The following is a 144,179-nucleotide window of genomic DNA, read 5'->3' as shown; positions in this document are numbered from 1 at the left end:
AGGGAGTCCGGGAAAAGTTCCGGAGCTGCCGAAGAGGCAAGAGACATTTTCTTCCCTCTTTATTTACTGGTGCACAAGGAGAGGGGAATAGGAGTGCTGCTTAAAGGAGCTCCAGAGACGGGCGCGAGCCACGGCTAAAAGCGCGGACCCCAGAGACAGACATGAGATGCTAAGGCTGCTGCTGCCACCACCAAGAAGCCTGTGTGCAAGCACAGGTCACTATCCACACCCCCTTCCGGGGAGCCTGTGCAGCCTGCCACTGCCAGGGTCCCGGGATCCAGGGTCAAATCCTCTGGGAGAACGCACGGTGTGCCTCAGGCTGGTGCAACGTCATGCTGGCCTCTGCCGCCACAGGCTCGCCCCGCACTCCATGCCCCTCCCTCCCCCCAACCTCAGTGAGCCAGAGCCCCCGAAGCAGTGGCTCCTTTAACCCCGTCCTGTCTGAGCGAAGAACAGATGCCCTCCAGTGACATACACGCAGAGGTGGGGCCAAATCCAAAGCTGAGCCCCTGTGAGCTGTGAGAACAAAGAAGAGAAAGAGGTGTCTCTCCCAGCAGCCTCAGAAGCAGTGGATTAAAGCTCCACAATCAACTTGATGTACCCTGCATCTGTGGAATACATGAATAGACAACGAATCATCCCAAAATGAGGAGGTGGACTTCGAGAACAAGGTCTATGATTTTTTCCTCTTTTCCTCTTTTTGTGAGTGTGTATGTGTATACTTCTCTGTGAGACTTTGTCTGTAAAGCTTTGCTTCCACCATTTGTCCTAGAGTTCTATCTGTCCGTTTTTTTAAAAAAATATTTTTCTTAATAATAATTTTTTTTCTTAATAATAATTTTAATTTTAATAACTTTATTATACTTTACCTTCTTTCTTTCTTTCTTTCTTTCTTTCTTTCTTTCTTTCTTTCTTTCTTTCTTTCCTTCCTTCCTTCCTTCCTTCCTAAGCTCCTTTAGACAACGAATCATCCCAAATTGAGGAGGTGGACTTTGAGAACAAGATTTATTCCCCTTTACCTCTTTTTGTGAGAGTTTATGTGTATGCTTCTGTGTAAGATTTTGTCTGTATAGCTTTGCTTCCACCATTTGTCCTAAGGTTCTATCCGTCCCATTTTTTTCCCTAAATAATTACTTTTAATTTAATAACTTTATTATACTTTATTTTATTTTACTCTATCTTCTTTCTTTCTTTCTATTTTCCTTCCTTCCCTCGTTCCTGCCTTCCTTCCTCCCTCCCTCCCTCCCTCCTTTTTTTGCTTCTTTCCTTCTTTTCTTCTTTCTTGCTTTCTTCCTTCCTTCCTTACCTTCTTTCTTCCTACTTCTACTACTTCTATCTCTCTACTTTTTCTCCCTTTTATTCTGAGCCATATGGATGAAAGGCTCTTGGTGCTGCAGCCAGGAGTCAGTGCTGTGCCTCTGAGGTGGGAGAGCCAAATTCAGGACACTAGTCAACAGGAGACCTCCCAGCTCCACATAATATCAAATGACAAAAAACTCCCAGAGATCTCCATCTCAACACCAGAACCCAGCTTCACTCAACGACCAGCAAGCTACAGTGCAGGACAACGAACAACTAGCAAAACAGGAACACAACCCCACCCATTAGCAGAGAGGCTGCCTAAATCATAATAAGTCCACAGACACCCCAAAACACACTGCCAGACGTGGACCTGCCCACTAGAGAGACAATATCCAGCCTAATCCAGCAGAACACAGGCACTAGTCCCCTCCACCAGGAAGCCTACACAACCCACTGAACCAACCTTAGCCACTGGGGACAGACAACAAAAACAACTGGAACTACGGACCTGCAGCCTGCAAAAAGGAGACCCCAAACACAGTAAGATAAGTAAAATGAGAAGACAGAAAAACACACAGCAGATGAAGGAGCAAGATAAAAATGCACCAGACCTAAAAAATGAAGAGGAAATAGGCAGTCTACCTGAAAAAGAATTCAGAATAGTGATAGTAAAGATGATACAAAATCTTGGAAATAGAATGGATAAAATGCAAGAAATATTTAACAAGGACATAGAAGAACTAAAGATGAAACAAACAATGATGAACAACAAAATAAACGAAATGAAAAATACTCTAGATGGGATCAATAGCAGAACAACTGAGGCAGAAGAACGGATAAGTGACCTGGAAGATAAAATAGTGGAAATAAATACTACAGAGCAGAATAAAGAAAAAAGAATGAAAAGAACTGAGGACAGTCTCAGAGATCTCTGGGACAACATTAAACGCACCAACATTCGAATTATAGGGGTTCCAGAAGAAGAAGAGAAAAAGAAAGGGACTGAGAAAATATTTGAAGAGAATATAGTTGAAAACTTCACTAATATGAGAAAGGAAATAGTTAATCAAGTACAGAAAGCACAGAGAGTCCCATATAGGATAAATCCATGGAGAAATACCCCAAGACACATTTTAGTCAAACTGTCAAAAATTAAATACAAAGAAAGCATATTAAAAGCAGCAAGGGAAACACAACAAATAACACACAAGTGAATCCCCATAAGGTTAACAGCTGATATCTCAGCAGAAACTCTGCAAGCCAGAAGGGAGTGGCAGGACATACTGAAAGTGATGAAGAAGAAAAACCTGCAACCAAGATTACTCTACCCAGCAAGGATCTCATTCAGATTTGATGGAGAAATTAAAAACTTTACAGACAAGCAAAAGCTGAGAGAGTTCAGCACCACCAAACTAGCTTTACAACAAATGCTAAAGGAACTTCTCTAGGCAAGAAACACAAGAGAAGGAAAAGATCTATAATAACGAACCCAAAATAATTTAGAAAATGGGAATAGGAACATACATATCGATAATTACCTTAAATGTAAATGGACTAAATGCTCCCACCAAAAGACACAGATTGGCTGAATGGATACAAAAACAAGACCCATATATATGCTGTCTATAAGAGACCCACTTCAGACCTAGAGACACATACAGACAGAAGGTAAGGGGATGGAAAAAGATATTCCATGCAAATGGAAACCAAAAGAAAGCTGGAGTAGCAATTCTCATATCAGAAAAAATAGACTTTAAAATAAAGACTGTTACAAGAGACAAAGAAGGACACTACATAATGATCAAGGGATCAATCCAAGAAGAAGATATAACAATTGTAAATATTTATGCACCCACCATAGGAGCACCTCAGTACATATGGCAAAAACTATCAGCCATAAAAGGGGAAATCAACAGTAACACATTCACAGTAGGGGACTTTAACACCCCACTTTCACCAATGGACAGATCATCCAAAATGAAAATAAATAAGGAAACACAAGCTTTTATTGATACATTAAACAAGATGGACTTAATTGATTTTTATAGGACACTCCATCCAATAACAACAGAATACACATTTTTCTCAAGTGCTCATGGAACATTCTCCAGGATAGATCATATCTTGGGTGACAAATCAAGCCTTGGTAAATATAAGAAAATTGAAATTGTATCAAGTATCTTTTCCGACCACAACGCCATGAGACTAGATATCAATTACAGGAAATGATCTGTAAAAAATACAAACACATGGAGGCTACAAAATACACTACTCAATAACAAAGTTTTCACTGAAGAAATCAAAGAGGAAATTAAAAAATACCTAGAAACAAATGACAATAGAGACACAATGACCCAAAACCTAGGGGATGCAGCAAAATCAGTTCCAAGAGGGAAGTTTATAGCAATACAACCCCACCTTAAGAAGTAGGAAACATCTCGAAATAAACAACCTAAGCTTGCACCTAAAGCAATTAGAGAAAAAAGAACAAAAAAACCCCAAAGTTAGCAGAAGGAAAGAAATCATAAAAATAAGATCAGAAATAAAAGAAAGAAGGAAAGAATAGCAAAGATTAATAACACTAAATGCTGGTTCTTTGAGAAGATAAACAAAATAGATAAACCATTAGCCAGACTCATCAAGAAACAAAGGGAGAAGACTCAAATCAATAGAATTAGAAATGAAAAAAAAGTAACAATTGACACTGCAGAAATAAAAATGATCATGAGATATTACTACAAGCAACTGTATGCCAATAAACTGGACAAACTGGAAGAAATGGACAAATTCTTAGAAATGCACAACTGCCAGGACTGAATCAGGAAGAAATGGAAAATATGAACACACCAATCACAAGCACTGAAATTGAAACTGTGTTTAAAAATCTTCCAACAAACAAAAGCCCAGGACCAGATGGCTTCACAGGCGAATTCTTTCAAATATTGAGAGAAGAGCTAATACCTATCCTTCTCAAACTCTTCCAAAATATAGCAGAGGGAGAAACACTCCCAAATTCCTTCTACGAAGCACCCGTCACCTTGATACCAAAACCAGACAAGGATGTCACAAAGAAAGAAAACTACAGGCCAATATCACTGATGAACATAGATTCAAAAATCTTTAACAAAATACTAGCAAACAGAATCCAACAGCACATTAAAAGAATCATACACCATGAACAAGTGGGGTTTATTCCAGGAATGCAAGGATTCTTCAATATACGCAAATCTATCAATGTGATACACCATATTAACAAATTGAAGGAGAAAAACCATATGATCATCTCAATAGATGCAGAGAAAGCTTTTGACAAAATTCAACACCCATTTATGATAAAAAACCATGCAGAAAGTAAGCATAGAGGGAACTTTCCTCAATATAATAAAGACCATATATGACAAGCCCACAGCCAACATCATACTCAATGGTGAAAAACTGAAAGCAGTTCCACTAAGATCAGGAACAAGACAAGGTTGCCCACTCTAACCACTCTTATTCAACATAGTTTTGGAAGTTTTAGCCACAGCAATCTGAGAAGAAAAGGAAATAAAAGGAATCCAAATCAGAAACGAAGAAGTAAAACTGTCACTGTTTGCAGATGACATGATACTATACACAGAGAATCCTAAAGATGCTACCAGAAAACTACTAGAGCTAATCAACGAATTTGGTAAAGTAGCAGGATACCAAATTAATGCACAGAAATCTCTGGCATTTCTATACAATAATGCTGAAAAATCTGAAAGTGAAATCAGGAAAACACTCCCATTAACCATTGCAACCAAAAGAATAAAATATCTAGGAATAAGCCTACCTAAGGTGACAAAAGAGCTGTATGCAGAAAATTATAAGACACTGATGAAAGAAATTAAAGATGATACAAATAGATAGAGAGGTATAGAATGTTCTTGTATTGGAACAATCAACATGTGAAGATGACTGTACTACCCAAAGCAATAAATAGATTCAATGCAATCCCTATCAAACTACCACTGGCATTTTTCACAGAACTAGGACAAAAAATTTCACAATTTGTATGGAAACACAAAAGACCCCGAATAGCCAGAGCAATCTTGAGAACGAAAAACAGAGCTGGAGGAATCAGGCTCCCTGTGTTCAGACTATACTACAAAGCTACAGTAATTAAGGCAGTATGGTACTGGCACATAAACAGAAAGATAGATGAATGGAACAGGATAGAAAGCCCAGAGATAAACCCACGAACGTATGGACACCTTATCTTTGATAAAGGTGGCAGGAATGTACAGTGGAGAAAGGACAGCCTCTTCAATAAGTGGTGCTAGGAAAACTCGACAGATACATGTAAAAGTATGAGATTAGATCAGTCCCTAACACCATACACAAAAATAAGCTCAAAATGGATTAAAGTCCTAAATGTAAGGCTAGAAACTATCAAACTCTTAGAGGAAAACATAGCCAGAACACACTATGACATAAATCACAGCAAGATCCTTTTTGACCCACCTCCTAGAGAAATGGAAATTAAAACAAAAATAAACAAATGGGTCCTAATGAAACTTCAAAGCTTTTGCACAGCAAAGGAAACCATAAACAAGACCAAAAGACAACCCTCAGAATGGGAGAAAATATTTGCAAATGAAGCAACTGACAAAGGATTAATTTCCAAAATTTTTCAAGCAGCTCATGCAGCTCAATAACAAAAAACAAACAACTCTATCCAAAAATGGGCAGAAGACCTAAATAGACTTTCCTCCAAAGAAGATATGCAGACTGCCAACAAACACATGAAAGAATGCTCGACATCATTAATCAGTAGAGAAATTCAAATCAAAACTACAATGAGATATCATCTCACACCAGTCAGAATGGCCGTCATCAGAAAATCTAGAAACAATAAATGCTGGAGAGGGTGTGGAGAAAATGGAACCCTCTTGCACTGCTTGTGGGAATGTGAAATGGTTCAGCCACTGTGGCGAACAGTATGGAGGTTCCTTAAAGAACTACAAATAGAACTACCATATGACCCAGCAATCCCACTACTGGGCATATACCCTGAGAAAACCAAAATTCAAAAAGAGTCATGTACTAAGATGTTCATTGCAGCTCTATTTACAATAGCCTGGAGATGGAAACAACCTAACTGCCCATCATCGTATGAATGGATAAAGAAGATGTGGCACATATATACAATGGAATATTACTCAGCCATATAAAATAATGACATTGAGCTATTTGTAATGAGGTGGATAGACCTAGAGTCTGTCATACAGAGTGAAGTAAGTCAGAAAGAGAAAGACAAATACCGTATACTAACACATATATATGGAATTTAAGAAAAAAATTTCATGAAGAACCTAGAGGTAAGACAGGAATAGACACAGACCTACTGGAGAACGGACTTGAGGGTATGGGGAGGGGAAATGGTGACCTTTGACAGGGTGAGAGAGAGGCATGGACATATATTCACTAACAAACATAAGGTAGATAGCTAGTGGGAAGCAGCCCCATGGAACAGGGATATCGGCTCAGTGCTTTGTGACTGCCTGGAGAGGTGGGATATGGAGGGTGGGAGGGAGGGAGATGCAAGAGGGAAGAGATATGGGAACATATGTATATGTATAACTGATTCACTTTGTTATAAATCAGAAACGAACACACCATTGTAAAGCAATTATACCCCAATAAAGATGTTAAAAAAAATAAATAAAGACTGTTACAAGACAGGTAGGACACTACATAATGATCCAGGGATCATTTCACGAAGATATGACACTTGTAAATATTTATGCACCCAACATAGGAGTACCTGAATATATGAGGAAACTTCTGACACCCATAAAAAAATGGAAATTGACAATAACACAATAATAGTGGGGAACTTTAGCACCCCATTTACAACAATGGACAGATCATCCAGACAGAAAATTATCAAGGAAACACAAGACTTTAGTGGAACATTAGACCAGATAGATTTAATTGATATTTATAGGACATTCCATCCGAAAACAGCATAATAAATTTTCTTTTCTAATGCACACAGAACATTCTCCTGGATATATCATATAGTGGGTCACAAATCAAGCTTCCGTAAATTGAAGAAAATTGAAAGAGTACCAAGCATCTTTTCTGACCACAATGCAATCAGATTAGAAATTAGTTACAAGAAAAAAGCTAAAAAAACAAAAGCACATGGAGGCTAAACAATATGATACTTAACAACCAACAGATCACTGAAAAAATCAAAGAGGAAATCAAAAAATACCTAGAAACAAATGTCAATGATAACACGACCACCCAAAATCTATTGGATGCAGCAAAAGCAATTCTAAGAGGGAAGTTTACAGCAATATAATCCTACCTCAAGAAACAAAAGAAGTCTCAAATAAACAACCTAACTTTACCACTAAAGCAAATAGAGAAAGAACAACAAAAAGAACAAAAAAAAGTTAGTAAAAGGAGAGAAATCATAAAGATCAGAGCAGAAATAAATAAAATAATAATTCATTTATATTTCAAATAAATTATATATACATAAACAAACAAAAAGATCAATTCAGCAAAGATCAAAAAAACTGAAAGCTAGTTCTTTGAGAAGATAAACAAAACTGATAAATCTTTAGCCAGACTCATCAAGATAAAAGAGAGGATTCAAATCAATAAAATTAGAAATGAAAAAGGAGATATTAAAACTGACATTGCAGAAATACAATAGATTATAATAGACTACTACAAGCAACTCTATACCAATAAAATGGACAAACTGGAGGAAATGGGCAAATTCTTAGAAAAGTACAACCTGCCAAGACTGAGCCAGGAAGAAGTAGAAAATATAAATAGACAATCACAAGTAATGAAATTCAAACTATGATTAAAAATCTTCCAAAAAAATAAAAAGTAGAGGAACAGATGGCTTTACAGGTGAATTCTATCAAACATTAGAGAAGAGCTAACACCTATCCTTCTCAAACTCTTCCAAAAAACTGCAGAGGAAGGAACACTTCCAAACTCGTTCTATGAGTCCATCATCAGCCTGATACCGAAACCAGACAAAAATATCACAAAAAAAGAAAATTGCAGGCCAATATCGCTGATGAACAGACACAAAAATCCTCAACAAGACACTAGCAATCCAAATCCAACAACACATTAAAAGCATCATACACCATGATCAAGTGGGATTTATCCCAGGCATGAAAGCATCCTTCAATAAATGCAAATCAATCATTGTGATACACCATATTAATAAATTGAAGAAAAAAACACATGATCATCTCAATAGATGCAGAAGAAGGTTTTGACAAAATTCAAAACCCATTTATGATAAAAACTCTCCAGATAGTGAGCATAGAGGGAACCTAACTCATCATAATAAAGGTAATATAAAACAAACCCACAACAAACATTCTCAGTGGTGAAAAAATGAAAGCATTTCCTCTAAGATCAGAAAGAAGCAACGGTGTTCACTCTCTCCAATATTATTCAACATAGTCTCGTAAGTCCTACCCACAGAAATCAGAGAATAAAAAGAAATAAAAGGAATACAAATTGGAAAAGAAAATTACAACTGTCACTGTTTGCAGATGACATGATACTATACATAGCAAATCCTAAAGTTGCCACCAGAAAACTACTAGAGCTAATCAATGAATTTGGTAAAGTCACAGGATACAAAATTAATACACAGAAATCACTTACATTCCTATACACTAACAACGAAAGATCAGAAAGAGAAAATAAGGAAACAATCCCATTCACCATTGCAACAAAAAAATAAAATACTTAGGAATAAAACTACCTGAGGCAAAAGACCTGTATGCAGAAAACTATAAGAGGCTGATGAAATAAATCAAAGATGATACAATCAGATGGAGAGATATACCATGTTCTTGGATTGGAAGAATCAACATTGTGAAAATGACTATACTACCCAAAGCAATCTACAGATTCAATGAAATCCCTATCAAAATATCAATGGCATTTTTCACAGAACTAGAAAAGGAAATTTTACAATTTGTATGGAAACACTAAAGACTACAAAGAGACAAAGCAAATTTGAGAAAGAAAAATGGAGCTGATGGAATCAAGCTCTCTGATTTAAGATTATACTATAAAGCTACTGTAATCAAGACAGTACAGTACTGGCACAAAGAAACAGAAATATAGACCAATGGATCAGGATAAAAACCCCAGAGATAAACCCACGCTCATATGGTCACCTAATCTATGGCAAAGGAGGAAGGAGCATACAATGGAGAAAAGACAGTAACTTCAATTAATGGTGCTGAGAAAACTGGACTGCTACATGTAAAAGAATGAAATTAGAACACTTGCTAACACCATACACAAAACTAAACTCAAAATGGATTAAGGACCTTGATGTACAGCCAGACTGTACATTTAGAGAAAAACATAGGCAGAACACTCTTTGTCATAAATTGCAGCAGGATCCTTTTTGACTTACCTCCTAGAGTAATGAAAATAAAAACAAAAATAAACAACTGGAAACTAAGTAAACTTAAATGTTTTTCACAGCAAGGAAAAGCATAAACAAGTGGAAAAGACAACCCTCAGACAGAATGGGAGAAAATATTTACAAAGGATTAATCTCCAATTATAGAAACAGCTCATGCAACTCAATATCAAAAAAACAGACAACCCAATCCAAAAATGGACAGAAGACCTAAATACACATTTCTCCAAAGAAGATATACAGATGGCCAAGAAACACATGAAAGGATGCTCAACATCACTAACCATTAGAGAAATGCAAATCAAAACTACAATGAGGTACCACCTCACACCTGTCAGAATGGCCATCATTAAAATCTACAACTGTTAATGTGCTGTTGGATTCTGTTTGCTATTATTTTGTTGGGGATTTTTGCATCTATGTTCATCAGTGATATTGGCCAGAAGTTTTCTTTCCTTGTGACATCTTTGTCTGGTTTTGGTATCAGGGTGATGGTGGCCTCGTTGAATGAGTTTGGGAGTGTTCCTCCCTCTGCTATATTTTGGAAGAGTTTGAGAAGGATAGGTGTTAGCTCCTCTCTAAATGTTTGATAGAATTACCTGTGAAGCCATCTGGTCCTAGGCTTTTTTTTTCTTTAGGAAGATTTTTAATCACAGTTTCAATTTCAGTGCTGGTGACTGGCTTCTTTAGGCTTCCTGTTGGAGGGAACTGGTGCCTGTGTTTTGGTGGATGGGGCTGTATCTTGTCTTTCTGATGGGCAGGGCCATATCCAGTTGTGTGTTTTTGGGTGTCTATGAACTTAGTATGATTTTTTTTAATTTATTTTTCAGGTTGTAAATTTATTTCTTTTTTTAAACATCTTTATTGGGGTGTAATTGCTTTACAATGGTGTGTTAGTTTCTGCTTTATAGCAAAGTGAATCAGTTATACATATACATATGTTCCCATATCTCTTCCCTCTTGCGTCTCCCTCCCTAACACCCTCCCTATCCCACCACTCCAGGTGGTCACAAAGCACTGAGCCGATATCCCTCTGCCATGCAGCTGCTTCCCACTAGCTATCTACCTTACATTTGGTAGTGTATATATGTCCATGCCTCTCTCTCACTTTGTCACAGCTTACCCTTCCCCCTCCCCATATCCTCAAGTCCATTCTCAAGTAGGTCTGTGTCTTTATTCCTGTCTTATCCCTAGGTTCTTCATGACATGTTCTTCCTTAAATTCCATATATATGTGTTAGTATACGGCATTTGTCTTTCTCTTTCTGACTTCATTCTGTATGACAGACTCTAGGTCTATCCACCTCATTACAAATAGCTCAATTTCATTTCCTTTTATGGCTGAGTAATATTCCATTGTATATATGTGCCACATCTTTATCCATTCATCCGATGATGGGCACTTAGGTTGTTTCCATCTCCGGGCTCTTGTAAATAGAGCTACAATGAACATTTTGATACATGACTCTCTTTGAATTTTGGTTTTCTCAGGGTATATGCCCAGTACTGGAATTGCTGGGTCATATGGTACTTCTATTTGTAGTATTTTAAGGAACCTCCATACTGTTCTCCATAGTGGCTAAACCAATTCACATTCCCACAAGCAGTGCAAGAGTGTTCCCTTTTCTCCACACGCTCTCCACCATTTATTGTTTCTAGATTTTTTGATGATGGCCATTCTGACTTGTGTGAGATGATATCTCATTGTAGTTTTGATTTGCATTTCTCTAATGATTAATGATGTTGAGCATTCTTTCATGTGCTTGTTGCCAGTCTGTATATCTTCTTTGGAGAAAGGTCTACTTAGGTCTTCTGCCCATTTTTGGATTGGGTTGTTTGTTTCTTTGTTATTGAGCTGCTTGTAAATTTTGGAAATTAATCCTTTGTCAGTTGCTTCATTTGCAAATATTTTCTCCCATTCTGAGGGTTGTCTTTTGGTCTTGTTTATGGTTTCCTTTTCTGTGCAAAAGCTTTGAAGTTTCATTAGGTCCCATTAGTTTATTTTTGTTTTTATTTCCATTTCTCTGGGAGGTGGGTCAAAAAGGATCTTGCTGTGATTTATGTCATAGCGTGTTCTGCCTATACTTTCCTCTAAGAGTTTGATCGTTTCTAGCCTTACATTTAGGTCATTAATCCATTTTGAGCTTATTTTTGTGTATGGTGTTAGGGACTGATCTAATCTCATACTTTTACATGTATCTGTCCAGTTTTCCCAGCACCAATTATTGAAGAGGCTGTCCTTTCTCCACTGTACATTCCTGCCACCTTTATCAAAAATAAGGTGTCCACATGTGCGTGGGTTTATCTCTGGGCTTTCTATCCTGTTCCATTGATCTATCTTTCTGTTTTTGTGCCAGTGCCATACTGTCTTGATTACTGTAGCTTTGTAGTATAGTCTGAAGTCAGGGAGCCTGATTCCTCCAGCTCCATTTTTCGTTCTCAAGATTGCATTGACTATTCGGGGTCTTTTGTGTTTCCATACAAATTGTGAAAATTTTTGTTCTAGTTCTGTGAAAAATGCCAGTGGTAGTTTGATAGGGATTGCATTGAATCTATAGATTGCTTTGGGTAGTAGAGTCATTTTCAGAATGTTGATTCTTCCAATCCAAGAACATGGTATATCTCTCCATCTATCATCTTTAATTTCTTTCATCAGTGTCTTATAGTTTACTGCATACAGGTCTTTTGTCTCCTTAGGTAGGTTTATTCCTAGATATTTTATTCTTTTGGTTGCAATGGTAAACGGGAGTGTTTTCTTGATTTCACTTTCAGATTTTTCATCATTAGTATATAGGAATGCCAGAGATTTCTGTGCATTAATTTTGTATCCTGTTACTTTACCAAATTCATTGATTAGCTCTAGTAGTTTTCTGGTAGTATCTTTAGGATTCTCTATGTATAGTATCATGTGATCTGCAAACAGTGACAGCTTTACTTCTTTTCCGATTTGGATTCTTTTATTTCCTTTTCTTCTCAGATTGCTGTGGCTAAAACTTCCAAAACTATGTTGAATAAGAGTGGTGAGAGTGGGCAACCTTGTCTTGTTCCTGATCTTAGTGGAAATGCTTTCAGTTTTTCTCCATTGAGGATGATGTTGGCTGACGGCTTGTCATATATGGACTTTATTATGTTGAGGAAAGTTCCCTCTATGACTACTTTCTGCAGGGTATTTATCATAAATGGGTGTTGAATTTTGTCAAAAGCTTTCTCTGCATCTATTGAGATGATCATATGGTTTTTCTCCTTCAATTTGTTAATATGGTTTATCACATTGATAGATTTGCGTATATTGAAGAATCCTTGCATTCCTGGAATAAACCCCACTTGATAATGTTGTATGGTCCTTTTAACGTGCTGTTGGATTCTGTTTGCTAGTATTTTGTTGAGGATATTTGCATCTATGTTCATCAGTGATATTGACCTGTAGTTTTCTTTCTTTGTGATATCCTTGTCTGGTTTTGGTATCAAGGTGATGGTGGCCTCGTAGAAGGAATTTGGGAGTGTTCCTCCCTCTGCTATATTTTGGAAGAGTTTGAGAGGGATAGGTGTTTACTCTTCTCTAAATGTTTGAAAGAATTTGCCTGTGAAGCCATCTGGTCCTGGGCTTTTGTTTGTTGGAAGATTTTTAATCACAGTTTCAATTTCAGTGCTTGTGATTGGTCTGTTCATATTTTCTATTTCTTCCTGATTCAGTCTTGGCAGGTTGTGCATTTCTAAGAATTTGTCCATTTCTTCCAGATTGTCCATTTTTTTGGCATAGAGTTGCTTGTAGTAATCTCTCATGATCTTTTTTACTTCTGCAGTGTCAGTTGTTACTTCTCCTTTTTCATGTCTAATTCTATTGATTTGAGTCGTCTCACTTTTTTTCTTGATGAGTCTGGCTAATGGTTTATCTATTTTGTTTATCTTCTCAAAGAAACAGCTTTTAGTATTATTGATCTTTGCTATTGTTTCCTTCATTTCTTTTTCATTTATTTCTGATCTTATTTTTATGATTTCTTTCCTTCTGCTAACCTTGGGGGGTTTTTTTGTTCTTCTTTTTCTAATTGCTTAAGTTGCAAGGTTAGGTTGTTTATTCGAGATGTTTCCTTCTTCTTAAGGTGGGCCTTTATTGCTATAAACTTTCCCTTTAGAACTTCTTTTGCTGCATCCCATAGGTTTTGGGTCATTGTGTCTCCATTGTCATTTGTTTCTAGGTATTTTTTTATTTCCTCTTTGATGTCTTCAGTGATCACTTTGTTATTAAGTAGTGTATTTTGTAGCCTCCATGTGTTTGTATTTTTTACAGATCTTTTCCTGTAATTGATATCTATTCTCATGGCGTTGTGGTCAGAAAAGATACTTGATAAAATTTCAATTTTCTTATATTTACCAAAGCTTGATTTGTCACCCAAGATATGATCTATCCTGGAGAATGTTCCATGAGCACTTGAGAAAAATGTGTATTCTGTTGTTATTGGATGGAGTGTCCTATAAAAATCAATTAAGTCCATCTTGTTTAATGTATCAATAAAAGCTTGTGTTTCCTTATTTATTTTCATTTTGGATGATCTGTCCATTGGTGAAAGTAGGGTGTTAAAGTCCCCTACTATGAATGTGTTACTGTCGATTTCCCCTTTTATGGCTGATAGTTTTTCCCATATGTATTGAGGTGCTCCTATGTTGGGTGCATAAATATTTACAATTGTTATATCTTCTTCTTGGATCGGTCCCTTGATCATTATGTAGTGTCCTTCTTTGTCTCTTTTAATAGTCCTTATTTTAAAGTCTATTTTGTCTGATATGAGAATTGCTACTCCAGCTTTCTTTTGGTTTCCATTTGCATGGAATATCTTTTTCCATCCCCTTACCTTCTGTCTGTATGTGTCTCTAGGTCTGAAGTTGGTCTCTTGTAGACAGCATATATATGGGTCTTGGTTTTGTATCCATTCAGCCAATCTGTGTCTCTTGGTGGGAGCATGTAGTCCATTTACATTTAAGGTAATTGTCGATATGTATGTTCCTATTCCCATTTTCTAAATTGTTTTGGGTTCGTTATTATAGGTCTTTCCCTTCTCTTGTGTTTCTTGCCTAGAGAAGTTCCTTTAGCATTTGTTGTAAAGCTGGTTTGGTGGTGCTGAACTCTCTCACCTTTTGCTTGCCTATAAAGGTTTTAATTTCTCCATCAAATCTGAATGAGATCCTTGCTGGGTAGAGTAATCTTGGTTGCAGGTTTTTCTCCTTCATCACTTTCAGTATGTCCTGCCACTCCCTTCTGGCTTGTAGAGTTTCTGCTGAGAGATCAGCTGTTAACCTTATGGGGATTCACTTGTGTGTTATTTTTCCCTTGCTGCTTTTAATATGCTTTCTTTGTATTTAATTTTTGACAGTTTGATTAAAATGTGTCTTGGCATATTTCTCATTGGATTTATCCTGTATGGGACTCTGTGCTTGCTGTACTTGATTAACTATTTCCTTTCCCATGTTATGGAAGTTTTCAACTATAATCTCTTCAAATATTTTCTCAGTCCCTTTCTTTTTCTCTTCTTCTTCTGAAACCCCTATAATTTGAATATTGGTGCGTTTAGTGTTGTTCCAGCACTCTCTGAGACTGTCCTCAGTTCCTTTCATTCTTTTTTCTTTATTTTTCTCTGAACTAGTTATTTCCACTATTTTATCTTCCAGGTCACTTATCCGTTCTTCTGCCTCAGTTATTCTTCTATTGATCCATCTAGAGTATTTTTAATTTCATTTATTGTGTTGTTCATCGTTGCTTGTTTCATCTTTATTTCTTCTATGTCCTTGTTAAATGTTTCTTGAATTTTGTCCATTCTATTTCCAAGATTTTGTATCATCTTTACTATCATTATTCTGAATGTTTGTTTCCAGTAGACTGCCTATTTCCTCTTTATTAGTTAGGTCTGGTGCATTTTTATCTTGTTCCTTCATCTGCTGTGTGTTTTTCTCTCTTCTCATTTTGCTTTTCTTACTGTGTTTGGGGTCTCCTTTTTGCAGGCTGCAAGTTCGCAGTTCCCCTTGTTTTTGATGTCTGTCTCTAGTGGCTACGGTTGGTTCAGTGGGTTGTGTAGGCTTCCTGGCTGAGGGGACTAGTGCCTGTGTTCTGGTGGATGAGGCTGGATCTTTTCTTTTTGCTGGGTAGGTCCACGTCTGGTGGTGTGTTTTGGGGTGTCTGTGGACTTGTTATGATTTTAGGCAGGCTCTCTGTTAATGGGTGTGGTTGTGTTCTTGTTTTGCTAGTTGTTTGGAAAATGTTGTCCTGCACTGTAGCTTGCTGGTCGTTGAGTGAAGCTGGGTGCTGGTGTTAAGATGGAGGTCTCTGGGAGATTTTCGCCATTTGATATTATGTGGAGCTGGGAGGTCTCTTGTTGACCAGTGTCCTGAATTTGGCTCTCCCACCTCAGAGGCAGAGCACTGACTCCTGGCTGGAACACCAAGAGCCTTTCATCCTCACAGCTCAGAATAAACGGGAGAAATAGTAGAGAGAATTACTAGAAGTAGGAAGAAAGAAGGAAAGAAAGGAAGGAGGGAAGGAAGGAAGGAAGAGGAAAGAAAGAAAGAAAGAAAGAAGAAAAGAAGGCAAGAAGGAAAGAAAGGAGGGAGGGAGGGAGGGAGGAAGGAAGGAAGGATGGAAGGAGCGAAGGAAGGAAAAAGACAGAAAGAAAGAAGATACAGTAAAATAAAATATAATAAATTTATTGATTTAAAAATAATTATTTAGAAAAAAAAGGGACTTATAGAACCTTAGGACAAATGGTGGAAGCAAAACTATACAGACAAAATCTTACACAGAAGCATACTCATACACCCTCACAAAAAGAGGTAAAGGGGAAAAAATCATAAATCTTGCTCTCAGAGACCACCTCCTCAATTTGGGATGATTCATTGTCTAAAGGAAGGAAGGAAGGAAGGAAAGAAAGAAAGAAAGAAAGAAAGAACAAAAGGAAGAAAGAAAGAAAGAAGGTAAAGTATAATAAAGTTAATAAAATTAAAATTAATTATTAAGAAAAAAATTTAAAAAAAAACAACAGTGGGCAGATAGAACCTTAGGACAAATGGTAGAAGCAAAGCTATACAGACAAGATCGTACACAGAAGCATATACCTTCCCAAAAAGAGGATAAGGGGAAAAAAATCATAAATCTTGCTCTCAAAGTCCACCTCCTCAATTTGGGATGATTCGTTGTCTATTCCTGTATTCCACAGATGCAGGGTACATCAAGTTGATTGTGGAGCTTTAATCCGCTGTTTCTGAGGCTGCTGGGAGAGATTTCCCTTTCTCTTCCTTTTTCTCATAGCTCACAGGGGCTCAGCTTTGGATTTGGCCCTGCCTCTGCATGTAGGTCGCTGGAGGGTGTCTGTTTTTTGCTCAGACAGGACGGGGTTGAAGGAACTGCTGATTTGGGGGCTCTGGCGCACTCAGGCTGGGGGGAGGGAGGGGCATGGCGTGTGGGGCGGGCCTGCGGGGGCAGAGGCTGGCGTGACGTTGCACCAGCCTGAGGCCTGCCGTGCGTTCTCCCGGGGAAGTTGTCCCTGGATCCCGGGAACCTGGCAGTGGCGGGCTGCACAGGCTCCCCAGAAGAGTGGTGTGAATAGTGACCTGTGCTCACACACAGGTCCCTTGGTGGCGGCAGCAGCAGCCTTAGAGTCTCCTGCCCGTCTCTGGGGTCTGTGCTTTTAGCCGCGGCTCGCGCCCATCTCTGGGGTTCGCGCTTTTAGCCACGGCTTGTGCCTGTCTCTGGGGTTCGCGCTTTTAGCCATGGCTCACGCCCGTCTCTGGAGTTCCTTTTAGCACCATTCTTAATCCCCTCTCCTCGTGCACCAGGAAACAAAGAGGGAAGAAAAAGTCTCTTGCCTCTTCGGCAGGTGCAGACTTTTCCCCGGAGTCCCTCCCGTCTAGCCGTGGTGCACTAACCCCTTCAGGCTGTGTTCAAGCTGCCAACCCCAGTCCTCTCCCTGTGCTCCGACCGAAGCCCGAGCCTCAGCTCCCAGCCCTGCCCACCCCGGCGGGTGAGTAGTCAAGCCTCTCTGGCTGGTGAGTGCCTGTCGGCACTGATCCTCTGTGCGGGAATCTCCCCGCTTTGCCCTCTGCACCCCTGTTGCTGTGCTCTCCTCCGCAGCTCCGAAGCTCCCTCCTCCGCCTCCCGCAGTCTCTGCCCGCGAAGGGGCTTCCTAGTGTGTGGAAACCTTTCCTCCTTCACAGCTCCCTCCCACTGGTGCAGGTGCCATCCCTATTCTTTTGTCTCTGTTTTTTTTCTTTTGCCCTACCCAGGTACGTGGGGAGTTTCTTGCCTTTTGGGAGGTCTGAGGTCTTCTGCCAGCGTTCAGTAGGTGTTCTGTAGGAGTTGTTCCACGTGTAGATGTATTTCTGGTGTATCTGTGGGGAGGAAGGTGATCTCTGCCTCTTACTCTTCCGCCATCTTCCCAGCACCCCAGTGAGGGTTTTATTATTATTATTATTTGTAATTTTATTTTTCAGTTCTTTATTTGCCATGTGGACCTTTTTAATAATGATTATTTGTTTGCCATATTTTCTAGTTTGAAAATTTGATTCAGATATTTTGAAGTGGTTTGTTGAAGCATTTTTGTGATGGCTGCTGTAAAATATGTGTCAGACAGTCCCAGTTCTGATTCTTCTCAGTGTTAGCATCTGTTGTCTTTTCTCATTCATGTTGTGATTTTCCTGGTTCCTGGTATGATGAGTGATTTTCTGTTGTATCCTGCATATTTTGGGTATTGTATTATTACACTTAGAAACCTATTTCATTCTGTTTTTTTGTAAGACATCCTTTTTTTGAGGTAGTATGAGATCTGGGTTGGTTTGTATGGTTAGCTTCCTGCTTGACCTTACTGACACCAACCCAGAAAACGTGGGGTGCTGATTTACACTATGTCTTTGCAGATGGGTAGAGTGGATGCTCAGTTACTCCTGTAACCCTGATGACATCTTCTTGCTGAAAGTGGGGCTCCAACTAACAGTTTCTCATTGCCTCCATGTGGAGGTGTAAGATCAACTCCTTGTTAGGCAGCACTGCCAGCAGGGAAAGGGGAAGTTGAGGACTGATTCATACTGCTTTGTTGCTACAGGACAGATGTGGAAACTCAGCTCCTTACTGGACTCTGATGATATAAGAATAGGCAAGAATGCCTCACCATGCACCTCCAGGTTTATTCATATTGCTTCCAGCTGGGCTCCATCCTCAGCTCCCCACTGGGCCCCACTGACATGGAGATGGGCATGAAGTCTAGCGGTAATTTGCTTTGTCTCATATTACCTCATTAATTCATATTACTGTTGGATGGGGATACAGATCCAGCTTTCTGCTGGATCCAACTGACTCTACCTTGGCAAGGGAAACAGAACATCACCTGATTTTTCTGGGTGAGGGTAGATCAGCTCCCCACTCAGCTTCACTGACACGACCCTGGTTCAAGAATTGGAGCACTGTCTAATTCTGGTGGAAGGGAGATATAAAATCAATTGCCTGCTCCATCCCCAAAACCATCCAATGAGGGACTCAGTGTACTACTGACTTCCGCAGGTGAGGGGTTTAGAAGATCAATTTCTCGCCTATCTCTACTGAAACTGTGGAGGTGGTGGGCATGTAATTTTCCATAGGTGTTTGGCTGGAGTAGGATGAGTATTGCTCAAAACAGTTTCTGTTGTTAGGCCACATTTTCCCCTGTCCTTTCTAGGAGAAATAATCTCTTCCTGGAGTTTTCTGTCTGTGACTGTTAGCAGTTCCAGGTTGGATTTTTCTGCAGCACCATGTCTGGTATATATAAGAGACAACAAGGTAACCCAGGGAACTCACTAACATGTTCTTCAAATCTCAAATTCTCTAGGCAGCCAGGCTTTATCTTTCCACCTTTAAGAGATTTTCTATGCTTGATTTTTGGATTATATCCAGGGTATTTTAGTTGTAAGGGGTAAACCTGAGGGGAACGAGGCTCTTGCATCTTGGCAGAACTGTAAATCTCTGCAGTTATTTTTAATTCAGGTATTCATTTACTAATTCAAAAACATTTATTGGGCTTCCCTGGTGGAGCAGTGGTTGAGAGTCCACCTGCCGATGCAGGGGACACAGGTTTGTGCCCCAGTCCGGGAAGATCCCACATGCCACGGAGCGGCTGGGCCCGTGAGCCATGGCCGCTGGGCCTGCGCATCCGGAGGCTGTGCTCCACAACAGGAGAGGCCACAACAGTGAGAGGCCTGCATACTACAAAAAAAAAAATATTATTTACTATCTACCACACAAACTGTTAGATACTAGGGACTGGTATAGTTTCTGTTCTCATGAATAAAACATCTTAATGGGGAAGAGAAAGACAATAAATACATAAACAAATACATTAAAATAGTATTTCAAATAGTTTTATGTGCTATGAATAAATTAAGAGAAGGTATAGGGATAGTAATTTCATTGGGGATGTGTGAATGCATATGTGGCCTTGCTAGACAAGACTTCTATGAGAATATAACATTTTAGTTTGGGTTTGAGTAACAGGAAGCTATGCCAGCTATGCCAATATTTGGAATAATGGTGTTTCAGGCAGAGCAAACATCACCTACAAAGACCTTGAGAAGAAAATAAGCTTACCAAGTGTGAAGAATGGAAAGAAGGTCAGTGAGGTTGTAAGACTGTTGGGAAATAAGTCAATGTGATAGGCAGGAGCCAGTTGATGTACAGTTTTAGAGGGCAGTGTAAGAAGTTTCAATTTTATTGTAACTATGATGAGGAGTTTTAAGAATGGGAGTGATATTACCCAATTTATCTATCTTTCTATTTAACTATCTATCTATCTATCTATCTATCTATCTATCTATCTATCTATCATCTATCTATCTGTATATGTTTTTTAACATCATTATTGGAGTATAATTGCTTTAAAATGGTGTGTTAGTTTCTGCTTTATAACAAAGTGAATCAGTTATACATATACACATGTCCCCATATCTCTTCCCACTTGCGTCTCCCTCCTTCCCACCCTCCCTTTCCCACCCCTCTAGGCAGCCACAAAGCACCGAGCTGATCACCCTGTGCTATGCGGCTGCTCCCCACTAGCTATTTTATGTTTGGTAGTGTATATATGTCCATGCCACTCTCTGACTTTGTCCCAGCTTACCCTTAGCCTTCCCTGTATCCTCAAGTCCATTCTCTAGAAGTTCTGAGTCTTTTTTCCCGTCTTGCCCCTAGGCTCTTCATGACCATATATATATATATATATATATATATATATATATATATATGGTCTACAATCTACAGATTCAGTGCAATCCCTATCAAATTACCACTGGCATTTTTCTCATTGTATTTATCCTCTATGGGACTCTGTACTTTCTGGACTTTATTACCTATTTCCTTTCCCATATTAGGCAAATTTTCACTATAATCTCTTCAAATATTTCTCAGTTCCTTTCTTTTTCTCTTCTTCTTCTGGGAGTCCTATAGTTCAAATGTTGGTGCATTTAATGTTGTCCCTGGAGGTCTCTGAGACTGTCCTCAATTCTGTTCATTCTTTTTTCTTTATTCTGCTCTGCAGTAGTTATTTCCACTATTTTATCTTCCAGGTCACTCATCCGTTCTGCTGCCTTATTTATTCTGCTATTTACCCTTTCTAGAGAATTTTTAATTTCAGTTGTGTTTTTCATCACTGTTTGTTTGCACTTTAGTTCTATGTCCATGTTAAGCATTGCTTGTATTTTCTCTATTCTATTTCCAAGATCTTTGATCATCTTTACTATCATTATTCTGAATTGCTTTTCAGGTAGACTGCCTACTTCCTCTTCATTTGTTAGGTCTGGATGGTTTTTGCCTTGCTCCTTCATCTGTTGGGTGTTTCTCTGTCTTCTCATTTTGCTTAACTTAATGGATTCGGTGTCTCCTTTTCGCAGGCTGCATGTTCGTAGTTCCCATTTTTTTTTGTTGTCTGTCCCCAGTGCCTAAGGTTGGTTCAGTGGGTTCTGTAGGATCCCTGGTGGAGGAGACTAGTGCCTGTTTTCTGGTGGTTGAGGCTGGATCTTATCTTTCTTGTGGGCAGGTCCACTTCTGGTGTTGTGTTTTGTGGTGTCTGTTGCCTTATTATAATTTTAGGCAACCTCACTTCTAATGGATGGTGTTGTGTTCCTGTCTTGGTAGTTGTTTGGCCTAGGGTGTCCAGCACTGTAGCTTGCTGGTCGTTGAGTGGAACTGGGTCTTGATGTTGAGATTGAGATCTCTGGGAGATTTTTGCCATTTGAAAATCCATGCAGCTGGGATGTCTCTTGTGGACCAGTGTTCTGAACTTAGCTCTCCCACCTCAGAGGCACAGCCCTGACGCCTGGTTGGAGCATCAAGAGCCTGTCATCCACACAGCTCACAATAAAAGGGACAAGAAGAATAAAGAAAGGAATAAGACAATAAAATAAAATAAAAGAATGCTATTAAAATAAAAATTAATTATTAAAAAATGTTTAAGTAATAAAAAAAAGAAAGAAAGAAGAGAGCAACGAAACCAAAAGACAAATTCACCGATGATAACAAGTGCAAAAGGCTATACTAAAAAAAAAAAATGGAGAGACAGAACCCTATGACAAATGGTAAAAGCAAAGCTATACAGACAAATTCACACGCAGAAGTGTACACATACACACTCACAAAAAGAGAGAAAAGGAAAAAAAATATATATATATATATATCATTGCTCCCAAAGTCCACCTCCTCAATTTGGGATGATTCATTGTCTATTCAGGTATTCCAGATTCAGGGTACATCAAGTTGATCGTGGCGATTTAATCTGCTGCTCCTGTGGTTGCTGGGTGGCATTTCCCTTTCTCTCCTTTGTTTGCATAGCTCCTGGGGTTCAGCATTGGATTTGGCTCCTCCTCTGCATGTATATCCCCTGAGGGCGTCTTTTCTTTGCTCAGACAGGTTGGGGTTAAACGATCAGCTGATTCAGGGGCTCTGGCTCACTCAGGCTGGGGGTGAGGGAGTTGCACACAATGCAGGGCGAGCCTGCGGTGGCAGAGGCCAGTGTGAAATTGCACCAGCCTGAAGCACACCGTGTGTTCTCCCTGGGAAGTTGTCCCTGTTTAATGGGACCTTGGCTCTGGCGGGCTACACAGGCTCTTGGGAGCAGAGGTGTGGAGAGTGACCTGTGCTTGCAGACAGGCTTCTTGGTGGCTGCAGCAGCAGCCTTAGCATCTCATTCCCGTCTCTGGGGTCCGCACTGATAGCCGCGGCTCGCACCCGTCCCTGGACCTCCTTTAAGCGGCACTCTTAATCCCCTCCCGTCATGCACCAGGAAACAAAGAGGAAATAAAAAGTCTCTTGCCACTGTGGCAGCTCCAGACATTTCCCCAGACTCCCTCCCAGCTAGCCGTGGCACACTAACCTCCTTCAGGCTGTGTTCAGGCAACCAACCCCAGTCCTCTCCCTGGGATCCAACTTCCGAAGCCTGAGCCTCAGCTCCCAGCCCCCGCCTGCCCCGACGGGTGATCAGAGAAGCCTCTCTGGCTGGTGAGTGCTGGTCGGCACTGATCCTCTGTGCAGGAATCTCTCCGCTTTGCCCTCCACAACCCTGTTGCTGCACTCTCCTCCATGGCTCTGAAGCTTCCCCCCTCTGCCACCCACAGTCTGCACCCACAAAGGGGCTTCTCGTGTGTGGAAACCTTTCCTCCTTCACAGCTCTCTCCCGCTGGTGCAGGTCCTATCCCTATTCCTTTGTCTCTGTTTTTTCTTTTTTCTCTTTGCCCTACCCAGGTTCAGGGGAGTTTCTTGCCTTTTGGGAGGTCTGAGGTCTTCTGCCAGCGTTCAGTATGTATTCTATAAGAGTTGTTCCACATGTAGATGTATTTCTGATGTATTTTTGGGGAGGAAGGTGATCTCCACGTCTTACTATTCTGCCATCTTGAAGCTCCTCTCCCAATCTATGTTTTTAAAAGTTCTCACAATTTGCAGTGGAAAGGATGTGTAGTGGGAAGGCAAGGGTAAAAGTATGAACAGGGAGGAGGTTATTGCTTTTGTTGAGTTGAAAGTTGATAGTGGCCTGTACTTGGCTGGGGGTGTACAAATGTTAAAAATAGATTGATTTTGGATACATTTTGAATATACTACTGGTAGAAATTATGGTTGTATTGGAAGTTAGGGATGAGGGAAAGGGAGGGCTGAAGGATGACTCTTACGTTTCCATCTTGAATAGCTTAACAGATGGTTATACCATTTGCTGAAATGGGCTAGAATGGAGGAGGAGCACATTTAGTGGGAAAAAGCAATATTTCTCCATTATACATATTAATATATGAATTTCCTTTTCTACATCCTAAAGACACAATACATTCTCAAGCTCCCTGCTGTCATATATGCTGTTAGTCTGGCATAGAATGTTTTTTCACCTATCTACCAAGTTTCTCCTCATCCTTCAAGGTTCAGCTGAAGTATACTCTCTTTGTTATTCCTCCTGATCTCTCCCAGTTATCTGGTTCTTCCATCTGCTTTCAGAGCACTTTACTTATAACTGTCTTCTGTACTGGAAAATGAGCTTGAACAGTTTATCCCTGTATCCTTAGTGTTTAACATAATGTCTGAATTTTATTTTTTAATTGTAACATGAGACTGGATGTAGGTATGGACAAGACGGCTGACTAGGTAGACCCTGAACTCACCTCCTCCCATGGGCACAATGAAACTACAACTATTCAAAGAGCAACTATCCATGAGAGCAACCTGAAGACTAGCAGAAATGACATGCTACAGCTAAAGATATAAATAAGGAATCACAAGATGAGTAGGAGAGACAGAGCTTCCGTATAGTTGAGACTCATATTCCCTGGTATATGACCACAAAAGGAGAATAATCCCAATTGCACTGGTTCTTCCCACATTGGGCTCTCCAGCCATGTGGTCCTGCACCAGTAAGATGAGCCTCCAGAACATTTGACATTGAAGGCCAGTGGGGCTTTTTGGAGAGACAGAAGACTGTGGGAAACAGAGACTCCACCCTTAAAAGGCACACACAAAATTTAACATGCTCTGAGACTCAGAGCAGAATCAGTAATTTAAAAGAAACCTGGGTCAGACCTGCTTACTGATTTTGGAGAACCTCCTGGAGAGGCAGGAGGCAATTGAAACTCACCCTGGGGACACAGACACTGGTAGTAGCCATTTGTGGGAGCTCATCCCACCAAGAGTACACTGGTGCTGGTAAGCACCATTGTTGCTTATTAGTGCTGGAACCTGGCCCCACCCATCAGCCATTTGGCACCAGTTCTGGGATGCTCCATGTCAGTCAGCTAGCAGAGCAGGGACACAGCCCTACTCACCAGCAGGCCAGCTTCTGTAGGACCTCCCCACCCCGAGACCCAAGCCCTCCCGGGATTGGACCCACCCATCAGAAGACCTAGGAACCAACCCTACCCACTAGTGGATCGTTATTAACCCTGGAACCCAGCATCACCCACCAGGGCATGGGCAAGAGCCCCAGGATCCCCTGAGCCTTGTTCCTACCCACCCTTGTACTGACAACATCTCTGGGACCACCAAGGTCATGCAGCCAAAGATGCTGGGACCCAGCTCCACCCACCAGTGGGCTCTCATTAGCCCCAGGACTTCCTGGGCCCTGGCACCACCCACCAGTAAGACAACTTCAGATCCAGAAACTCTGGGTCCCATAGCCAGAGACCCTAGGACCTGACTTTGACATCCTGTGGGCTGGCACTAGCTCTGGCACCAGGCCTCACCCACCAGCAGGCAGACTCCAGCCCCAGGATCATCAAGGCGCTGTAGGCAGCTGTCAACACACAGTGCAAACACCAGCAGCCTGGCACCAGCCCCAGGATTCCCTTGTCCCTTGCCCTATCCACCTACCTATACCAACTCTAGGGTACCTAGGGTCCTGCAGAGACCCACCAGTGTGTTGGCATTAGCCCTGGGTCATCCTTGGCCCTGGAGCTGGACACCAGTGGGCCAACACCAGCTCTGGGAACCTGTGCCCCACAGCCAGGTACCCCAGGACCTAACTCTTCAAGTCAGTTGACACCCAGGACCGAGCTTCAGCTGCTTCTGTGTGAGCACCAGCCCTGGAACCACGGCAGCCTTGCATCCAGCTGTGGCAAGAACCAGCCTGTCCTCTAGCAGGCCAACACCACCCCAGGATGTCCTGGGGCCCCACCCAACAGCAGGTCGACACTTGCTCTGAGATCCCTGGCACCAGAGCCAGCCACCATGGGACCTGGCTATACGCACTGGTGGACCAGCACTAGCCCTGAGATCCCTCTGGGCTCAGTAGCCAGTCAACCAATGACATGGCCACAACCATCTGTAGCTTGGCACCAGGACCTGGAATCCCCTGACTGTGAAAACAGCCATACCAGGACATGGTCTTGATCACCTGTGGCTCACAGCCTCTGCACAAGGCAGTGTCTGGCAACCAACTGGACAGGGGTACAGTCCCACCTACCAGTGTCCTCACAGTAATCAGCCCACCACAACAGAAGGACCCACACAGCCCACATAGAGGGAACCCAGAAAGTATACTGTCTTTTCTCATTCAAGTTGTGATTTTACTGATTCTTGGTATGATGGAACTCTGAATCATATTAAAACAATCTATTTTAGGAGGCAGTAACCCTGTTTATGTTTAGCATAAGTCCTGGCATAATTTTGTGTTCCAATGGCAATGTAAGTTTCAGAAACTTTGCTGTGCTCTTCAGTTTTGCTTGGTTTCTCTGGTGTCACTGAGGTTCCTGTTGACCTCTGCCAGAACCATTATTGTCTCTGGGTAGGAAAAGGGATTCTCCAGCTTACAGGCACAAAGAGTGCTTCCTGGGCTGCAGCTTACTATGTTGGGATTCTCCTTGCAGTTGCTTCCTAATGTCTAACTGGGGGAGGAGAGTCTCTGGTCAACAGAGATGAAGAGCAGCTTCCATGGTTACTTGATGTAAGCAAGGCTCCTCCCCAGTCCCTTGTTTCAGAGTCCCAGGCCCACCTGGGGTTGTCCCTAGGACTCCTTTTTGACTTTAGGCTGCATTCTTCTAGGTTAGGTGTTAAGAAGATGCTTTGTTGCTATGTTTCTCTGTTCTTCTTCAGGCTGCCTTCCTCTTCTCTATCTTTTTGAGCCCTTCTATTGTTGTCTTTTTTTTATTATTTCCAAGGCTTATTTATCTCCAGAGAGAGGTGAACCTATGGCAGCTCATCTAAACTGGAAGTCCAATTTATGTTTTTCAAACATCACTTTTCTGCATGGAGAATCAATTGTAGGAGGCTGGAGTGAATGTAAGGTTATAAGCAGGAGGCTACCACACAAATCCTGGTAACAGATGGTTGTGCTTTAGTTTGGGGTGGTAGCAATGAAGATAGAAACAGATGAATAAATTAAAGATATTTTGGAGGAAAAAGAAACAAGGTTTACTTTGCGATTTCTGACTTGAGCAATTGAATGGATGGAAGTGCCACTTAATTGTCAAAAACATCTCCTACATCCCCACAGGGAGAACACCCACTACAAAAATGCATACTTTTCTGTAATACGTGGGCTTGAACTTACATTCCCCAATCAGGAGCAGGGTTACACATTCAGAAAAAACGTATCCCCATCCCACCTACTTCTCCTTGTCTCAGATTCGTGACTGAGACCACCTTCCATTTGCATACAGATTACAATAATTGAGTAGAGTCCCCAGAGTGCACTGAGTTTTCAATAACCTTCACGTTAACAATACACCAACAGAGTTCTGCTGTTAAGTGCATTGATTATGCAATGGTTTAAGTACTCTCATTTGATTTTATCACTAATAATCCAAATCTTCTCCCTACTCCACACCCTGATATGTTTCTGAGACTTCCAGTAAAGCTCTCCACAGAGCCATTGACCACAGTAAACCAAAATGAATGATGGGCTCTGGCCTGTGTTTTACCCTCCAATTTTCAACATTATTTAGCACCTGAACACCAGCTTTGTGGGTTTCTACAGTTAATCTGTAAAGTGTTGCTAACTAGGCAGACAGTTTTGCTGGAAAGACAGGAAAAGGAAAGTTGGATTCAATATGGGTAACAAATGATGGAGATTAGTGGAGTTTCCATGATATAGAAGGATGAAGCAGGTATTTGGAGTTGAATAGATGAAGGCTTGAATCCCCACTCAATTTTTAGCTGAATGACCTGGGGTAAAATCACTTACTCTCTATAATCATTTGTTTACTAAAAGGTAAAACAAAGTATCACCCTGATAAAACTAAGGGAAGTAAAATGCAATCAGGTATTAGATGCTTTGTAAAGTGTAAAGCACTATGCATTTCAGTTATTATTTTAACTGTCCCTGATGCCTCTTCCATTTTCCACTTGCCATGTAAAATGGTATTATGGATACTATAGTAAGAATGGGCCATCTTATCCCATCCCTAATCTGTGTCTTGTCTGTGCTCTCTGACCAAGGTTTTAGAGAGGCTTGAACTTGTAAGTGACAAAGGAATATTGCTTTAAATTACCAGACGAAGGACTCTACCCTATAAAGAGGCCCCCAAAATTGCAAGTAGACCTCTCATACCCCCAACTACCAAAAGAGCCCATTAGATCTGTGCCCACCTCTCCTTGCCCAGTGTAAAGGTTTGAGCTTAGTTTCAGCCCTCTATTTCCCTCTGGCAACTTTTCTTTGCATTCAGAATACTTTTGGCACTTATGGGTCAAACGATGGTACCTACCACTGATTCTGAGGCTTCCTCTTGGGCAGCTTCTTCACTTCCAAAACACAAACTGCAGGGTCCACAAAGGATAGGCAGACCCATTCTATGCCCAACACTAGTCACCCCCACCAGTCTCGCTGAGTGCTCTCTTTTTCAATAACAGTCACAACCTCCCAGAGGCCACAGAGACAATCAAATTCACCAAATTCACTCTTATGGTGTTCTAACAAGAACTTTAATGTGTAGGATTTTCTGACTAAAACATGGAGATGACACTCAACATTCCCTTCAGTGCAAATGCGCCAAGAACTTGGAGTACTGCCTTCCTGAGGAGCTTTTGCCTCCAAAGGTTGTAGTTGCTCATGACAACAATATTCCATCTACCCACTTAACCAAAATAGTCCACTGCCAAGAAGAATCAAAATACAATTTGGATCTTAAAATCCCACCCCACCCATTCCCCATCAAGACTATGTTCCTAGTCCTAGTTTAGATTTGGATTATCATCATAGCTCACTTAGCCTCAGTTCAAACTGAACTTGCCTAAGTCCTGGAAAGCAGGAGAAACCTAATCAGTGAACCTTACTCTTGGTATCTACTTTGTGAGAGGAGTCAGTTTTTAGAAATTTCCAGACCTTCCAAGTGTCAGTGGGTGATATAATATAGCTGTTGAAATTTCTGACATTAGATACTAGGGGACTCAGCCCCAGGTGCCCAAGTGGAGTAAAGAAACTAAAGAAAAAGAAAGCATATCATTTCCATGTAAATAAATTAGTGAAGAAATACTCTTTTGAGTTTGATTCCCTCCTCTGCCTCTCTAAAACCCATTCCCCTTTGACAGTGACAGTGAGGTCAGCTGCTAGTCCATGGCCTTCTGGGAGTGTGTCCCAGATGTGCAGTTCCAGGATCCAGCTGTTATTGCTTGAGAGACAGAAGCTTGAAGCTGTCATCCAGGATGGACCTCCTGTTGCGCCGTAGCTTTCTCTGCCGATGCTGGTACCACACCACACCACCAAGAGCCAGAGCAATGAGCAGGAGAGTGACACCCATGGCAATCAAGACAGAAGTCAGTATCTCGATATCCTTTACAGGGATCTGCATGCCCAGCATCCTCACATTGCTTTCTCCAATGTCTCTGGGAATTGCTACTGAAATGGAACAAGAGGCAAGTGGGAACCCTGGGATGGAGAATACTCTAAAATGTCTTATTTTATAGTCAACTCTGGGAGAGGAGAAATAAGGTCATCCAAATAGGACAGAGAAACTATCCTTAGCCCTCAAAAGATCAGCCAATGATGACAGATACGGAGGTTACAGAGAACTAGCGTAAAAAATGTCATAGCTGAGAAAATTATTAGGAAGCATTGAGGCACCAGTCCCCCCATGGAAAGAGCTAACACTCAGAGTGAGAAGGGCCTTGACATATTTCTTTAAATATATAAAAACCTGTGATGTAGAAAAAAAAAAAGAATTGAATTTGGTTTGCGTGGTTCCAGAGGGTAGAACTGGGAGCAGTAAGTAGAAACTCCTGAGAAGTAGTTTGACTCAATTATCTAGCTTATCAATACTCACTTTGACCATTGGACCATGACAAGAGCCTGTCTCTGTGCTGTCTGGTCTCTCACATCTTTGGGTCATTATAACACTGATGTCACATTGATCTTTCTAGGTGAAATATCTAATTTTCTTAGTTCCTGGCATACAAACTTTTGATGATCTCCAATCAGCCTATGGAATAAAGCTCATACTCAAGTCAGACATTGCAACTCTCACGATCAGGTTCTAACTTAGCCTACTCTTATTTACTATCTTCAGGGATAGCAACTCATTATTTGTTCTACAGAATGGGTGAGCCTCTTCAGGCTTCCAAGACTTTCTCATGCTGCTCCCATTGCCTGAACACCCTTTCTTCTTCCTCACCATTCTATCCCTAGCTTAAACATTATACGTCTCAGCAAAGCTTTCTTCAATTCAGCTGTATAACTAACAATGGTCTTTCTTTTGTGTGCCCAAAGTACCTGTACTGTTTGTACTCCCACAATTTACTTGCTTGGGCCAAGTGACCTAATCCACCCTCACTTCTGGATTTCAGTCCCCTCTTTTATAAAATGGGGATAATAACCATACTTAATTCAGTGGTTTATTGTGAGGCTTGAGTGAGTTGATATTTATAAAATATTTAACATAGCTCCTGGAAGACATCAAATGCACAATAATTGATCCGTTGTTATTATTGTTTCCCCACTTAAAAAAAATAACATAGTATCCAGCACTGCAATTATTGTCTCTGTGTCTCATTCCACTTTTAGGCATGATTCTCTTGGAAAATAGTGACAATGTCTTACTTTTGTGGTGTCTCTGGCAGTTAGTATGTGTTTGATGAATGTATAACTGGATGAATCAATATTCTTTCAAAACTGAGAGAAGATGAAATATAATGAGTTCAAATGGAAGCTGGGAAACATTCTGGTTTTGAGTTTACATTCTACTACTTACTTCTCTTGTGACCTTGGAAAAATCACTTTCCATCTCTCAGTTTCTCATGCAGAAAATATTGGGCTTTAGTAGACCACCAGTTTTGAGGGGTTTTCCTCACTGTTTAACCTCTTTAACAAACAAGAGCTTATGAGGATGTATGTATGTATGTACACACTGATATGTACAAATGCATATACAAATGTATGCACAAAATATGTATATATAAATATATATATACTATATATATATATATATATACATATACAAATACATATACATATATGTATGTCACTCTGCTCTCTCTGCTTCACCTTACCTCTCCCTAACCCTCCAGGACATACCCTAGTCCCCTGGTTGACTATTTATAAGATACTTAGATCATTAGGACCTTTCCAAACAGAGCTGAAATACCTCCAGACTAAACTGAAAATCTCTAACATCTATTCTAGCCTCTCACAACTTTATGAATATTTCTCAGTTCAGGTACAAATGAGGTAGAGAGTGAAAGCATTATTTGAACGCAGCCTGGATAGAACAAGAAGCTCTATTTTCTGGAAGTACAGAGATGGATGGCTCTAAAGCATCAACTATTTAGTATTCTATAGATGAAAGATTAATTACCTGGTGCAGACTGAATGGCATTTGTCCTAGTTTCACACTGTCCTTGTGGGGAATTCATATCTGTACTATAGCACCTTCATTCACAACTCAGCAAGACCTTGAATTTTATTTCCCCTCATACATTAGTAAGAGGATAAGATAGCAGCCTTCAACTGAGGATGAGGCAATTTTCCTCAACTCAGGAGGTTGGGCATGGAGGTCAGAGAGAATAAACCTGCTGAGGGAAGCTTAACTGGAAACTTAACCTTAGATTCCTGTTTTCTGAAATCTTAAATAAATCTCAGGATGTTTTCTGCTAGTATTGAGGTCCACATTTCAGCCATATGAAACTCATCTTCTAGAGGCACTGAACTTTTCCCCAAATGCACAACATATATAACTACCCAATCCGTGTATCCTTCTCCCTACCTTTTCCAGTCTCTTCAGAGATGATGGTGGTAGTGCTTAAGTGTTCTGGAGGAAAAAGAGAAAAGAGGTTAGTCTTATTATTCTTCCTACCTATCCACAGGCTTGTTGTAGGAGGTTAGCAATGGTTGGAGGACTCTCTGTGATATAGTAAGCAAAATGGAGGTGACTGGAATTAACTATCTTGTGATCAAGATCAGTATTGGTATGTGGATTTGATTTTGAGCAGTGACACAAAATATAAGCAAGAGCATAGTCTTAGGAGTCCAAAAGGTAAGTCATCCCTCTGCCAAAATTTACATATTTATTGACACTTTATCCTCATTATTGCTCTTTTTGCCACCTTTTCCCAGCCTTCCTTCAGGAAGCCCCTGTTCTTTGTCAAACCTGCATCCCTACATATTCAACCATTTTAGAATACTTCTTCCTCTTCTTGCTTTAATGAGGCTGAGCTCTTTTCTGAGAACTATACTTCCTTTATATCTTCTCAATACTGCTTTGAGATTATTTATTATTCCTCCCCTTTTTGCAAAGATCCATCTCTTTTGAGGCTTATATTACTTGGCTAAAAAATCACAACCACTTCTTGTCACTGTTACCTAGCAGTTTTCATTCATGGAAGTCTTTGGTACGTGGCTCAGTCTTTCTTGTCTTCAATTCCCATCATAAGTGTTGACCTATCCAACACTTAAGCCTCACAGTTTTTAGACCTCTTAACTCTAACAAATTTCAAATATACTCCAACTCTATCAACCACTCTTATGGTCACATTGGGCTAATTATGCAGACTTGCTCCATCTCATAAGTCTAAAATCTAACAACAGCCTCCTATTCTCTCCATGTTCTAATGCTATTTATTCTATTTCACCTGTTATTTTCTCCTCTCATGAAGACCTCTAGCTCCTGGACACTTCCATTTTTCTTACCTCACCAGTTTCATCCTGTTTTTTTCTTCCATTCCTGGCCAGGCTGGACTCCATTGTCTATCACTTCAACTACTAACTTACCAGGAATGTTATAATCATTTGCTGAAACCCCAGTAACTATACTTTCATTGTATTTTTTTCTGGTATTATGATGAATGCTGATGGAGAAACATCACACAATTGTAAAGATCAGTATTCTTTGGGTCCAACTTCAACTAAGTCCTCAGTGCTGCTTGGCAATAATTAATTTATTTTCCATCACTCAGAGTAACTTTTTCCCCACCACCCAGAGTGGTTATTTCATAACCACTTTGCCCACTCTTCTAAAGCCCCTTACACTACCATCTATCTTTCATTCTCAGTAGATGACTCTGTCTCCTCCATCACAGATGAAACACAGACCATCAGACAGAAATATCTAATTTGTCAAGCCTCTCACCCAAACCTACACATTGGTCTTTTCTGTTTTCTCTCTTCTTTTAGTAGAAAAAAAATGACCTTACCCCACTCTAATATTTTTTCGTAGCTCTGACTTTCATCCCCTGCTTCTTTCCTGGGAAGCCCTTTCCAACAATTAGTCTTTTATTCCCTATCTGTCTTCAACTCTTCCCTCTGGTTGGCCTGTTAGCTTATATGTGATTTGAACAATATCAAATTAGACCATAGTCTGTCAAACAAACAAAAGGTAAATAGGTAAAATTTATGGACTTGCTCATTATTATAGAGAGAGGTAAGTTATTCTTATTCATGGAAGTTCCTTGATGATATGTATTGATGCAGTCTCTTATCTATTAGATGGTCCATATTTGACATGACCCGTTACTACACATGGAGACAATCTATTGCTTTGAATCTATAGCATCTTGATGATATATCAATTCACCACTAGAGTTTGATTCTAAGGACTGACAGGATACAACAAAGAATTATGTGTGCCTGTCTGGGTGGTAGGGAATAGTACTACAGTAGTAACTGGAAGACACATTCTAGCAGTATGTGTTACCAGAGAACAAACTTTTCCAAAGATATAGGAAATCATAATGTACAATTATTCGTCTCCCTCCCTGGGGGTAAATAGCAGAGTTGTATTTTCTACCCTGGTTTGCTAGCCCTGTTTAAATGTCTAAAGACATTTTCCCACTTTCTATTCCTGCTGACAGAATGTCAATGGCTGGGAATCCCAGAATACCTACCTCAATATAACCAGTTTTCAAAACAGCATGACTTAAAAAAAAAAAAAAAGAACAGGAGAAAAAATACCTCTCTGGATTCATGTGGGTCCCAAGAGTTTCTATTGAGCCTCTTGCAAGGGGGATAATGATGAGTACTGGATTCAGGTTAAGAGACTTAAGAAGTGAGACTCAATGCTTTGATGGCCCAAGGACACAAAATTCAACACAGCCTACTCTTCTATGTTATTGGTGGTGAACAAAGATTTATTGGTAAAGAAAATACCCTGGCTATTACGTCTCCATATAACAAATACAAGGGAAAAGTTTTTTCCATCCTTGTTAGTGTCTGTCTGGGATTAGTTGTAATTGAAGGCTAATATCTCTTTCCAGCCTTAGACAATTCCCACAAAACAAACTAATTAAGGGGTGACTGTTAGAATTATATTTTTCCTTTTTATAAAAAAAGAACTCATTAATAAGATTCCTTTGAAATAGTTAATACCTCTAATAAACTCTAAAATAATAAATTTACATACAAATTAAATGTATTCAAAGGAAGCAAATCTACACTAAGCATCAATGCATACAGCCCAGCCAGGCTGAGTCAATTCATGTGAGCTCAACAAGTATCAAAGAAATTAGGAGGGGACATGAGCAGGGGAGCAACAGGGAATGAGAAATATTGGTTGGGAGAACACTAGAAGGGGTCTGTTCTGTCTTCTTGGGATCAGAAGATGGATGCAAGTCACTTCTTGGATTATCTGGTTCTTACAGGCTAGATACAGTGCCAGAAGATATCCTAATTAGGCTTTACCTCTTTGGGACAAAACCATAAAGACAGTCTCCATGCCAGCATGGACATGGTCTGTAACATGACAGTGAAGCAGCCATGTCCCAGGGTTGCTGGTCACCATCTCCACAACCTCAAAGGTCCCTGGGAACAGATCCACCACGTCTGCCCGGTAGCTCTCTCCACTCTGCAAGAGAGATTGTGGGTGAGAGAGAGAAAGTGAAGGGTAGAGATAGTCTCAGAACTTATAGGAATTAAAAGGCTTGGGTATCCATACCAGAGACATGGAACTTCAAGATTCACAGATCAGAGAACAGCTTAAAGATTCCATCTTATCCATCTCCTCTGTGAACCCACCCATACAAACTGACTCAACAGAGGAGACTCTCTCTTCCTACTTTTTCTTAAAGTGTCCCAAGGTAAAGTTCATTTAGTCTTTCATTAGGGGGATAAAAACTAGTATATCCATACATTTTAGCAGGCTTAAGCCTTGACCCCTAGGAAGGATCCACATATTTACTTTAGAAATGAAACTCAATTTAGTTTCTCCTCTATGCCACCACCTTTATCAGGACTTCTAAGTCTTTAAGTCCACATTAATGCCTACAGCTCTGACCCCTTTTCCTAAGACAAAATTTCTTCTTCAAAACCCACATGTAGTCCCATGTAGGTCCTGAACTGAAGTTCAGGAATGGATTAAGGACTTTCAGAGATTGTGAGACACTACTCTGAAATTTCTCACTCAGGATGACTGCTTACTGGACCTCAAGTCCCTGACTGAGACCCAATTACATTTATTCCTTCAATCTCCTTATCCCATAAATGAGCCATTCATTTCTTCTATATCATAGGGGAAAGCTAAGACCTGGAGGGCAATGACTGACCTTGGGATACAAAGCCAAACTAGAATTCCCCGATCAATACTCTATGTACAAGACCTTTCTTCTTTTAACTGATTATTATCATGTTTCTTTTTATTCTCTTCTTTCTTAATGGATATCAAAGCACTCTGAGGGACTCAGTCTCTTTTCCAGCTCACCCGATAGAGAAAGCTTTCTGCATGGAAATGGACAGTGTGTAGGTCAATATCTTGTCCCATGGCCAGCATGTACCAAGCCACTCGTTCTCCTTGGTACATGGTAAGGCCCCTGAGGTTGGCATAGAGCTTTCCATTAATGGCTGTAAGAGAAGAAAACTATTTTATATCTCTCATTTTGACTTACCACTGCCACTACCCTAGAGCTAATCCCTATCATCTCTGATGATAGCAATACCCTCCTAAATTCTCTCATTTTTATTCCATTTGTCCCTCTCCAGTCTATCTTCCACATTGGTGTTACAAGAGTGGTCTTTCTAAATAACTAATATGATCATGTTATTCTGCTGCTTAAAATACTTTAATAGCTCCCTCCTGCCAAAAATATCAAGTCCATGCCTCCTTAGCTCAGCCAACAAGGTCCTTCAAAATACAGCCCCAAACTACCTCCCCAAACTCATCTACCATTATCTAACATATTTATTTCAATTAAGGTGATTTTTTCACCATCCCCCCCATATGGTCCCATATTCATGTTCTCTGTGTTCTTGCTCATGTTTCTGATCTTCCCTCACAGAAATTTTCCCTACTTTTATCCATCTTTTCAAAGCCCAGTCATACCTTCACCTCTTCTAATAATACTTCCCTGATCTAGCGCCTCTCAGCACCTCTCATTGCCTGCATTCCTTTCCACATCTGAACTCCTCCAGTACTGTCTGTACCACACTTTGGAACTCACTAGAAACTGCCTTATACATTTACCTATCTTTTAATTTGTGGAATTTTATATACCCAACTAGGTTGTAGGTTTCTATTAGGCAGGACATAAATGTATATACTATATTCCTTGTATTCTTCAGAACACCCAGCAGACACCTGAGCCTACAATAAATGTTTTAAAAAATACCTGTCACATTCTTGGAATTTATAATGATATTAGCACATGGGACTCATCATCTGCCTCTTTCCAGGCCACATCCTATGCTTTAAAAACAACAAACCACTCATCACCATGTTAATTCACACTGTCAAGACTATGCCCAGGATACACACCCCCACTTTTCATGTTCTCACAGAGGGAAGATGATTTATACTCTACATCCCAAGAGAGGAAATAATGGAAGGAACATTTATTGCCTATTTACTCTGGCCAAATTTTGTATTTGAGAGAAGGGACTAAGTATGCTCAACTCAGACTGACCATAGAAAGTGGTGCAGATGGATTTGTTATTCCATCATGGGGAAGATTTTATCCCTGTGAAGGAGGAGGGTATTGTCCCTTTATGTCAATGACAGGATGAAAAATCTATCCATTGTTGTGGTAGTATTAGTAAGCCCATTTTGTTGCAGAACTAAATTCAGTTTGCAAATTAGCTTTCTCAGTAAGTTCGCATTTGATCTTAAGCATCTCTGCCTCTTTCTCAATTGGTTCAGGAATCTGGAAGTGAGAGAAAGGGTATTATTTGTTTGCCCTCAGACACCAACATTATTTTTTTCTCTAGTCTCAGCACTCAGAGAGTTTTCAACAAAGTCTTGATAGGTAGATAGATTGATACCTGAAGAGTTTGGATGAATAAACACATAAACAAAAAGATGGAAATGAGCATTAGCTAAACCCCTTCACTAGCAAGATCTGTGTCCTCTTTCCATTTTGGTTTGGGGCAATTTATTTCTCTGATTTGAAAGGAGCTAAAAAAATTCATTTTGTAAAGTTTGTGAATCACTGGATTCAATGTGAATCACTCATATTTCCATCAAGGGGAAATAGCTAGAATCTGTGTGACAATGAGATACTACTTTTGAGTTCCAGTAGAGTCACTATAAAAGCTGCAACTTATCCTCAAATCAAAGAAATACTACACTAGATGAGATAGTGAGAAATCACTTCATACATTCTGCTGCACTTAAATTCTCCCTCTTCTTTGAGATTTTCTCTATTTTTTTAAAGATACACAAATCTCTAGAACAAAGGAAGGCTTGAGTGCACAATTTACCTCCAAAATCCATTTGAGCATCAAGAAGCTCTTATTTGTATGTAATATAACCCAGTATGCTGCTCTCTGAGGCTCTCTCTCCAATCCTTCCATCTGTAAATTGAACCTTTGTTTTAAAAATAGATTAAAAGATAAGCTGTCCTTCATTTGACTATATTAGAATATATTGAGAAAACAGATCTCAGATCCAGAGTGGTAAGGAAATAAGATAATATTGAGAAACTAAACTCAGAATTTTTAAGTAGAGAGGCCCTAATCAGCCAGTGCACCAGGTACATTGAGGGTCATAAATGTCCATCTTGCCTTCTCTAATATGTTAAAATGTGCTAGTGTCACCACAGCAACTTTACAGAGTCAGCTTCCTGCTTTCTGGGCACTTGAACTAACGTAGACCACATTACCTATTTTATGTATGAAATATATAATACTGTAGTAGGAGACATTTCTTCTAATTTGTCCCCATTCCACTTTCCTATCCTTTCAGAAATTATGCTCCCTTGGGTTGTGATGGGCCTATCAGATACCCCCATGCAGCCAGTAGGGACTTCTTTGGAAGAGTGTTAGGTTCTTTTCTACAGACCATGCATTTTATTGCTCTCCAAGAAAGTCTCATCCTGTAGGTTAACATGGCCTGGATCCTGGGGCCCATAAGTTTCCACATTCTCTTCCAGATACCAAGACTGGTTCTCATCAAAAATCAAGAATAACAAGGCAAATTCTCGGTCCATGTCATGCCGTCCTCCATTGGGCTCTAGGATGCCCTTTCGGCAGATGGCCAAGGGTCCCACCAGGCCACTGTACATGTCCTAAGGATAGGAGGAAGAGGGAGAGAGTGAACTAGATGGAGTTGTTTCTGGGTGGTAGTGCTCTACAGAGAGACAGGCTAACACCCAAGCCCATTGTGCCCTCAGCACTTCATCATAATGTCTTGTATTTATAAGCACCTCATCTATATTATCTGAATTGATCCTCACAACAATCTTGGGACATAGGAAAGATATGCTATCATCTCACTTATGATTTACCTCTGCTGGACTATTCGTTGATCTCCAAACTCACCAATCATTTTCACAACACAATGCCTTTTCTCAGGCTGTTTCTTCTTCCTGTAATGCCCCCCCCCCACCATATCCCTATCCTTTATCATACTGCTATTCAGCTTTCAAGGCTCAATGTATGTCTACCTATCATTATGTTGCCTTCTCCAGTTTCCCCCTCATTCATCCTCTCCTCCAAGCAGAAGTAATCACTCTCTCATGGACCCCCACAGCAATTTCTATTAAATGGTTTTATAGAGCTGCTAATACTATGCTATATTTAAAATTTATTCTGTGTATATAGATATAGTTATATTTTATATATTTAATGTCAAAGTTATGTTTATATTCATCTGTCTCCCACAACTAGATCATACTCTTTGAAAATGGGAACTGTATCTTACATTTGTATCATCCAAAGCACCAGGTAAAATGTAGTAGGCTCTCAATAAATGATAGCTGACATCTGCCTGTGGATGGGTGGCTACATAGATAAGCCCATTTTCCAGGAAACAGAAGCAGAATGACTTGCCTAAAGTCACTTCAAAAGCAAGACAGAACAAAATTTGGGCTAGAAACCCAATCTCTTGACAACAAATTCTAGGTTTCTTGAATGATAACATAATGCCTTATATTATCCAAGAAGAAGAAACAAGGAAGAAAATCCTCAGAACTAACATGTGATGCTACCTATTCCTTTCATCCCTCCTCCTAACTACTAGAATAAGCCCAGCATTTGAGGAATTTCACCTGAACCCTGGACTTTAGTGCTGGGCTTCTTGCTACATCTGTTTAATAACTTCTTTTTACTAGGCAGCCTGCCCAATTCTGAGACAACTCCAGGAAGCCAATATTGTCTTTACCTTGATGGGATCCACTGCAGAATAATAGATCCAGGAAACACAAGTAGAATCATTGGGCCCAGGGCCAGATCTCTCTGGGATGTTCCACTGGTAAGTGAGAACCTCACCTAGAAGTGGTAACAGGAGTCTCCATTTAGACCAGATCAGAAATTTCTCCCAGTTCCTGGGTATCCCTAAGAGGCTGTGGCAGGTGAGTCCCAGGGCCTTTAAGATATTTCTCCATCATTTCCATATCAGTCTTCATTTTATTTTTGTGACTTTATTCTTCTCCCTCCTGGGACACCCTCAACATCTCTTCTACTGTCCCTATCTTTAAATATTCATGTCCAATACTCTAGTAAGGCAGTTCTGCTACTATTCTCCCTGCTTATAATGACCTTCCTTCTTTGGCTCTGTTTTGGTCTCCTTATCCTGCTGCTGCCTCCTAAATGCAGCTGTTTCTTCAAGGCTCTGTCTCTAGTCCTCTTCTCCTCTTTTTCCATACTGTCTCCATGGAAGATTTAAGCCATCTTTCTGATGTCAATTATGATCTGCATGTATTGATGCCTCAAATACTTAGCCAGACTTAACTTGTCATTAAGCTCCAATCCAAAATGGGCATAGAGAGAACGTACCTCAACATAATAAAGGCTATATATGACAAATCCACAGTAGGCATCACAATGGTGAAAAACTAAAGCATTTCCTCTAAGATCAGGAACAAGACAAGGATGTCCACTCTCACCACTATTATTCATCATAGTTTTGGAAGTCCTAGCCATGGCAATCAATCAGAGAATAAAAAGAAATAAAAGTAATACAAATTGGAAAAGAAGAAGTAAAACTGTCACTCTTTGCAGATGACATGATACTATACATAGAGAATCCTAAAAATGCTACCAGAAAACTACTAGATCTAATCAATGAATTTGGGAAAGTTGCAGGTTACAAAATTAATGCACAGAAATCTCTTGCATTCCTATACATTAATGATGAAAAATCTGAAAGAGAAATTAAGGAAACACTGCCATTTACCATTGCAACAAAAAGAATAAAATACCTAGGAATAAACCTACCTAGGGACACAAAAGACTTGTATGCAGAAAACTATGACACTGATGAAAGAAATTTAAGATGATAACAACAGATGGAGAGATATACCATGTTGTTTTTTTGGAAGAGTCAATATTGTGAAAATGACTCTACTACCCAAAGCAATCTACAGGTTCAATGCAATCCCTATCAAATTACCAATGGCAGTTTTTACAGAACTAGAACAAACAATCTTAAAATTTGTATTGAGACAAAAAGACCCCGAATAGCCAAAGCAGTCTTGAGGGAAAAAAACGGAGCTGGAGGAATCAGACTCCCTGACTTCAGACTATTTATTTGTTTGTTTGTTTGTTTGATGGGATTAACAGAAACAAACTACTTTATATAAAAAAGATATGCAAAGAGGATATACTGTATAGTACAGGGAATTATAGCAATTATCTTAAAATATCTTATAATGGAGTATAATCTGCAAAAATATTGAATCATGATGCTGTATAACTAAAATTAACATAATATTGTAAATCAAAGACTGAACACTGGGGACAGAGTCAAGATGGCAGAATAGGAGGATGTGGAGTTTGCATCTCCTCACAAATACATCAAGAATACATTGGAACAATTCTCAGAGAGCACCTACCGAACACTAGTTGAGGACCTCGGACACCTAAGGGGACAAAAAATCCCTGAGCAACCAGGTAGGATGAAGGAAAGGGGGAAGAAAAGTGGAAACAGGATGGGACAAGTGCCCCTGAGGGGTAGCTAAAGGAGAGCAGAGGTTCCTACACTCAGAAAAGCTCACTTACAGCAAGGGGAACAGTGGTGACAGAGAGAGACTTTCAGGGGATTGGGAGATTGGAGGGGAATGCAGCAACCAGTATGTGTAAGAGAGGACAGAGTAATACCTATTCACATAGTCTGTGCCACAGCCCTGAACACCCCAGCCTGAGTTGTGTGTAGGAGGGCTGGGTGCTGGAGAGTGAGGTTTGGAGAGTGGACCCAGGGAGGGGGTAGCTGTTGGTTGTGAGGAGACAGCCTGAGGCAGCAGGAGGGAAGGACTCCACAGCCAGAAATGTTTGCAGAGGAAGCCCAGGCCACCATGGAGGTGAGATGCAATTGTTGAGTGGTGTGCAAAGAGCAGGACTGCCATTGGAATGTCCTTTCCCACCCATTGGACTGGCCTCCTTGGGCAACGTAAGTTGTGCATGCCTGAGCAGGCTCACCCACCCTGAAAACCAGGGTTCCCCTCACCTGCTCAGGCCTTGGCAAGCCTGCTAGGGCCCCAGGCCTGAGCCCTACCCCTGCCAAAGCCTCCTCTGGCCACATGGGTTCAGGTGGACCTGAGCACAACTCCCCCAAAGCATCCATGGGCTGTGTGGGTCTTGGCAGCCTGCCACCACCCCTGACAAATCTTCCTTTGTCCACACAGGTCCTGGCAGGCTGAACGCCACCTTTCTCCAAAGCCTCGTCCATCTGTGCCAGCCCCTGAAGCCATGCCCATGGAAGTCTGCACCCCGGCTGGCCTATGCAAGCATGTGTGCTCCAGGCCAGCTTCAGGAGCAGATGCTGGTGAGAGGAACACAAGCAGAGGTGGGGATGACACAGCTGGTCCAGAGACCTACCAAGAGGTCTTGGAGGAACTCCTGGGGTGGTGGGAGTTGGCTGTAGCTCACCGTGGGTGCAGGGACATTGACAGTGGAGGCATCACAGAAGTTTCCATTTTTAAATATTTTATATTTTTATCTTTAACTTTTTTTTTAACTTTTAAATTTATTTTATTTTATCTTTTTGCTGTTGTTCTATTTTGCTTTGTTATTTCATTTTTATTTTTTCTAAAATTTTTTTTATTTTTCTAATTTTATTTTTCTTTTTATTCTTTGTTACTGTCCTGCTCTTTGTTATTTGTTGTCCCTTTTTTCCTGTTGGTTTGTTATTTTGATATTTTTGTTTAGTTTTGTTTTGCTTTGTTTATTATTTTCTTTTGTTTTTATCCTTTTTTTCTAGTTTTGATTTTTTTTGTGTGTGTCATTTTTGTGTGTTTGTCTTTTGTTCACTCACTTTTCTTTTAGTTTGTTTTTTGATTTTCTTTTGTTTTCAGTTTTCTGTTTGGGTTAGTTTTGTTTTTATTATTGGTTTTGTTTTGGGGGCTCTCTTGTTCATTTTGGTGTCTTGTTTTTTTGCTTTCCTTGGGTTTTTTTCATTGTTGTTGTTTGTTTGTTGTTTTGTCTTTTGTTTATTTGGATTTGTTTTTGTTGTCTTTGGTTTTATTTGTCTGTTTGTTTTCTTTTGTTTGTGTGATTGTTACTTCTTACTTTTGTTGGTTCGGTTTTGTTTTTATTATTTGCCTTGGGCTTTGTTTGTCTGCTTTTTGTTTGCTTGTTTGTTTTTGTCACATTGTGCAACTTGCAAGATCTTGTTTCCCAGGCCAGGGGTTAGGCCTGAGTCCCTGTGGTGGGAGCATCAAATTCAAACTGCTGGACTATCAGAGAACTACAGGTCCCAGGAAATATTCATCACTGTGAGGTCTCGAAGAAGTCCTCATCTCAGCACCAAGATCTGGCTCCACCTAACTGCCTGCAAGCTCCAGTGCTGGACGCCTCAGGCCAAACAACCAGCAAGAGAGGAAAATAGCGCCACACATCAACAAAAATGAGATGACAGAGAAATATGTTACAGATGAAGGAGCAAGGTAAAAACCTACAAGACCAAATAAATGAAGAGGAAATAGGCAACCTACCTGCAAAATAATTCAGAGTAATGATAGTAAAGATGATCCAAAATCTTGGAAATAGAATGGAGACACAGAACAAGACAAGGATACCCACTCTCACCATTTCTGTTCAGCACAGTATTGGAAGTCCTAGCCACAGAAATCAGGTAAGAAAAAGAAACAAAATGTATCCAAGTTAGAAGAGAAGAGGTAAAATTCTCACTATTTCTAGTTGATATAATACTCTATATAGAGAACTCTATAGTCTCCACACAAAAAACTATTAGAACTAATAAAGAAATTCAGCAAGGTTGCATGGTACAAGGTTAATATACAGAAATTTGTTGCATTTCTTTACACTAACAATGAAATATCAGAAAGAGAAAGTAAAAAGTAATCCTGTTTAAAATGGTGTCAAAAAATACCTAGGAATAAACTTAACCAAGGAAGTGAAAGACCTATACACTAAAAGTTATAAAACATTGAAAACAGTAATTGGAGATAATTCAAGGAAATTGAAAGATATCCCATGCTTTTAGATTGGAAGAATTAATATTGTTAGAATGGCCATACTACCCAAAGCAATCTACAGATTTAATGCAATCCCTATCAAAACACCCATGATATTTTTCACAGAACTAGAACAAATAATCTTAAGATTTATATGGAATGAAAAAAGACCCAAAAATTTCAAAACAATCCTAATAAAAAAGAACAAAGCTATACTTCCAGACTTCAGACAACACTACAAAGCTACAGTTATCAAAACAGCATGGTATTGGCACAAAAACAGACATATGGATCGATGGAACAGAATAGAGAGTCAAAAAATAAACCCACACACCTACAGTAAATTAATCTTTAACAAAGGAATCAAGACTGTACAATGGAAAGAAAGAAGTCTCTTCAACTAGTGGTGTTGGGAAAGCCAGATGGCCACATGTAAATCAATGAAAATAGAACACTCGAACACTTCCTCATACCATATTCAAAAATTACTCAAACTGGTTTAAAGACTTAGATCTAAGACATGAAAGCATAAAACTCCTAGAAGAGAACAGAGACAAAACATTCTCTGACATAAATCATAGCAATATTTTCTTAGTTCGGTCTCCCAAGGCAAAAGTAATAAAAGCAAAAATAAACAAATGGTACCTAATAAAATCTAAAAGCTTTTGCACAGCAAAGGAAACCATCAATAAAACAATAAGACAACCTGTGCAATGGGAGGAAATATTTGCAAACAATGGAACAAACAAGAGATTAATATCCAAAATATACAAACAGTTCATACAATGCAATATTGAAAAAAGAAAGAACACAATCAAAAAATGGGCAGAAGACCCAAATAGACATTTCTCCAAAGTAGACATACAGATGGCCAACAGTCACATGAAAAGATGCTCAACATCGTTAATCATTACTGAAGTGCAAATCAAAGTCACAATGAGGTATCACCACACACTGGTCAGAATGGCTACCATCAAAAAGTCTACAAACAACCAATGCTGGAGAGGGTGCAGAGAAAAGGGAACCCTTGTACACTGTTAGTGGCAATGTAAATTGGTTCTGTCTCTATGGAAAACAGTAGTTTCCTTAGAAAACTAAAAGTGGAGCTACAACATGATGCTGGGCATATATTCAGAAAAGGTGAAAATTCTACTTCAAAAGATATGTTCACCCCAATGTTCATAGCAGCATTATTTATAGTAGCCAAGACATAGAAAACACCAAATTGTGCATCACAGATGATTGGTTTAAGACGATGTGGTATAGATATACAATGGAATATTACTCAGCCATAAAAAAGAATGAAATATTGTCATTTGGAAAAACATGGATGGACTAGAGAATATTACACTCAGTGAAGTAAGTCAGACAGAGAAAGACAAATACTATATGATGTCATTTATATGTGGAATCTAAACTATAATACAAATGAATCTATATACAAAACAGAAATAGACTCACAGATATAGAAAACAAACTTATGGTTACCAAAGGGGAAAGGGAGAGGGGAAGTGATAAATTTGGAGTATGGTATTAACAGATGCAAGCTACTGTACATAAAATAGATTATGAACAAGGGTTTACTGTATAGCACAGGGAAATATATCTATAGCTATCTATCTATATATAACTGAATCACTTTGCTGTACAATATTGCAAATCAATTATACTTCAATAAAAAAATCAGAAATAAAAAAACTAAAATCACAAGTGAATGTAGGGATATTTTACCAACCTCACAGAAATAAAAAGGATTATAAGAAAACACCAAAACAATTATATATCCACCAATTATATAACCTAGATGAAATACACAAATTCCTAGAAATATACAAATTACCTTTCAATACTATCAGTTTTTGATTTCATGTATGTTGGAGTTCTGTTGTTCAATGTGTGCATATTTAGGACAGTTTTTATTTTATTTTTGAGAATTGATCTCTTTATTATATTGTAGTATCTTTCTTATCCTTGGTAGATTCCTTAGTCTAAAGTGTACTTTCCCTGACAGTAGTATTAGCCATGTTAGAGTTTACATGGTACATCTTTGTCCATTCTTTCACTTTTATCCTATTTTTGCCTTTACGTTTACAGTGAATTTATTTTATATAACATATAGTTGGGTAATCTTCTAAAATCCAGTATCACAATATACATCTGCTTTATTGGTGTATTTATATTTGTTTAAATTTAAAATTATTATTGCTATTGTTGAAATAAAATCTATCATATTGGTAGATTTTTTTTCTATTTTTCTATTTCTTTTTGTTTTTTCCTTCTTTCTTGCTTTCTTTTGCATTAATTGAGCATTTTATGTGATTCCATTTTTTCTCTATTATTAATTCACTCTACCCCTTTAAAAATGATTTTACTTATTGCTCTAGACTTTACAACATATATTAGAATCTATCTTCAAATAATATTATATTGTTTACTATCTAGAAAGAGATCTTTGCAACTGTATATTCCCAATACATCACTTCAAATCATTGTGGCATTTTTTGTCATATATTTTATATTTGCATATACAAAAATACACTACATTGATAAAGTTTTCTTTTAGACAGTCTTTTGAGCACTAAAAATGAAAAAAATATTATGTTTATTTATTCTATTTCCAGCACTCTTTATTTCATTGTATAGTTACCACTTGCTTTCTGGTGTCATGTCAGTTCTTCCTGAAGTGCTTTCTTTAAAATTTCTTGTAATATAGATATACTAGCAATGAATTCTTACAGCCTTTTTTTATGAGAATGTTTTTATTTTTCCTTATTATTTTCACAGAATATATAATTCTTCATTGACAGTATTTTTATTTCAGCACTTTAAAAATGTTTCATTACTGCTTTCTTGCTTTTATAGTTTCTGATGAGAAATCTGCCATAAGTTTTATCTTTGTTCCTTTGTATGTAATGTGCTTTTGTTCTATTTTTCTGGCTGTTTTCAAGATTTTCTGATTGTCTTTGGTTTTAGTAGACTTTACATGGCATGACTAAGGGTGTTTGCAAGTGTGTGTGTGTGCATGTGTGTGTATGTGTGTGTATTTATTTGTTTGCTTTTGGTAATTATCCCCGTTGGTCTTCTCAGAGCTTCTTGATTCTGTAGTTCTGTGTCTATTGTTGATTTTGGAAAAGTTTCAGCTATTATTTCTTTAAATCTTTTGCTTGTCCTATCTCTCTTTCTTCTCTTATGATTTCAATTTCATTTATGTTAGAGTGTCTGATATTATCACGCAGATCTTACATGCTTCATTCTGTTTCTTTTTCCTCTTTTTTGTCTCCTAGTGTTTCAGTTTTCGTAATTTTTACTGACCTATCTTCAAGGTCAGTAGTCATTTTCTCAGTTGTGTGAAGTCTACTGAAGAGACCATTGAAAAGCCTCTCTCTCTCTCTATTTTTCATTTCTAGCATTTTCATTTGATTCTCTCTTACAGTTTTTAATTTCTCCACTGAAATTATCATCCCATTTTGCATGTTTGTCACCTTTTCCATTAGGGCCTTTAACATATTAATTGTAGATATTTTAAAATTCCTGTCAGGCAGTTCCAACATCTATGTTATATCTGAATTTGGTTTGTTGTTTTCTTTGTTTCTTAGAAGTATGGGCTGTCAAGGAACAGGAAGCTGGTGTTCCCTAATCTTCAAATTTTGCTATCCTCCAAATTCTTTTTTTAAGTGAAAAGAATCTAGAAGTCAAAGGCTAAACTGTATGATTCAATTTTTATGACATTGTACAACCATTGAAAACCATAGGGATGTAGAACATAAGGAAAGTGGTTGACAAAAGTGGTGGGATTGGGGGAAAGGCTTGACTACAAAGAGGCAGCCTGAAGAAGTTGTTTTGGGGTAATGGAACTGTTCTGTATCTCGGTTATGGTGGTGAATACACAACTGTATGCATTTTCAAAATCCATGAAATTCTACAGTATGAGTGAATTTTACTAAATATAAAGTTATTTTTAATTAAAAAATTTCTAAAACAGAAGTATTAGTCCTTCCCTCTGTTAGAACCATGGGTCTTGACTAGGCCATGATCTGTGTGGTCAGGCCTTAAACTCTGATGGGTAACATATTTTTCTTTGGCTGGGAGCCATACAAGTTATCAGATGGTGAAGTACAACACATGTATGGCTGAACAATTAAAATATCTGGGGCCCCTAAAATATTTATATTTGAAATGATTGTCACTTATACACAGAATTCTGCTCCAAGTATGGACAAGATCCTTAGTTATTTAAAAACATGGATTAATGGACCTCATCTACAATCATGATTGCTGAATTCTGAAAGTCAGAATTTTGGTGCATCATGGAAATTTGATAAATGCCTTGATTTCCATTTTAGGCTTTTTAAAAGAGTATGATTTCAATTTAATTTTACTGTAAAATATATTCATTAATGTATAATATATACTTCCTTTAAAAAGGCTAAAAATATTCTTATAGCAGGAACAGAGATCACTTCAGTCACTGTTGAAGAAGCAATTTTTTCCCTGAGCTACTGAAGCTTTTTAATGCTGATGGGAGTGACAGTGAAGGATACAGAAGTAGCCTAAGAGTTGAACATTGGTCAAAAGAAAATGGATTGCCCAAAAAGAATTCTCAACAACTAGATCACTTATATCTGCTGTTGGAAAACTGCTTGCAAACATCTGGCTGTTAAAGCAGACACAAAAAGCAACCCTCTTTACCAGAGGGTAAAGAAGCCTCATCATCACAGGGTTCTCAGGAGGCAGTCTAAGACACAATGTAGGAATATTCTGAACACGGTTTCTTTCAGGAAAACACCAAATCTAAAGCTACTTATGGGAAAATTTCCTCTGAAAAGAGACCTGAAAACTGGCTGAGTGGTTCCTTCATATTGGCCAATGAGAAAAGGATCACATCGAGGCAGTAGGAGAGGCTGAGACATGGTCTTACCATAAATCCCGCCCCAGCTCAACAATCCAGAATTAGGAGGGAACTCACACAACCGAAGCTTCTCCCTGAGGAGCAAAGTGTTCATACCTCATATCAGCACCCTCCTCCTTTAATACCTGAACTTGAAATATGAAGCTGTAAAATATCTGGCTTTTTAAACCAATGGGGCTCATGTTCATGAGATCCAAAGCAATGTAGTGAACTAAGAAATACCTTCTAAATGGCTCATATGCAGACTCACTCGCCCCAGGGCCCAGCACAGAGGTAACCATTCGAAAAGCATTCAGATTAGCAATTCATTGCTAATCTTAAAGCACTGACCTGAGGAGGAGGGGCATGTTTGGATAATCTCCATGGATGAAGATGCTGGTGGACACCATTTTCACACTCTCGCTCTAAACTGCTAAAGCTGACAAGAGCTATTTTTTCTCAATGGGCGCCACCTTTACCCACCAATTGGTGGGCACCATCTCTGTGCTCCCTCTCTCTCTCTCTCTGCCTTGATAAAGCTGGCAGGCACTAAATCTTTTTTCTCTCAGTAAGTGCCACCTTCACTGTTGCCCTCTGCTACTGTCCAGAATGCCAGTGTCTCCCAGAGGGAAGATTTTATACATGTCTGGTGCCCCAGTTTTTATGTCTGGTGCCATGGTTTATGTGGCTGCAGCCCAGGAGATTCCCCTTAATTGCCTGGCTCTGGTGGCCAGGGGGAGCTTGTGTTCCTGGGTCACAAGGGATTGTCACAATTGGAGAGACAGTTTCTGGAAGGCTACCATCCCTGGGGTACTGCACACACAGCAGACTGAAACAAACCCCCAGTCTTTCCTTGAAAGAGGCCTCTTTGTTTGTCCTGGAGTTTTAGCTTTGTGTGTGGAGGGGAGGGCTGTCTTCAGGTAAGATAAAGAGTTTTCCAGACAAGCAAAAATCTTAAGAAGTTCATCAGTACTAAACAAGAAAACTAGTATGGTGGATAAAAGACAAAAGTAGTTAAAATAACAATAACTACAATAATTAGTTAAAGGATATACAAAATAAAAAGATATAAAATGTGACATCAGAAACATACAATTTGGGGGGGAAGAGTAAAAATGTAGAGTTTGAGAATGCATTCAAACATAAATTGTTATCAACTTAAAATAGATGGTTATAAATAGAGGTTGTTATATGTGTCGTAGTAACTACAAAGGAAGACCTATAGTAAACACACAAAAGATAATGAGAAAGGAATCCAAGCATATCACTAAAGAAAGTCACCAAACCACAAAAGTGAGCATGAGAAGAAGAAACAGAGGAACTACAAAACAGCCAGAAAATAATTAACAAGATGGCAATAAGTACATGATAAACATAGGTTTATCATGAACATAGATGCAAAAATCCTCAACAAAATATTAGCAAACCAACATCAACAATACATTAAAAGGATCATACACCATGATAAAGTGAGATTTATTCCAGGGATGCAAGAATGGTTCAGTATCCACAAATCAGTCAACATAATTATACACCACATTAACACAATGAAAGATAAAAATCATATAATCATCTCAATAAATGCAGAAAAAGCATTTGCAAAATTCAACATCCATTCCTGATAAAAAAAGCTCAACAAACTGAGAAGAGACGGAATATAAGTCAACATAATAAAGGCCATATATGACAAGCCCACATATAACATCATATTCAACGATGAAAAGCTGAAAGTTTTTCCTTTATGATCAGGAACAAAACAAGGATGCCCACTCTCACAATTTTTATTCAACATAGCATTGAAGTCCTACTCAGGGCAATTAGGCAAGAAGAAAAAATAAAAGGCACTCAAATTATAAAGGAAAAAGTAAAACGGCCACTATTTGAGGATGACATGATCTTATATACAGAATACTCTAAAGACTCTACCAAAAAACTTTTAGAACTAATAAACAAACTCAGCAAAGTTGCAGGACACAAAATCAACATACAGAAATCTGTTGTGTTTCCATACACTAATAACAAACTGTCAGAAAGAAAAATTAATAAAATAATTCCCAGTTATAATTCCATCAATAAGAATAAAATACTTAGGAATAAAATTAACCAAGGAGATGAATGACCTGAAAAATAAAAACCATAAGACAGTGAGGAAAGAAATTGAAGAATACACAAATAAATGGAAAGATCTTCACAGATTGGGAAGAATTAATATTGTTATAATGCTCATACTACCCAAAGCAATATGCAGATTTAATGCAATTGCAATCAAAATTTCAATGGCATTTTTCACAGAAATAGAACAATTCTAAAATTTGTTCAGAACCACAAAAGAATCTGAATAGCCAAAGCAATCTTAAGAAAGAAAAACAAAGCTGGAGGCATCATGCTCCCTGGTTTCAAATTATATTACACAACTACAGTAATCAAAACATTATGGTACTGGCATAAAAACAGTTACATAGATCAATTAAATAGAATAGACAGCCCAGAAATAAATCCACACTTATATGGGCAATTGATCTACAACAAAGGAGACAAGAATATACAATGGTGAAAAGACAGCCCCTTCAATAAACGGTGTTGGGAGAACTGGACAGCTACATGTAAAAGAATTTAATTAAACTACTTTTCACACCATATACAAAAATAAACTCAAAATGGATATAGACTTAAATGTAAGACCTGAAACCATAAAAATCCTAGAAGAAAACAGGTACTACACTCTTTGATGTTGGTCTTAACAACATTTTTTGGATCTGTTTCGTCACGCAAAAGCAACAACAAAAAAATAAGCAAATGGGACTATATAAAACTAAAAAGCTTTTGAATAAAAAGCCCATTTTTTCAAAGAAACGAAAAGGCCACCTACTGAGTAGGAGACTATATTTGCAAACAGTAGATCCAATAAGGGGTTAATATACAACATATACAAAGAACTCATACAACTCAACATTCAGAAAAATGAACAACCCGACTAAAAAATGGGCAGAGGATCTGAATAGTCATTTTTCCAAAGAAGACATCAAAATGGCCAACAGGTACCTGAAAAGATGCTCAACATCATTAATTATTAGGGAAATGCAAATCAAAACCATGACAGCAACTCATATCCATTAGAATGGCTATTATCAAAAAGGCAAGAAATAAGTGTTGGCAAGGATGTGGGAAAAAGGGAACCCTTGTGCATTGTTGATGGAAATGTAAATTGGTGCAGCCATTATGGAAAATAGTATGGCAGTTCCTCAAAAAATTAAAAATAGAACTACCATATGATCAAGCAATTCCACTTCTGGGTGTTTATCCAGAGAAAACAAAACCCCTAATTCAAAAAGATATATGCACTCCCACGTTTATTTCAGCATTATTTACAATATCCAAGACATGGGAACAACCTGAGTGTCCTTCAGTGGATAAAGTTGATGTGATATATACGTACACACACACACACACACACACACACACACACACACACACAATGGAATTCTATTCAGCCATAAAAAAATAAAATCCTTCCATTTGTGACAAATGAATGGACCTTTAGGGCATTATGCTAAGTGAAATAAGTCAGAAAAAGTTCAATACCATATGTTCTCACTTATATCTTAAATTAGAAAAAAACAAACAAAAAATAAACAACAAAAAACCCAAGGTCATAGATACAGAGAGCAGATTGGTGGTTGCCAGAGGCATGGGTTAGGAGTTGGGCAAAATGGGTAAAGGCAGTCAAAAGGTACAAACTTCCAGTTGTAAAATAAATGTCATGGGGATGCAATGTAAAACATGGTGACTATAGTTTATACTACTGTATTGCATATTTGAAAGTTGTTATGAGAGTAGACGTTCAAAGTTCTCATCACAAGAAAAAAAATTGTAACTATGCATGGTGACAGATATTAACTACACTTATTACGGTGATCATTTCATAATGTATACAATTATTGAATTATTATATTGTACATCTGAAATGAATATAATGTCAAATGGCAATTATACTTCAATAAAAAAGAAGCCTCATCATGCAAATCCAAGATTGCTGTTGTCATTACCGTAGATAAACAGTGTCTCTGGGAAATCTGTTGTCTGGGGCTTCAAAACAGACTTGAGGTTCTGTAATGCAGTGATGGGTACCTTTCAGAAGCCTGGTGAAGCAGACCTGATGGTTGTTTTTTTCTCAAAACCCTAACTTGTGTGCATATTCAATAAGTCTCTATCATATCCAGATATATCCAGTTGACCAATCTGTTACAGAGTTTTACTGAAGACAGTTTTTATGATGTTTTGTGATCAACTTTGTAAAGTGTTCCAGTTTTAACTTGCGATCTTTTTGTAATGAATTGTTTATAATATGTTGTAGCTGTACTTAACTCAGCCCATCTTTCACTTAAGACAGTTGTTTACAGACATAAGTATGTGAGCATTGTTGATTTGGAGTTGACCACTTGTTAATATGCGGAAGAGATAGATGATAGTTCTTGATTCTTGTGATGAATGTCTCTATATGTTAATGATTTGTTGGTGAGCACTTAAGGTAATAGAATTGATATACATGTAATATAGCATGCTTCTGAAATACAATTTATTATTTAATCTAGGTGTTTAACACCATTAGAATATAAGCTTTTCCAAGGGTGTAATTTTTCCATGTATAATTTACAGTCTCTTTAAAAAATATATATGGTGTCTATAGAATGTGCTATGTGTATTTATAACAACTATTTATATATTATGGTGTAAGTATTTTTAAATTACATGTTTTACATAGATATGTGGGAAAACATTTTTAAGGTGGGTGTACAGTTACAACTCTAACTACATGATACTTGTTTTTATAGTAGTAAAATATTATGCTGCATTATTACTTGCATAATCCTCATTTCACCACAAGTTAACCAACACTCTAACTTATAATACAGATGCTAAACTAGGATTTAATAAAGATTTTAGGTTAAAATACAAGTTGTTCATGCCAGTATTCTGAAGTAGTAAGTACAGTTTTTCAACAGTGGTGTGATTGGTCTCATAACTGGGTTAGGTTTTTCCTCTCTACTAAGAAGAAATTTACTGAATACAGGAAAATTTGTACGCCATGTGGGAGTATGTATTATAAAACCTTTAAATTTATTTGGGGAAGAGGGGGAGGTGTACAAATTCCAAGCTTATCAGAACCTATACCATTTAATATGGTTTGGGGATTAGGGCATGTCCGGTATAACCATCTTGGAAAAATCACTTTACAGAGGTAGGCTTCAAAGTGGTTTTAAAATGATCCTTCTATTAAAGGTTTTAGTCATTTACATTGACTAAAATTTAAATAAATTTATCACCTTCCTCAAAAAAAGATCCATAGCAAAGGGTGAGAAAAGTTAGTTGTATCCCCCTTGAGATTAGGAAAAAGCTAAGGGTTACCACCACTATCACTAATACTAGAGATCCTAGCAAACACATATGTCAAAAAGGAAATAATAAGTAGAAGGATAAAATACTTGTTTTTTGCAGAATCAACAAACTACAGAATTAATAAGGAAATTCAGGAAGCCTACCAGATAAAAGATTAAATTATAAAAATCAATAGCATTTAACTACATTAGCAATAATCAATTAGAAATATAATTTAAAATTAGCAACAAAAGCAATAAAACATCCATAGATTAACTTAATTAGGCATATGTAAAACCTTAATGGGGAAATTTTCATAACACTATGAAAAAAGTGTTATGTGTCTTCACAGAGAAGACTATCTGAATAAACGGAAAGTTATTCCAACAAGTGAATAATATAAAAATGCCAATTTTCTCTAAGATAATCTATAAATTCAACACAATACAAATCAAAATCATAGTTGGATTTTGTTGTTGAACTTGATAAACTTACTCTAAAATTTATATGAAAAAATAACACACACTTCAGTCAATCTTGAACAAAGGAGGCCTATCCTCCAAATAGTCAGACAAATTTCAAACTTATAATAATAAAAATAGTATGATATTTTTGCAATAACATAATAACATACAAATACAGCAGAATAAAAACTTGGAGTCAGATCTATTTATTTAAAGAAAGTAAACACTGAATGTCCATCAACAGAGGAATGGATAAAGAAGATGTGGTACCTATATACAATGGAATATTACTCAGCCATAGAAAGGAATGAAATTGGGTCATTTGTAGAGATGTGGATGGACCTAGAGAGTGCCATACAGAGTGAAGTAAGTCAGAAAGAGGAAAGCAAATATCATATAATAATATGTGATATATGCTTGCATATATGTGGAATCTAGAAAAATGGTATAGATGATCTTATTTGCAAAGCAGAAATAGAGACACAGACATAGAGAACAAATGTATGGATACCAAGGGGGAAAGGAGCGGGGTGGGAGGAATTGGGACACTGGGACTGACACATATACGTTATTGATATTATGTATAAAAAAGACAACTGATGGGAACATACAATATAGCACAGGGAACTCTATCTAATGCACTGTAGTAACCTAAATGGGAGGGAAGGCTAAAAGGGAGGGGATATCTGTATGTGTATGGCTGATTCATTTTGTTGTGCAGTGGAGGCTAACACAACGTTGTAAAGCAACCATACTCCAATAAAAATTCATAAAAAAAGAAAGTAAACTATAAAGGTGGCAAAAACAAGTAAAATGGGGAAAAGCTGAATTGTTTAAGACATGGTATTGAGAAAACTTGCTCACTATATGGAGAAAAAAAATTAAATGGATCCCTAGCTAATGGCACATAGAAAGGTAGATTCTGGCATTATTAAAGATCTGAATGTGACAAAATTATAAATAGAAGATAACATAGCCCAATATCCTTGTGACCAGAGGTGGAAAGGACTTTATAAACAAAACTTAAAAAGCACAAACCATGAGGCCAAAATTTGATTACAAATGATGTTCTGTTCAACAAACAACACCATGAACAAAATGAACAGCTGAATGACAAATTGGGAAAAGATACCTGCAATGTATAAAACAGACAACTAATAACTAAAATATAGAAACTCTTGAAAATCAAAAAGAAAAATCTATCTAGAAACCCCAGAATCAGAACAATTCTTACTCCTTTCACTGTATTTGGCTGGCCTGAGGTGCCATCATTTCATACCTGGATTAATCTAATTATCTCAGTCACTCTTTATTGTCTAACTCACTCCCTAAGTGATCTCATGCATATTATATCTTTAAATATCATCTATATGCTGATGACTCTTAAATTTCTATCTCGAGTTCACACCTCTTCTCTAATTTGGCTACACGTGTAGCCAAATACCTACTTGATATTTCCACATCTTAAACTTTATTTCAAACTTCTCCATTTCATTGAATGACAACTATTTCCATTGGTCCAGACCAAAAACCTTGAAATCATCTTTTTCTGCTTTCCTCCTCCCATCTCACATCTAGACCATCAAAATATCTCATTGGATCTACCTTAAAAACCCATCCTAAATATGACCACTGCTCATCACTTCCAAGCTACCATCATCTCATCATCTCTAAACAGAATTACTGCATTGCTTCCTAGATTATCTCCCTAATTCCTCCATTGCCTACTTATAATCTCTCCTCAACACAGCAATCGGATTGATCCTGTTAAAATGTAAGTCAGATCATGTCGCTCCTCTGTTTAAAATCTTCCAATGGCCTCCCAATCCACTCAAAGTTCCTATTATGGCCTGTAAGACCCAACATAATCTGCTTCCTGCTATTCTTCCACTTTTAACTTTCTGACCTTTTCGCCTACCCTTCTCCCTGTGGCCTACTCAATTCCAGAATACTAGCAGTCTTGCTCTTCTTGATCAGAACAAATACACTCTTGCTTCAGGGTCCTCACCCTTGCTGTTCCTTTTTCTTGGAATTTTCTCCCCTTCCTCAAATACTCTTTTCATAGTTGTCTCCCTATCTCCTTATATCCATCAGGTCTCAAATTAAACGTCACGGCCTCAGGAAGATTTATACACTTCTCCCTCCACCCTGTCACATTATCTTCTTCTGCTTCCTTCATAGAACTTACCTAATTTTGTAAATATGTATGTATCTATTGGTTTCTCACTTACTACCTGCTTTCTCCCCTAGACTGTAAAATTTATGAAGGCAGAGGTCACATTGGTTTTACTAACCATTTTGCACTGCAATATTTATTAGTGACCCCCCAATTTTTTTTCATTAGACATTTGTATTTCTTCCTTCATAAATTTCCTGTCTATATACTCATTTTTCTTTTGCTACTCTTTAAAAAAATAAGTTTCCTACCTGTAGTAACAATATCTTATGTGTTAAACATCTTTTTAGGGTCTCAAACTTAGAAAAATCTATCTCCACCCAGAATTCAGACATATTTTCTTTTAATTCTTTTATTTTTAAGCTATTTTACCTTTAATCTGTTTGTAATTTATTTTAGCATATGGTAATAAACAGAGATCTAATTTTGTTTTTGGAAAGAGAGAACTTGTCCTAAGCCATATAGTCCTCTCTTGGTATCCATGGGGGATTGGTTCCAGGAACCACCATAGATACAAAAATCCATGCTTAAGTCTCTTATATAAATGGTACAGTATTTGCATATAATCTACACACATCCTCTCATATACATTAAATCATCTCTAGATTACTTTTAATATCTAATACAATGTAAATGCTATGTAAATAGTTCCTGGCCCATGGCAAATTAAAGTTTTGGTTTTTGAAACTTTCTGGAATTTTTTTCTGAATACAGTTGACCCATGAACAACACAGGGTTAAGGATGCCAACTTTCCACACAACTGAAAATCCACATATAAGGACTTCCCTGGTGGTGCAATGGTTAAGACTCCATGCTCCCAATGCAGGGGGCCCAGGTTTGATCTGTCATCAAGGAACTAGATCCCACATGCATGCTGCAAATAAGAGTATGCATGCCACAACTAAGGAGCCCCAATCCACAACTAAGGAGCCCGCCTGCTGCAACTAAGACCTGGTGCAACCAAATAAATAAATAAATATGTTTTAAAAATAATATAAAAAATGAAAATCCACATATAACTTTATGGTTGGCTCTCCATATTCGTGGTTCCTCATCTGTGGATTCAACCAACCACAGATTGGGTAGTATTTTAGTACATATTTATTGAAAAAATCTGTATATAAGAGGATCTGTGCAGTTCAAATCCATGTTGTTCAAGGATCAACTATATTTTCAGTCTGTAGTTGGTTGAATCCATGGATGTAGTTGGTTGAACCAGTGGTTATGGAGGGCTGACTGTATTGATCAATTTTTCCTTTCTGCCACTGAAATGCTAGATTTTTTAATATTAAACTTTTATATACACTCAGCATTAGAGGCAAGAGGCAAGATTTCTATGCGCTTGTGATAATATTAATACAGGACCACAAGAATGTCTGACTTTTATTAATTACTCCTCTCCTTGAGGCTTTTGAAAAACTTTGACTTAAAGTTCTAAATAAAGCTTCCTCATTCCAGCCCCTTGAAACTAAGATGGCTTGATCTGCAGTGCAGGCATAACACAGAAAACCAGTTATATGAGTCTTAACTCATATAACCAGCTTACCCATTTGCAGGCACAGATCAACTTACCACATGGAAGAGTGAAATAGAGAGTGCTGAGATGAGAGAAAGAGTAACCCTGCCCACTAGTAAGGCATTGTCCAACAAATATCCTGGGTTCTGACTAATCAGGTTAATAACATTTCCTTAGTGAGGAGACCTAAGGAGGGAGGTAGGAAGAAGAAATGTGGGCTAGTATTGGAATAACTGTATTCCCACAGCTGTTGACAAAGATAGAACTTTGAGTCTGTTTCAGGGATTTTTTTGTCCTATTATTTTTTGACAGTACCATGCTGCTTTAATTATTGTACCTTTATAATATGCTGTAATATTGGGTTGTGCTAGTCTTCTCTCATTAATCTTTTTTATTAAAGAGTAGTTGATTTACAATATTGTGTTAGTTTCAGGTGTACAGCATAATGATTCAGGTTTTCTCTGATTATATTCCATTATAGGTTATCACAGATATTGAATATAAATCCCTGTGTTATGCAGTATATCTTTGTTGTTTATCTATTTTATGTATAGTAGTTTGTATCTGTTAATTCCATACTCTTAATTTGTCCCTTCTTCCTTTCCTGTCCCCTTTGGTAACCATAAGTTTGTTTTCTATGTCTGTGAGTCTGATTCTGCTTTGTATACAGACTCATTTTATATTATTGTATTATTTTTTTAATTTCCACGTATAAGTGTTATCATATAGTATTTGTCTTTCTCTGTCTGACTGACTTCACTATGTATTATATTCTCTAGGTCCATTCATCTCATTCATCTTTTAAAATACTTCTTGGATCTTCTTGTCCAGCCATTCCTTATTCTTCCAAATGAACTTTATGTACAATCATTTCATTTAAGTATAAAAATGTCCAATTGTGCTTTTGATTAGAACTGCTTCAAATCTATAAATTATTTAAGGTATATCACCTCCTATTAAATAATGGTATTTGCAAAGTTCCATTCTCAGCTCAATGTTATTGTCACTTTACACACTATCTCACTAGGTGATCTCATATATGACCATGATTTCAACTATCATTTATTGTAGTTACTGGTGACTGTTAAAGCTCCACATTTTTACAGATATTTCTTCCAAATTACAAACCCATACTCAAATTGAGTACAGCCTCCTATTTTTTTTTATTTTTTATTTTTATTTTTTGCGGTATGCAGGCCTCTCACTGTTGTGGCCTCTCCCATTGTGGAGCACAAGCTCCGGACGCACAGGCTCAGTGGCCATGGCTCACGGGCCCAGCTGCTCCGCGGCATGTGGGATCTTCCCGGACCAGGGCACAAACCTGCATCCCCTGCATCGGCAGGTGGACTCTCAACCACTGCACCACTAGGGAAGCCCAAACTCCTATTCTTTTCAGTGCTCTCTTTTCCACCTGGATGTCTTACAGGTACCTTATATTCAAGACAATCAAAAAAAACTTAATGGGCTTCTCTGGTGACACAGTGGTTGAGAGTCCGCCTGCTGATGCAGGGGACACGCGTTCGTGCCCCAGTCCAGGAAGATCCCACATGCTGTTGAGCGGCTGGGCCCGTGAGCCATGGCCACTGAATCTATGCGTCTGGAGCCTGTGCTCCACAACAGGAGAGGCCACAACAGTGAGAGGTCTGCGTACTGCAAAAATAAATAAATAAATAAATAAATAAACTTAATATCTTCCCCCTCTAAATAAACAAACAAACCAACAAACAAAAACACCCCATACTTCATGATTTTTTATCTTCTTTTGTGAGTGGTACCACCATCTAGGTGCTTAATCCAAAAAATCAGTTTGTAATCCTTAACTCTCTCTTATCCCCAACACCTGTACAATCGTCGTGTCCTATTGATTATCCATTAACATCCCTCAAACCCAACTAATTCTCTCAATCCTCATTTCCTACCACTTTTGTTAAAGTCATTATCATCACTTGTATGTACAACAACCTTCTAAATGTTTTCCCTGCTTCCAATGTATCTCCTTTCTCCTTCTACTTATTGATGATTGTAGTACCTGGATCACCATCTTCCTTTCCACCCCAATCTCTACCACTCTTCTGAGTAACTTTGAAGTCTATATGTATGACTCATCCAACACTCTAGCCTTTCAGTCCCTTGATCTCTATTCCAGTAACTTTCACTTCCACTTTACTTTAGCCCCTGGTCAAACCCCAGACCATCTCGTCACCTGAAATTGCTCTTCTTAAGTCTTAAAATCAATCCACACTCACTGTTTCCACTCCCAACTCTCTCAATTACTCTTTATTCCATTATAATCTGGCTTCTTTTCCCACCAATTTATGAAAAGCACCAGCCATTCCTCTGTTGCTATATCCAATGGGAAATTTTATGTTATCTTATTTAATCTCTCTGAGGAAGCTGAAACTGTTGACCTGTTCATTTTTGAAATGATCTTTTAAACATTTTCGATAAAATCTTATCATGGTATTTCTTCTAACATCTTGCTCACTTTTTCTCACGCTTACCTTTCAATTAGTACCTCCCTTAAAAGTTGGTTTTCCTCAGGGTATCATTCTAGGATTCCTACTGTCCCAATGAATATACTCTTCCAGGGTGACTGTGCTTATTTCTTTGCCTTCAATTACTACTTAAATGTTGATGTCTTTCACACCTATTCCTTCAGATCCTACATTTCTTTTGAGCTTTGGACCTTTATGTCTATTAGATATCTCTATTTCATTGTCTTACAGACATCACAAATTCAAGAAATTCCAATGTGAACTCACCATCATCCATTCTTCTCCATCCCAAATCAGTTTCTGCCCATGTTCCCTATAGTGGTGAATGACATTACCATATATCTGGTTGTCCAGGCCAAAAATGTGGGAATCATTCCAGGATTTTCCTCCAAATATCTGGCTGTCATTCAAGAATCCTCCTTCTCACCTTCCATATCCAATTAATCAAATCCTGTTGATTCTACTTACTTGATCTTTTTAGAACCCATTCCTCAACGTCAAATTTCTTCTTTTCTTCCACACTATCAATTTACCAATTTACCTGTATACTTACTTCTCATTTTTTAGATTAGTGGTTCTTAAGGTATGGTTCCTGATCCAGCAACATCAGAATCACCTAGGAAATTGTTTGAATAAGAAAATTATTGAACCCTACCCCAGACCTACTGAATCAGAGGATCTGGGGATATTCCCAGAAATCTATGATTTAACAGACTTTCCAGGTGATTCTGATGCACGCTAAAGTTTGAGAACTACTGATTTAGATCTCAGCTATCACCTACTCTGGGAAACAAGCCTTGACCATCCAAACTTTAGATTAGGTACCCTATTCTACACTTCCATGGCACATTTTTAAAGCCCCGATTTAACAGTTAAAACATGGGATTATAATTACCAGTTTACTTATCTATCCTAATAGCCCAAGTTTTTTTTAGGGTATGAAAAAGTATTATTCCCCACTCTTTCTATAATTTCTAAAATTTCTCCTGCACCCAGTAAGGCTCCAGTAAGTGTTTATTCAATGAATGAATGCATGGAAGATAATGTGGTCAGGATTATGGTAACCCTACATTTAGTATTAAAAGTTTAGTATATGACTGAAGTTAGGATTTAGTCTGTACTAAGAGGACAAGAACTTTATCTATGGCTGGGTTTAAGGATCAGTTTGTGGTCTGGTACAGGCCACTCTCTAGTCATGATTAGGAGCTCAGACTATAGCCAAGTTCAACTTCAGATCTAGAGAGGGTTAGAAGCTCAATCTGTACTCAGGGCTAATGACAGTACAAGGCTCCATGTGTGGCAAGTGTTGAGCATGTCTTTGATTAAACAAAAGACCTAATGTGGTGGAAGATGGCAGAAGAGTAAGATGCGGAGATCACATTCCTCCCCACAGATATATCAGAAAAACATCTACACATGGAACTGCTCCTATAGAACACCCACTGAATGCTATAAAAGACTTCAGACCTCCCAAAAGGCAAGAAACTCCCCACGTACCTGGGTAGGACAAAAGAAAAAACAGAAACAAAAGAATAGGGATGGTACCTGCACCAGTGGGAGGGAGCTGTGAAGGAGGAAAGGTTTCCACACACTAGGAAGCCCCATCGTGGCCAGAGACTGTGGGTGGCGGAGGGGGGAAGCTTCAGATCCATGTAGGAGAGCACAGCACCAGCGGTGCAGAGGGCAAAGCAGAGAGATTCCTGCACAGAGGATTGGTGCCAACCAGCACTCACCAGCCCGAGAGGCTTGTCTGCTCACCCGCCAGGGCAGGTGGGGGCTGGGAGCTGAGGCTCGGGCTTTGGTCGGATCGCAGGGAGAGGATGAGGGTTGGCGGTGTGAACACAGCCTGAAGAGGTTAGTGCGCCACAGCTAGCCAGGAGGGAGTCCAGGAAAATGTCTGGACCTGCCAAAGAGGCAAGAGACTTTTTCTTCCCTCTTTGTTTCCTGGTGCGTGAGGAGAGGGTATTAAGAGCACTGCTTAAAGGAGCTCCAGAGACGGGTGCAATCCGCGGCTAACAGTGCGGACCACAGAGACGGAGATGAGATGCTAAGGCTGCTGCTGTCACCATCAAGAAGCCTGTGAGCGAGCACAGGTCACTATCCACACCACCCCTCCCGGGAGCCTGTGCAGCATGCTACTGCCAGGGTCCCGTGATCCAGGGACAACTTCCCCAGAACACATGGCGCGCCTCAGGCTGTTGCAACGTCATGCCGGCCTCTGCTGCCACAGGCTTGTCCCACATCTGTACCCCTCCCTCCCACCGACCTCAGTGAGCCAGAGCCCAAAAATCAGTTGCTCCTTTAACCCCTTCCAGTCTGAGGGAAGAACAGACGCCCTCAGGTGACCTACATGGAGAGGCAGGGCCAAATCCAAAGCTGAACCCCGAGAGCTGTATGAAAAAAGAAGAGAAAGGGAAATGTATCCCAGCAGCCTCAGGAGCAGCGGATTAAATCTCCACAATCAACTTGATGTACCCTGCAACTGTGGAAAACCTGATTAGACAACGAATCATCCCAAATTGAGGAGATGGAATTTGAGAGCAAGATATATTATTTTTTCCCTTTTTCCACGTTTTGTAAGGGTGTACATGTATGCTTCTCTGTGAGATTTTGTCTGCAAAACTTTGCTTTCACCATTTGTCTGAGGGTTCTGTCCATCCATTTTATTTATTCATTTTTTATTTTTTTAAAAAATTTCTTAATAATTATTTTTTATTTTAATAACATTATTTTATTTTATTCTATTTTATCCTCTTTCTTTCTTTCTTTCTTTCTTCCTTTCTTTCTCTCTTTCTTTCTTTCTTTCTATTTTTTCTCCCTTTTCTTCTGAGCCATGTGGATGAAAGGATCTTGGTGCTCCAGCCAGGAGTCAGTGCTGTGCCTCTGAGGTTGGAGAGCCAACTTTAGGACACTGATCCACAAGAGACCTCCCAGTTCCACATAATATCAAATGGTGAAAATCTCCCAGAGATCTCCATCTCAACACCAAGACGCAGCTTCACTCAACGACCAGCAAGCTACAGTGCTGGACACCCTATGCAAAACAACTAGAAAGAAAGGAACACAACCCCACCCATTAGCAGAGAGGCTGCCTAAAATCATAATAAGGCCACAGACACCACAAAATACACCACCAGACGTGGACCTGCCCATCAGAAAGACAAGATCCTACCTCAGCCAAAGGAACACAGGCACTAGTCCCCTCCAACAGAAAGTCTACACAACACATTGAACAAACCATAGCCACTGGGGACAGACACCAAAAACAATGGGAACTACAAACCTACAGAATGAAAAGAGGAGACCCCAAACACAGTGGGATAAGCACAATGAGAGGACAGAAAAATACACAGCAGATGAAGGAGTAAGGTAAAAACCCACCAGACCTAACAAACGAAGAGGAAATAGGCAGCCTACCTGAAAAAGAATTCAGAATAATGATAGTAAAGATGATCCAAAATCTTGCAAACAGAAGTGAGAAAATGCAAGAAACACTTAACAAGGAACTAAAGAGGAAACAAGCAACAATGAACAACACAATAAATGAAATTAAAAATACTCTAGAAGGGATCAATAGCAGAATAAATGAGGCAAAAGAACAGATAAGTGACCTGGTAGATAAAATAGTAGAAATAATTACTGCAGAGGAGAATAAATGAAAAAGACTGTAAAGAACTGAGGACAGACTCAGAGACCACTAGGACAACATTAAAACGCACCAACATTCAAATTATAGGGTTGCCAGAAAAAGAAGAGAAAAAGAAAGGGACTGAGAAAATATTTGAAGAGATTATAGTTGAAAACTTCCCTAATATGGGAAAGGAAATAGTGAATCAAGTCCAGAAAGCAAAGAGAGACCCATACAGGATAAATCCAAGGAGAAACATGCCAAGACACATACTAAGCAAATTAACAAAAATTAAATACAAAGAAAACATATTAAAAGCAGCAATGGAAAAACAACAAATAACACACAAGGGAATCCCCATAAGGGTAACAGCTGATCTTTCAGCAGAATCTCTGCAAGCCAGAAGGGAGTGGCAGGACATACTTAAAGTGATGAAGGAGAAAAACCTACAACCAAGAATACTCTACCCAGCAAGGATCTCATTCAGATTTGATGGAGAAATTAAAACACTTACAGACAAGCAAAAGCTGAGAGAGTTCAGCACCAACAAATCAGCTTTACAACAAACGGTAAAGGAACTTCTCTGGGCAAGAAACACAAGAGAAGGGAAAGACCTACAATTACAAATCCAAAACAATTATAAAATGGGAATAGGAACATATATATCAATTATTACCTTAAAGGTAAATGGATTAAATACTCACACCAAAAGACACAGACTGGGTGAAAGGACACAAAAACAAGACCCACATATATGCTGTCTACAAGAGACCAACTTCAGACCTAGGGACACAGAGAGACAGAAAGTGAGGGGATGGAAAATGATATTCCATGCAAATGGAAATCAAAAGAAAGCTGGAGTAGCAATTGTCATATCAGACAAAATAGACTTTAAAAAAAGACTACTACAAGAGATAAAGAAGGACACTACATAATGATTACGGGATCGATCCAAGAATAAGATATAACAATTGTAAATATTTATGAACCCAACATAGGAACACCTCAATACAAAAGGCAAATACTAACAGCTATAAAAGACATCAGCGAAATCATAGTAGGGGACATTAACACACCACTTTCACCAATGGACAGATCATCCAAAATGAAAATAAATAAGTAAACAAAAGCTTTAAATGATACATTAAACAAGATGGACTTAATTGATATTTACAGTACATGCCATCCAAAAACAACAGAATACATATTTTTCTCAAGTGCTCATGGAACATTCTCCAGGATAGATCATATGTTGGGTCACAAATCAAGCCTTGGTAAATTTAAGAAAATTGAAATTGTATCAATTATCTTTTCTGACCACAACGCTATGAGATTAGATATCAATTACAGGAAAAGATCTGTAAAAAATACAAACACATGGAGGCTAAAAAATACACTACTTAATAACAAAGTGATCACTGAAGAAATCAAATAGGCAATCAAAAAATACCTAGAAGCAAATGACAATGGAGACACAATGACCCAAAACCTATGGGATGCAGCAAAAGCAGTTCTAAGAGTGAAGATTATAGCAATACAGTCCTACCTTAAGAAACAGGAAACATCTCAAATAAATAACCTAACCTTGCACCTAAAGCAATTAGAGAAAGAAGAACAAAAAAACCTAAAAGTTAGCAGAAGGAAAGAAATCATAAAAATAAGATCAGAAATAAATGAGAAAGAAATGAAGGAAACGATATCAAAAATCAATAAAACTAAAAGCTGGTTCTTTGAGAAGATAAACAAAATTGATAAAACATTAGCCAGACTCATCAAGAAAAACAGGGAGAAGACTCAAATCAATAGAATTAGAAATGAAAAAGGAGAAGGAACAACTGACACTGCAGAAATACAAAGGATCATGAGAGATTACTACTAGCAACTCTATGCCAATAAAATGGACAACCTGGAAGAAATGGACAAATTCTTAGATATGCACAACCTGCTGAGACTGAACCAGGAAGAAATAGAAAATATGAACAGACCAATCACAAGCACTGAAATTGAAACTGTGATTAAAAATCTTCCAACAACCAAAAGCTGAGGACCAGAGGGCTTCACAGGCGAATACTATCAAACATTTAGAAAAGAGCTAACAGCTATCCTTCCCAAACTCTTCCAAAATATAGCAGAGGGAGGAACACTCCCAAACACATTCTACGAGACCACCATCACCCTGATACCAAAACCAGACAAAGATGTCAGAAAGAAAGAAAAGTACAGGCCAATATCACTGATGAACATAGATGCAAAAATCCTCAACAAAATACTAGCAAACAGAATCCAGCAGCACATTAAAACGATCATATAGCATGGTCAAGTGGGGTTTTATTCCAGGAATGCAAGGATTCTTCAATATACGCAAATCAATCAATGTGATACACCATATTAACAAAAAGAGGAGAAAAACCATATGATCATCTCAATAGATGCAGAGAAAGCTTTTGACAAAATTCAACACCCATTTATGATAAAAGCCCTGCTTTCCTCAGGGAAAGCAGGGAAAATTTCCTGAACATAATAAAGGCCATATATGACAAACCCACAGCCAACTTCATCCTCAGTGGTGAAAAACTGAAACCATTTTCACTAAGTTCAGGAACAAGACAAGGTTGCCCACTCTCACCACTATTATTCAACATAGTTTTGGAAGTTTTAGCCACAGCTCTCAGAGGAGAAAAAGAAATAAAAGGAATTCAAACCGGAAAAGAAGAAGTAAAACTGTCACTGTTTTAATATCACATGATGGTATACATAGAGAATCCTAAAGATGCTAGCAGAAAACTAGTAGAGCTAATCAATGAATTTGGTAAAGTAGCAGGATACAAAATTAATGCACAGAAATCTCTTGCATTCATATACACTAATGATGAAAAATATGAAAGTGAAATTAAGAAATCAATCCCATTACCAATGCAACAACAAGAATAAAACATCTAGGAATAAACCTAAGTAAGGAGTCAAAATACCTGTACACAGAAAATTATAACAGACTGAATAAAGAAATTAAAGATGACACAAACAGATGGAGAGATATACAATGTTCTTGGATTAGAAGAATCAATATTGTGGAAATGACTCTACTACCCAAAGCAATCTACAGATTTATGCAATCCCTATCAAACTACCACTGGCATTTTTCACAGAACTAGAACAAAAAATTTCACAATTTACATGGGAACACAAAGAACCTGAATACCAAAGCAATCTTGAGAAAGAAAAAAAAAATGGAGCTGGAGGAACCAGCCTCCCTGTCTTCAGACTATACTACAAAGCTACATTTATCAAGACAGTATGGTACTGGCACAAAAACAGAAATATAGACCAATGGAACAGGATAGAAAGGCCAGAGATAAACCCACGCACATATAGCCTCCTTATCTTTGATAAAGGATGCAAGAATATATAGTGGAGAAAAGACAGCCTCTTCAATAAGTGGTGCTGGGAAAACTGGACAAGTACACGTAAAAGTATGAAATTAGAACACTCCCTAACACCTTACACAAAAATATACTCAAAATGGATTAAAGACCTAAATGTAAGACCAGGCACTATCATAATCTTAGAGGAAAACAGGCAGAATACTCTATGACATAAATCACAGCAAGATCCTTTTGACCCACCTCCTAGAGAAAAGAAAACAAAAACAAATATAAGCAAATGAGACCTAATGCAACTTAAAACTTTTACACAGCAAAGGAAACCATAAACAAGACCAAAAGACAACCCTCAGAATGGGATAAATATTTGCACATGAAGCCCCTGACAAAGGATTCATCTCCAAAATGTACAAGCCGCTCATGCAGCTCAATATCAAAAATACAAACAACCCAATGCACAAATGGGCAAAAGACCTAAATAGACATTTCTCCAAAGAAGATATACAGATTGCCAACAAACACATGAAAGAATCCTCACCATCTTTAATCATTAGAGAAATGCAAATCAAAACTACAATGAGATATCATCTCACACTGGTCAGAATGGCCATCAACAAAAAATCTAGAAACAATTAATTCTGGAGAGGTTGTGGAGAGATGGGAACGCTCTTGCACTGCTGGTGGGAATGTGAATTGGTTCAGCCACTATGGAGAACAGTATGGAGATTCCTTAAAAAACTACAAATAGAACTACCATATGACCCAGCAATCCCACTACTGGGCATATACCCTGAGAAAACCATAATTCTAAAAGAGTTATGTACCAAAATGTTCATTGCAGCTCTATTTACAATAGCCCAGAGATGGAAACAAGCTAAGTGTCCATCATCAGATGAATGGATAAAGAAGATGTGGCACATATATACAATGGAATATTAGTCAGCCATGAAAAGAAATGAAATTGAGCTATTTGTAATGAGGTGGATAGACCTAGAGTCTGTCATACAGAGTAAAGTAAGTCAGAAAGAGAAAGACAAATACTGTATGCTAACATATATATATATATATATATATATATATATATATATATATATGGAATTTAAGAAAAGAAATGTCATGAAGAACCTAGGGGTAAGACAGGAATAAAGATACAGACCTAGTAGAGAATGGACTTGCGGATATAGGGAGGGGGAAATGTAAGCTGTGACAAAGCGAGAGAGAGGCATGGACATATATACACTACCAAACATAAGGTAGATAGCTAGTGGGAAGCAGCCGCATAGCACAGGGAGATCAGGTCGGCGCTTTGTCACTGCATGGAGGGGTGGGATAGGGAGGGTGGGAGCGAGGGAGATGCAAGAGGGAAGAGATATGGGAACATATGTATATGTATAACTGATTCACTTTATTATAAAGCAGAAACTAACACACCATTGTAAAGCAATTATACTCCAATAAAGATGTAAAAAAAAAAAACTAAAAATAGAATTACCATACAACCCAGCAATCCCACTACTGGGCATATACCCTGAGAAAACCATAATTCAAAAAGATTCGTGTACCAAAATGTTCATTGCAGCTCTATTTACAATTGTCAAGACATGGAAGCAACCTGTGTCCATCATCAGATGAATGGATATAGAAGTTGTGGCACATATATACAATGGAATGTTACTCAGCCATAAAAAGAAAAGAAATTAAGCTTTTTGTAGTGAGGTGAATGGACCTCCAATCTGTCATACAGAGTGAAGTACGTTAGAAAGAGAAAAACAAATACTATATACTAACACATATATATACAATCTAAGAAAAAAAATAAATAAAAAGGCCATGAAGTACCTATGGGTAAGACGGGAATAAAGACACAGACCTACTACAGCATGTAGTTGAGGATATGGGGAGGGGGATGTTAAGCTGTGACAAAGTGAGAGAGTGGCATGGACATATATACACTACCAAACGTAAAATAGATAGCTAGTGGGAAGCAGCTGTATAGCCGAGGGAGATCAGCTCAGTGGTTTGTGACCACCTAGAGGGGTGGGATAGGGAGTGTGGGAGGGAGCGAGACACAGAGGAAGAGGTATGGGAACATATGTATATGTATAACTGATTCACTTTGTTTTAAAGCAGAAACGAACACACCATTGTAAAGTAATTATACTCCAATAAAGATGTTAAAAAAAGAATAAAAAAATAAAATAAAATTTACATACCTTAAAAAACAATGTTTTGTGTATATATATATATATATATATATATATACATATATATGTGGGGTGTATATATATATATATGTATATAGTGTAATATTATTCAGCCTTAAAAAGGAAGGAAACCCTGTCACCCAATACAACATGGATGAACCATGAGAACATTATGCCAAGTGAAGCTATCTAGTCAGAAAAGGTCAAGTACTGTATGACTTTGCTTACATGAGCTACCTAGGTCAAATCCATAAAGACAAGAAAGTAGAATGTTGGTTGCCATGAGCTGGGGAAGGGGGAATGGCAAGTTACTATTTAATGGGTATAGAGTTTCAGTTTTGCAAGATGAAAACAGTTCTATGGCTGGATGACAGTGATGGCTGCACAACAATGTGAATGTACTTAATGCCACTGAACTGTACACTTAAAATGGTTATGATAGCAAATTTTATGTTTGTTTTGCCACAAATATTTTAAATGGAAAAAGCAGGCAGAAAATCAGTGTTATAGTGACACAATGTGAAAAAGATTCAACCCACTGCTGCTGGCTTGAAGCTGGGGGAATCGGGTGTGAGCCAAGGAATGTGGGTGGCCTCTAGAAGCTGAAAAGGACAAAGAAATGGATTCTCCCCTAGATCCTCTAGAAAAGAACACCGGCCCTGCCAAAACCTTGATTCTGGTCCAGGAAGACCCATGTCAGACCTCTGACCTACAGAACCAGAAGATAATAAATTTGTATTGTTTTAAGCCACACACACACAAAAGACCTTAGGTGAACAGTCTGTTCTGAGATTGAAAAAATGAGTGTTTCATAGGGACAAATTCAGACTGGGGCTTAGTTCTGGTTAATATTCCTTTTTCTGTTCGCTAAGGACACACACACACACACACACACACACACATATATATATAGTTTTTAAAGGAACAAGCCAGAGGGCTGAAACAGAGATGTTTCACGTGTTCCTTCACTAAGTGTTCCCACTCACCAGGCTCAGCAGCCAGTGGCCAGCCGGTGCTAGATTCTAGCACTCCATGGGCGTGCACAGAGTAGGGCCGGCTGGCATTGTTCTTGAATACCACAGTTAGAATATCACCAACCTCTCCTCTGATAAGTGGACCTAGTATACACAAAAGAAGAAAAAGTCTCATTAGTAGAATAGTGGAACAGGGATATTAAAGACATTTAAAAAGGGATATACATAGGAGCTCCCTAGATTTAGGAGTTTGCCTGGAGAAAGGGTCCCAAACTGAAAGTCATGATTGACTCCATTTTTAAATTCAGAAGTCCTTGAGTTGATACTGCTACCCACAGGGTAAAGGTACTTCAACAAGATTATGCCTCCAATTATCCCTACTTTTCCCACTCCAACTCTGTATAATAGCCCAAGTTTCTAGATATTCAGGGCTCTGTGGAATCATTGTTGGTAAGGAGTGAGAGTTTGACACAGAGTACAGAATTGCTGGGTTCCCTTCAAGGACCAGTGGGTCCCTTCTGTGTGAAGATAAGAATGATGAAACTCATTGGCTCCTATGAAAGTGAAAAAACTACAGCAATAATTGCAAGGGTGTAAGTGTAATACTAGTTCCCTGTACCATTTTTCCTACTCTTCGATGTTCCTAAGTTCCCTTGCTTTTAGCATTGAAAAAAAAAATCATCACCCTTACAGATCCCTAGATATAGAGGCCTGGAAATACCTTGTTTTGGTTGCAGCAGAATTCATGAATTACCCCCATATGATTGCTTATTTTCATGGATGATTTATAAAATATGACCATAGTTCCACTATAAGGAAAACTGATAATGGGGAATGGAGAGGCCTTCCTGATATGACATGACCTCCCTAAGCACATAACAGGTTTCTAGACACTAGGAGGGAAGTGGAATTCCCTTACCTAAGATTCCCAAGTGTTCCTCTGATCCAGTCCTTGGCCGTCGGACCCTGAATGTACCATCAGTGTATTCCCTGAATACAGCTTTCTTGTATCTGGAACCCAGGAGTCCATCTTTGTTGCTCAGGAAGATGTGACCATAACTAGAGGAATCCAAAGAGTGGCATCAGCACCTTGCCCTTAACCCCTCATTTTCAAGTATGGGAAAGCTATGTCAGACCCAACCTCATGTCACAGGTATAAGAAGGTGAGGCCTATTCATTCTAATATCAGATTACACACTTTGGCTGCATATCTGCAGTTAAAGATGGCATATTTCAATATTTATTTATATTTCCTTGTTTGCCATCATCCAGTTATGAATTTATAGTAAAATTAATCTGGTAAGAATCAGAGCCGTGAACTCTAGCTCCAACCTTAATGATGTATTAGATGGAATTAGTCTGACAAAGAACAAGGTACAGGTGGTAGGAGAATAGAGAATACTAACTGCTTCTGTTGCTGGTGGATAAGAGGTAGGGAGAGGTAGGAAGAAAATGAAATCTTACAGATTTCTCATTATGGGATGTTTTCCTGTTTACAGAGAACTTTACTATTCATTTTATCATTTGATCGTCCCAATAGGCTGATGAGGTATGTATGTCCTAGAGGTGGAATCCAGTGATCTAGAGGTGACAGGGCTTATCTTCATTGATACTATCAGCCAGAAAGGGAGCCAGGGCTTGGATTAAAGGCTGCTCAAGTTCTTTCAACTATACCACATCACTTTAAAGATGAGTAAGCCAGAGTCCAGAAAAGAGAATTAATTTTTTCTAGCTTGCAGTACAAGTTAGCAAGAAGGCTTCAACCTTCAGAAACCAACAGAAAGATTGGCAAAGGGTAATGAGAACACCAAAAATAAACTATAGTTGAAATTGCTAAACTGTACCATAATTTCCATTCTCCCCTCCTTCCTTTTTAGTAATAGAATCACCTAGGTTTTAGCTGAGCACATGGCTGCCTAACCAGAGATTACACTTCCTGGACTTTCTTGCAGCTAGGTATGGCCATATGAATAAGTTCAGGATAATGGGGTTTCAGAGAAAGTAATGTATTACAACTTCAGGTCATTGCCTCACAGACAATGCTGCTTGCCATGGATTTAGTTTCCATTTCTTGATAGCTGGGAGTGACTACAACTGGAAGAGATGTCTTAGTTCCAGAGATGTAAGCAAGTGTTATGGGTGACTAGTTAACCTATTGGTCCTGAACTGCTCATATTTGTACTTAAGCAAGAAATAAAATTCTAACATATTTAAGCCACTCTATTTTGGCCTTTTTCTTCTATACAGCTTAGCCTCTATTTTAATGACATTTTGTCTAGGGACATCTGAGCTTGGGGACATTCAGTCCCTTGAGTAAATTCCCTATAAAATTTAAGTCCCAATATCAGTGCTTCTGGCTAACCAGAGGAAAGGATGCCAAGACTGAGAGCATGAGGATGTGGGCAAGGTTTTACTTCAGCTCTACAGTATAACAACATAGACAAAGCACTGAGTACCAGCTTACCTGTGTTCTAGTCCTTCCTCTAGATTTGTTGGTATCTTATTAGTTGACTTTAGATAAGTGCCTCCTCAGCTCAGAATTTCAGTATCCTCCTCCATTTCAGTAAAATGGTCCAGAGTCTTTGAAAGTGTGATCACTTCTTTTCTGAAGCCTTACCTCTCCTTCTCAGACTGGTTGTGCCATTCTAGTTCCCAGCTCCTGTCAGGGCAATAGTCCCACTCCATCTCTTCTGCCATGATGTAGTAGATCCTTGCAGCTTGGTAACGTTGACGAGAGTTGGCTTGGTGGCCAGGACACTGGGAGACATTATAGATTGCCCTCATCCCTGCTTCTCTATGGCTGCCTGCCTGGCAGTAAATTTCAAATGTCCCTGAGGTAGGAACAGAGAGAAAAACCTGAATCAAAACACCCCTGTATAGTGTCTGAGGGAGTTCCTACTTCTCTCTAGGCATATTGCAGAGAGTGGGTAGTTTTAGATAAGGTTTTTCTATGCATTAGATAAAAGATTATTACAAGTTTATTGAGAGCAATGAGCACAGAGTTTAAGAGCTCTGGTGCCAAAGCTACATTGTCTGTGTTTAAAACTAAATCTGCCACTAGGATGACCAGCTCCTCCCTGTTTACCAAGAGCTTCTCTAGTTTTAGCACTGAAAGTCCCATGTCCCTGGAAACTCCTCAGTTCTGAGCAAACCGGGATGGTCAGTCACCCTATCTGACACTTATTATCTATATAACCTTCAGGAAAATTTTAAGCCTCTGTATGTTTCAGTTTCCTCATGGTAAAGTGGGGGGCATTTTACTTAATAGGATTTTTTTAGAATTAAACACAATAATATGTAGATATTGCTTGGCACATTATAGAGTAAATGTTCAATAAGTGAAACTATAAATAAGTAAATAAAGCTGTAATTATTATTTGAAGGAAGAAATTGACCAATTTTCTCCCTTCCTACCAAGTCTCAAAGAAATAAATGTGGGCTTTTATATATATATATATATATATATATATATATATATATATATATATATATATGAATTTCTTGATCATAAGAATTCTTACATCAGAGAGCTTTGGAATGTCTTTCCCTAGGCTTTTTACAATGAAATGTTTGGGTATCAGTCTTAAATGTCTGAATTGTAGAGCTGCCTGGATCTAATCTCAAGATCCAGATTTCTATGTCAAGGACACATAGGCTCATAGACTATTGATCAGGAGAAACTAACTTTTTTACATTTTCCCCAGTATTACTTCCTTTACTGCTGACTGCCTATACCACCACTACAAATTCCTCCTAGCTTTTAAAGGCCTCTATGAGCTAGCTGAAAACTATTGATGCAATCCCACTTACCACTCTGTCCCAAACTCATCAGTGCTTTAACTAAATCTGTCCCTGATTGCCCCCTCACATATCTCATTCTTATCTTGGAATTTTCACTCATGTTATTTTTACTTTTCTGGAATAGACCTGCCCATCCCCTTCCCCATAAATATCTATAAGAGTTCACTCATTCTCCAAGACCCAATTCATACTTCATCTCTTCCAGAAAGTCCTCGCTGACTACTCTGGCCCACATTGGACTTTACGTTCTTGGCCTCTCTACTCTTAAAACACTTTACATCTAAATCACATGGTTAAGGACTAAGTGCTCCTCTCTTTAAAAAACAGTCCTTTCCACTAGTTTATAGACTTCTTGAAAAAATCTAATATTTTCTTTCCATATCTACTTTCTGACTTTTCAATTTCCCTTATACCCCAAATCTATTCCATCAATAAATCCTATCATTTCTTCCCTCACAGTCATCCTTCTGTTTCCACTCTCACTTCCTTAATCAAAGCCACTATCGTCTCTCACCTGGAAAACTTCAATGGTCTCACAACTGTCTTCTCTGTTTCTCCCTCCCACCTCAAACATTCTCCAAATAAGATACAGGGTCCTCTTTAACAAATATGATCCAGAGCACATTGCTCCCTTGTTTAAATGCTCCATTCATACTCAGAATACAATTCAAGTTCCTGACTGTGGTCTATAAGGCCCTATATAATATGACTCTTGCCAACCTCTATGATTTCATACGATGTCAGGCTTCTCCTTGCTCACTACACTCCAACCATACTGGCCTTCTTTCTAACCCTTGAACAAACCACGTTTATTCCCACCTTGAGACATTTACACTTGCTTGTCCCTCTGCTCGGAATATTCTGCTCAGAGATCTTCATATAGCTCCTTCCCCCCCATTACTTAGATCTTAAATGTCACAATCTCAGAGTGGTCTTCCCTAAATAACTTCTCTAAAGCTCCAATCAGTTCATCACACCATTGTATTTTATTTCCTTCATGACATATATCATGATCTGAAATTATCTTATTATTTTATGTGTGTGTGTTTGTTGTAGATCTCCCCTGGGAGTAAGTATCATTTCACCTCTCTATCCCAGTCTTAGCACATGGAATGTGTGCAATAAATATGTGTTGAGTGAATGAATTTCTGTGCAAATGAATGACTGTATACACTGTCCAAACGTCATAGCTTAGGGGTTGGTATGGAGAAGAAAGTCTGAAGATCACTGGAGGGAATGGGAAAAAATAGAAGTCTTTTGGGAGAATCATATGACCTAGGACTATCACATCATCTCATATGGACATTGTTGTCCAAGGTGATTCTTTATTTTAAAAAAAAATTATTTATTAATTTGGCTTCACCAGGTCTTAGTTGTAGCACACGGGATCTTTAGTTCTACCATGTGGGTTCTAGTTCCCTGACCAGGGATTGAACTCGGGCCCCCTGCATTGAGAGTGTTGAGTCTTAGTCACTGGACCGTGAGGGAAGTCCCCAAGTTGCTTCTTTTTCAATGCTTTTCTGCCTTTGGCATATGAGTCTCCTCCTACCTCTGTGACCAATCTTTTTTCTGTCTCCTTAACCTGGTTTGTCTTCTCCCTTCTACCACTTAAATGTTGATTTTTGCTTTAAGTTTTATTTCCTATAACTTTACATGCTAAAGGACTTCAACTATGAAAATACTCAAATCTCTCTCTCTAGCCTGGACTTTTCCTCCAATGTTTATATTTCTACCCACAGCTATCTACTGTAAAGTCCATACCACTTGGACTTCACAAGAAATGTGAAGTAATAATGTGAAGTAATAAACGTTCTCTTTGCTGCTGAGAAATCTAACATGAAATTGGTGGAAAATAGCACATTACAAGCTCTAGCCTCTTTTTCTGCCACTTTCCCTGGATATCAAAGCTCTAGTATCAGTGGTTCTTTCGGAAAATCTGAGGTGTATTATTCGGGACATTTTTAAGTGCAAAATCATCATTTCTATTAAAGGTAATTAATATTTGAAAATTAAAATATTATTAGAATTTAAAGCAAAGCAAAAACAGGATTAAAAATGTCACCGATAAACCCACAACACTCACACTCCTAGCATTTTGCTGCATTTTTTTCTGGGAATTTATTCTTCTGTTTTGTTAAACATAATTGTAAGCCTCCAGCAAACAACATGTTGAATCTCCATGGTAATGCTTTAAGTCATCTGCAAAGCTGCTTAATTGCATATTTATATTTACCAATCTTCATTGCTACCCCTTTTTCTAGAATTCCAAAGCCAGATTCTGGTTCTGGCTTTTCCATTAACTTGGAATTTTTTTTCTGTCTTTGGGGAGCTACTTACAATGGTCTCTCAGTCTTAATCAGAGACTAAACTCTCAAGGTAGAATGAAGGAGACTTCAGATTAAAGAGATTACCTAGGAGTAAAATCAACAGGGGTTGATGGAGAAGGGGCAAGAGGAAAAAATTTAGAGCTGACGTTCCTAACATGAGAAAATCATTTTCCCCCCTCCAGATCTCTGTCTCTTCCACCCATTAGCAAAATAAGTGAAAGATGATCTCGAAGGGGCTGTACCAGTTCAAACATTCTATGACTTGAGGATTGTTCAGAAAGAGGAGAGTTTGAAAGGACTGGAAAATGCAAAGGTAAAAAGAGCTTGGGCTTTTTCTAATAAGAAAACTCAGAAATCTTGACCAAGATTAACCTTTTAAGCCTTTACTGTTATAAACCCATTCACTGTCTCTCCTCCCATGTTTTTAAGCCATCTACAGTCACTCTCCTTGGGCCTTAGTATGGCACAAAAATAATTTCACTCATCCAGAGTAAGAATGAGCCCCACAGAGGCATATAAACCTGGCTGGGTAGCCTGGATAATTTCATAGGAAGGATATTAAACCTAGGATTTGACTTTGGGACCAAGGCTAGAGAGATGGGTCTTTCTTTCTCAGAAGTTCCCCACCCTAGCACTCACTGCAAGCACTTAATTCTATTGTCCCTTTCAGCCCTATTAATGGTTATTTCTAATTTGCTAACAACAACTCTTCTTGACCAAGAAAGTATCCTAGGTAGATGGGGAGAAATGAGGACCCAAGTGATGTTTTTTTGTCAAGTTTTTGTCAAACCCAGTGCCAGGCTGAAATTATTAATTTGTCAAGGAAACTTCCTTTGTTTAAGGATTTTTTTTCTCAAATATGAATGGAATTTACAGAACTAAAATAAAACTTTCGTGGGAACTGCATTTAACTGACAGATTTTTCTTACCAACACCATTGCCACCTACTGCCTGGAAAAAAGGATATACCTCAGGCACTGCAAAGAGAAATTACTATATTTCTGTTTTAGTATAGATCAATGGGACAGGATAGAAACCCCAGAGATAAACCCATGCACATATGGTCACCTTATCTTTGATAAAGGAGGCAAGAATATACAATGGAGAAAAGAGAGCCTCTTCAATAAGTGGTGCTGGGAAAACTGGACAGCTACATGTAAAAGAATGAAATTATAACACTTCCTAACACCATACACAAAAATAAACTTAAAATGGGTTAAAGACCTAAATGTAAGACCAGACACTATAAAACTCTTAGAAGAAAACAGGCAGAACACTCTATGGCATAAACCACAGCAAGATCCTTTTTGACCAACCTCCTAGAGAAATGGAAATAAAAACAAAACAAAATTTAAAAAATGGGACCTAATGAAACTTAAAAGCTTTTTCACAGCAAAGGAAACCATAAACAAGATGAAAAGACAACCCTCAGAATGGAAGAAAATATTTGCAAATGAAGCAACTGACAAGGGTTAATCTCCAAAATATACAAGCAGCTCATGCAGCTCAATAGCAAAAGAACAAAAACCCAATCCAAAAATGGGCAGAAGACCTAAATATACATTTCTCCAAAGATATACAGATTGCCAAGAAACACATGAAAAGATGCTCAACATCACTAATTATTAGAGAAATGCAAATCAAAACTACAATGAGGTATCACCTCACACTGGTCAGAATGGCCATCATCAAAAAATCTAGAAACAATAAATGCTGGAGAGGGTATGGAGTAAAGGGAACACTCTTGAACTGTTGGTGGGAATGTAAATTGATACTACCACTATGGATAACAGTATGGAAGTTCCTTAAAAAACTACAAATAGAACTACCATACGACCCAGCAATCCCACTACTGGGTATATACCGTGTGAAAACCGTAATTCAAAAATAATCATGTACCACAATGTTCACTGCAGCACTACTTACAATAGCCAGGACATGGAAGCAAACTAAGTGTCCATCGACAGATGAATGGATAAAGAAGATGTGGCACATATATACAATGGAATATTACTCAGCCATAAAAGGAAACGAAATTGGGTTATTTGTAGTGAGGTGCATGGACCTAGATTTTGTCATACAGAGTGAAGTAAGTCATAAAGAGAAAAAAAATTACTACATGCTAACGCATATATATGGAATCCAAAAAGAAAAAAAAAAGTTCTGATTATCCTAGGGACAGGACAGGAATAAAGACATAGACGTTGAGAATCGACTTGAGGACACGAGGAGGGGGAAGGTTAAGCTGGGACGAAGTGAGAGAGTAGCATTGACATATCTACACTCCTGAGTGTAAAACAGATAGCTAATGGGAAGCAGCTGCATAGTACAGGGAGATCAGCTCGGTGTTTTGTGACCACGTAGAGGCGTGGGAGAGAGTCTCAAGAGGGAGGGGTTTTGGGGATATGTGTATACATATAGCTGACTCACCTTGTTACACAGAAGAAACTAACAGAGTATTGTAACCCAATTAAACTCCAATAAAGATGCTAAAAACATAATCAAAATATACAAAAAAAGAGAAATGACTGCTACGTTATGAAATATCAGACACAGATGGAATCTGGAGAAACATTCTAGTCCAATTTTATCATGAAAGAAGGATAGGGAGAGGGAAAGGGAGGAGGAGAGGGAAGGAAGGAGGGACAGAGGAAGAAAGAGAAGAAAGGAAGAGAGGGAGAGAAGGGGAAGAATGAACAAAAAATAAAAAGAAGGAAGAAATCTAGCCACAGAGAGGGGAAGTAATTAGACAAAAATTGGACAGCAAGTTAATGAAAGAGCCTGGACTAGAAGTTCCTGTGTTCTGATTCCTAGGCTGCAAATGTTACAGCACACTTCGCCCCCCACTCCCACCAGAAGTTTGCAAAACTCCTCACAGAATATCAGAGTTGGAAGCACTTATAGGTACATCTCATGGACCCCTTTTCCAGTGCAAGGGTTAAATCTATAGAATCTCTACATGGCCAAGGGGCTATGCAACCAAGTCTACCCTCTGCCTATACAAGAATTGCCCTGATACTGGGCAGCATCCCTACTTCTCTCCTGTTGTTTCAGAAAAGAGCTTCCTCAGCTCTTTATTCTGCCTGCAATTGAGAAGAGAATCCAAATAACCAAAACATGGAGTACACATTGAGGAAGGAGAAGACACAACTGTTTTGAAAAGTTCACAAGTACCCTCAACATGACTTTCCTTTTCTCTTCACCAGCCTCCCACCTCACCCAGTCCAATGCCCAATAAAGTTTCTCAGCCGAGGGCCAGCTGCTAAAGCACTTACCAGGGTTGTCAGGCTGCATGATGGCCATAACAAAAGTGTGAGGAAAGAGCATGGCTGCACTCTTTCTCATGCCCTGAAGCTGCACAGTGTTGCCCTGGAACGTGACCCCATGCACATCAGTCTCTGTGCCCAGGCCAACCAGGTGCCAGGCCACTGTGTCACCCTTGCACATGTCCAGCCTGGGCAAGTTAGAGAACAGAAACCCGTTAATGGCTGGAAAACAAAAACACAAGACAGGATGGGGAGGTGAGATCAGACTACTTGGGCACCAGCCAGCAGCATGGCATCAGCTCTGTTTTAAGTTTTCCCACAACTTGAAATTTCTGAGTCATTCTCAACTCCTCTGCCTTCTTCCCTAAGCCACTTTAGTTCTACTTATGAAGATCTGCCTCTTAGGATGAGGGCCCTATTGTCCTTTCTGGCTTTACCTGCTGCCCCTCCTCCACCATACTTCACATCCTGGCACAACTGAACTACTCTCCACTCCCACAACTCTTTCACACACTTACACACACACACACACACACACACACACACACACACACACGTATTAATCTTTCCTATTCCCACTTTCTTGAAACCCTCCTCCCTTGGATTCTATAGCACCATATGTCCCTGGTTCTCTTATAACTTTTCTGAATGTTCCTCCTCCATCTTTTACTCATTCTCCATGCCTCTGTAAAGTGTTGGAGTTCCCCAAGGTTCCTTCCTCAGCTTTCAATCTGTTTCCTCCTTTTCATCTTCACTCCCACTGCCTGATTTCTGGCTCTCAACATCTCTGGCCTGAACTCCCACACGAAAGCCTCCTCCCTGGTACTCCTACCTATATCCTATCCTCTCACTCTCTTTCACACACACATACACACCTTTATCCTGCGAGCTCTATTTGCCTCTGTATTCCCAGGACCTTAAACATGGTAGGCACGTAGAAAATACTTGTTGATTTTTCACAGGCTGTTCCCTTTGCCTGGAATAAACTTTCCCACTGGTTTCTCTCTACAGCAAATTACTACGTATCCATCATGCACTAGCTCAAATATCATCTACCCTGTAAAGCAGTTTTTACACTCTTTCTGGCTTCCTTGAAACTTTTCTCCCCACAAAATTCTGAAATGTCACTTACCACAGAGTCCAGTGATTTACGTACAAGTTTATCTCCCACACTAGATTAACCTAGCATGAAGCACATCATTTTTTCCAAGCACCTCGCATGTTACCTAGTACTTATCAGTTGTCAAATAAATTCATACTGGAATAAACTTGGTTTGTAGACTGTATTACTTTTTCCAACTGATGTAACTGGTAATGAGAAGCAAGAGATAGAGCCAAAAGACAACACACTCGTTCTTGACCCTCTCCCACCCTGCATACTCCTCTCAAAAATACAGGGAGACCTGCTTGAAGCTGATCCCTTTTCAATGTTCCTACATCCACTGGAACCAGCTTTAATGAGTAACTTTATTTGATAATCCCCTGGGATGCTGATGGAACCATCGCTAACTGCTTGATTCTGCTTCCCCTACCTATAATGTTTGATTGCAAAGTTATTCAGACTTCAAGGCTCAGTCAAGCACTTCCTTCTTCCAGGAATCCTTTAACTTGATTGTTCCTCATTAATGTTCTCCTTTTCTGAATGCTATGTCACTTAAAAGCTGTTCCACACAATTTAGCACTTAATTATAGTCTGTCTTGGATATTCTATAATTGTTTCATGGGTGTTAGTTTCATTTCATTGCAGAACGCTGAGAGTTCCTTACAAACTTGGACCATGACTCCTCATTAATTCACTCACCCACCCACCTATTTATTAATTTAGTAGTTCACTAGTTCAATAACTACTTACTATATATTAGACCATGTAAAAGATACACAGATAAACAACAAACAATACTCACCTTTAAGGAGACTACACTCTAGCAGAAGTCAAAAGGCACGTAACAAATAACTACAATATTTTGGAGTGTATGGAACTTGCTATTGAAAGAGTCTGATAAAAATACAATAGTAGTTAGTAAGAGGGTGTCATCATCCTGGGACTTGGTAATAAGAAATGAGGAGGAGGTAGCTTTTGAGTAGGGCTTTAGAAAATGAGAAGAATTTCCACTGGCTAAGAGCAAAAATGTAAGGAGGGGTATTTCAAGTGGAGGACAAATCATTACAAAAGCATGGACTCAGAAGAGTACAAGGTATGTCTATATAGAGAAAATATCTCTATTTGGCTGGAGTATGGGGTTGGGAAGCAAGAATAGCGGGTAATAAGAAAGAAGGAGATAAGACTGGAAAGGCATCATCCCAGCTTACTCTCCTCATTCTCTAGCGGATTCTTTGTGTGCAATCCTCATTTTACAGTATCTTTTTCCAGTGTCTCCCATACTGTGTAACACAGAACAAAGCACAAGAAGGGACTAAGTATAAGATATGTTGTCTTAGGTTTAATACCTTGATGTAGCTTGTCTCTTGGGAAGAGATGACCGATAGGATCAATGTTTTCAGGAATGGATCATGATTAAATCTAGGCTAGATTTTACTTATAATCTCTCAGTTGTAGCTTAGGGTAAAAGCACTCCCCATACCATGCATCCGATTAGAGTCTTGGAAACCCTTGAAATCCTCTGAGATCAGTCGGGAATCCAACATAGCAGCTGCTTGATTGGCATTGCTGTACCAGCTCTTGTTCTCATCCAACACAGTGAAAAGGAGAAAGAATTCTTTATCCACTCCTTTCTGTAGTCCCAGTGGAAGAAAACAGAGTGGGAATAACCACAGTTTCAGCAGTTGTGGACTGTGCAGCTCCAGAACCCAATGATCCCTGATTATTTTCCATTTCCTTTTCCAAACACAGATCCAAGCCCATATCTCCTGCCTAGAGCTGCAGTTGTTGCTGTAAAGTTTTTCCTCAGGTAACTTCAAATTGCAGGTGGGTGAAGGGGGTTAGAATAAAGTGATAAGACTGGAGGGGAGGGATGTATGAAAGAGGGCAGGGAAGAGGCACAAGATTGTGCACAAGATTGATGAGTGTGATAGAAGAGAGCCTGGAATCAATTAAGGGAAGGAGTGGGGGAAGACGGCTGGGAGATCGGGGAGGGAGTGGCAGAGGATTCTATGGGAATAGAGAAGCTAGAAAATAAAAGAAAAAATAATTATACTAATTACTAACTACTATTTTATTATTAATTTTAGTAATATTATTATTATTACTGCTAACATTTACTGAGTCTTTACTAGGTACCAGACACTGTGCCAAGCACTTTATATGGATTATTTTAATTAGTGTTCACAGAAACTCAAGATACCTTCTTCTATTGTTAACCCTTTACTGTAGATGAGGAAACTGAGACAAAGAGAGGTTAAGTAATTTGCTCAAGGTTAAACAGCTAAGATTTATGGGATGGTTATGAAAGAAGGCAAGAAAATATTAGGGCAGAGTTAGGAATTAGGAGCAAGGTTTAAGGGCCACTGAGGTTAAAACAATGAGGAGATGTTGGGAGAATATAAAATAGAAAGGAATAGAGACTAAGGAAGATATGAGTTTGTGAACAAAAGAATAGCATGCAAGATAGCATGAAGTCACCAACTATTAATTTCTGATTCAATAACTTTTGTTTTTATTCCTTCACTACTAGAACCCAGTTCCATGCTTAACTCCTATTCAGCAACCCAACCTCATCATCTTCCCAGCAGGCTTTCCAGCCAGAAACCATGGCAATACCTGCTTGCCATCTGCACCCAAGGCACCGGCCTTGCACACAAGCAGGGGGCCCACCAGACCAGAATTTGTATCTCTTATGGGATCAGCAGCAGAGAAGTACATCCAGGTGAGACAGGCAGGATCCTGAGCAGTGGGGCCAGCATTGGGAGGGACTGTCCAGCGGTATGTTACTTTCTCAAAGGGCTTAGCCACCAAGCCAGGGTGGGATGAGCCTATAGGAAAAGACATAGAATTCATTACTCACATTGGCTAGAGTGAGTATCATCATCTCCAAACAGTGAAGTAAAGATCATAATCTACAAAGGCATTTTGGAGTAGCAGTAGGAGAAGCAGCAACATAAAATATAGAATATTAAAAAAGGTTCTGAGTAGGAGTCAAGAGACTAGAGTTTGGTTTCTGGTTCTGCCACTACTTGTGATATGAACTGGGGAAATTTAAATTTCCCTAGGTTTCAGTTTTCCAAACTCATAGGACCCAAGGATTGAAAGAACTTTTAAAATTTATTTGGAATATCCCTCACTTAAAAACATACATTCATCTCCTCTTGTAGTCCTACCTCTGCTTAAAAGTATCCAGAGATAGAAGACTCACTACTTACCATCATAGCCTGTTTCATCTTTGAATGGTTCTAATTGTTGAACATATTTTCCTCTCTATGTGTATTCATGTATGTATGGATGTGTATATGTTTTGTATGTATGTGTGTGCGTGTGTGTGTATATATGATACTAAGGCTGTAATTCCTTAAATAGACACAAGTCATGGTCAGGCAATGCACAGAAGTTTTATTTTATATGTTCAAACTTATTAGTAATCAAATTAGTACAAGTGAAAATATAATTTTTTTGCCTGTACAAAATATAATTTTTGCCTAAAATTAACAAAATTTTACAAATTATAATAATCAGTTCTGGTGATAAGTGGTTCAAGTGGCACTTACTCCTCTCACTCACCTATAAAAAGGGTAAGTGTAAATAAAAATAACCATTTTAGAAAAAATGCTGACAGAATGTATCAAAAGCCTTAAAAAGTTTATGTCCACAAAAACAGTAAGATACAAAATAAATACTGAAAAGAATGTTCAACCTAATGCAAATAGAAGTAACAGTGAGTTTTGTTGTTTGCTTACAAGACTGACATTTTGACAATGATTAAAATGGCTGCCCTCTGCTGGTGAGGTTGTAAGAAAATGTGTCCTCCCTCTTGGTAACTGTTGATGGAATTCCAAATTGATGTGACTGCAAATTTTTCCAGAGAGCAATTTGGACATAGGTATCAGAAATTTTCATGTGTGCACCCTCTGATATAATTCCACATCTTAAATATATATTCTGATGAAATAATCATAAAAGTAGGCAAAGAAGCATACATAAGGATATTTGTAGTATAATTTATCATATGGTGGTATAATTTAGGATGGCTTTAACTTATTTTTTCTTATTCATTCATTGTTCCTAACTCTTTAAATTTTTAAACATACAAAAAACCTTAAAAGATAGTGCGATAATTACTCTACCACGTGGAGTTGATTGTTAACATTTGGCCACCTTTTTTCTCTTTGTATTTTTAAAAATTTATTTATTTATTTATTTATTTTTACAGTAGGTCCTTGTTGGTTATCTATTTTATCACAGACTTGGCCATCTTTAATTTATCTAAATCTATGTGTATGCTTACTTTTTCTAAATCATTTGGAAGTGAAATGCAAACATAATGACATTTTACTTCTAAATACATCAGTAAGCATCTGCTATATTACCATAATAACATTACCAGGCCTAAGAAAATACCCTAATATCATCTAACATCCAGACAAGGTTTGCACATTGCCCTTGGTGTTGTCTCTTTAATTCTTTTCCCTATGGCATTGATTTCTTGAAGATACTAGACCAGTTGCATTGTAGAATGTTCTTTTATTCCAGATTCGTCTGTAAGTTTGCCCTTTATGCTTTCAGTATTTTTTGGTATTTTTGGCTTGAGGTTAGCAGGTGTTAATATTATTCTCAGGGAAAACAAGAAATTAACTACCCAATAATCCCACTTCTAGGATTTTTTCCTAAGGTAGTAGTCCAAACCAAATATATATATTCATTCATTGCAACATGATTTACAATATTAAAAAATAATGATGGGGCTTCCCTGGTGGCGCAGTGGTTGAGAGTCCGCCTGCCGATGCAGGGGACACGGGTTCGTGCCCCGGTCCGGGAGGATCCCACATGCCGCGGAGCGGCTGGGCCCGTGAGCCATGGCCGCTGGGCCTGCGCGTCCGGAGCCTGTGCTCCGCAACGGGAGAGGCCACAACAGTGAGAGGCCCACGTACCGCAAAAAAAAAAAAAAAAAATAATGAAAGCAACCTACATGTCCAAATAATAGAAGATAAGGTAAAATCTATGTGTTAGAGTATTATATAGTCATTAAAATGTTTGCAAGATTATAATGACATAGAAAATAGACACAATATAATGGTAAGTGAAAATAGTAAGACACCAAACTATACAAAATATATCATCACAAAATTTTAAATATATAAATTTGTTAAACACAGAGAAATGTTAAAAGGTATATAAAATATATTGGCAATTTACTTATGAATGAACTTTATTTATTTTATAATTTTCCATGTTTATCAAAATTCCATAATACATGTACTTTCATAATCAGAATATATTTAAATATATTTAAAAGTAGTTGTCTCTTATTGATCCCAGCTCTGTCTCACTAAAATATCATACATTCATTCAACAACATCCGTCCATGGCAGTTAATTCTGCCTTTTTTTCTCTCTTTCACTCCTTTATTTATTTGTACTCTAGAGGTACCTGTTATTATCTGCAGCCCACATTACTTGAAACCCTGCCTGCTCACCATCATTGTACACAGTTCCCTCGGAGTCTTTCTCATAAAAGACCCCATGAGGCTGTATGCTGAATGGCTGGGAGGCACGGTTGTAGAAGATCACCTGGATGGTGTCACCCACCTCAGCCCGGATCACTGGCCCTGGAAAATGGGAAGGAGAGACAATGGTAATGTAAACAGGATGATCAGGTAGGATGGAAGTAGGAGAGGAAAGAAAAGTAAAAAAGAAGTGAAAAAGATAGAGAAGTTTTTCCTCTGCAATAATAAGAATAATCTTTTTCAAGTATATTGCAATTTACAGTTATAAAAAGCGTTTTAAAGTCCACCACCTCATTTTGATCTTCAATCACCATTCAAAGGTATAAAAGGCAGATGATATCAACATTCTTCAGATGAGGAAACTGCAGCTCAGAGAGTTGGAACTGATCTGCCCAAATTCAAATGATTGATTAGGAAGAGAACCAGGTCCTGAAGTCAGGGTTTTCTCCTACTCCACTGTCAGGTCCAATCCCAGTTCCCACAACTGCATTTCCTGGTAGAACTCAACTAAAAATCTGAGCTTGCCTCAATCCTAAACTGAATTGAAACAGATGAAATTATTATAACTTCTAGTCAGGTCCTGGACTAGGTAGTCTAGCCATCACTTCTACACTTACCTTTCTTCCATTACCTACCACATCTAACCTAGCCTGGAACAACTTTGAGATCAACAAGAAATACCAAGACAACACCTTGAGTACTTCTGGTGGCTCTAACCCTAGTTCAGGGTTTCTGGCTTAGTTTTTACTCAATTGCTACTCCTAATGTTGCACCTCTGTTCAAAGACTAGGAACCTATACCCCACTTACAATAATGGAAAGAACAACTATACAAAAGATAAGCAATGAAATGAAGACAAAATACACGATAGACCAACTAGATATAGTATATACAGAACACTCTACCCAACAAGAACAGAGTACACATTCTTCTCAAGTGCACAGAGGACACATTCCAAGATAAACCATAAGTTAGGCCACAGATTAATCTCAATAGACTTAAAAATATATCATATAAAGTATTATCTCCATCCACAATGGGATAAAGTGAGAAAACAATAACAGAAGGAAAACTGGAAAATTCACAAAGTTGTGGAAATTAAGCAACACACTTTTAAACAACCATAATATCAGAAAAGAGATCATAAGGGAAATTACAAAATATGTAGAGGAAAATGAAAATGACCACACAACATACCAAAAGATGAGAGGTAGTAAAAGCAGTGCTAAGCGGGAAACTTATACCTATAAACACATTTAAGAAACAAGAAAGTTCACAAACCAACAACCCAACTTTACAACTTAAGGAACTAGGAAAATAAAAGCTAACAAAACCCAAAGCTGGCAGAAGAAAGGAAATTATAAAGATTAGAGCAGAAATAAATAAAATAGAGAATAGAAAAACAATTTTAGAAGTCAATGAAAATAAATATCGAGAACCTTCAAGATGGTGAAGGAGTAAGACGTGGAGATCACCTTCCTTCCCACAAAACATCAAAAATACAACTACATGTAGAACAACTCCTACAGAACACCTACTGAATGCTGGCAGAAGACCTCAGACCTCCCAAAAGGCAAGAAACTACCCATGTGCCTGGGTAGGGCAAAAGAGAAAAGTGGAAAAAAAGACAAAAGAATAGGGATGGGACCTGCACCTCTGGGAGGGAGCTGTGAAGGAGGGAAAGCTTCCACACACTAGGAAGCCCCTTCACTGGCAGAGATGGTGGGTGGACAGTGGGGAAGATTTGGATCCATGGAGGAGAGCACAGCAACAGGGGCACAGAGGGCAAAGCAGAGAAATTCCCACACAAGGATCAGTGCTGACCAGCACTCACCAGCCAGAGAAGCTTGTCTGCTCACCCACTGGAGCAGGAGGGGGATGGGAGCTGAGGCTCTGGCTTTGGAGATCAGATCCCAGGGAGAGGACTGGGGTTGGCTGCATGAACACAGCCTGAAGGAGGCTAGAGCACCACAGATAGCCAGAAAGGAGTTGGGAAAAAGTCTGGAACTGCCTAAGAGGCAAGAGACCATTGATTCGGGCTGTGTGAGGAGAGGAGATTCAGAGCACTGTCTAGATGAACTCCAGAGATGGGCGTGAGCTGCAGCTATCAGTGTGGACAGCAGAGGCGGGCATGAAACACTAAGGTTGCTGCTACAGGAGATCAGCTCGGTGCTTTGTGACCACCTGGAGGGGTGGGATAGGGAGGGTGGGAGGGAGGGAGACACAAGAGGGAAGAGATATGGGAGCATATGTATAACTGATTCACTTTGTTATAAAGCAGAAACTAACACACCATTGTAAAGCAATTATACCCCAATAAAAATGTTAAAAAAAAGAGAAGCATGTGTGCAAGCACAGGTCACTATCCACACACACACACCTCTCCCCCCAGGAGCCTGTGCAGCCCGCCACTATCAGGGTCCCGAGATCCAGGGACAACTTCCCTGAGAGAACAAATGGTGTGCCTCAGGCTGTTGCAACATCACACCAACCTCTGCCGCCTCAGGCTCGCCCTGCATTCCGGACCCCTCGCTCCCCCTGGCCTGAGTGAGCCAGAGCCCCCTAATCAGCCACTCCTTTAACCCCATTCTGTCTGGGTGGGGAACAGATGGCCACAGGAGACCTACATACAGAGACGAGGCCAAAACGAAAGCTGGAGCTGTGCGAACAAATAAGAGAAAGGGAAATCTTTCCCAGCAGCTTCATGAGCAGTGGATTAAATCTCCATAATCACCTTAATGTACCCTGCATCTGCAGAATACCTGAATAGACAATTAATCATGCCAAAACTGAGGTAGTGGACTTTGGGTGCAACTGTAGACTTGGAGTTTGCTTTCTGCATCTAATTTGTTTCTGGTTTTATGTTTATTTTAGTTTAGTATTTAGAGCTTATTATCATTGGTAGATTTGTTTATTGATTTGGTTGCTCTCTTCCTTTTTTTAACATATGTATTTTTTCCTTTTTCTCTTTTTGTGAGTGTGTATGTGTATGCTTTTTTGTGTGTTTTTGTCTGTATAGCTTTGCTTTTACCATTTGTCCTAGGGTTCTTCTCTCTGTCCGTTTCTCTTTTTCTTTTTGTATAGTTTTTAGCGGTTGTTATCATTGGTGGATTAGTTTTTGGGTTTGGTTGCTCTCTTCTTTCCCTCTTTTTTAAAAATAGTTTTTACTTTTAATATTTTTTCTTTTAAATATTTTATTTTTCTTTATTTTATTTTTATCTCCCTTTTTTTTGAGCTGACTGGCTGAGAGGGTCTTGGAGCTCCAGCGTGAGCCTCTGAGGTGGAAGAGCTGAGTTCAGGATATGAGTCTACCAGAGACTTCCTGGCCGCACCTAATATCAAAAGGCGAAAGCTCTCACATAGATCTCCACCTCAATGTTAAGACCCAGCTCCACTCAAAAAAACAGCAAGCTGCAGTGCTGGAAACCATAGGCCAAATAATTAACAGGACAGATACACAACCCCACCCATTAGCAGAGAGGTCACCTGAAATCATAATAAGCTCACAGACACCCCAAAACACACCACTGGACGTGGTCTTGCCCAGCAGAAAGACAAGATCCTGTCTCATCCACCAGAACATAAGCACCAGTGCCCTCCACCAGGAATCCTACACAACCCACTGAAACAACCTTACCCACTGAAGGCAGACACCAAAAACAATGGGAACTACGAACATGAAGCCAGTGAAATGGAGACCCCAAACACAGTAAGTTAAGCAAAATGAGAAGACAGAGGAATACACAGCACATGAAAGAGCAAGATAGAAACCAATCAGACCAAACAAATGAAGAGGCAATAAGCACTCAGCCTGAAAAACAACTCACAGTAATGATAGTAGATGATCCAAAACCTTGGAAATACAATGGAGAAAATACAACAAACGTTTAACAAGGACCTAGAATACTAAAGAGCAAACAAACAATGATTAACAGCACAATAAATGAAATTAAAAGTTCTGTAGAAGGAATCAATAGTAGAGTAACTGAGATAGAAGAATAGAAAAGTGGCCTGCAAGATAAAATAGTGGAAATAACTACCATAGAGCAGAATAAAGAAAAAAGAACAAAAAGAATTAAGGACAGTCTCAGAGACTTCTGGGACAATATTAAACACATCAACATTCAAATGATAGGGGTCCCAGAAGAACAAGAGAAAAAAAAAGGCACTGAGAAAATATTTGAAGAATTATAGTTGAAAACTTCCCTAATACAGAAAAGAAAAGAATCAATAAAGTCCAGGAAGTACAGAGAGTCCCATACAGGATAAATCCAGGGAGAAACACGCCAAAACATATACTAATCAAACTATCGAAAATTAAATACACAGAAAAAATATTAAAAGCAGCAAGGTAAAAGCAACAAATAACATACAATAAAATCCCCATAAGGTTAACAACTGATCTTTCAGCAGCAACTCTGCAGGCCTGAAGGGAGTGACAGGACATATTAAAAGTGATGAAAGGGAAAAAACTACAACCAAGATTCCCCTACCCAGAAACGATCTCATTCAGGTTCGATGGAGAAATTAAAAGCTTTACAGACAATAAAAAGTTAAGAGAATTCAGCACAACCTACCAGCTTTACAACAAATGCTAAAGAAACTTCTCTAGGCTGGAAACACAGGAAAAGGAAGAAATTTGCAAAAACAAACCCAACACAATTAAGAAAATCATAATAGGGACATACATATCAATAATTACGTTAAATGTAGATGGATTAAATGCTCCAACCAAAAGACTGGCTACATGAATACAAAAACAAGACTCATATACATGCTGTTTACAAGAAACCCACTTCAGACCTAGGCACACATGCAGACTAAAAGCGAGGGGATGAAAAAATATATTACATGAAAATGGAAATCAAAAGGAAGTTGGAGAGACCTTGAAGATGGCGGAAGAGTAAGACGCAGAGATCGCCTTCCTCCCCACGGATACACCAGAAATACACCTACACGTGGAACAACTCCTACAGAACACCTACTGAAGGCTGGCAGAAGACCTCAGACCTCCCAAAAGGCAAGAAACTCCCCACGTACGTGGGTAGGGCAAAAGAAAAAAAGAAAAAACAGAGACAAAAGAATAAGGATGGCACCTGCACCAGTGGGAGGGAGCTGTGAACGAGGAAAAGTTTCCACACACTAGGAAGCCCCTCCGCGGGCGGAGACTGCGGGAGGCGGAGGGGAGAGCTTCGGGACCGCGGAGTAGTGCACAGCGATGGGTGCGGAGGGCAAAGCGGGGAGATTCCCGCACAGAGGATCAGTGCCGACAGGCACTCACGAGCCCGAGAGGCTTGTCTGCTCACCTGCCGGGGCAGGCGGGGATGTGAGCTGAGGCTCGGGTTTCGGTTTCGGACGGAGCGCAGGAAGAGGACTGGGGTTGGGGGCTTGAACATAGCCTGAAGGGGTTAGTGCACCACAACTAGCCGGGAGGGAGTTCGGGGAAAAGCCTGCACCTGCCGAAGAGGCAAGAGACTTTTTCTTCCCTCTTTGTTTCCTGGTGCGCGAGGAGAGGGGTTTAAGAGCGCTGCTTAAAGGAACTCTAGAGACGGGCGCGAGCTGCGGCTAAAAGCGTGAACCCCAGAGATGGGTGCGAGCCGTGGCTAAAAGTGCAGACCCCAGAGACAGGCGCAAGCTGCGGCTAAAAGCGCAAACCCCAGAGACGGGCGCGAGCCGCGGCTAAAAGCGCGGACCCCAGAGACGGGCGGGAGATGCTAAGGCTGCTGCTGCCACCACCAAGGGGCCTGTGTGCGAGCACAGGTCACTCTCCACACCCCTCTTCCGCGGAGCCTGTGCAGCCCGCCACTGCCAGGTTCCCGGGATCCAGGGACAACTTCCCGGGGAGAACATACGGCGGGCCTCAGGCTGGTGCAACGTCACGCCGGCCTCTGCTGCAATGTCACGCTGCCTCTGACGCCGCAGGCCCGCCCCGCACGCAGTGCCCCTCCTTCCCCCCCCCACCCCCGGCCTGAGTGAGCCAGAGCCCCCGAATCAGCGGCTCCTTTAACCCCGTCCTGTCTGAGCAAAAAACAGACGCCCTCCAGCGACCTACACGCAGAGGCAGGGCCAAATCCAAAGCTGAGCTCCTCTGAGCTGTGAGAACAAAGAAGAGAAAGGGAAATCTCTCCCAGCAGCCTCAGAAGCAGTGGATTAAAGCTCCACAATCAACTTGATATACCCTGCATCTGTGGAATACCTGAATAGACAAGGAATGATCCCAAATTGAAGAGGTGGAATTTAGGAGCGAGATCTATGATTTTTTTCCCTTTTCCTCTTTCTGTGAATGTGTACGTGTATGCTTCTGTGTGAGATCTTGTCTGCATACTCTTGCTTCCACCATTTGTCCTAGGGCTCTATCCGTCCATGGTTTTAAAAAAATTTTTTTTTCTTAATAATTAATTTTAATTGTAATAACTTTATTATACTTTACCTTCGTTCTTTCTTTCTTTCTTTCCTTCCTTCCTTCTCTCCTTTAGACAATGAATCACCCCAAATTGAGGAGGTGGTCTCTGAGGGCAAGATTTATGATTTTTCCCCCTTTACCTCAATTTGTGAAGGTGTATGTGTATGCTTCTGTGTAAGATTTTCTCTGTATAGCTTTGCTTCCAACATTTGTCCTAAGGTTCTATCCATCCCTTTTTTTTTCTAAATATTTTTTAATTCAATAACTATATTATACTTTATTTTATTTTTACTGTATCTTCTTTCTTTCTGTCTTTTTTCCTTCTTTCCCTCCTTCCTTCCTTCTTCCCTCCCTCCCTCCCTCCTTTCTTTCCTTCTTTGCTTCTTTCTTCCTTCCTTCCTTTCCTCCTTTCCTTCTTTCTTTCCTCATACTTCTACTAATTCTCTCTACTTTTTCTCCCTTTTATTCTGAGCCGTGTGGATGAAAGGCTCTTGGTGCTCCACCCAGGAGTCAGGGCTCTGCCTCTGAGGTAAGAGAGCTAACTTCAGGTCACTGGTCAACAAGAGACCTCCCAGCTCCACATAATATTAAACGGCGGAAATCTCCCAGAGACCTCCATCTTAACACCAGCACCCAGCTTCACTCAACGAACAGCAAGCCACAATGCTGGACAACCTATGCCAAACAACTAGCAAAACAGGAACACAACCCCACCCATTAGCAGAGAGGCTGCCTAAAATCATAATAAGGCCACAGACACCCCAAAACACACGACCATATGTGAACCTGCCCACTAGAGAGACAAGATCCAGCCTCATCCACCACAACACAGGCACTAGTCCCCACCACCAGGAAGCCTACACAACCCACTGAAACAACCTTAGCCACTGGAGGCAGACATCAAAAACAATGGGAACTACGAACGTGCAGCCTGCAAAAAGGAGACCCCAAACACAGTAAGATAAGCAAAATGAGAAGACAGAAAAACACACAGCAGATGAAGGAGCAAGATAAAAACCCACCAGACCTAACAAATGAAGAGGAAATAGGCAGTCTACCTGAAAAAGAATTCAGAATAATGATAGTAAGGATGATCCGAAATCTTGGAAGTAGAATGGACAAAATGCAAGAAACAGTTAGCAAGGACCTAGAGGAAATAAAGATGAAACAAGCAAAGATGAACAATGCAATAAATGAAATTAAAAGTACTCTAGATGGGATCAATAGCAGAATAACTGAGGCAGAAGAACGGATAAGTGACCTGGAAGATTAAATAGTGGAAATAACTACTACAGAGCAGAATAAAGAAAAACGAATGAAAAGAACTGAGGACAGTCTCAGAGAGCTCTGGGACAACATTAAACGCACCAACATTCGAATTATAGGGGTTCGAGAGGAAGAAGAGAAAAAGAAAGGGACTGAGAAAATATTTGAAGAGATTATAGATGAAAACTTCCCTAATATGGGAAAGGAAATAGTTAATCACGTAAAGGAAGCACAGAGAATCCCATACAGGATAAATACAAGGAGAAATACGCCAAGACACATATTAATCAAACTGTCAAAAATTAAATACAAAGAAAGCATATTAAAAGCAGCAAGGGAAAAACAACAAATAACGCACAAGGGAATCCCCATAAGGTTAACAGCTGATCTCTCAGCAGAAACCCTACAAGCCAGAAAGGAATGGTAGGACATACTGAAAGTGATGAAGGAGAAAAACCTGCAACCAAGACTACTCTACCCAGCAAGGATCTCATTCAGGTTTGATGGAGAAATTAAAACCTTTACAGACAAGCAAAATCTGAGAGAGTTCAGCACCACCAAACCAGCTTTACAACAAATGCTAAAGGAACTTCTCTAGACAAGAAACACAAGAGAAGGAAAAGACCTATAATAACGAACCCAAAACAATTTAGAAAATGGGAATAGGAACATACATGTCGATAATTACCTTAAATGTAAATGGACTAAATGCTCCCACCAAAAGACACAGATTGGCTGAATGGATACAAAAACAAGACCCTTGTATATGCTGTCTACAAGAGACCCACTTCAGACCTAGAGACACATACAGACAGAAAGTAAGGGGATGGAAAAAGATATTCCATGCAAATGGAAATCAAAAGAAAGCTGGAGTAGCAATTCTCATATCAGACAAAATAGACTTTAAAATAAAGACTATTAGAAGAGACAAAGAAGGACACTACATAATGATCAAGGGATCGATACAAGAAGAAGATATAACAATTGTAAATATTTATGCACCCAACATAGGAGCACCTCAATACATAAGGGAAATACTAACAGCCATAAAAGTGGAAATCGACAGTAACACATTCATACTAGGGGACTTTAACACCCCACTTTCACCAATGGACAGATCATCCAAAATGAAAGTAAATAAGGAAACACATGCCTTAAATGGTACATTAAACAAGAGGGACTTAATTGATATTTATAGGACACTCCATCCAAAAACAACAGAATACACTTTCTTCTCAATTGCTCATGGAACATTCTCCAGGATAGATCATATCTTGGGTCACAAATCAAGCCTTGGTAAATTTAAGAAAACTGAAATTGTATCAAGTATCTTTTCTGACCACAACGCCATGAGACTAGATATCAATTACAGGAAAAGATCTGTAAAAAATACAAACACATGGAGGCTAAACAATACACTACTTAATAATGAAGTGATCACTGAAGAAATCAAAGTGGAAATAAAAAAATACCTAGAAACAAATGACAATGGAGACACAACGACACAAAACCTATGGGATGCAGCAAAAGCAGTTCTAAGGGGGAAGTTTATAGCAATACAAGCCCACCTTAAGCAGGAAACATCTCGAATAAACAACCTAACCTTGCACCTCAAGCAATTAGAGAAAGAAGAACAAAAAAACCCCAAAGTTAGCAGAAGGAAAGAAATCATAAAAATCAGATCAGAAATAAATGAAAAAGAAATGAATGAAATGATAGCAAAGATCAATAAAACTAAAAGCTGGTTCTTTGAGAAGATAAACAAAATAGATAAACCACTAGCCAGACTCATCAAGAAAAAAAGGGAGAAGACTCAAATCAATACAATTGGAAATGAAAAAGGATAAGTAACAACTGACACTGCAGAAATAAAAAAAATATGAGAGATTACTACAAGCAACTCTATGCCAATAAAATGGACAATCTGGAAGAAATGGACAAATTCTTAGAAATGCACAACCTGCCAAGACTGAATCAGGAAGAAATAGAAAATATGAACAGACCAATCACAAGCACTGAAATTGAAATTGTGATTAAAAATCTTCCAACAAACAAAAGCCCAGAGCCAGATGGCTTCACAGGTCAATTCTATCAAACGTTTAGAGAAGAGCTAACACCTATCCTTCTCGAACTCTTCCAAAATATAGCAGAGGGAGGAACACTCCCAAATTCCTTCTATGGGGCCACCATCACCTCGATACCAAAACCAGACAAGGATGTCACAAAGAAAGAAAACTACAGGCCAATATCACTGATGAACATAGATGCAAAAATCCTCAACAAACTACTAGCAAACAGAATCCAACAGTACATTAAAAGGATCATACACCATGATCAAGTGGGGTTTATTCCAGGAATGCAAGGATTCTTCAATATACGCAAATCTATCGATGTGATAAACCATATTAACAAACTGAAGGAGAAAAACCATATGATTATCTCAATAGATGCAGAGAAAGCTATTGACAAAATTCAACACCCATTTATGATAAAAATCCTGCAAAAAGTAGGCATAGAGGGAACTTTCCTCAACATAATAAACGTCATATATAACAAGCCCACAGCAAATATCATCCTCAATGGTGAAAAACTGAAAGCATTTCCACTAAGATCAGGAACAAGACAAGGTTGCCCACTCTCACCACTCGTATTCAACATAGTATTGGAAGTTTTAGCCACAGCAATCAGAGAAGAAAAGGAAATAAATGGAATCCAAATCATAAAAGAAGAAGTAAAGCTGCCACTCTTTGCAGATGACATGATACTATACATAGAAAATCCTAAAGATGCTACCAGAAAACTACTAGAGCTAATCAATGAATTTGGTAAAGTAGCAGGATACAAAATTAATGCACAGAAATCTCTGGCATTCCTATACACTAATGATGAAAAATCTGAAAGTGAAATCAAGAAAACACTCCCATTTACCATTGCAACAAAAAGAATAAAATATCTAGGAATAAAGCTACCTAAGGAGACGAAAGACCTGTATGCAGAAAATTATACGACACTGATGAAAGAAATTAAAGATGATATAAATAGATGGAGAGATATACCATGTTCTTGGATGGGAAGAATCAACATTGTGAAAATGACTCTACTACCCAAAGCAATCTACAGATTCAGTGCAATCCCTATCAAACTACCACTGGCATTTTTCACAGAACTAGAACAAAAAATTTCGCAATTTGTATGGAAACACAAAAGACCCCGAATAGCCAAAGCAATCTTGAGAACAAAAAAAGGAGCTGGAGGAATCAGGCTCTCTGACTTCAGACTATACTACAAAGCTACAGTAATCAAGACAATATGGTACTGGCACAAAAACAGAAAGATAGATCAATGGAACAGGATAGAAAGCCCAGAGATAAACCCACACACATATGGACACCTTATCTTTGATAAAGGTGGCAGGAATGTACAGTGGAGAAAGGACAGCCTCTTCAATAAATGGTGCTGGGAAAACTGGACAGGTACATGTAAAAGCATGAGATTAGATCACTCCCTAACCCCATACACAAAAATAAGCTCAAAATGGATTAAAGACCTAAATGTAAGGCCAGAAACTATGAAACTCTTAGAGGAAAACATAGGCAGAACACTCTATGGCATAAATCACAGCAAGATCCTTTCTGACCCACCTCCTAGGGAAATGGAAATAAAAACAAAAATAAACAAATGGGACCTAATGAAACTTCAAAGCTTTTGCACAACAAAGGAAACCATAATCAAGAACAAAAGACAACCCTAAGAATAGGAGAAAATATTTGCAAATGAAGCAACTGACAAAGGATTAATCTCCAAAATTTACAAGCAGCTCATGCAGCTCAATAACAAAAAAACAAACAACCCCATCCAAAAATGGGCAGAAGACCTAAATAGACATTTCTCCAAAGATATACAGAATGCCAACAAACACATGAAAGAATGCTCAACATCATTAATCATTAGAGAAATGCAAATCAAAACTACAATGAGATATCATCTCACACCAGTCAGAATGGCCATCATCAGAAAATCTAGAAACAATAAATGCTGGAAAGGGTGTGGAGAAAAGGGAACACTCTTCCACTGCTGGTGGGAATGTGAATTGGTTCAGCCACTATGGAGAACAGTATGGAAGTTCCTTAAAAAACTACAAATAGAACTACCGTATGACCCAGCAATCCCACTACTGGGCATATACCCTGAGAAATCCAAAATTCAAAAAGAGTCATGTACAAAAATGTTCATTGCAGCTGTATTTACAATAGCCCGGAGATGGAAACAACCTAAGCACCCATCATCAGATGAATGGATAAAGAAGATGTGGCACATATACACAGTGGAATATTACTCAGCCTTAAAAAGAAATGAAATTGAGCTATTTGTAATGAGATGGATAGACCTAGAGTCTGTCATACAGAGTGAAGTAAGTCAGAAAGAAAAAGACAAATACCATATGCTAACACATATATATGGAATTTTAGGTAAAAAATGTCATGAAGAACCTAGGGGTAAGACAGGAATAAAGACGCAGACCTACTGGAGAATGGACCTGATGATATGAGGAGGGAGAGGGGTGAGCTTTGACAGGGCAAGAGAGAGTCATGGACATATACACACTAATAAACTTAGTAAGGTAGATAGCTAGGGGGAAGCAGCCGCAAGGCACAGGGATATTATCTCGGTGCTTTGTGACAGCCTGGAGGGGTGGGATAGGGAGAGTGGGAGGGAGGGAGACGCAAGAGGGAAGACATATGGGAACATATGTATATGTATAACTGATTCACTTTGTTATAAAGCAGAAACTAACACACCATTGTAAAGCAATTATATCCCAATAAAGATGTTTAAAAAAAAAAAGGAAGTTGGAGTACTGATAGTCATATCAGATAAAATACACTCTAAAATAAAGACTACTACAAGAGACAAGGAAGGACACTATATAATGATCAAGGGATCAATCCAAGAAGAAGATATAACAATTGGAAATATTTATACACCCAACATAGGAACAGCTCAATACATAAGGGAAATGCTAATAACCATAAAAGGGGAAATGGACAGTAACCCAATAATAGTTGGGGACTTCAACACCCCACTTTCACCAATAGACAGATCAACCAAAATGAAAATAAATAAGGAATCACAAGCTTTAAATGATACATTGAACAAGATGGACCTCATTGATATTTATAGGACATTCCATCCAAAAACAACAGAATACACTTTCTTCTCAACTGCTCATTGAACGCTCTCCAGGATGGGTCATATCTTGGGACACAAATCAAGCTTTGTCAAATTTCAGAAAACTGAACACATATTAAGTATCTTTTATGACCACAACTCTATGAGGCTAGATATAAATTACAGGAAAAATGGGTAAAAATTAAAAACACATGGAGGCTAAACAATACACTACTTAATAACAAAGAGATCACTGAAAAAATCAAAGAGGAAATCAAAAAATACCTAGAAGCAAATGACAATGAAAAAAAACCGACCCAAAACCTATGGTATGCAGCACAAGCAGTTCTAAGAGGGAAGTTTATAGCAATACAATGCTACCTTAAGAAACAAGAAAAATAAACAACCTAACCTTACACCTAAAGCAATTAGAGAAAGGAGAACAAAAAAAAAAAAACCCCAAAATTAGCAGAAGGAAAGAAATCATAAAGATCAGATCAGAAATAAATGAAAAATAAATGAAGGAAACGATAGCAAAGATCAATAAAACTAAAAGCTGGTTCTTTGGGAAGATAAACAAAATTGATAAACCATTAGCCAGACTCATCAAGAAAAAAAGGGAGAGGACTCAAATCAATAGAAGTAGAAAAGAAAAAGGACAAGAAACAACTGACACTGCAGAAATACAAAGGATCATGAGAGATTACGAAAAGCAAGTATATGCCAATAAAATGGACAATCTGGAAGAAATGGAGAAATTCTGAGAAAAGCACAACCTTCCGAGACTAAACCAGAAAGAAATAGAAAATATAAACAGACCAATCACAAGTACTGAAATTGAAACCATGATTAAAAATCTTCCAACAAAGCCCAAGACCAGATAGCTTCAAAGGCGGATTCTATCAAATATTTATAGAAGAACTAACCTATCCTTCTTAAATTCTTCCAAGATATAGTAGAGGGAGGAACACTCCCAAACTAATTCTACAAAGCCACCATCACCCTGATACAAAACCTGACAAAGATTCCACACACACATACACACACACACACAAACAAAAACTACAGGCCAATATTGCTGATGAACATAGATGCAAAAATCCTCAACAAAATACTAGCAAACAGGGCTTCCCTGGTGGCGCAGTGGTTGAGAGTCCGCCTGCTGATGCAGGGGACCCGGGTTCGTGCCCCGGTGCGGGAGGATCCCACATGCCGCAGGAGCGGCTGGGCCCGTGAGCCATGGCCGCTGGCGTCCGGAGCCTGTGCTCCGCGGCGGGAGGGACCACGGCGGTGAGGGCCCCGCGTGCCGCAAAAAAAAAAAAAAAAAAAAAATACTAGCAAACAGAATCCAACAGCACATTAAAGGGATCACACACCATGATCAAGTGGGGTTTATCCTGGAAATGCAGGATTCTTCAATATATGCAAATCAATCAATGAGATACACCATATTAACAAACTGAAGGATAAAAATCATATGTTCATCTCCATAGATGCAGAAAAATCTTTGACTAAGATCAACATGCATTTATGATAAAAACCCTCTGGAAAGTAGGCATACAGGGAACTTACCTCACCAAAATAAAGGCCATATATGACATACGCACAGCCAACATCATTCACAATGGTGAAAAACTGAAACAACTTTGACTAAGATCAGGAATGAGACAAGTTTGCCCACTCTCACCACTATTATTTAACATAGTTTTCGAAGTTTTAGCTACAGCAATCAGAGAGGAAAAAGAAATAAAACGAATCCAAATCGGAAAAGAAGAGGTAAAACTGTCACTGTTTGCAGATGACATAATACTGTACATAGAGTATCCTAAAAATGCCGCCAGAAAACTACTAGAGCTGATCAATGATTTGGTAAAGTAGTAGGATGTAAAATGGAGAGATATACCATATTCTTGGATTGGAAGAATCAACACTGTGAAAATGACTCTACTGCCCAAAGCAATCTACACATTCAATGTAATCCCTATCAAACTACCAATGGCATTTTTCACAGAAGTAGAATTTTTTTTTCACAATTTGTATGGAAACACACAAGACCACGAATAGCCAAAGAAATATTGAGAAAGAAAAACCAAGCTGGAGGAATCTGACTCCCTGACTTCAGACTATATTACAAAGCTACAGTAATCAAGACAGTATGGGACGGGCATAAAAGCAGAAATATAGATAAATGGAAGAGGATAGAAAGCCCAGAGATAAACCAATGGACTATGGTCACCTTATCTTTGACAAAGGAGGCAAGAATATACAATGGAGAAAAGACAGCCTCTTCAATAAGTGGTGCTGGGAAAACTGGACAGCTACATGTAAAAGAATCAAATTAGGGCTTCCCTGGTGGTGCAGTGGTTGGGAGTCCGCCTGCCGATGCAGGGGACATGGGTTCGGGCCCCGGTCCAGGAAGATTCCACATGCCATGGAGCGGCTGGGCCCATGAGCCATGGCCGCTGAGCCTGCGCGTCCGGAGCCTGTGCTCCGCAATGAGAGAGGCTACAACAGTGAGAGGCCTGCATACCGCAAAAAAAAAAAAAAAAAAAAAAAAAAAAGAATCAAATTAGAACACTCCTTATCACCATACACAAAAATAAACTCAAAATGGATTAAAGACCTCAATGTAAGGCCAGACACTATAAAAGCCTCAGAGGAAAACACAGGCATAACCTCTGTGACATACATTGCAGCAGATCCTTTTTGATCCACTTCCTACAGGAATGGAAATAAAAATAAATATAAACAAATGAGACCTAGTGAAACTTAAAAGCTTTTGCACAGCAAAGGAAACTATAAACAAGATGAAAAGACAACCCTGAGAATGGGAGAAAATATTTGCAAATGAAGCAACTGACAAAGGATGAATCTCCAAAATATACAAGCAACTCATGCAGCTCAACAGCAAAAAAACAAGCAACCCAATATAAAAATGTGTAGAAGACCTAAATAGACATTTCTCCAAAGAAGATATACAGATTGCCAACAAACACATGAAAGGATGCTCAACATCACTAATCATTAGAGAAATGCAAATCAAAACTACAGTGAGATATCACCTCACAACAGTCAGAAAGGCCATCATCAAAAATCTACAAACAATAAATGCTGAAGAGGGTGTGGAGAAAAGGGAACCCTCTTGCACTGTTGGGGGGAATGTAAGTTGATACAGCCATTATGGTGAACAGTATGGAGGTTCCTTAAAGAAACTAAAACTAGAACTATCATATGACCCAGCCATCCCACTACTGAGCGTATACCCTGAGAAAACCATAATTCATAAATTGTCATATACCACAATGTTCATTGCAGCACTATTTACAAAAGCCAGGACATGGTATCAACCTAAATATCCATTGATAGATAAATAGATAAAGATGATGTGGCACATATATACAATAGAATAATGCTCAGCCATAAAAATAATTGAAATTGAGATATTTGCAGTGAGGTGGATGGACATGGAGACTGTCATACAGTGTGAAATAAGTCAGAAAGAGAAAAACAAATACCGTATGCTAACAAATATATATGTAATTAATGAAAATGGTTCTGAACAACTTAGGGGCAGGAGAGGAATAAAGACACAGACCTAGATAATTGGCTTGAGGACATGGGGAGGTGGATGGGTAAGCTGGATGAAGTGAGAGTAGCATGGACATCTATACACTACCAAATGTAAAATATATAGCTAGTGAGAAGCAGCTGCAGAGCACAGGGATATCAGCTCTGTGCTTTGTGTCACTGTAGAGCGGTTGGATAGGGAGGGTGGGAGGGAGATGAAATAGCGAATGGATATGGGGATATATGTATACATATAGCTGATTCAATTTGTTATACAGCAGCAACTAACACAACGTTGTAAAGCAATTATACTCCAATAAACATATTTAAAAAAATCAATGAAACCACAAGTGGTTCTTCAAAATGGTCAACAAAATCTTTAGTTAGATGGAGTAAGAAAAAAGTATAGGAGATTCAAATTACTAAAATCAGAAATGAAATTGGGGACATTACTACTGATTCTACAGAAGTAAAGAAAAAAATGTTTATAAGCGATTATATAAAAAGATTATAAGAAATATTATTAAAAGATTATAATTTGTTTGTAAACCAACAAATTGGAAAATATAGATAAAATAGACAATTCCTAAAACAGAAAACCAACCAAGACTTAATCATAATGTAATAGAAAATCTGAAAGACCTATAAAGAGATTGAATCTGTCATCAAAAATCTGGGAAGTAAGAAAAGCCCTGGACCTGATGGCTTTACTCGTGAATTCTACTAAACATTTAAAGAAGTAATACCAATTCTCAAATATTCCCAAAAAAATTGTAGAGGAGGGAATACTTCCTAAATCATTCTATGAGGCCAGCATTGTATTACACTGATATCAAAGCCAGGCAAAGATATTATAAGAACACCACACACCAATATTACTTATGACCACTGATGCAAAAATCCTCAATGAAATACTAGCAAAACAAACTCAGCCACATATTAAAAATATTACACTGTAAAGCAATTATACTCCAATAAAGATGTTAAAAAAAATACATTCAATTCTAAAAAAAGCAAAGCAAAAATAAAAACCATTACACACCATGACTAAGTCGGTTTTATTCCTGGAATGCAGGAATGTTTCAATGTACAAAAATTAATCAATGTAATATATTATGTTAACAAAATGAAGGGAAATAATGATCATGTTGATTGATGCAGAAAAAACACTTGACAAAATTCAACACCTTTTAATAATTAAAAAAAAAATCCAGAAACTAGGAATAGAAGGAATCTACTTCTATATAATAAAAGCCATATATGAAAAACCCACAGCAAACATCATACTCAATGTTGAAAGACTGAAAAGTTTTCCTCTGAGATCAGGAAAGAGCAAGGATGCCTGCTTTTACCACTTGTATTCAACATATTACTGGGGCGTCTAGCCAGATCAATTAGTCAAGAAAAAGAAATAAAAGATATCCAAATTGGAAATGAAGAAGTAAAATTATCTGTTTGCAGATGATAAGATCTTTATCATACTTATTTAGAAAATCCTAAAGTGCCCACAAAAAAGTGTTAGAATCAATGAATTAGGCAAAGTAGTGAGATACAAAATCAACACACAAAAGTCAGTTGCACTAACATTGAAAAATCTGAAAAAGAAATTACAAAAGGAATTCCATTTATAATAACATGAAAAGAATAAAATACTTAGAATTTATTTAACCAAAGTTGTGAAAAACTTGTAGAATGAAAACTACAAAACATTGCTGAAATAAAATAGATATAAAAAATGGAAACAGGGCTTCCCTGGTGGCACAGTGGTTGAGAGTCCGCCTGCCGATGCAGGGGACGTGGGTTCGTGCCCTGGTCCGGGAAGATCCCACGTGCCGTGGAGCAGCTAGGCCTGTGAGCCATGGCTGCTAAGCCTGCGCGTCCAGAGCCTGTGCTCCACAACGGGAGAGGCCACAACAGTGAGAGGCCCGCATACCACACACACAAAAAAAGGAAACACATTGCATGTTCATAGATCAAAAGACTTAATATTGTTAAAATGTCAATACTACCTATAGATTCAGTGAAATTTCTATCAAAATCTCAATGATGATTTTGAAGAAGTGGGAAAACCCTTTCTAAAATTCATATGTAATCTCAAGGGACTCCAAATAGAAAAGTAATCTTGGGGCAAAAAGAACAAACTAGAAGACATCACATTTCCTGATTTTAAAACTTACTACAGAGCTATGGTGATCAAAACAGTGTGATATTGGCATAAAGACAGACATAGAGACCAAAGGAATAGTATAGAGAGCCCAGAAATAAACCCTTGCACATATAAGGATAGTCTTTTAAACAAATGGTGCTGGGAAAACTGGATTTCGATATGCAAAAGAATGAAGTTGAACCCTTACCTAACACCATATGCAAAAATTAAATAAAAGTAGATCAAAGATTTAAATGTACCTAAAACAATAAAACTCTTGTCAGTAAACATAGGGCAAAATATTCAGGATACTGGATTGGGCAATGATTTCTTGGCTATGACACCAAAGACACAGGTAACTAAAAAACATAAACATATTGTATTTCATGAAAAAAATTTTAAGTGTGCATCAAAAGACACTACCAGCAGAGTGAAAAGGCAGCCCACAGAATGGGAGAAAATATTTGCAAATCATACATCTGACAGGAGATTAATATCCAGAATATATAGAGAACTCCTAAAACTCAACAACAAAAAAATAATCCAACTAAAGTTGCGCAAAGGACTTGAATAGACATCTTTCCAAAGCAGATATACAAACGGCCAATGGGCACATGGAAAGATGCTCAACGTCACTAATCATCAGGGAAATGCAAGTCAAAACTACAATAAGCCAACTCCTCACACCCATTAGGATGGATACTATGAAAAAAATCAGAAAATAAGTGTTGCCAAGGATGTGTAGAAATTGGAACACTTATGCACTGTTGGTGGGATTGTAAAATGGTGCAGTCACTGTGGAAAACAGCATGGTGGTTCCTCAAAAAATTAAAACTAGAATTACCATAAGACCCAGCAATTCCACTTCTGTGTATATACCCAAAGTAATTGAAAGCATGTCTCAAAGAGACATTTGTACACCCATATTCATAGCAACATTATTCTAAACAGCTAAAACGTGGAAGCAAACCAAGTGTCCATTAATAGATGAGTGGATAAGCAAAACTACAATGGAAATTCTGCAATATACTACAACATGGATGGACCTTGAGGACATTATTCTAAGTGAAATGTTAGTCACAAAAAGACAAATATTGTAAAATTCCACTTATATGAGGTGCTTAAGGCAGTCAAAATCATAGAGACAGAAAGTAGAATGGTGGTTGCCAAGCACTGGGGGGAGGGAAGAATGGGTAGTTATTTTTTAATGAGTATAGTGATTCAGTTTTACAAGATGAAAAGAGTTATGGAGATGGATGGTGGTGATGGCTGTGCAGTGCTATGAATGCATTTAATACCATTGAACAGTGTACTTTAAAATGGTTAAGATGGTAAATTTTATGTTATGCATATTTTACCACAATAAAATATTGAAGAAAAACAAGGACTGGGGACCAATACTGAATACCAGCTAATGATAGCTCCTTACTACTCGTCACCCACCCTCTTTCCCAAACCCAGGTGGGTTTCTTCTCCTTATATCTCCCTATCCAGCTAATGAAACAGCAATTGTCCATGTTGAGGTCTCCTAAAATCAACTGGCACAAACCTATCCCCAGAATATGGTCCATTACTTTATTTCATTTTCAAAGTTTTTTCCCATCTGATCTATCTTATTTCCTGCTCTACCAAGTGACTAAGCCACACCAAACCTTCCTATAGTAATTCAGTGCTATACTGTGCTTTAGGCCTTCTAGATACCTTCTCTAAGGTCAGGCCCTAAGCTTTGTTCCACATCCCTCACCATAGCAAGCATGTCTGTATGTCATGCCAATCTGCTCCCGGTCCCGTATTGCCAAGAATATGAACAGTCTTACTGCCTTATATAGCCCTTCAGAAATACACCTAGAGAATAACGTTTAAAAGTGTGATATGGGGCTTCCCTGGTGGCGCAGTGGTTGAGAGTCTGCCTGCCGATGCAGGGGACATGGGTTCATGCCCCAGTCCAGGAAGATCCCACATGCCGCGGAGTGGCTGGGCCCGTGAGCCATGGCCGCTGAGCCTGCGCGTCCGGAGCCTGTGCTCCGCAACGGGAGGGGCCACAGTAGTGAGAGGCCCGCGTACCGCAAAATAAAAAAAAATTAAAAAGTGTGATATGTACAACACTGCTATCAGAAGATGTTCAATGAAAAAAGGTTTCAGTAGCAAAGTAAATATAAGAAATGCTATATACTCTACTCCCATCTTGGAGATTCATGATGAACAAAAATAAATCCAAGGCTCTGGGAAGCCCTGCATCAAAGAACGCTATTTGACTGTTTAACTTAGTGTTTTGCAGACAAATTCAGACCTATAACCCTTTCTCACAAAACACTCATCTCTTGGGACTCACTTTGGGAAATGTTGGTCTAGAGTGTGTTTCTGAGCTGTCATCAGCCTCCAGTTTCTAAGCCCTTCCCAATTCTCTGGCTCTAGTCAATTAAATTCACAAGTTAAGGATTCCTCACCCAGGATTCCAAGATGCTTATCTTCCTCCAGCTGCACCTTTTCCTGGAATGTCTCATCTTGGAAGGCTTCATATCGAACTTTCCAGTAAGTACCCCCGATTCGGCTGGAGCTCTTCTGGAAGAATTTATCTGAGCCACTGGCATATAAGGAGGCAAATTTCAAATTATTTGGCCATGTGTCAAACAGGTTTCCATCTCACCCTTTTTCTCATCAAGTTATGGATCTTTGTGATTAGGAAGGACCTCAGAGATCATCCAGGTTAACTTCCACCCACTGAAGGTATTTCCTCTGGTGACAACACAAATTAACAATACACAGCTTCTGCTTGAGCCTTTCCAAGATCAGGGAACTTATTTTCAGAGAAAGCAATTCCTTTTACTGTTGTATAGAAATAGGCTGAAATCTTCTTGCTTGTAAGTTCTAGACACTAGGATCAGTTTTGTTCTCCAGAGTTAAGTAGTCTTACATCTGTCCTTAATCATCCTCAGGTGCTCAAGATCCTTTCTTCCCTTAATCAATAATATCTTTCTTTCAAAAATGAAAACCCACTAACTTAACAAGACGAGCTTCAGATTCTTAGAAGCAATGCTGACACCCAAGTGCCTACTTTCCTATGTTTTCTGCAGATTCATTCCATTATGTCCTACTGGAAGAATAAACATGATTGGGTGTCCTAGGATATTTCTCCATAAACTCTCTTAGTCATCTATCAAGTGCCTCTTTTGAAAAACCTTGAATCACTGATAGACCAGTGAGTCAGTATAACTTAAGGCTTAGCAACTGATTAGGGCACTAACCTTCTACTCTATCTTGCCCACATCTGAGTCATGGATGAGGCATGAGAATTTGGAGAAATTCCTCCAAAAGGATGAGCATGGAATGGCCACAGGCATGTTGCTTTCCCTCTTCCTACACTTCTCAGAGTGCATTTTACACTTCAGCTTAAATGTCTCCTTCAGACTATGGTAAAGAAAGGAAGGAGCAAAGAGGTAAATAATTAGTAAATTAGAGTTGGAGAAATGCCATTTTAAATGATCCGGTCCCACGTGGACCTTCTTTTCTGCTTGGACTCTTTGCTGGGAATATGACATAACCATACAAAAAGTTTTATAGCTCCCCAAGAGCAAGCACTTCTGGGGGCTACAAGAATTTGGCTATCAGTTGTGCCATGTAACTTCAGACAAACAATGATTGTGATCCCCAAGTGAAGTGAGAGATTTCTGAGAGGGAATAGTAGGTGTGTGTGGTTGGGCCCAGGAGTAGGGAGAGGGAATACACTACCTCTTACCTGCCTGGCTCCCTCAAATTCTTCCCCGTACTCCCATCATGCCCCATTGGGCCGTAGTCCCATTGAATCTCATGGGCCTCAATGAAGTACTGCCGGACTTTGCCTGTGAGTAGGTTCATGGAAGGTGCCATGGAGCAAGACTTGATCTTGTAGAGTGCTTGCATGCCATCTGCAGGAAGAACATCATGGCTAGCTCCATTCCACCCAAAACATCTTCTACCCAGCTGACTCAGCTTTCTCCTTCTCCTAATGTTTCCCCCTTCCACCTTCCACTAGGCTCTTTACCCCTGCCTCCAAATGGGCTACTTTCTCTCACTCCTAAAGAGCCTAGCTGGGAGAGAGAAAGCCTATGTGGGAATTGAAATATCTCCACCTGCTCACCACCATTGACTCATTTACCAGACCCTTGCTCTTGCCTCTGCAAAATGCTTACATTGTAGCAACATCACAGAGCTTGAAGTCAAAATACCTGAGTTCAAGTCCAAGAGTTATCCTTATCTATAGGACCTTAGGCAAGTCACTTCCTAGACCTGAGCTTAACCCCTGATTTGTAAATGGGGAGAATAGGGAAATCTACCACACTAGGCCCATGGGAGCATCAAATTTTAAAAAGAGGAGTAAGTTATTTGTAAAGTGGGAAGCTCCCAAAGTAATGGAACATCACCTACACATGAAGATGAAGCTTCACACTTGGGATTGTCAAGAAAATTTAGATTCTAAGTAGTGTTTCCAAATGTGGAAGATGTTACATTGAGGCATAATGGTAATGGATGATGCTGTGTTATATTTGCTTGGCTAATTCTAGAGGTCATTCAGGTACATTATCTCATTTGAGTCTCACAACATCCCAAGGAGATTTGAAATTTGAAATCAGAAATCAGAGGTACGAAGAAGGAGGAGGTAAAGATACTCATTTTTGTTGAATGTGTACTATATGCCAGGCCCTGTGTCAGGTGATTTACATATGTTATCTCCTTCAGTCCTCATAACTAGCCTATGAAGCAGACTTTTAATGTCCCCTTTTGAAGATTAAGAAAATTAAGGATCAGAGAGGTTAAGTAAATTGCCCAAGATTACATAGCTAGTCAGAGGTACAGTTGAGATTTAAGTGCCTATATTTTAACTGCAAATTTGAGTACTCATTTTCTTCTCTTGTATCCAGGATCTTGGTCTCATCATTCCCCCGTCTCTAAGATTCAAAATCCCATTATCTCTCTGAAACCTCATTACAACTTTATATGGTAGGAATCATTATTGCAATCCTCATGAGGAAACATAGACTCAAAAAAGTGATATGTCTTATCAAAGGTAACTAACTGGTGGAACCAGGTTTTGAATCCAGGCTTGTCTGGCTCTAAGGCTTATGTTTGTTTCACTATTGCACTGCATCCCTAACCTCCATTCACATTCATACTCTCTTATCCAGGTACATCTGGTACTGAGGGCAGACCCTGGACAATGAAACATGAATACCTGGCTCCTATTGGGTCAAACTTACCATTCCAGAATCAATATCCCACCAGTCTATAATTCCTCATCTACTCAAATCCACTTTCACATACTCACATATCATTTTCATGACTTTCACTTGATTTACCATACTTCAAATAATTCTAGAAAGTGAGAGCTGAAGATCTTAGAAACTATTTAAACCCAATCCCCCATTATATATATATATATATATATATATATATATATATATATATATATATATATATATAGCAAATGAAGCATAGAAGTGGGAAGCGATTTTTCCAAAATCACATAGTGATTTCTTCAGTTTTCCACAGAGCTGAGACAACTTGAACCTTCTAATCACCTACCTAATGCTCTTTCCATTGTCTCATAGGTTCCTCTGCTCCTCTGATGTTTCTCACTGCACAGGGCCATTACCTCAACCATTCTTCTTCTAAAAACCAAACCTTCTAAACCTATTGCTGTTGGATTCTAACTAGAGTGTCACTACTTGCCCACAATACTCCATGATCTCCTGAAAAAGCCTTACTCTTCTTTAACTAATTGCTCCTTCACTCCCTGTTCAATCAGCAGCAAATACTATCAGGTCTTAATTCCTTAGAATTCTGAGCAAAAAAAAGGCAGATTAAAAGTTCACTCATCCATTCCTATACCACCTTATGTTAGAGATGGGAAAGATGAAACTCAGAGAGTAATGCCCCAGGTCAACTTGCAATTTAATGGCTGAGCCAGGAAAGAACCTGGAATCCCAGAATTCTAGTCTAATGTTTCATCATTTATATCCAACTATCTCACCTGGAAGACCAATTTTATGTCTCCAAGTCAGAAACCCAGCCTCCTGATAATCATCACTGCCACCTATGTCCTATATCTGAAAGATCAGAGATATTGGATCTCACCTTGCAAGTGACTATTCACTTGACAGCTAATTAACCAGGTGCCAGGTTCCCGGGGTACCATCTCAGCAGTCACAAAAGTGGCTGGAAAGATATGAGCCACATCAGTACGGTGGCCTCGGATGGTCAGCATCTGTCCATGGAAGAAAGCTGTGTGGACATCTACCTCGTTGCCCATGCCAAACAAGTGCCAGGCCACACGCTTCTGTGCACACATGCTCAGATCTGGTAAGTTTCCAAAGACAAAGCCATTGATTGCTGCAAAAGAAAATATCAGAGTTAGGAAAGGACAGCCCAATGAGAGAGGCCTTACCATCAGACAATAATAATAGATAACATTTAGATGAGGATTCAAAGAGCACACTGTGCTGACCATATGTATTATCTTATATAAATCTCACAAACATCCCTGGGAAAGAGGCAGAATTCACTGTTATTATGTAAAAAAATGTGAAAATCAAAGCTCAGAGAGCTAAAGTTACTTCTCTCCCAAGACCACAAATCTATTATGTGGTAGAGCCAGGATTCCAACCCAGAAATCTGAGGAAGCTTTCTAAGAAATGGAGTTTATTTTACAAACTTTCTTTCCATCTAAGCCAATTTCCTGAAATTTCCACAGGACAGCTGTCAAGTTAGCTAACTAATTATCATAGTTATTACAAGCAATTGGTTTAAAACTAAGGGAAATTTGAGCTGTCCAAGCCATACTTTGCATCTTCCCTCTGAGTTTTCACCTCCCCTCGGGACTCTCTCATTTTGTGCCCACCTCTGTCACCAAGAAAATCACTCCCAAAAATAAATGAAAGCAAAATCACTTACTTTCATTTCTAAACTCAGTTCTCTGTCCATGCCCCAGGCTTTCGTGCCTTTAGTTTGTTTTAAATTTAATTAAGATGGTCAACTTCCTTATGGGAAGTCATTTATTTTCTCTACAAAATGTGTAATTTTAACAGTTTGCATCGTTTTTAGAACAAAGAAATGTTCACTAATTATATCAGTAGACAATCCTCACCAAAGTGACCTGAGCATATAATATATAACTTTGGAGTCCACAACCTGGGCTATTCCACTTTAGAAAGCAGGATACCTAATGGCAAGAGCATAGCCTACGCAGTCAGACATACCAGGGTTGGAATTTTAGCTGTGCCATTTATTTTCTGTGTAATCCTAGAGCCTCGGTTTCCTCATGAGTGAAACGGGAAAACCATCTACTACTCACGGTCTTTGTGAGAATTAAAAGGAACAAGGTATGTGAAAACATCCACCAAATGCTAGGCCCAGTGGAGACCCTCCATCAATGTTTACTGTCATAGTGTGGCCACATACTCCCACCTTACCATGCATCCTATTGCTCTCCTGAAAGGTCTCATCTTCTATGTCAACTGAGGCAGGGTCTGAGCAATAAGTGGCAATGTTCTCATTGATATGCCAGCTAAGGTTCTCATCTATCACACTAAAGAGGAGGAAGAAATCATTGTCCACGTCCTGCCGCTGAGGAGGGAAATTCCCATCCAGGGTTCCTAGGGAAAGTAAGAAAAGAGCCTTTAAGAACCTTCTTTCTTGGAAGCAGAGGAAGATGGCAGAAGAGTAAAATGCGGAGATCACCTTCCTCCCCACAGATAAGTCAGAAATACATCTACACGTGGAACTGCTCCTATAGACCACCCACTGAACGCTGGCAGAAGACCTCAGACCTACTAAATGGCAAGAAAATCCCCATGTATCTAGGTGGGTTTAAAAAAAAGAAAAAACAGAAACAAAAGAATAGGGATGGGACCTGCACCAGTGTGAGGGAGCTGTGAAGGAGGAAAGGTTTCCACACACTAGGAAGCCCCTTCGTGGAGAGACTGTGGGTGGCTGAGGGGGAAAGCTTTGGAGCCACGGAGGAGAGCACAGCAACAGGGGTGTGAAGGGCAAAGCGGAGAGATTCCTGCAGAGAGAATCATTGCCAACTGGCACTCACCAGCCCCAGAGGTTTGTCTGCTCACATGCCGGGGAGGGCGGAGGCTGGGAGCTGAGGATCGGGTTTCGGTCAGATCGCAGGGAAGGACTGGGGTTGGCGGTGTGAACACAGCCTGAAGGGGTTAGTGCACAACGGCTAGCCGCGAGGGAGTCTGGGAAAAAGTCTGGATCTGCCGAAGAGGCAAGAGACTTTCTCTTCCCTCTTTGTTTCCTGGTGTGCGAGGAGAGGGGATTAAGAACGCTGCTTAAAGGAGCTCCAGAGACAGGCGTGAGCCGTGGCTATCAACGCTGACCCCAGAGATGGGCATGAGACGCTAGGGCTGCTGCTGCCACCACTGACAAGCCTGTGTGCAAGCACAGGTCACTAACTACACCTCCCCTCCTGGGAGCCTGTGAAGCCCGTCACTGCCAGGGTCCGGTAATCCAGGGACAAGTTCCCCGGGAGAATGCACGGAGTGCCTCAGGCTGCTGCAACGTCATGCTGGCCTCTGCTGCCACAGGCTCACACCACAGCCGTACCCCTCCCTCGCCCCAGCCTGAGTGAGCCAGAGCCCCCGTATCAGCTGCTCCTTTAACCCCATCCTGTCTAAGCACAGAACAGACGCCCTCAGGCGACCTACACACAGAGGCGGGACCAAATCCAAAGCTGAACCCCGGGAGCTGTGCGAACAAACAAGAGAAAGGGAAATCCCTCCCAGCAGCCTCAGGAGCAGTGGATTAAACCGCCACAATCAACTTCATGTACCCTGCATCTGAGGAATATGTGAATAGACAACGAATCATCCCATATTGAGAAAGTGGACTTTCAGAGCAAGATATATTATGTTTTCCCCTTTTCCTCTTTTTCTGAGTGTGTATGCGTATGCTTCAGTGTGAGATTTTGTCTGTATAGTTTTGCTTTCACCATTTATCCTAGGATTCCGTCCTTCTGTATGATTTTTTTTTTACTTTTTAAAAAAAATTTTCCCTTAATAATTAGTTTTTTAAATAAATTTACTTTATTTTATCTTATTTTATTTTATCCTCTTTCTTTCTTTCTTTCTACTTTTTCTCACTTTTATTCTGAGCCATGCGGATGAAAGGCTCTTGGTGCTCCAGCCAGGAGTCAGTGCTGTGCCTCTGAGATGGGAGAGCCAACTTCAGGACACTGGTCCACAAGACACCTCCCATCTCCATGTAATATCAAATGGCGAAAATCTCCCAGAGATCTCCATCTCAACACCAAGACCAAGCTTCCCTCAAGGACCAGCAAATTACAGAGCTAGACACCCTATGCCAAACAGCTAGCAAGACAGGAATGCTACCCCATCCATTAGTGGAGAGGCTGCCTAAAATCATAATAAGGCCACAGACATCCCCAAACACACTACCAGACACGGACATGCCCAACAGAAAGAAAAGATCCAGCTTCATCCACCACAACACAGGCACTATTCCCCGCCATCAGGAAGCCTACAGAACCCACTGAACCAACCTTAGCCATGGGGGACAGACACCAAAAACAACAGGAACTACAAACCTTCAGCCTGTGAAAAGGAGACCCCAAACATAGTAAGATAAGCAAAATGAGAAGACAGAAAAACACACAGCAGATGAAGGAGCAAGGTAAAAGCCCACCAGACGTAAAAAATGAAGAGGAAATAAGCAGTCTACCTGAAAAAGAATTCAGAATAATGATAGTAATGATGATCCAAAATCTTGGAAATAGAATAGACAAAATGCAAGAAACATTTAACAAGGACCTAGAAGAACTAAAGAGGAAAAAAGCAACGATGAACAACGGAATAAATTAAATTAAAAATACTCTACAAGGGATCAATAGCAGAATAACTGAGGCAGAGGAACGGATAAGTGACCTGGAAGATAAAATTTTGGAAATGACTACTGCAGAGCAGAATAAAGAAAAAAGAATGAAAAGAACTGAGGACAGTCTCAGAGACACCTGGGACAACATGAAAAGCAACAACGTTCGAATTATAGGGGTCCCAGAAGAAGAAGAGAAAAAGAAAGGGACTGAGAAAATATTTGAAGAGATTATAGTCGAAAACTTCCCTAATATGGGAAAGGAAATAGTTAATCAAGTCCAGGAATCACAGAGAGTTCCATGCAGGATAAATCCAAGGAGAAACACACCAAGACACATATTAATCAAACTATCAAAAATTAAATACACAGAAAACATATTAAAATCAGCAAGGGAAAAACAACAAATAACACACAAGGGAATCCCCATATGGTTAACAGCTGATCTTTCAGCAGAAACTCTGCAAGCCAGAAGGGAATGGCAGGACATATTTACAGTGATGAAGGAGAAAACCTGCAACCAAGATTACTCTACCAAGAAAGAATGTCATTCAAATTTGATGGAGAAATTAAAAGCTTTACAAGCAAGCAAAAGCTGAGAGAGTGCAGCACCAACAAACCAGCTTTAGAACAAGTGCTAAAGGAACTTCTCTAGGCAAGAAACACAAGACAAGGAAAAGACCTACAATAACAAACCCAAAACAATTAAGAAAATGGGAATAGGAACATATTGATAATTACCTTAAATGTAAATGGATTAAATGCTCCCACTATAAGACACAGACTGGCTGAATGGATACAGAAACATGACCCATATATATGCTGTCTACAAGAGACCGACGTCAGACCTAGGGACACATACATACTGAAAGTGAGGGGATTGAAAAAGATATTCCATGCAAATGGAAATCAAAAGAATGCTGGAGTAGCAATTCTCATATCAGACAAAATAGAGTTTAAAATAAAGACTATTACAAGAGACAAAGAAAGACAGTACATAACGATCAAGGGATCGATCCAAGAAGAAGATATAACAATTGTAAATATTTATGCACCTAACATAGGTGGACCTCAATACATAATGCAAATACTAACAGCCATAAAAGAGGAAATCAACAGTTACACAATCAGAGTAGGGGACTTCAACACCCCACTGTCACCAATGGATAGATCATCCAAACTGAAAATAAATAAGGAAACAAAAGCTTTAAATGATATATTAAAAAGATGGACTTAAGTGATATTTATAGGACATTCATTCCAAAAGCAACTGAATACACACTTTTCTCAAGTGCTCATGGAACATTCTCCAGGATAGATCATATCTTGGGTCACAAATCAAGCCTTGGTAAATTTAAGAAAATTGAAATCATATGAAGAATCTTTTCCAATCCCAATGCTATAAGACTAGATATCAATTACTGGAAAAGATCTGTAAAAAATACAAATACATGGAGGCTAAATGAAACACTACTTAATAACCAAGAGATCACTGAAGAATTCAAAGAGGAAATCAAAAACAATTGACAATGGAGACACAACGACCCAAAACCTATGTGATGCAGCAAAAGCAGTTCTAAGAGGGAAGTTTATAGCAATACATTCCGACCTTAAGAAACAGGAAACATCTCAAAGAAACAACCTAACCTTACACCTAAAGTAATTAGAGAAAGAAGAAGAACAACAACAAAAACCAAAATTAGCAGAGGGAAAGAAATCATAATGATCAGATCAGAAATAAATGAAAAAGAAATGAAGGAAATGATAGCAAAGATCAATAAAACTAAAAGCTGGGTCTTCGAGAAGATAAACAAAATTGATAAACCATTAGCCAGACTCATCAAGAAAAACAGGGAGAAGACTCAGATAAATAGAAATGAAAAAGGATAAGTAACAACTGACACTGCAGAAATACAAAGGATCATGAGAGATTACTACAAGCAGCTCTATGCCAATAAAATGGACGACCTGGAAGAAATGGACAAATTCTTAGAAACGCACAACCTACTGAGAGTGAACCAGGAAGAAATATACAATATGAACATATCAATCACAAGCACTGAAATTGAAACTGTGGTTAAAAATCTTCCAACAAACAAAAGCCCAGTACCAGATGGCTTCATAGACGAATTCTATCAAACATTTATAGAAGAGCTAACACCTATCCTTCTCAAATTCTTCCAAAATATTGCAGGTGGAGGAACATTCCCAAACCCATTCTATGAGGCCACCATCTCACTGATACCAAGACCAGACAAAGATGTCACAAACAAAAAAAACTACAAGCCAGTATCACTGATGAACATAGATGCAAAAATTCTCAACAAAATACTAGCAAACAGAATCCAACAGCACATTAAAATGATCATACACCATGATCAAGTGGGGTTTATTCCAGGAATACAAGGAGTTTTCAACATACACATAACAATCAACGTGATACACCATATTAACAAAGTGAAGGAGAACAACCATATGTTCATCTCAATAGATGCAGAGAAATCTTTTGACAAAATTCAACACCAATTTATGATAAAAACCCTGTAAAAGTAGGAACAGAGAGAACTTTCCTCAACATAATAAAGGCCAAATATGACAAACCCACAGCCAACTTCGTCCTCAATGTTGAAATAATGAAACCATTTCCACTAAGATCAGGAACAAGACAAGACTGCCCACTCTCACCACTCTTATTCAACATAGTTTTGGAAATTTTAGCCACAACAATCAGAGAAGAAAAAGAAATACAAGGAATCCAAATCAGAAAAGAAGAAGTAAAGCTGTCACTGTTTGCAGGTGACATGATACTATACATAGAGAATCCTAAAGATGCTACCAGAAAACTACTAGATCTAATCAATGAATTTGGTAAGGTAGCAGGATACAAAATTAATGCACAGAAATCTCTTGCATTCCTATACACTAATGATGATATATCTGAAAGTGAAATTAAGAAAACACTCCTATTTGCCACTGCAACAAATAGAATAAAATATCTAGGAATAAACCTACGGAAGGAGACAAAAGACCTTTATGCAGAAAATTATAAGACACTGCTGAAAGAAATTAAAGATGATACAAAGATATGGAGAGATATACCATGTTCTTGGATTGGAAGAATCGACATTGTGAAAATGACTCTACTACCCAAAGCAATCTACAGATTCAATGCAATCTGTATCAAACTACCACTGGCATTTTTCACAGAACTAGAACAAAAAATTTCACAATTTGTATGGAAACAGAAAAGACCCCGTATAGCCAAAGCAATCTTGAGAATGAAAAATGCTGGAATCAGGCTCCCTGACTTCATACTATACTACAAAGCTATAGTTATCAAGACAGTATGGTATTGTCACATAAACAGAAAGATAGATCAATGGAACAGGTTAGAAAACCCAGATATAAACCCACGCACATATGGTCACCTTATCTTTGATAAACGAGGCAAGAATATACAGTGGATAAAAGACAGCCTCTTCAATAAGTGGTGCTGGGAAAACTGGACAGGTACATGTAAAAGTATGAAATTAGAACACTCCCTAACACCATACACAAAAATTAACTCAAACTGGATTCAAGACCTAAATGTAAGGCCAGAAACTATCAAACTCTTAGAGGAAAACATAGGCAGAACACTCTATGACCCACCTCCTTTTTGACCCTTTTTGACCCACCTCCTAGAGAAATGGAAATAAAAATAAAAATAAACAAATGTGACCTAATGCAACTTCAAAACTTTTGCACAGCAAAGGAAACCATAAACAAGACCAAAATACAACCCTCAGAATGGGAGAAAATATTTGCTAATGAAGCAACTGACAAAGGATTAATCTCCACAATTTACAAGCAGCTCATGCAGCTCAATAACAACAACAAAAAAAACTCAATACAAAAATGGGCAGAAGACCTAAATAGACATTTCTTCAAAGAAGATATACAGATTGCCAACAAACACATGAAAGAATGCTCAACATCATTAATCATTAGAGAAATGCAAATCAAAACTACCATGAGATATCGTCTCACACCGGTCATAATGGCTGTCATCAAAAAATCTAGAAGCAATAAATGCTGGAGAGGGTGTGGAGAAAAGGGAACACTCTTGCACTGCTGATGGGAATGTGAATTGGTTCAGCCACTATGGAGAACAGTATGGAGGTTCCTTTGAAAACTACAAATAGCACTACCATATGACCCAGCAATCCCACTACTGGGCATATACCCTGAGAAAACCAAAATTCAAAAAGAGTCCTGTACCAAAATGTTCATTGCAGCTCTATTTGCAGCAGCCCAGAGATGGAAACAATCTAAGTGCTCATCAACAGATGAATGGATAAAGAAGATGTGTCACATATATACAATGGAATATTACTCTGCCATAAAAAGAAACGAAATTGAGTTATTTGTAGTGAGGTGGATGGATCTGGAGTGTCTCATACAGAGTGAAGTCAGTCAGAAAGAGAAAAACAAATATCATATGCTAACACATATATATGGAATCTAAGAAAAAAACAAGTCATGAAGAACCTAGGTGTAAGTTGGGAATAAAGACCTAGACTTACTAGAGAATGGACTTGAGGATATGGCGAAGGGGAAGGGTAAGCTGTGACAAAGTAAGAGAATGGCATGGACATATATACACAACCAGACGTAAAATAGATAGCTCGTGGGAAGCCGCCACATAGCTCAGGGAGATCAGCTCAGTCGTTTGTGACAACCTAGAGGGGTAGGATAGGGAGGATGGGAGGGAGGGAGTTACAAGAGGGAAGAGATATGGGAACATATATATATGTATAACTGATTCACTTTGTTATGAAGCAGAAACTAACACACCACTGTAAAGCAGTTATACTAGAATAGAGATGTTAAAAAAAACCCTTTATTTAGCAAAAGTTAGCTGTAAGGGGTACTGATAAGTAAAGCATAGAAAGAGAGGGGCCTTAAGAGTCTATCAGCAACAGAAAAGTAGGTAGAGCCTTCTGCTGCTAATATGTATTTCTAAATTCTCCACATGAAACCACCAATTCAGTTGAGCCTGTGACTTGAAGATGAGGTACATAGGATCTAGAATAATTCCTTCCCACCATCCCTGCCTATGTTCTCAACTCAGGGCCTTGATCTAAACACACTCCTGTAACACACAGGTCTTCAGGCCTAACTACACCTTAAACATACCATATTTCAAACGAAACCCACAATCCTCCCCAAATTTTGATGACTACACTTTCAATCCTATCCAACAGGCTATTAACACATACCTTAGTCTTATGTAACTTGACATCCCTCATTACTAATTCGAGTTTTTTAAGTAAAATAAGAAAAAAAGAAAGTAGCAAAGTGTTTTTAAGTATTTTGTTTCTGTTTTTTGTTTGTTTTTAGAAAAAACGTAGTGAAATAGAAAAAACAGTGAAAAAGGGAGTTTGGCAGAATTTATTCCTGTTAATAAACTAGGGTGCTAAATTAACACTCCCCAGCCTGCTGCTTAATATGTGGGTGAGTCAACAATATCACTGCTTCCCCTAGATATCCCAAACTGTATCTCACAGCTCACATTTGGGGCTTATACCTCTTTTACAGGTTATAAGGGGTCCAATGAGGCCAGTAGCAATATCTCGTGGAGCATCTACATGAGAATGATAGATCCAGGTGAGGCACGCTGGGTCAGCATCAGTGGGTGCATGGCCTTCTGGAATGGTCCAATTGTAGATGTGGCTGCCTCCCGGGGGAACAGAGTCATCAGCTTTCAGCCAGCCAGAGGAACCATCTGGATATAAGGATCCTAGAAAATGGAATTGCATATGTTTAGTCCCAGGGTGAGTGAGAAGGAGCCTGGCAGATGTAGAAGCCAGGAGAGGGACGTATGGAATACCTAGTTCCAGTCTTGTGGAAGGTAGAGTTCTAAAGTTCAGCACAGTGTTCCTCACAACCTAAGGAAGGCACAGATTCAGGTAATATCTAGCCAAGAAACCTAGACCTCAAATCAACAGTGGGTAGAATGCTAGCAGCCCTTGGGGAAGGAGCTATGACCATAGAAAGTGCTACACAGCCTAACCTAGTAAGGCTCTAGTGCAAAGCCGATAACATGGAGGCAAGAGAGAAGAAAATATTCCCTTCCTTCAAGCACTCACTTTGAAAAACAGAAAGCAGACAATCACAGAATTTCCATTTAAAGGCAACTTAGTGATCAATTGACCTATTCCCATGTTATGAAAGAGAAAACAGAGGAAAAATAACTTGTCCACAGGGAGTTAATGGTCAAGTCAAGACCTTCTGAGTTTGCTCTCTATTCCCCTCACTCACCGTTGTGTCAGTACTATAGGCCATTGGGCCTGGGATAGTAGGAGATACAGATGAGTAAACCGATCTCCCTCTTAAGAAAAACAATGGGCCTTTTGGAAGACTGTGGCACAAGAATAATGCTCCCTTACATTCACAGAACACTCCTCTCTTTTCAAAACACAGTCAAATATTTTACGGAAATGCCATTCAAGTAATTCTTTGTGATAAAAGGTAAATTGAATCTCTACATTCTTAATGAAGAATTTGAGGTTCAGAGAGGGACAGTGACTTGTCCAAAGTGACACAGTGTGTGAATAGCAGAACTGATAACAGTACCCAGCCATATTTTCTCTGAGGAGAGTCCTTGACACTTCAGATCAAAAAGGAACACTGTCTTCATTCCCAGCTCCTCTCCCTCAGATGGCAGTAAAGGAAAAGCGATATTTGTTGCAGGTAGGGGAAAAAGGATGGGCTGATTTACCTTCTGAGTCTTTCTCATAGAAAACACCATGGGGGTGGATTGTGTAGGGACGAGTGGCAAAATTCTTCAGGTGGATAAGAATAATATCTCCCACCTCAGCCTTCAACACTGGCCCCAGGAAGCCCAGCCAGGCTGGCTGAACCATTTCATCCATGTATGAACCATCCCTGTATTCCTTGTAGATGGTCTTCTTGTAGCTGCTCCCTATTCGGTTCTTGTCAGACTTCAGGAAGTTGGAAGCTACTCTGGGAAGGAAGGAAAGAGAAAGCCACAATTTTGCCTTTTTCCAGAGGTGGCTGATCAAAATGTGCCCATCTTTGTTTAGGGCAAAACAAGAGGAAATGGGATTGTACTGATCAAAACATGAAATCTTTACGTTAGAATCTAATTGTTAGACAATGAGAAGTATTAAGTTAAGCCATATGAATTTGCTGATATTTGAGAAATTTTAACCTACAAAATAGACAATTTCACTCAGTAAATCCTAATATATAATAATGTGGAGGCAACCAACTATGGACAGACTCTTTTTAAGTGATCAACTCCTTATCCAGGTGGCCTAACTTAGTGTTGCCCTTCTGTATATGGGAAGTCTTATAGTGGTTAAGTTCACAAACTCTGGAGCCAGAGAGTTTCAATTAAATGCCAATATTGCCATTTCCAAATCTGTAGGACTTTGAGCAGGTTACTTAACTTCTCTATGCATAATTTCTCCATCTGTAAAATGGAGATAACCATGGTATCACTTATTACTGGTGACTAAAATAATTAAAATACATAAAGAACTTAGAAAAGTGCCTGGAAAATAGTAAAATCTTAATAAATATTAACTATTACTTCAAGGTATTGGAGAAGGGGATAACAAAGTTATCCCTCAAAGATACTTTTAATACAGACTCTGTGACTCCAAAACTAGATGAGTAGAAAAATGGTTTGTTAAAAAAGAGAGCTGTTTTTCTTACTCTAATTCTTCCTAGAGAGCTCTGAGATGTTACAGTCAACTTTGGAAAACTTTGAGGCTTTGGAGAGACAAATCAATTCATGATCACAAAAGATTTTTTAATACATAAATTCTATTTTTTTCAGTGGGTATTTGTGGAACACCTGCAAAGCTCTAAGATCAAGAAAGTTTAATCCTGGGCTTCCCTGGTGGCTCAGTGGTTGAGAGTCCGCCTGCCAATGCAGGGGATACGGGTTCGTGCCCCAGTCCGGGAAGGTCCCACATGCTGTGGAGTGGCTGGGCCCGTGAGCCATAGCCGCTGAGCCTGCGCATCCGGAGCCTGTGCTCCGCAACGGGAGAGGCCACAACAGTGAGAGGCCCGCGTACCGCAAAAAAAAAAAAAAAAAAAAAAAGAAAGGCTAATCCTGTAGGATCTGTGAGAGGCAGAATGGTGAGAAGAGTACCAGCTTTGCATCCACATTACCAATGTTCAAATCCTAGCTGTCTGTTTACTAGCTTTTGGACTTGAGCAAGTCATTTGATCTCCCTGAGCCTCAGTTTTTTCATCTATAAGATGAGAATATTCATACTCACCTCCTAAAATTTCTGTAAGAATTAGGTGGGACAAAGTATATAAATTTCTAGTACAGTACCTGTCACAAAGTGTTACATAAGTGATAGCTGTTGCTGTTATTTCCTTGATTGTAAGGCTGATCTTATTTTTTCTCATTTTTACATATCTTAAATCAGTATAGTTCCACTGAACTATGGCAGCATACATATACTACACACATCTTACAAACACTGTATATATATCATGTTTTTTCTTGCTTAAAAGCTAAATACCTATTATTAAAAGAGCATTGTGGATATCACCTTAGAATCAAGGCGATATGGAATGACCTTTAGGACCCTAAAAATACTTAGGCATCTCACTGTGGAAAAGCGAACTCCATATGGGATACTGGCTCCTGAGTCAACTAGTTGTCTTCTCAGGAAATGTATCACTGGGCTTATGGTCCAGAGAGATCAGGAGCTGAGTGCAGCCACACCCTGGGGAAAGGTCTTCAAGAGCTACCTATTGACCTCAAGAGTGCCCCTCCCTAACTCCATCTTTAATTCCACAAGAGATTAAACCTACGTGTCACTGTCCAAAGGCTGGTTCGTGATGACATTCCTTCCCTTAGGAGCATAGTTCCACTGCACGTCCTGGATGCCCAGATAGTAGACTCTAGTGGCCCCATCAGTCAGTCGGGGCCACAAGGGTTGCACGAACAGCAGAGCCCATAGAAGATGGCCTGGCTCCATCGCCCACATTACTCTGGGAAACAGGCAAATGAATAGCTGTCGGTATAGAAGAAAGAGAACAAAGGGACTTTGCATGTGTCTCGAAAAGTAAAGAGGCAAGAGCCAGACTGAGTGACTGAGAAAACAAAAACCGATTAGCCTAGAATCTCTGCCTTACCTGTTTCCTTTCAACAAGTGTTCAAGGATCTCTACACATTGGAATTTGGAGGGCAAAGTTAAAAATCACTTGTACTGACAATTGTGTATCACTTTCTTCAGAAGAGAAATCTGGATCCATTTTCTTCAGCAATGTAGAAAGAAGAATATACTCTGGCCCAAAAATTAGGGAACAGGCATCAGTAGCCCGAATGAGCCACTGACTCACTCGGTACCCAAATCAGGTCACTAATTCTCCCTGTGTCTCTGTTTTCACCATTGTCACTTTCCATCCTCTATGAACTGTGTTTAAAAACAAATGAGAATTCACCAAAATACATTTATTAGAATGTTCATAGACCCAAACTGGAAACAGTCAATATGTCCATGAACACTATAATGGATGGGTAGATGATATTTTATTCATATAATGGAATTCTATATAGCAATGGTAATGAGCAAACTAACACTATACATGAAAATATGGATGCCTCTCACAAATACAATGGTGCAGAAAGAAACGAGACACAAAGGGTACATATTGTATGATTTCATTTATATAAAGTACAAAATCAGGCAAAACTAATCTATGCTGTTAGAAGCCAGGATAATGTTTTCTCTTAAGGTAGGGATCAGTGACTAGTAAGGCAGAGGAGGAAGGCTTCTAGGAAATGTTCTGTTTCTTGATTTACTTACTGGTTACATGGGTACTTTCAGTTTGTGAAAATACACTGAGCTGTGAACTTAGCACATTTATCAGAAGAAATGTTCTCTGCTGGTTCTCTGCCATGCACAAATCCATTTAATGTGTCCAATCTTGAGTCAGAGTTAGAACTAAGCTTCTAACCTTTCATTCTGATACATCAGCCAGGCAGTTAGACTTTTGGGGGCTGATATGAAGCACTCAGTCATACTATACACAGCCACAGTCAATCCCAGAAATACAGGCGACATAACATAAACACAAATATACATACACTTGCATGCATATACATAGACACATGCAGTCTTATCTAAAAGCAGAGATGCAGACACTTTCATCCACACTAGAACCACAGTGTCACATAGAACCTTAGTCACTTTCAAAATAATAATAACCTACAATGGAAAAGAATCTGAAAAAGTATATATATATATATATATATATATATATAACTGAATCTCTTTACTGTACACCAGAAACAAACACAACATTGTAAATCAACTATGCTTCAATTAAAAAATAATAAAAATAAATATTTATAGTGTGTGCATGACATGTCAGACATTGTTCTAAGTGCTTTACAGATTAAATCATTCAATCCTCACAGCAACACAATGAAGCAGATGCCATTATTATCCCCATATTATAGAAGGAGAAACCGCAGAACAGCAGTATAAGATAATTTGTCCAAGTTTACCTAGTTAACAATTAGTAGAGTTGGGTTGTGAGCTCAGGGAAGTATGGGTCCAGTGTCTATGCTTTTTTTTTTAATTGAAGTATAGGTGACTTACTATAGTATGTTAGTTTCAGGTATACATGTTCGTAATTACCATACTATACTACTTTTCACAAAATATACTTGCACACACAGAAAACATGTACAGACATATCTTGCTTTATTGTGCTTCACTTTATTTCACTTCACAGACATTGTGTTTTTTACAAATTGAAGGTTTGTGGCAATTCTGTATTGTCAGATGATGTTTAGCATGTTTTAGCAGTAAAATATTTTTAAATTCAGGTATGTACATTTTTAAAGATGCAATACTATTACACACTTAATAGGCTACATTATAATATAAAGATAACTTTTACATGCACTAGGAAACCAAATAATTGTGTGAAGATTTATTATGATATTAACTTTATTGCTGTAGTTTGGAACCAAACCCACAATATCTCCAAGATATGCTTGTATATGCCTATAGCTATAGTTATATCTGAGAAAACCCCATACACTCTGAAACATGCAATCATATGTAGTTGTGATCACTTCCAGAAACAGACACATATATTCATATGGGCAGAGATACATCTAATCAATATAATTCATGATGATGATAATAATGATGGTAACTATCATTCATGCAGAAATTACTACACACTAAACATGATGCTCACTTTTTTATATATAAATTATTTCACTAAATCCTCAACCTAAGCACATGATATTAGGGACAATTAATCAAAAATAGAAAATCAAAAATATGCACAGACTCACACGTGGATAGGAAATCCCCAGATACTTACCCTGATTGATAAACAGAGCTATAGATTTCCCTACATATTCTCAGACCCCTCCACATAAAGTAGTGGCCCAAGTGTGTAATCCCCAGTCTTCATATGACATTTGGAAGAAAGCCCTTGATATGTGGGAGGACCTGCTCTTGGATTCCTCTTCTTAAAACCTGGCTTTCCTACTGACCAATTGTGTAGCCTTGGATGATATTTAGCCACTCTGGACCTGTTTTCTTATCTATAAAATATATCTAATAATATAAGCCTTGGAGAAGTAAATTAGAAAATTACATGTAAAGTCCCTAGTACAATTAGTGCTTAGAACATAACAGACAGTAAATGTTGGTTTTCTTCCTCTTCCTTCTCCATTCTGGTGACAGTTTGTTAATTTATCCTTACTGTCTCCCACACATCTTACGTTCTATATTTCAACTCTAAGGGCTAACTTAAATCCTAACTGCTCCAGAAGGCCCACTCTAGCCTCTCCATATCATTGTTCTCTGAAGAACTATTTACTCTCTATAACACCCAAATACATGAGTCAAACTTTGTATTATTATTTTCTTTGTCTCATAAGCTGCCTCATGAACTGTCTTTATTTACCAGATTGGACTATAAACTCCTTGAGCGTGGATGTCACATATTAGAGGTCTTTGTGTATCTACTGGCAGATATGGTGATGGGGGCCCTGTAGGTGTACCATAAACAGCTACTGCTAAAGTGACATAAAACAACATAGACATCCATTTTCCCACCAGTTGACTTTAGTCAAGTTCGCCACTGGTTCAAAGAGTAACCTTAGAGAGCCCCAGTTTTCTCATCTATAATATAATAGAGCTGGACTATCACTTACTTTTGGGGGGTCATGGATCTTCGGGAATATAATGAAATGCAAAAACACAGAACTACAAAAAATGTTTTATATAAAGAGCTCTCAAAGAGTCTTTCTAGCTCTCACATTCACTGATGAAATACAGGTGCATTCACATGCACCAACATATAGTACCACATATGGATACACAAATAGCATGTCCTCAGCAAGGAGGGAGTGTCCTTGATTCAATGAGAATCTGAATGCAACATGCACCTCCTTCAAACTTCCTTATCAAAGAGGTGTCAGCAAGGCTGTTGTGCCTTAAACTAACGTAGAGAGAAAACTGTCCCAGGTAAGAGTTCCACAATTGAAGAAGCGCATGGTTAACTTTGAAATATTCCCAGAAAAGACTGGTATAGAACTTCAGCAATAAATGAAAAATCATTCAAAGGGTGACTAATGACCAAAAGGACTAGATAATAGAACCTGGGAAAAAATGCAACTTAGCATTTGCCTAGCACTTTCCACTGTACAGTATGTTTTTCATATCTTCCATATTATTTAATTCTCACATTCTTGTGAGATAAGGATTTTCTTCCCCATTTTGCATTGAGGACACAGGCTTTGGAATCAGATTGCCTAAACAAATCCTGGCTTCGCTTTTCCTAGCTCTGTGACTTGATAAACTGCTTCACTTCTCAAGCCATAGTGTCTTGATCTTTGAAATAGAATTTATATTATTTGCTACATCTCAGAGTAGTTGTGAGGATTAAATGAATTAAGATCTGTAAATGAATAGAACACAAATAAGTACTCAAGTGCAGAAGAGATCAAAAAGTATTCATAGCTATGATTATTACAGACAAGGAAATAGCTTTAGAAATGAAAATTGCCAGATTCACAAAGCTTTAACATTTTATGGATAGCCATAACACACACACACACTCATAAGTTCCTATATACAATAGCACATTGTAAGCATATAGGCACATGTATATGGCTGAGATTAATTTCTTTAGAAGGAAAATGATATATGAAAAGAACCAGAACTTTTGAGTCAGATAAACTTAGGTTTGAGTGCTGTTTTCAGCTGTGTTTGAAAGAAATAGCACCAAGGACTTAGTAGGTAGCTGATAAGTATAAGTTTTCATTTCTTCTAGTCACTAACTTCCCTTTTTATTCCCAAAGCTGCATTTGTTGTTGCTACTTTTATTGTTGTTTTTTTAAACTTGGTTTATCATTATAAAACAGAAGAAAGGGAAAGCCCATAACATTCTTTTAGAATCAATTGGATATTTCATGGTAAAATTGAAAGTCTTTAGACTCTAGGAAAATAGATTCTAGTTATGAATTCATCATTTATTAGGTTGTATGACATGGAAAAAGTCACCTAGTTTCTTGAGCCCTGATTTCCTCATCTCTTAAATGGAGATAATCTCTGCTTCAGACTCCCTATTAGTTTGCTATGAAAATAAAATGAGATGAAGGATTTGAAAGCCCTATATAAACTTTTCACTTGGACAGGGCTATTTTTTTTCAGCTGAGCCCACAGGAGAATGTCTTATAGAAAGGCCAGACTGAGGAGGAAAAATAAAAGGGAAAGGTAAAAGGAGAAATGAAATAAAGTGAGCAAGAATCCTGGAGGAAAGTGAAAAAAGAGGGCAAAAGGAAGAGGTGCTCAAAGGAGTAGAGAGAAAAAGAGAGAGAGAGAGAGAGAGAGAGAGAGAGAGAGAGAGAGAGAGAGAGAGAGGGAGAGAAGGGATTTCTGGGATACTTCTAATTAGACATAATTTAGTCAGTGTACACTGAGACTAGTCAAAACTTCCTTTCCTGGCATCCCAATGTTACCTGGGCCTGGTCTCCATCATCCATGATAGTTTGCATCACTGTTTTCCCTAGAATTTGCAAGTTGATCCTTTAATGAGACAATGCTCTTCACTCTGAGTTTGAATAGACTGGTCTGGACACTCTCATCCTAGACAAAGTATCACTCAGCTGGACACAGAAATGCTGAGCTATCCTTGAGGTTTCATCTCCAATTTCAGAAGTCTTACTAATAGAACCCTCCATCAAGATTGACCTTTTGGTCCTCCACTTTCCTAATGCTGTGTGGTTTTTTATTTACCTTGTGACTCAAAATAGGGGATTTTCTCACCTTCAGAGGGTATGGGACTTTACTGGAAGGGAAAATGGGGAGAGTGTTTAAAGCCTCAAAAGAGTAGTACAAGTACAATTTATATTATTTTTTAATCATTATCACTGTATCTTAGTATGTCAGAGATGGGAAAATGGAGGCCCACAGAGGAAGAGACTCACCTGAAATCCTGAGAGCTAGTACTAGAACCTAAGATCCTCTAGCCTGGCAATCATGTCCAGTATATTATCACCATACTGTTCCTGGGACAATATGATTTCACTACATATTTGCATTTTTATTAAGGAGGTTTCTTTATTTCCTCACACCCCAGTTGTGGTATAATAGAAAGTATACTGATTTGAAACTAGAAAAGCTGGATTCAAATTCTCTTTCTTGCCTGTAATAGCTATGTGACCTTTCAACAAGTCACTTTCACCTATTTGAGCCTCAGTTTTCTCATCCAGTTGGGGGTAATATTTATTTCACAAGATTGTTTTGAGGCTCAAACAAAATAATGGATATATGAGCCCCTAGCAAAGGGCTTAGAATACAGTAGATGCTCAGTAAAAAACTGAATGTATTTTAGATACATACATCCATAAAGACCTTTAGAAACTATATTTTTTCAATCCCTGATGTGACATATAGAAAACTGAGACCAGAGAGATGAAGGGGCTTGCTCAAAGTTAAGCAGCCAGTTACTGGCAAAGCCAGAATTTGAATCCATATTTTCTAAAATATTTCTTCTACTTAGGCACTAAATGTGAGAAATAATTCAGATTTTAAGCTGATAGCTTAGTTCAGCTATAATTTACTGCCTTACTTTGTGCCAATCTGGATCTCAAAGTATGAAACTAAATGATCATTTTTAAGTGCTTGAGCTTCCCATTTATGTAGTCCTCAGATCCATTACTTCAATAAACTCCACAAACTGTGAGACAGAAGATGAGCACACTATTTCAACAGGAAAATTAACTACTCTCTACAACAGGATCGTCTCTGAAACAGCTGAGCCAGTGTGGTCCTGGCCATTTTGGTGAGAGGAACAAAGAGAGCGTATTGTCCACTTTAACTTTCCTGCACACCAAGCCATGCTTCCTCCAACTTCTCAACCACTGACTTTCTCTTCTAGTGGCCCAGGATTCCCCTAAACCAAGCTGAATAGAGGTTTTCTTCAAAGAAAGGGAGGCAAGGTAGGGTTTGGAAAGAGAGGGGGAAAAATCTTACCTTTGCTGCAGAAAACACTTCCATATTCATGTCAGTGGCCTAGTGATGCTAAGCTGCAGACCCCAGCATGAGTCTGCCAGCCCTGCTCAGTCTGTATCCTGGGTTACAGAGCCTTTCTCATAAATAAAGTCCGGGGCTCCAATTTGGCTGGTATTACTGGGGAGTGGTGAATGGAGGCTGGGGCAGTTCTAGGTGACCTCTTTTCCAGAAACTAAACTGCTGGAATGTCTTGTTCTGGGCCTGGTTTGGTACAAAACCCGGGACGGTTCTTTGACCATATCCGGTGTTTTCCAAATCCCGGTTAGGATCTCCAGAGGAATTACAAGAGGGTGGGCTGCACTTCTCTTATCTCAGCTTGCTAGTTGGTATTTGCTGAGAGGGGGAAGGAAATGCACTGTCACTGTAGCCAATCAAAGCTCACAGAAGGATTCCAACAGCCTCATTTAAGGAATAGGGACCTCTGCAAGGGTTACAAGATGTGAAAAGAGCCCCCATCCCCATCAACATTTTCCCTTGTTGTGAAGTACAGTTATCAGCCCTCCTAATATTCTGAGGCCATGGTTGCTTGGTAATAGAGAAAAATAAAACTGGTAATAAAACAAAGAGCTTTCTACATGCCAGTCCCTATGTTAACCACTTTTCATGCATTCTCTCATTTAAGTTTCACAATTATTCTGTGAAATGAATATGCTAATTCTCCTTATTTTACAGTGTAAGAAAAGCAGGCTCCGAGAGAGAAAGTAACAGTTCAAAGTCAAACAATTAAGAAGTAAAAGGCGGGGTGGGGTGGGGTGGGGGATGGGGAGTGGGGGGGTGGAGGGGGTGAATTTTACTGGGTCTGTCTAGACTCTTAGCCACCACACGACCACACTGTGCTACTTCGGGGGGAATCACAGAGAGCCCTTTTGCAAGGAAGGAAGTGACTTCACAGTTATTGAGTGCCTGCAGTCCACCAGTCACTGCTAGATTTTTTAAAATGTACATTAACTCTGCCTCTGCCGTTTTTATCAGCTGCTAGGGTGAAACCCCAGGGCTGTATTACTCACATTTTCCATCGAGGAGACCGGATGTAGCTACAAGATAGCCTGGATTAACATAGGTCAACATCCTAAAAACTAAGAAGACCCAGAAGAATTGGAAATATTAAATTTAATAAAAAAGGAACTAATAAAAATAGCAAAACGGGGCCCAAAATTTCTGGGTGAAGCTGGAGTCTGGATTTGTTTAAAACTAGAGTCCATCTTTGTCCCTGTTAGAAAGAGACAGTAATGAAAAATCACTGGTCTGAGTCAAGTGACCTAGGTTCCAACCCCCGCTTGCTCTTGCAGTAATCAGATATGTGGCATTGGCTCAGGCCCTTCTCTTCTTTGGGCCTCAGTCTTTCCATTTGTACAATGAGGACCTTAAACTAGGTAAGGACCCTCTCAGCTCTATAAATTTACATATCTAGGATATCTAGAAGGCACATTCTTGATATTAAGAGTAGAATAAAAAGAGGTTTTAAAGATGCAAAGTGTAAGAAAAGAATGGGTGCAGAGTAATTCGTGGAGAAAAGGTAGAGAACTCCATGCCTCTTTAGAAAGGACTGCATCTACCCACCAGAACCAGGTATAGGAAGGAGAAAGGTATGATGGCAGTTCCACCACCTAGTATCCTTACTTTGTGATGGGGTAATCTTGGCTAGGAGCAGATGTTGTTCCCCAGGCAGTCTCAACACATTTTTCTCTCCTGGATTTAAAGTGTCTGTAGCAGGGTCCAAGGAGGAGGAGTTTCAAAGACTGAGTCAGTGGGGCAAAGTCTGGGTCATAAACCAATGAAGGTGCTTAAAGGTGCCTAGACATTTAGGAGCTGCCTCCACAGACTGCACCCCAGGCTAACCCAAGTAGAAGCACCAATAGGGAGAAGGCAGGAAGCACATTTCTTCAGCTCCTTCAGAAGTTATCAGTGATCAAGGGAAGCTGGATCAGGCCACAGCAGCCCCTGGGACGATCTGTCTCTCCCCCAACTTAGCACAGATGTAGACCTTGAAGCTAGAGTGGGAATGTGGAGACCAAACCCATTAAGCTGGGATCCAAGTCCAGGCTTAAAGGCATTTATGACAGGGAGGGGTAGGGATAAGGCCTGTGTTCTGACTCACAAAAGACAACAATAAACAGGTCTTATGGACACACTTGAGTCAACACAGTGAAGACTGCAGGAGGCCAGCTAGGCTAGGTTTCTGAGCCTGTATTATTCATTCAGCAATTCACTGAAAGGGCACAGAGTACCTACTTCTGCAAATCCTGGGCATATTTCTAGTGCCTTTCCTCAAGGATCACCTAAAAATGGTTTAAGTTGATACCTATAGACTAGGATGGTAAACTGTTTCAGTCAAAGGCCAGTAAATATCTTATGTGCAGAACATACAGTCTCTGTCTGTCATAATTATTAAAATAAGCCATTGTAGCATGCAGGGTATATTTATATTCCAATAAAAGCTAATTTATAAAAACAAGCAGCAGACCAGATTTGACCCATGAGTTGTAGTTTGAAAACCACTGTAATATAGACATTTACAATAAGACAACATTATTAAGAGTGTGGAAACTAGAATCAGACATCCTAGATTGAAATCCCAATTCTGACACTTCCTGATTCTGTGACCTTGGAAAAGTCATCTAATTCTTCTAAACTTCAGTTTTACATCTGTAAAATAGGGATAATAGTACCTATTTTATAGGGCTGTTATAAGGACTGAAATAAAAGTTTACATGTGAACTATTTAACAGAGTGACTGGTACATAGTAAATGCTCAAAAATGAGTTATCATTTTAAAATGTTTAATAAAGAAATCTAAATTCTTCTGTCCTGATTCTTAGAAAATAAGTTGTATTAATTCAGGGAGAAAAGGAAGAGTGTTTCAAGAATCCTAGTTTTAAGTTTTAATTATGCTACAAAAGAAAACACAGTGATCTAGGATAAGTCACTTTGCCTTTATGGGACTCAGTTCCATCACCTGTAAAATGGAGAAGATAGTCTTGACTTGTCATTTTTCAAAATTATTTTTGGTGGCAAAACTATTTCCCCAAAGAGAATCTTATAGTAAACCTCCACTATCTATGGAAGTTTCATCTTTCCTGTGGAGCACTACAGGCAAGTTAGGAGGGAGAAAGGAAATGGGCAGGGATGAGGATACCCAGGGACCTACTCATTTGTATGCCTGCCCATGCAGACAATGTGATTAACCCTGGAGCACAAGTAAGGACCTTCATTAACACTAAAAGCATGTTTGAGTAGCACAAGACCAGAATGTGCTTAAGCATTCTTCAAGTCTTAAATTCTGTCACTAACCCATCCCTTCATTTTTTCATTTACTCAGTCAATATTTCCATGTTATCTGTGTATGGACAATCACAAGGGCATGGCCCTGGGATGTCTACAAAGATGAGAAGATCACAGGGAACTTCATGCTAGGGAAAGGCTATCCAGTGTGAGAAGCATGGGGTTTGGAGTCAAAAACACCAGGGTTTGTATCCTGGCTGGCTCCTTCTGAGTTGTGTGACATTGGGCAAGTCACTTAACCTTTCCGGCTCTCTGGTACCTCATCTGTAAAACTGGAACAATAACACTTCCATGACTGAAACATTGTGAGGATTAAATAAGCTGCAATTTGCATGAACCCTTGGAACAGTGCTCAATAACTTAGGGACTGTCAATAGATATTCCTTTTCTTCCCATCTTCCCCACAGTGAAACTTAGTCGCAGCATTAGTTGCCTTGTGAAAATAAAAAGCCCTGAGCAGTGCCCTGGCATAGCCAGTCTACCACTTTATCTTAGGACTCTGATGAACTTGCCCTTAGCAGTTTTTAAAAAGAGGGCCTCTGGGAAAAGACTGAGGGATGCAGGGAGGAAGAGAGGAAGGGGTTTTCCCCTAGAGACCACACCTCTGAAGACACCATTCTCCCTTTTCATTACCCACCACCACTTCTCACCAGCAGGTTCTATCATGCTTTGAAAGGATTGATCTACACTGCTGTGATGTGTTTCCTTGGCTCCCTCAGGGGACACTCTCTGGTTCTTGAGCTGTGGTTCTTCAATTCGACTTGTTGCTTTCTTAAGTCTTCTAAGACAGTGGGTCTCACACTTGGGCATGCACCAGAATCCCTTGGAGCGTTTGTTAAGAAACTGAATTTCTGCTTCAGTAAATCTGGGGTGAGGACCAATAATTTGCATTTCTAACAAGTTCCCAGGTGATTCTGATGCTGTTCATCTGAAGACCACACTTTAAGAACCACTGCTCAGGGCTAAGGGACTCTGGCTCTGAAGCCCAACCCCCGCCAGCTAACTTGCACTTGTAGACTGATTTCGACAGCTCTCAACAGCCTTGGTATTCAGGTATCCAATATTTGGCGCTAGGTCAAAAAGTATATTTCCTTCAGCTTTCTGGTACCTCATTCATCTGGAGTCTCCCTGAGTGTCCTTCCAACACCTATTTGCCCACTCCCTTTACCTCAGACCCTTCTTGCCTGCCCAAGTAAACTTCCCTTCCTCCTCCACACTCAGTTAATATGTCTTGTTTTCTGGCTGTCATCTTTGAACAGCTCTATAAATGGTCTCAGCTTCTCCTTCCATCTCTCCTCTATATTCTCATGTGGCTTCCTGATTGTGGGCTATGGGCACAGACAGTGAATCTGTGAATCTTTGCTCTGCCTCTCCCTGAAGTATGTGATCATGGGAAAGATACCTGAGTTCCACAAGCCTCAGTTTGTCATCTGTAAAATCAGGCTGTGAAAATAAAATGTAAAAATGTCTATAAAAAGGCCTAGTGCAGCACCTGTCACATAGTAAGATATCAGTAAATTTTAGTCTCTTTTTCCTTACTTTCTCTACTTTTCTCACTCCAGCCTACCCCCATCTCTGCTACTAAGGAGCTGGCAACAAGTAAGAAGGATAAAACAATGAAGGAATATAAAGCCTTTAATTAGTATAAAATAACATAGTAAGTGAGAGAAGGGAGGCCTATACAAAGTATTACAACAATTAAGAGAAGGAAGAAGTCATTTTTTTTTTTTGCGGTACACAGACCTCTCACTGTTGTGGCCTCTCCCGTTGTGGAGCACAGGCCCCGGACACGCAGGCTCAGCGGCCATGGCTCATGGGCCCAGCCGCTCCGCGGCATGTGGGATCTTCCTGGACCGGGACACAAACCTGTGTCCCCTACATCGGCAGGTGGACTCTCAACCACTGCGTCACCAGGGAAGCTCAGGAAGAAGTCATTTTCAATAGGTGTGTGTCAGGATAAGCTTCATAAATGACTGAATGATATCATTTTCCCTCCCACTCCCATTTCTCAAGCCAGAAATCTGAATGTAATAAAAGATTCCTGCCTTCTCCATCACTATCCACACCCATTTCATTGACAAATCTTGACATATTTATATTTTAAATATCTTTTGAATCCACCCACTTTTCTCCATCTCCACTGCCATAGCCGTGATCTGAGCCATGCTCATCTCTTAATTGGATCACTGTAATGACCTCCTTATTGTTCTTTTTGTCTTTATTCTTGCCTCCCAAAATCTGCTCTTCAAATAACAACCAAAGCTATTTTGTCCAAAACACAAATGTATATTTTCCCCTTACTTAAAATCCTCCAAACTGCTTGCCTTATTGATTGAAGTTAGAGTAATATGGAGATTAACAGGGCTCTTGGGTAAGCAAACTGGTGAAATGTTCCTCGTGTGTGTGTGTGTGTGTGTGTGTGTGTGTGTGTGTGTGTATGCGCACATATGGAAATATCTCCAAGATATATCATTAAGTAAAAGATAAGGTACAGAACAATGAGCATTTTGTGTTTCCTTCATTCACACACACACATACTTCTATGTATATACTTATGTAGGAGAATAAGGAATTTTTCTTCTGGAAATCATCACAAAAATATTTTTAACAGTGGTTTTCCTTCAGGGAGAGTGACCTAGTTGGGGAGGAGCATGAATTTCATTTTTTACTTTGAACTGTTTGAATTTTCAAACCTCATACATTAATTGTTTTTTTAAAGATTATCTAGAAAGTGAATATATACTGACTTTTGTTTCTTTCTTTGTATTCCTATGTATAAGAAAATTATAACTGTTATATTGAGAAAATTAATGACTTCTCATTTTCTCTAGGATAAAGGTCAAACTCTTTAGCATGGCTTATATGGCCCTTTGTGATTTAGCTCCTCCTACCTAATCTTTCTAGCTCACTGTTTGTCGTTCCTCACCTCATACTCTGTGTTCCACCCATACTGGAGTTCTATCAGTTTGTCCGTTTTCCAAGGTACTACAAGCTTTCTCTTACCTCCAGACTTTATATGTTGTTCTATCTGGCTCAAACAGTCTTCACTCTATTATTCTTACCACTCATCTTTTGGGTCTCAGTTTAGAATTCCCTTCCTCCAAGTGGTCTTCCCTGACTTCCTGTGTTTCTCAGTTAGGTGGTCCTTCCATGTGCTCCCAAAACACAATGTGTATTTAACCAGAGTTTATTGAAATTCCTTGTTTAACTGCCTGTCTTCACAGCTTATAATGGAAACCCTCTAAGTTCAGGGATCACATCATTCTTGCTTCCCATTGTAGCCTCAGAGCCTAGCACAACACTTCATATAGACTTGGTGCTCAATAAACATTTGCTAGATGAATGAATGATGAACAAAGTAATCAATAAGACACTCTTTGGGCATGGTCAGCAAAATCTTAAGAGAAAACAGCTGCATTCATAACCTTCATTTGGGAAGATGACTTAGGCGGGACTTTTCCAGTTTTAAGGTTGGCTTAGTTGTACTTGATAGTTTCACTATTCAACCAACAAGTCTGTTACCAAAACGTCCTGTGTGTCTGTCACTGCCAGTCCCTATGCTTTTCTAATTGACCCATTGTAATGAGCCTGGCCCAGTTCCTCTAAGCACCTAACCCCCAAATCCACCTGGGATACCTCGGGTTAGAAGAATAGTGAGCAAAAAAGGCCTCAGAAGGCATGGATGGTGTTTACTTCCATATTAGGTTGCTTCCCAGGGCTCTTAAAGGAGCTGCATTTACCTGTTTTATATTCTGGGTTAAGCAGCCATGTAGACCTTCATTCAAAGAAACTGTTCTTAGCAAAATAAATCAGAAAACTCCCAATACAACAATCTTTCCTTATGACTATACAAACTCTGTTTGGATGCCTCCAATAATTGAGAGCTCACGATCTCCCAAGACAACTCATTCAACTTACCAGTTATTTTCCTTATATTAAATAGCTAAATATTTGCCTTCCTCTACCTTCTGTTTATTGGTTCATTTTTCTACTGAATTTAGGACTCCTGAGCAAAAATTCTAGTCAATGTCATCTGACCCCTTTTTAACAGCAAAAATATAGCTGTCTTGTGGACAATATTTCCTCTCTTGGGCATGTACAATGCAGTGCTGACTCCCAGGCCTCATCTTTTCTTTGTTCTCATGTCAATATTTTCTTCATTCCCAGAGAATTGTGGTAGGAAATGCCACATTCAGGAGACCTTCAAGATGGCGAAGTAGTAAGACATGGAGATCATCTTCCTCCTGACAAATATATCAGAAATACATCTACATGTGGAACAACTCCTACAGAACACATACTGAATGCTGGCAGAAAACCTCAGACTTCCCAAAAGGCAAAAAACTCCCCACATACCTGGGTAGGGAAGAAGAAAAAAGGAAAAACAGAGACATAAGAATAGGGACAGGACCTGCACCTCATGGAGGGAGCTGTGAAAGAGGAAAAGTTTCCACACACCAGGAAGCTCCTTCACTGGCAGAGATGGGGGTGGGGAAGCTTCAGAGCCACAGAGGAGAGCACAAGAGCAGGGGTACATAGGGAAAAGCGGAGAGATTCCCGCACAGAGGATCTGTGCCGACCAGCACTCACCAGCCTGAGACGCTTGTCTCTCACCCGCCAGGGCGGGTGGGACTGGAAGCTGAGGCTCAGGCTTCAGAGGTCAGATCCCAAGGAAAGGACTGGGGTTGGCTGCATGAACACAGCCTGAAGGGGGCTAGTGTGCCACGGCTAGCCAGGAGGTTGTCCAGGAAAATGCCTGGAGATTCCTAAGAGGCAAGAGACCATTGTTTTGGGGGTGTATGAAGAGAGGGGATTCAGAGAACTGCCTAAACGAGCTCCAGAGACTGGCTTGAGATGCGGCTATCAGTGAGGAACACAGAGACAGACATTAAATATTAAGGATGCTACTGCAGCCACCAAGAAGCCTGTGTGCAAGCACAGGTCTCTATCCACACTTCCCTTCCCAGGAGCCTGTGCAGTCTGCCACTGCCAGGGTCCCGTGATTCAGGGACAATTTCCCCAGGAGAACACATGGCACGCTTCAGGCTGTTGCAACATCTTGATGGGCTCTGCCGCCGCAGGCTCGCCCTGCCTTCTGTACCCCTCCCTTCCCCCGTCCTGAGTGAGCGAGAGCCCCATAATCAGATGCTACTTTAACACTGTCCTGCCTGAGCAAAGAACAGATGCTCTCAGGCAACCTACATGCAGAGGTGGGGCCAAATCCAAAGCTGAACCACAGGAGCTGTGCAAACAAAACAGAGAAAGGGAAATATCTCCCAGCAGCCTCAGGAGCAGTGGATTAAATCTCCACAGTCAACTTGATGTATCCTGCATCTCTGGAATACCTGGAAAGAAAACGAATCATCCCAAAAATGATTCGGTCAATTTTGGGAACTGCTGTAGGCTTAGGGTTTGCTTTCTGCCTCTAATTTTTTTCTGGTTTTAGTTTATCTTAGTTTAGTATTTAGAGTTCATTGTCATTGGTAGATTTGTTTATTGATTTCATTGCTCTCTTCCTTTTTTTTTACACATAGATATGCATGTATATTTTTCCTTTTTCTCTTTTTGTGTGTATGTGTATGCTTCTTTGTGTGAGTTTGTCTGTATAGCATTGCTTTTACCATTTGTCCTAGGGTTCCCTCCGTCCATTCTTTTTGTTTGTTTTGTTGGTTTTAGTATAGGTTTTAGTGCTTGTTATCATTGGTGGATTTGTTTTTTGGTTTCATTGCTCTCTTCTTTCTTTCTTTTTTTATTACTTTTAATTTTTTTATGTTTTAATATTTTTAAAATTTTTTATTTCAATAGTTTTATTTTTCTTCTTCCTTTCTTTCTTTTTTTCTCCCTTTTCTTCTGAGCCATGTGGCTGACAGGGTCCTGGTGCTCCAGCTGTGTGTCAGGCCTGTGCCTCTGAAGAGGGAGAATGAAGTTCAGGAAATTGGTCCACCAGAGAAATCCCAACTCCAAGTAATATCAAACGGCAAAAGCTCTCACAGAGATCTGCATCTCAATGCTAGGACAAAGCTCCATTCAACAACCATCAAGCTACACTGCTGGAAACCCTATGCCAAACAACTAGCAAGACAGGAACGCAAACACACCCATTAGCAGAGAGGCTGCCTAAAATCATTATAAGGTCACAGACACCCCAAAACACACCACCAGACATGGTCCTGACCATCAGAAAGAAAAGATCCAGCCTCATCCTCCAGAAAGCAGGCACCAGTGACCGCCACCAGGAAGGCTAGACAACCCACTGAACCAACTATAGCCACTGGGAGCAGACACCAAAAATAATTGGAACTACGAACCTGCAGACTGAAAAATGGAGAAACCAAACACAGTAACTTAAGCAAAACGAGAATACAGACAAACACACAGCAGATTAAGGAGAAAGGCTAAAACTCACCAGACCAAACAAATGAAGAGGAAATAGGCAGTCTACCTGAAAAAAAATTCATAATAATGATAGTAAAGATGATCCAAACTCTTGGAAATAGAATGGAGAAAATACAAAAAGGTTCAACAAGGACCTAGAAGAAATAAGAGCAAACAAAAAATGATGAAGAATACAATAAATGAAATTTAAAATTCTCTAGAAGGAATCAATAGCAGAATAACTGAGGTAGAAGAACGGATAAGAAACCTGGAAGATAAAATAGAGGAAATAACTACTGCAGAGCAGAATAAAGAAAAAAAGAATGAAAAGAATTGAGGACAGTATTAGAGACTTCTAGGACAAAATTAAACAAACCAATATTCGAATTATAGAGGTCCCAAAAGAAGAAGAGAAAAGAAAGGGTCTGAGAAAATATTTGAAGATTACAGATGAAAACTTCCTTAATATGGGCAAGACAATAGTCAGTCAAGTCCAGGAAGCACAGAGAGTCCCATACAAGATAGAAACAAGGAGAAACAAACCAAGACACATATTAATCAAACTATCAAACATTAAATACAAAGAAAAAAATTTTAAAGCAGCAAGGGGAAAGCAAGAAATAACATACAAAGGAATCCCCATAAAGTTAACAGCTGATCTTTCAGCAGAAATTCTGAAAGCCAGAAGGGAGTGGCAGGACATATTTAAAGTGATGAAAAGGAAAACCCTACAAGATTACTCTAACCAGCAACGATCTCATTCAGATTCATCAGAGAAATTAAAACCTATACAGACAAGGAAAAGCAAAGAGAATTCAGCACCACCAAACAAACTTTACAACAAAAGCTAAAGGAACTTCTCTAGGCAGGAAACAGAAGAGAAGGAAAAGACCTACAATAACAAACCCAAAACAACTAAGAACGGTAATAGGAAAATACATATTGACAATTACCTTAAATGTAAATGGATTAACTGTTCCATCCAAAAGACATAGACTGGCTGAATGGATACAACAACTAAAGCCGTATATATATGCAGCTTACAATAGACCCACATCAGACCTAGGGACACATACAGACTGAAAGTCAGGGGATGGAAAAAGATATTCCATGCAAATGGAAGTCAAAAGAAAGCTGGAATGACAATTCTCATACCAGACAAAATAGACTTCAAAATAAAGACTATTAAAAGAGACAAAGAAGGACAGTACATAATGATCAAGGGATCAAACCAAGAAGAAGATAGAACAATTGTAAATATTTATACACCCAACATAGGACCACCACAATACAAAGGCAAATGATAACAGCCATAAAATGGGAACTCGATAGTAACACAATCATAGTAGGGAACTTTAACACCTCACTTTAACCAAAGGGCAGATCATCCAAAATGAAAATAAATAAGGAAACACAAGCTTTATATGATACATTTAACAAGATAGACAATTGATATTTATAGGACATTCCATCCAAAAAAAGCAGAATAAAATTTCTTCTCAAATGCTCACGGAACATTCTCCAGGATAGGTCATATTGTGGGTCACAAATCAGGCCTTGGTAAATTTAAGAAAATTGAAATCATATCAAGTATCTTTTCTGACCACAACACTACGAGAGTAGATATCAATTACAGGAAAATATCTATAAAAATTAAAAATACATGGAGGCTAAAATATACACTGCTAAATAACCAACAGATCACTGAAGAAATCAAAGAGGAAATCAAATCATTGTGTAAACACAATGACCCAAAACATACGGGATGCAACAAAAGCAGTTCAAAAAAGGAAGTTTATAGCAATACAATCCTACCTCAATAAACAAGAAACATCTCAAATAAAAAACTTAACCTTGTAACTAAAGCAGTTAGAGAAAGAACAAAAAGAAAGCAAAAGTTAACAGAAGGAAAGAAATCATAATGATCAGAGCAGAAATAAATGAAAATGAAATTAAGGAAGCAATAGCAAAGAGCAATAAAACTAAAAGTTGGTTACTTGAGAAGAAAAACAAAATTGATAAACCATTAGCCAGACTCAACAAGAAAAAAAGGGAGAGGACTCAAATCAATAGAATTAGACATGAAAAAGGAGAAGTAACAACTGACACTGAAGAAATACAAAGGATCATGAGAGATTACTAAAAGCAACTATATGCCAATAAAATGGACAACCTGGAAGAAATGGACATATTCTTAGAAATGCACAACCTTCCGAGACTGAACCAGGAAGAAAGATAAAATATAAACAGACAAATCACAAGCACTGAACTTGAGACTGTGATTAAAAATCTTCCAACAAACAAAAGCCCAGGACCAGATGGCTTCACAGGTGAATTCTATCAAACATTTAGAGAAGAGCTAACACCAATCCTACTCAAACTCCTACAAAATATAGCAGAGGGAGTAACACTCACAAACACATTCTACAAGGTCACCATCACCCTGATACCAAAACCAGACAACGATATCACAAAAAAAGAAAACTACAGGCCAGTATCACTGATGAACATAGATGCAAAATTCCACAACAAAATACTATCAAACAGAATCCAACAGCACAGTAAAAGGATCATACAACATGGTCAAGTGGGGTTTATCCCAGGAATGCAAGGATTCTTCAATATATGCAAATCAATCAATGTGATACACCATATTAACAAACTGAAGGATAAAATCCATATGATCATCTCAATAGATGCAGAAAAAGCTTTCAACAAAATTTAACACCCATTTATGATAAAAACCGTACAGAAAGTAGGCATAGGGGGAACAGACCTCACCATGGTAAAGGTCGTATATAACTAACCCACAGCCAATATCGTTTTCAAAGGTGAAAAACTGAAACCATTTCCACTAAGATAAGGAGCAAGACAAGGTTGCCCACTCTAACCACTCTTATTCAACATAAGTTTTGGAAGTTTTAGCCACAGCAGTCAGAGAAGAAAAAGAAATAAACAGAATCCAAATCCGAAAAGAAGAAATAAAGCTGTCACTGTTTACTGATGACATGATACTATACACAGAGAATCCTAAAGATGCTACCAGAAAACTACTAGAGCTAGTCACTGAATTTGGTAAAGTAGCAGGATACAAAATTAATGCACAGAAATCTCTGGCATTCCTACACACTGGTGATGAAAAATCTGAAAGAGAAATTAAGGAAACACTCCCATTTACCACTGCATCAAAAAGAATAAAATACCTAGGAATAAACCTACCTAAGGAGACAAAAGATCTGTATGCTGAAAACTATAAGAAACTGATGAAAGAAATGAAAGATGTTACAAATAGATGGAGAGATATACTATGTTCTTGGATTGGAAGAATCAACATTGTGAAAATAACTGTACTACACAAAGCAATCTACAGATTCAATGCAAACCTTATCAAAGTACCAATGGCGTTTTTCACAGAACTAGAAC

The 144,179-nt window shown here is 39.0% G+C and overlaps 1 protein-coding gene across 8 annotated transcripts; it reads right to left on the bottom strand.

Moving 5' to 3' along the window:
• Positions 1-28,624: 28,624 nt before the first annotated feature.
• HEPH (hephaestin) lies at positions 28,625-131,332 on the bottom strand. 8 transcript variants are annotated; one of them, XM_032620694.1, is made up of 21 exons: positions 131,061-131,332; positions 124,360-124,562; positions 122,279-122,523; positions 121,085-121,297; positions 113,088-113,270; positions 111,754-112,008; positions 109,379-109,547; positions 108,090-108,226; positions 87,062-87,193; positions 84,196-84,407; positions 83,060-83,210; positions 80,487-80,699; positions 73,701-73,914; positions 72,003-72,142; positions 71,096-71,227; positions 39,730-39,836; positions 38,410-38,635; positions 35,839-35,978; positions 34,824-34,986; positions 31,915-31,959; positions 28,625-29,555 (listed from the first exon to the last, which is right to left on the bottom strand). In XM_032620694.1, exons 1-21 carry the CDS (start codon positions 131,088-131,090, stop codon positions 29,323-29,325), a joined length of 3,543 nt encoding a protein of 1,180 aa, XP_032476585.1. In that variant the 5' UTR covers positions 131,091-131,332; the 3' UTR covers positions 28,625-29,322. The 8 variants fall into 8 exon arrangements, with proteins under 8 accessions (XP_032476585.1, XP_032476586.1, XP_032476587.1 ...); XM_032620695.1 differs by having other exon boundaries at positions 28,625-29,552; positions 131,061-131,271; XM_032620696.1 differs by having other exon boundaries at positions 124,360-124,539; positions 131,061-131,271.
• Between the last annotated feature and the right edge of the window lie 12,847 nt (positions 131,333-144,179).

The sequence above is a fragment of the Phocoena sinus genome, chromosome X, assembly GCF_008692025.1.
Source record: "Phocoena sinus isolate mPhoSin1 chromosome X, mPhoSin1.pri, whole genome shotgun sequence".
Lineage (NCBI taxonomy): Eukaryota > Metazoa > Chordata > Mammalia > Artiodactyla > Phocoenidae > Phocoena > Phocoena sinus.
This window is presented reverse-complemented; position numbering and strand designations above follow the sequence as displayed.

Coding starts and splice junctions, on each gene's coding strand:
- HEPH (XM_032620694.1), bottom strand. CDS start 131,090: ATGAATATGGAAGTGTTTTCTGCAGCAAAG. Junction 72,143..73,700: donor AACCAGTCTGAGAAGGAGAG/GTAAGGCTTCAG, acceptor GGATTCCTCTAG/TTATGGTCACATCTTCCTGA. Junction 71,228..72,002: donor GGAACACTTGGGAATCTTAG/GTAAGGGAATTC, acceptor TGTGTATACTAG/GTCCACTTATCAGAGGAGAG.